This window comes from Eupeodes corollae, chromosome 1 (genome assembly GCF_945859685.1).
Source record: "Eupeodes corollae chromosome 1, idEupCoro1.1, whole genome shotgun sequence".
NCBI classification, from domain to species: Eukaryota; Metazoa; Arthropoda; class Insecta; order Diptera; family Syrphidae; genus Eupeodes; species Eupeodes corollae.
This window is the reverse complement of record NC_079147.1, coordinates 280,057,243-280,181,738: the sequence shown is the minus strand read 5'-3', so window position 1 is coordinate 280,181,738 and position 124,496 is coordinate 280,057,243. Positions and strand designations below refer to the sequence as shown.

At 32.6% G+C, this 124,496-nt stretch overlaps 3 protein-coding genes across 9 annotated transcripts in view; all 3 read left to right on the top strand.

Annotated features, from left to right (window-relative positions):
- The window catches only part of LOC129941644 (proton-coupled zinc antiporter SLC30A9, mitochondrial), a 14,178-nt gene extending 4,722 nt beyond the window's left edge, over positions 1 to 9,456 (top strand). For both annotated transcript variants that reach the window (XM_056050333.1, XM_056050334.1), the window contains exons 5-13: positions 7,402 to 7,669; positions 7,740 to 7,866; positions 7,917 to 8,055; positions 8,126 to 8,393; positions 8,457 to 8,667; positions 8,751 to 8,868; positions 8,979 to 9,053; positions 9,127 to 9,240; positions 9,338 to 9,456. In XM_056050333.1, the coding sequence (XP_055906308.1) occupies positions 7,402 to 7,669; positions 7,740 to 7,866; positions 7,917 to 8,055; positions 8,126 to 8,393; positions 8,457 to 8,667; positions 8,751 to 8,868; positions 8,979 to 9,053; positions 9,127 to 9,240; positions 9,338 to 9,382 (1,365 nt within the window). In that variant the 3' untranslated portion in view covers positions 9,383 to 9,456. The remainder of the gene's footprint in view (positions 1 to 7,401; positions 7,670 to 7,739; positions 7,867 to 7,916; positions 8,056 to 8,125; positions 8,394 to 8,456; positions 8,668 to 8,750; positions 8,869 to 8,978; positions 9,054 to 9,126; positions 9,241 to 9,337) is intronic.
- Positions 9,457 to 28,888: 19,432 nt separating this feature from the next.
- Positions 28,889 to 114,570, top strand: LOC129953843 (putative polypeptide N-acetylgalactosaminyltransferase 9). Of its 6 annotated transcripts, none has more exons than XM_056067339.1 (13): positions 28,889 to 28,985; positions 30,447 to 30,778; positions 83,812 to 84,972; positions 100,314 to 100,509; positions 100,711 to 100,880; positions 101,087 to 101,251; positions 102,161 to 102,354; positions 102,421 to 102,639; positions 102,944 to 103,086; positions 103,712 to 103,802; positions 103,913 to 104,023; positions 110,690 to 110,797; positions 113,726 to 114,065. In XM_056067339.1, the coding sequence occupies exons 3-13, from the start codon at positions 84,465 to 84,467 to the stop codon at positions 113,885 to 113,887; spliced, it is 2,067 nt and encodes a 688-aa protein (XP_055923314.1). In that variant the 5' UTR covers positions 28,889 to 28,985; positions 30,447 to 30,778; positions 83,812 to 84,464; the 3' UTR covers positions 113,888 to 114,065. The 6 variants fall into 6 exon arrangements, with proteins under 6 accessions (XP_055923314.1, XP_055923316.1, XP_055923311.1 ...); XM_056067341.1 differs by lacking the exon at positions 103,913 to 104,023 and adding an exon at positions 104,223 to 104,327 and having other exon boundaries at positions 28,915 to 29,085; positions 113,726 to 114,570; XM_056067336.1 differs by having other exon boundaries at positions 28,919 to 29,085.
- Positions 114,571 to 115,189: 619 nt separating this feature from the next.
- LOC129950819 (putative nuclease HARBI1) lies at positions 115,190 to 116,583 on the top strand. Its single transcript, XM_056062740.1, has 3 exons — positions 115,190 to 115,237; positions 115,989 to 116,348; positions 116,404 to 116,583. Exons 1-3 carry the CDS (start codon positions 115,190 to 115,192, stop codon positions 116,581 to 116,583), a joined length of 588 nt encoding a protein of 195 aa, XP_055918715.1.
- The last annotated feature ends 7,913 nt before the right edge of the window (positions 116,584 to 124,496 follow it).

The following is a 124,496-nucleotide window of genomic DNA, read 5'->3' as shown; positions in this document are numbered from 1 at the left end:
TACCTAATTTTGTCGCCTTTGCCTTTTAACAACTATCAGCTTTACCCCTTCTGAATCCAAAGTTAATTAGGATCACATTTATCTTTTGATTCCAATATCTCGCTGATTGTTTGAGACCATAAAAGTTTTATAGCCATATCTTTTACGAGGTACGCTCTTGTTGATTTTCTAATATTATCTTCAGAATCAATGCCATCTTCTTCAGAATAGTAAGTATGTACTTCCATCTTCTCATAACTGTTCTTCAAAATCCACATTGTTTTCATCTTCAACAATTTCTTGATTTTTAATTGTATTTGTTAAGTTAGCATTTTCTTGGTTCTTGCTGGTAACAAAATTAATTTCAAAAGTAGAATCATCTTCATATTTTGTGACATCAGGTTCAGGACCGGCGTTCGTTTCTTCATTACACTTGACATCTCTGGATTTGATTATCTTGGCTGTTTCTGTATCCAACAGTCTGTACGCCTTTCATCTTCCAACTTATGTCGAAGTTTCTTAATGACATAATGATATTCCACGCATCCAAATGCGTCATAACTGGCTGTCTTTGAAAATACATTTCATAAGGAGTTTTCAGAGTAGCTTTCGATGGTTATCTATTTTGTAAATAATTAGCAGTATTTAAAGCTTCTGCCCAAAATTTTCTGTTCAGTCTAGATTGTATGAGCATGCACCGTGTCATTTCCATTAGACTCCGGTTCTTTTGCTGTTAACTGCTGCTTAATACCTTTACTTTTAAGATAATCTTTCAACTTTTTGCTAGTGAATTCTCCACCTCTCAGTTTTTAGTATTTGTATTGGTTTTTCAAAATAGTTTTCCGTTTGTTGTATAAACTCTACTATTTTCTCAACAGCTTGACTCTTTTCTTTCAAAAAATATACAGTACAGTACCTACTGTAGTCGTCAATCAATGTTAGAAAATATTTTTTCCAACTGGGTGTTATTTCTCTCGTAGGTCCACATAGATCTGCGTGAACAAGATCCAAGACCTTATCAGATCTGTTTGTGGCTTAGGTTAGGTTAGGTTATAGTGGCTAACCAAGATGGAAACGGACACACTTAGGCCAGTTTAATGGCCCATTGTGATATCACATGAATTTGGAGGCTTCCTCCTAAGCTCAATGGAACCAGTTTGAGTCCCTTGCGAAACGTGAGAGGCTGAGTATACTGATATGATTTAGATCGTTTAGATCGTTAAAGAAGAATTCTCCTAAGTAATTCTTGCGTTTTCGAATTAGAGCAGGGTATGTACAAAGAATGAAGAGATGAAGAACCGTTTCTTTCTCGTCCATACAGCTTCTGCAAAAGTCATTTGAGAATACGCCTCGTCTCGGGCGTGCTTTCCTATTAGATAGTGTTCGGTTATGACACCTATTTCGAGCTTATATGCGATCTGCATCTGAGAGCAAGCACCTTGAACGTATTAAATCCAGTGTTGGTCAGATGTTTTTTGTGACTTGACATGTGGTGATGTTGTTCCACCTGGTGCCTGCCCTCCTGACAGCGTCTTGCATAAGCAGCAGTTTACAAGTAGCGATTGGTATGCCAGTACTTGCCAAACGTGGTAGGATGGACTGTACTGTACCGTTCCTGGCGAGTTCATCTGCCTTACATTTACCTGGAATGTCTCTATGGCCCTGCACCCTGCAAAGGTGAATATTAAATTGTTGTGCCATCTCCATTAGAGATGATCGACGGTTATGGACTGTTATAGAGTTTGTAGAGACAGACTCAAGAGATTTTATAGCGGCCTGACTATCTGAGAAAATACGGATATCAGATATTGTTATAACGTTTTCTTTAAGCCAGGACAAGACTTCCTTTATCGCCATAAGTTCCGCCTGGAACACGCTTCAACGATTGGGAAGGCGGAATGAGAGACTTAATTTCAGTCGTTCAGATTACACACCTCCACCAACCCCTTCTTTTGTTTTTGACCCATCTGTGTAAAAATGGATTGACTCATCCTCCAAGAATGTCCTATGCTCCCAAAAAGATCTGGGAGGTATAGAAATCTGGAAGTTTCTGTTGAATTGCAGTTGAGCGATGGTGCTTTGGAATTGATTCTAAATACCTTGTTGTTAGTCCACTGCGACGGTGCTTTGAGGCGAATAGCAGAGCTTGCAGCTATTTGTTTGCTAAATATGTCAAGAGGTGTAAGGTAGAGCAAGGTGTCCATTGCCGCAGACAGGGTCGTGCGAAGCGATCCACTTATACATAGGCAAGGTAAACGTTGGACTTTATTTAGCTTATCCCTGTTTATACCTTTCTCTAAAGCACTCCACCATGCTGCCACACCCTACGTTAAAATCGGTCTGATTACCGATGTGTATAGCAAATGCGTGATTCTGGGTTGTAAACCCATTTTCTTCCAATAGCTTTTTTGCAAGAAAAGAGGGCTACAGTAGCTTTTTTGACTTTTTCCAATTAGTTTTTTGTCTAGGACAAGACCCAGGTATTTAGCCTCGTCTGAGAATTTTAATTGGATTCTTTTAATATAGGGAGGGTTGACAAATGGAATTTTGTTTCTCCTCGAAAATAAGACCAGATCGGTTTTTTGTGGGTTAACACCCAGACGACACCGATCAGCCCAAAGTATTAGTATGTCCAAGGCATTTTGTAAGAGTTCTTTTAGCATTTTAAGATGCTTTCCTGAAACTGCTATAGCAACGTCGTCCGCATATGCTATCACTGTGAAACCCTCTGCATCCAGACCAGTTAGGATTTCATTCACCACAAGCTTCCAGAGGAGAGGGAATTGAACACCACCTTGCGGGTCCCTCTACTAACGAATCGTCTACTAGAAGAGTTGCCCAGTTTTGAGTTAATTATTCTGCTACTAAACATTAAATTAATTAACTCCCGATGCTACCTCTCTACATTTAAAGATGTTAGTGCAGATGTGTCCACGTTGTTAAAGGCACCTTCGATGTCAAGGAAAGCAACCATAGTGAACTCTTTATGATGGAGGGAATATTCAACGGTGCGTACTTAAGTGTGTAACGCTGTTTCCACCGATTTACCTTTACAGTAGGCATGTTGAGACGAAGACTTGCCCTTAAATAGATATCAATCAATCTTTCCAAGGTCTTTAGAAGGAATGATGATAGACTTATAGGTCGTAGATCTTTAGGATTGACTTTTGAGCATTTACCTGCTTTAGGTATAAAAACAACTTTAACTTCTCTCCATGCCGAGGCAACATGGACCAGGTAAAGACAGCTGTTTGTGGCTTGCTTAGGAAACTCTGGTCTTACCATTTTACCTCTAAAACAAGAATCACAATGATCAATACAAGAACATTTAATGAGTTCAACTCCAGTAATGAAATCATTTTGTATCGCATCTTTTATCGACCTTAAATCTCGATGACCAAATCGGCGATGAAAAGTATGAACACATTCCTTTTCAATGTGTGTTAAACTCTTTGCATACAAATCTTCATAAAGGTTTTTATATAAACTAGCCGTTGCATATATTTTACCATGATGTGATAGTTCACATCTTTAAATAGAACTTCCCAACCACTTTCGACAAGTTTTCTAACTGAAAGCAAATTTCCATCTAGCTCAGGAACATAGAGAACATTCTTGACAGGAATTGCCTTGTTCTGACAAAGCAATATACCACTGCCAGAACCATCTGCTTCTATTTTGTTCCCATTTGCTAAATAAATATAATTGCCAGTCTTTCTATTTAAATTTCTAAAAAATTTGTCATCATTGCACATATGACATGTAGCGGCTGAATCAATATACTCGTACCATGCAGAATCAATTTTATTTGTACCAGAACTAAAGCACAAATCAAAAACTCTTTGTTTTCACTCACCTATACCAGACATCGAAGTTTCAACGGTTTTCTTGGCTTTAAAATTGGGGTTTTTCGTTCTTGCATCTTATTTGGGCAGTTCGTTTTTAAATGCCCGGTTCTTCCACAAGAATAGCATTTAAACTTTCAAGTTTTGAGTCTTCAATGCACCATCTTCTAATTGTCCTTTCGATGGTTTGTCACTTTGTTCTTAAATTCTTGAATCAGCTTTTCTTTAACTTATTAGAGTGTTAACTCTTCGTCTGTTCTGACTTCAAGGGCAGTCACCAAAGAATATAGTCGTCTGGCAAACTTCCTAGGAGAAATGCAACCACAAGATGATCTGCTAATTGCTCGCCTAAGCCAGTTAGACGATCCACAATGTCCAGCATATCACAAATGTGATCTTCCATTGTTTGTCCGTTCTGAAGCTGCATACGACACAATTTCTTTGATAGCTTTATCTTATTCGAGAGTGTTGACTTCTCGTGTGCTCCCTTCAGAGCATTCTGTAGCAGTTTTCAATTTCGGAATATGCATCAGTTGAGAATCTTCCACTGCGAGGCCGATTGTTGCACGAGCTTTCCCATCTTTCAAGGTCCAACTAGCAAGAACAGGATTAGGTGCTGCATCAGCAATAACTTCCCAAAGATCTTCTTTGATTAATAATAGCTCCATCCTGTATTTCCATGTTTGATAGTTGTTGTTGTTCAATTTCTTGAAAATCGATTTCCTTCTTCTATCTTGAATTTTTTTTTATCTATTATAATTTCCTGAATTAATTTCTTAAATTATAATTGTTGGGGTTCTGGGCCCATGCCCTATTAGAACGGCCACGAAGTCCAATTTATACATAAGAAGTAATTTAATTCAACATAAAAAAAACAAGATATTTATTGTTCAAGAAAATAAAATAACACTGAAAAATATCGAACTTCAATATTGTACTGCGAATTATATAGTTGCTGCAAGTCTTCAAAGAAAATAAATTGTAGCTATTTTTATTGCCTTGCTATGGGACTTTTGAAGAAGAAATATTTGACTGTTAACAGTCGAATTATTTTTTCCTGAACACCGTTTATTTTAATAAATATGATTTAAAATAACGAAAATAAACCAGCATAAAAGCCCCAATACATCGGGGCGAAACGCATATATGAACACTTTTATGCTGGTTTATATTTATTTTCGAGATTTTAAATCATATTTATTAAAATAAATTCTGTCCAAGAGAATCAAGATATGTGAATTTTACTCGAGTTTTGGACGAATATAGGCTGTTGTAGCCAATTCAGAAGGTTAAAAAAACTTCTTGCATCGTCGGAGAAAACCTAAACACTTAGCAGCAGTTTTGTCGATGTCGGTTATGTGATTCCTACACAACAAGTAGTTTGTGATACACATACCTAGAACTGGAAGCTGTTCAGTCCTCTTAATTCAAGTACCACTCATGGAAAGTGGCATTGGGTGAAGGTTACACTTTTGGAAAGTAGACAGCATTGAGTTTCTGAAGCCTTAAATTCTACACGGTTTTTGATTGCCCATGCTGGCAAGATCAAAATTTAATGAGCTTATCTTACGCTGCCGTTAGTAGTCCACATCTGAAGAACAAGGATTAGAATTTAAAAACGAATATAAGAAGCTGGGGGTACTGTCATCAGCAAAACAATTAAGTGGGTTAGAATTTTCAGATAAAAGATCGTTTATACAAATAAGGAAGAGTGTCGAAGACAAAAGAGAGCCCTAGGGAACACCAGAATTTATCCAATACTTTTTGAATTAAGGAGTTCGAAAGGTAATTTCTAACCCAATAAAGAATAGATTCGTTATTACCAAATGCCCGTATTTTCGATAAGAGAGCTTAATAACAAACTCTATCAAAACTTGAAAAATTAAGTACCATAAACATTCTTCAAAACAATTTAAAGATTTGTGTCACTGTACCGTGAGATAAACCATAAGATCACCAGTGGACCTTGATACGCCAGTTTTGTTTCCAATCACTTGTTTTATAGATTGCATTTTGTAATGTGTGTGTAGGCCTCGCAATGGGTCTTCCTGCTCCAATATTGCAGTATCTTCAGCAAAAGTGGGCATGACCAGTGGGTCCAATAATTACTTTTGGTCGTACCGTATTCTACAGAGTCGGTTCCTAACATTATGATTTCAGACATTGAAGAACATCTAAGAATATATCGGAGCATACATGGTTTTCTTCGAGTGTCGCCTTAACCAAATCCATAATTCAATGTTCTTGGTCTTTTGTGGAATGTTTATGAATCCAAACTGATATTTCGGAATTAGTCTTTTGTCTTCTATTATTTGGCTGAGCCCTTTCAGGACCAGTTATTCGAAAACCTTTGCCATGATAGGTATAAACGATATTGGTCTGTAGGATTAGATTTGTTTTGGTAGCTTAGCTTTTGTGTCTGTTTTCTTTTGAGACGTTTTGCTGATTTCCAAAAAATTGTTTGGTAGAAGCATCCGTGATCAGGTTTTTGAGAAGTCTACAAAGTGAATTATTTTTTAACTCACTGATTTTTTATTTAAGTCCATTGTTAAGACGGTTTAGAACTGTCTAGTCATCTTTAAGTATCGTAGCTTGTCATTTTCTTGGAACTTTTCTTTTTTTCAAACATTACTAACAAGTCACAAAAATTCCATTATGTGTTTTTGTAGTTCAATCTGACATTTTTCCTTGTTAAACTTTTTACATGTATTCACTGAAGGTTCACCTTAAATGGAATCGAATTAGAGAGAGTTTCAAGCAAAACGGAATTTATGGAAAACGAAAAATTGCTTACTTTACTTTAGTTGGCGCTACAGCGCGCAGCGCACTATGCGCCTCGGCCTCAAGTAATAACTTTCGCCAGCTTACTCGATCTCTAGCTTGTTGCCTCCAGTTTCGAATACCAAGTTGACGTGCGTTGCCTCTTCTTCTTGTCCCCTCAGGCTTGGCGTTGAATACCTTACGGGCTGATGGAGCTTCGATGTTCATTCGCTCAACATGCCCTAGCCTTCTTAAGCATAGAACACGCATTTTTTTTACCATTGACAAGCGCATCACCTTGTCGAAGTCCTCTGGTGGTTTCGGTTGACTCTCTTCCAAGCAACGGGCATTTTCTCGCCTTATCTTTGCAGGCTCCAGGCGGCTAGTGAATCCCGTTGTTTTCCTTTTTAATCTTCTATGAAAGCTCCGCACCTGTTTCCTATTAAAACATCCCTGGATCTTCTCGACTTCACTCTGCTAATGGGCTTCTTTCTTTCTTCTTAATAGATGTGAACAAATTTTAGACTCTCGGGCTTCCATGGGGTTTCAATATAAAATTAGCAGTTGTATTTGCAGCCTTCAGGGTGAAGCCTCGTTTAGATTCCCATTGGGTGTTTTAAAAGTTCCGCCCTAAGACGCAGAACTCCTTATTCAATTAGAGAGCGCATCGGAGGGCAGTATATAGCCCTGCTGTAAAGTAGCTTTGGTTGTCACTATGTTGGCATCGTTTCTCATTGTTATTAACATAGCTTCCCCTTTGCAAGAATATAAACAATAAACATCCTTCGATTCCTTTTGTTCTTTTCATTCTCTTTAGAAACGAACAAAGTTCGACAGCAATCGTTCTTCGATGGAAAGAAACTTCATAACACCTGCACGAGCTATGACGGATTTTCTTCTAAAACCTAGTGACCTAGAAGCTTTGCCAAAAATCAAACGTCGTTCTCCATATGAACAAGAACCACCTATTACAGTATATTGGCGTAAAGATGTCGAAGCAAAAGCAATTGAAGTTTGGGGTTCAAAAGAGAATTTGCTGCGAGAAATTTTGAAGCGGGAAATCGAAAGAAAGCGATATCAACAAAGTATGACCTTATTTATTGAATTTTACTCTGTAAACACATCAATAATATGTACATTTGATTTCTCTTTAAGATATTTTTACTGTAAAGAGACGTTTAAGAGACTACCGAAGAGAAATTGGCAGTCGAACAATGGTAATGGAAGATGAACCAGGATTAAGAGGCAAATCTGGACGGGTTGTTCTTATTGCAATTGGAATGTAAGTGAAATGGTTTTCGTGTTTCTTCTCTGACCAAGATTTTCTTCTAGAAATACCACAAATTTTATAGTAAAAACGTTTGCGTGGCTTTCATCGGGATCACATAGTATGTTTGCTGAAGCCGTTCACTCCTTGGCCGATACAATTAATCAGTTGATTCTTGCCTATGGCATTCATAAGTCTACCCAGGTACATAGATTTAAAGAGTCCCTACTAAAATCGTGGTTTGAACATAATATACATACTTTTCTGTTTGTAGATGGCTGATCCCGACCATCCATATGGCTACACTAACATGAAGTATGTGTCTTCACTTATTTCTGGAGTAGGAATATTTTGCGTGGGAACTGGTATTTCCATTTACCATGGTATAACAGGTCTCATCCATCCTGAACCTGTTCAGGATTATTTCTGGGCTTTTTGTACACTTGGTGGATCGATGTTATCCGAAGGTGCCACACTAATGGTTGCTATGAATGAAGTTCGTCGGTCTGCAGCAAATACTGGAATGAGTTTTAAAGATTATGGTAAATAGAGACCAATATTTTTAAGCTTTAACTTGTTTTTATTCATTGTTGTTGAAATTTCAGTATTACGGGGGAAAGATCCATGTGTTAATGTTGTCCTGACAGAGGATACAGCTGCAGTAAGTAGTGTTGCTGTTGCTGCAACATGTATGGCATTATCTTCAATGTCTGGATCTCATGTCCCAGATGCTGTAGGTTCATTGTTAATTGGTGGTATTTTAGGAGCAGTGGCATCGTTTATAATTTATACAAATGTTGCAGCACTGGTGGGCAGGTAAGTTTTTTTTTTTTAAACAAACAAACAACAAAAATCCAAACATTTCAGCAATTCTAATGGTATTTTATTTTTTCTTTTAGATCCATTTCACAGGAGCATCTCAATAAAATAAACTGCGAACTCGAAAATGATGTTATGATCAGGGCAATACACGATGTAAAGGGAATCGATATGGGAAACTCTCTTGTTAGATATAAGGTATGAGAGAGAAAAATTGCTATCCAAATAGTGAGAAAAATTCAAAATGAAAGCTCCTATTGGAAAACTCTATAGGTAGTTAAAGTTTTTGTTTTTTTCATTTTTTCTAGGCCGAGATTGATTTTGACGGGCGTGAACTGACAAAATCTTACTTAGATAAGCAGGAGCTCAATGAGCTATTAAAGGTAAAATATAGAAACAAACTTTTATTTGCTATGAAGTCCTTAAAACATAACAATTTTTATATTTATTTGTTAGGCTGTGAAATCATTCCAAACGGTTGAAGAACTAGAACTATTTCTTTTAACGCATGGTGAAAACATAGTTGACCTAATGGGAGGAGAAATCGACAGAATAGAAATGAGACTAAGGGTAAGACTTCACTTAAAGACAAATTTTTGTATTAAATTATTGAATGGTTGTAAAAACAAACATTTTCTTTTTCTTTTATTTCTTTTTTTCGATACAGAAAAAGTTCCCCGAACTGCGACATTGTGATTTAGAAATACTTTAAAGTTTCTAGGTTTTCGTTTGTAAATTAATAACGTAAAATTATATAAATTATTGCTCTCAATAATGTTGATATTATACTTGTGTATATCTATTTAACAGCAGCGTTTTAAATAAAGTTTTAAAAAAAATTGTTTAAAACAAAATACAAGAAAAAACAGAAACAGAAGCGATAAAATCAAATACATTTAAATAACTTATTTATTTTCTATAATATTATTTTGGTGGAAATAAACAAAAAATATGTATTTTATTGCGGTTTCCTGCAAAAAAAAACAACTTTTATTTAATTTCTAACATAATTATTTTGGAAATTTCTTTTAGAGCTGATCTGGTAAGGAGCATGCATCAACGCATAATCAAAATCTGGTCGGAAGAAAGCACGCCCTACGAGTGGAATTTAAGCACTATCTAGCAACATTCGTGGTTTAAGATAGTACTGCCATGCCACATATGTATGTTCACACTGTATCAAACAGGCCAGCACTTCTGGCATTGAGTAAAACTCAAATAGGTGAAGATTCCGATCATTTGGAATTCAATCTAAATGGGTAGTGCCATTAGTTTTTCCTCATCATGGATTAGAAGTGTATATAAGAAATGATGTTGCATACAAACTTCCCCCAACAATATGGTTTGTGCTCTAACACATGTGGTTAAAATTTTCGGTATATAATAAGCACATCATCCACGCATGTTTTTTAAATCGAAGTCCAAATCTGGACAGAATTTCAGCTTTTAACGAAATTGATGCTCTTTCTGACTCCATTCGAAGAATTGTTGAACTGAAGTCGTCATTGCGGGCGATTTCAATGTACACCATTCTTCTTGGCTTCGTTATTCTGGTCAGTCAACACCGGAAGGAAGGTATGTTGAGATCTTTGCTGAGTTAAATTAATTAACTAAGCTTGTCGATGCTCCAACTCGAATCCCTGACGTTGAAGGTCAATCCGCAAACACCCTAGACTTGTTTTGTACCTCTGACCGTAATAAATACAAAATCAGTGTATTACCCCCACTAGGCACATCAGACCACTGTATCGTATCTGCAAAATTCCCATGTCTAAAAAACCCAGTTAAAGAAAAAAACTCCTATGAGAAAGCCAACTAAGACGGTCTCAATGAATTCTTCAGGAACTTTTACTGGTCACTTTGATTCCTCGATAGTGACGTGGATTCCAGCGCAGATATGCTTACAAATTTAATTCGTTCTAATTTAATCTAGAATATTAAATCTATCAAACCCAAAGAGAACTCATGGTTTGATTCGAGCTGTTTTTTTTTTTAAATTCATTTTTATTTATTCAATCTTAAACCTATCTTAAAGCTACGGAAACTCTAAGTTAAACTATATAACACTAACTACTAATGCCTTTCGGCCCTAAGATCTATTTTAACTTCAATTCAATTCAATTTTACTCATTGTTGTATTCATTAGAAAATTGAAAAAACTAATGTCAATATCCTTATTATTTGTACTTAAAATTATGTCCTTAAATAAAACTTAAAGCTAACTTAAACTACATATTCTACCTATAAACTACTTAAAACTAGAACAACCACAGCAGCAAATCTAACTATCTAATTTTTTTTTTCTTTTTGTGCCACAATGCCTATTCTACTTAAAACTAAACCCTTAAACTATAAAACAAGTATGTAAGCCGGTCACCCTATCAGTTCGGTCCCGTTCGGACACAGCCCTACTGAACCGAAGGAGCTCTGCTCCGCCTTGTGCCATGACGTCCCGATTGTACGGGAATCGCCTATCTACTGTTCTTCGTCTGACGTGGTAGATTTGCGGAACTGCCAATCTATCCTGTATCAGACCGCATCTGTCTAAAAAGAGGAATGAAGCCGCTCAAGCGTGCACTTTCAAAATACTCATCGTTCGGATAGAACGCCTCGAAAATGAAACTGTTGGTCGATGAAATAGCTCTTGCAATGTGACCTCGAACGAGTTTTATCACGAAATTGTCAATTCTGTTGATTCGAACTCCGTTGTATAGGACATCGTTGGAATAATAATGCACATAAGAAGATTCGGCTGTTCGATATAAGCCGGTACAGCGTCGTAAACACTGCCGCTCGAACACCCGAAACTTCTCCATCTGGGAAGGGGCAACGTTGAACCACACAGAACAACCATAAACAATCATTGGCCGTATGAGGGCCATGTAGCAAATTACCTTCACTCTGGGGTCAAGCCGACGCTAAAAAACAGCTGTTTCGTCAGAGCGAAGGCTCCTCTGGCTCTGGTCAGAGCAGCATTTATATGTCTGTCGAAATATAAATACTGATCTTACCAGATACCGGAGTACTTCACTACACTTTTGCTCGCTAATGGCTGCCCGTGAAGATCAACGATGACCATCTTGCGCCAATTCTTACACGTATCCCTCGTGGCCCCAGCCAACGGAGTCCGGAACAGAATTTTCTCTGACTTCTGGGCATTTACTTTCTCTGAAGAGAATCGGCGAATTCACCGCTCCCTGTTGAAGACCATTTTTAATTTAGAATGTTGTGGTAGAAGTTACATTGCCACTTTTGACAACAACCTTTATACCGTTAAGCATATCATAAAGTATATACAGCAATGGCTTGCTTATGCCAAGCCTGCTCAGTTTTAGGTAAAGACCCTCTAACCATACGGTGTCAAAGGCCTTTTCCAAATCAACCAGAACAGCACCTGTGCATTGTTGTTTTGATTTATTCCATTGGATATCAGAAACGAGTTTAGACGCAGCATGAATTGTGTCATGACCCGCCTTGAACCCGAACTGTTTATCAGAAATTATTTTGTTGTCCGCAGCCCACTTAGTAAGAGCCTATTAATGATTTTTTCGAAAACTTTGCTGATGCTCGGAAGAAGACTTATCGACCGAATATTTGAAGGGTTGGAGTTGTCCTTTCCTTTTTTCGGGAGAGGATGAACCACAGCGGTCTTCCAATGCACTGTATTCAGTGCATTGTTGAAGAGTGCGGTGTAAATGTCGATTGCCTCCATCGGTAAATGTCTTAGTACAATGATGGATATACCATCGACACCTTCTGACTTTTTGTTTTTTATTGAGTTGAAACTCAACCTTCGTCACTAACAAGGGACTTGGTCCGGTTTGCTCGGCGATTATGGCATTTGCCAAGGAATCGTCATTGAACCGCATGAAAATGCGGTTCTATGCGCCAATGTGTGATATCATTATGGATTCGAGCTGTAAAGAGGTTTTTAGGTTCAGAGATGTAAGTTTCCAAGGAAAACCAAAATAAGTTCAATTATTAATCAATCTCTTCTTCGTTGGATTAGAAATTGTCTTTCTAACCGTTCAATAGAAGTCTGTAATTCTTAAAATAAATGCTGGTGTCCCCCAGAGCTCCGTTTTGTCTCCTACTCTCTTCATTATATTCATAAATGTACTTATGTCTGCCGATATGTTTCTCAATTCGGGCGTACTGTTAAGTATAGAGATTCTTTCTTAAATTGCACATCGAGAATGTGGAATGTTTTGGCCAACTCTGTTTTTCCCTCCCATTTTGATGTTCAGGACTTTAAGACCAATGTGCACCGGTATTGGTTAGTGAGTAGGACTGTTGTGCCAGAGGTCTTGGGTTCGATCCATGCCTGTGCCACCTAAAGTTTTTTCACAGGTACTGCCTCTTGCGAGGAATTGACGAATTCTCCAATAATAGAACTATTAACTGTAGGTCCCTCCATCCCTGCAATTACTCCCAGGAATTGTTGAGAGTTATAAGTCACTGGGCCTTGGTTCTCTACGGACTTTTGCGCCATTTATTAAAATAATAAAAATGCATCATCTTTTCATTGATTTTAAGGCAGCCTATGACAGGAACGAACTATACTGTGCCCATGTCGAGTTTTAGTATCCCTGTCAAACTGATCCGACTTATCAGCCTGACGTTGGAACATTTTTATTGCTGCGTCAAAATTTCTATAGACTTATCCGAAACCTTCAAAACCACCTGAGGACTTCCACAAGGCGATGCGCTGTCATGTATCTGCTTCAATATTGTTTTTGAGAGAGTAGTGCGAAACAACAACGTCAACACCAATGGCACCATTTTTAAAAATCCATACAATATCTTGGATATGCAGATGACTTGGAACTTATGTGAAAAACCAAACGAGGAGTTACGGGTGCCTTTTCCGGTATTGAGCCTGAAGCGAACAAAATGGTTCTTGTGATTAACGAAATATTTACGAAAACAAAACGAAATATTTACTGTTATCGAATAGAGTCGTTTTCCATCGTAGACTCGGTCGGAACGTTACCATTGATAGGTAAATAAATGTATCTATTTAGTTACTACTGTTAAATCGGAAAATGAAATCAGCGCGTAGAATTAAGTTAATCGCAATTTCTTTGGCCAAAGTAAGCAAGAATAAGGCGCTATCACAGGCAGTGAAGTTTTGTGCATTCCAGTCTTAGTGTATGGTGCGGAAGCATAGATTATTTCCCAGGTGGATAAGGGATCCCTTGATATCTTCGAGAGGAAGGTTCTACGTACGATATACGGACCTGTTTGTGTCGACAGGAAAAAAATATCTGGCTGGATCTATTACTTGAGGCCGAGGTGCACGATGAGCTGTAGCGCCAACTACAGCTCACTTGTACACCCAGGCGTATATGCACTTTTCTTTTTTGTTGAATTTTGTTAATCTAAAAAAAATAGCGTGAAAGAGATCAATGTAATTTTAATTTATTACAGTTAAAAAAGTTAATTGATACTCAAAGCATTCGCGCTTATGCGATGAAGCTTCCATCAAGCTTGAGAATCAAGCCAAAGATTGCAATAATTATAATTGTGGGTTACTCTTTATATTCAGCAATGATAACACAATATTAAATGGAAATTCATTTTTCTGTTTTAAAAGTAAAATTACAAAGTTTGAAATTTGCTTTTAAGTGTGAAAACAATATCATTTTAATGGCCGTCTTGGGAAGATTGGAAGCTTGCGATTCTTTTGCTGTAACTTTGAATCGGAATTACCAATTTATGGGAACGCTTGACCCATAATTACGCGTGAAAAGTAGCTACGTTTGAGACACAATGTTAGATTTCTAAGCGATCCATTATCGTAAATGGAAAACAAGACTAAGACCATATCCAAATATTTTGTGTTTACACCATTTTTGAAATGTTCTTACTATTCCGCGTTTCAAACATGAAGAACTTCTGTACGGTTCATACTCTTACAGTCGCTTGTTGTCTAGTTTCTATTTTCAGATTTTTTCAGCGATTTATTACACTAATCAATTATAGCCTTTTTTGAGCGAATATCGTGGGTTCCAGAGTGTTATTGTAATATTTTATTAATGTTTAAGGCAGCCCGAATCCCCTGTTATGTTAAGTGACGAACTTGCATTTCCAGGTGATCTTACACAGCATCTTGTGTCTTTGACAAAAGAACTGATATTGACCGTCCTACAAGAACTCTTTTGCTGAATAACGTCAAGGAGAAATTTCTTCATTCTAAAATTTAGCAATTGTCAAATTGGAATTGAAGCTGCTCAATTTATTCAATGCCTCGATAATAAACAAAACTCGTAAAAAACCACCCCACATTTTAACTTATTATCAAGGACGGCCAATCACGACGCAAAATAACTGCGCAAATTGATATTTTACGCAGGTCAGTCATAGCCAAAACACGATACAGGTTTCAGTTTTAAAAAAAAGATTTGTTTCAAAGAACAAAAAGGTATAAATTTGGTAAAAAACAATTGTTAAGAGAATTAGAAACAACTTTTGAAAAAGATTTAAGAAGTTATGTACGCATGAAGAAGCGTGATTTTGAACAAGTTCTGTCTAAAGTGACACCATTGATTGAAAAAAAATGTACTTTAGGGCATGTCGCATGCAAAAAAATTGATTGGTGCTTTGCGCTTAGCTTTGTAGCGTTCACATTTTTTTAAATATTTAAACGAAATAAACGGGTTTTGATTGAAAACATATTGGGCTAAATATGTATAAAGGAATAAAAAATTTAAAAAAATTGTTTGTTCCTTAACTGCACTAGAATCACTAAAAAATCATTAAATTCAGGTAGTTACTTGCGAAAATCAATGGGGCAGTGTGTAAAATATAATTTTTTATTTTTTTTATATTTTTTTCCAAAAAACAATAAATTTTTATAAATAGTATCGATTTTCTTTTTTTTTTAATTTATTTATTTATTCCAAGAAAAATTGTAGAAAACTATGAAAAATAGGGCAAATTTGCATTGTGGCATAGGTGCAATATTTGATAAAACTTCCAAAGTATAACATCTAGCTAAGTCAATTTAACTTTTTTTCAAATTCTAAATATATGTTCAGATATTTGCTTTTAAATTTTTTTTTTTTTAAATAGTTATAGTAACTTTTTTAGACAAAAAATCCAAAATGCATTCTTTTTTTTCCAATATTTTTTGCGAATTCATGGGGCGAGCTGATTTTTATTTTTTTAGTTTTAATTTTTTTTTTAAAAAAAAGGACCATATATATTACTCTTACTATCGATTTTGAAAAAAAAAAATATTTGTCGCAACATAATTAAAAATGCATTTCAATATAACAACATTTGTGGTGCAATTGTGAGGGATTGGGAGCTTATATAATTGCAAAATATTTTTTTTATTTTTTTTTGGCATTTTGTTTATTCTATTTAAAAAAGTAAAAAGTTCTTGCGTCTACTGTTTATTTAATTTAATTTTTATAAAAGAGGTCTATTTTGCATTTTTTAACAACAAATTTCTTTGTCAACGCACACAATGAAGTTTCGAGTTCCGAAGAATGCCGCTGCATCTCAGCGCTCAAGAAGAGAATTCTTTGCAAAAGAATTTCGCCCGCCCATCCTCTCTCAGATTTTTTTTTGTTGTTGGTCTCATGGCTCATTTAGTTTTTGTATTCTTTGTTTTGCTTGCGGTATACAATAACAGAAAATACAACAAAAAAAAAGACTTTTCTTAGAAATATTTTTTTGTTTCTAGTATGTGGTATGATGTAAGGTCATGGACTCGTGATTTGGGTGTTACGTAGTCAATCGTATACGCAGAATTTGATTTTTGGTTCAACTTTCGGCAAGTTTTGTGGTTGCACATTGTAGTGTAGGTATAAAAAAGGGTAAAGAGGTATTGTAGGTATCGTGAATTCGCTGTCATATATTTTGTTTTCATGATTTTTTTTGCGTACTATCACTCCCGGGTATTGCATTTTTTTAACTTACCATAGGAAGTTATTATAATGGGTCCGATTTGTCAAATTGAAAATTTTGACATTTCTCGAGGTTTCAAGGTCCCTAGAGTCAAAATAAAAGGTTTTTAGAAACATGTCTGTGCGTGCGTGTGTACGTACGTTCGTACGTCCGTACATTCGCGACGTTTTTTTCGTCGTCCATAGCTCAAGAACCAGAAGAGATATCGACTTGAAATAAATTTTGTTATACAGATAATAAGGCAGAAACCTGCAGAAAGGGCTCTCAAGAAAATTGCGTAGGTGTTTTTTTACCATAGCAGTTTAAAAAAAAGGTGAAAATTTTGGATAACCCTAAATATCTTACGAACCAAAAACGCTAGAGACTTGAATTAAATTTTATATAATATATTGTAACGTGATATCAACCAAGTATATTTTTTGAAAAAAATCCATTTAACGGTTTTTTTATAAATCAAAAAACTGAAAAAAAAAAATGTGTCTCCTACCAAATTTTACGACTAAAATATGATTTCATCTCCAAAACAATTTTGTGCAACGAAAAATAATGTTTTTCAAATCTGATAAAATTTTGAGAAAAATCGAATTGACAGTTTGCTTACAAAAAATTAAAAACCGAAAAAAATTAACAAAAATTGGTAAAAATTGAATATCGATTCAAATATCTTTTCAAAAAGTTGAAATTTAGGCATCAAACTTTTTTTATCTTATAAGAAATATTGTTATCAACAATGTTGAGAAAATTGAATTGACAGTTTTTTTTATACAAAATAAAAATCTAAAAAAACTTTACTCAAAGTTGGTAAAAATTGAATATCGATTCAAATATCTTTTCAAAAAGTTGAAATTTAGGCTTCAAACTAATTTTATCTTATAAGAAATATTATGTTGAACATTCAGTCAAATTTTGAACAAAATCAAATTGACAGTTTTTGTACAAAAAATTAAAAACCTAAAAAAAATTTAACAAAAGTTGGTAAAAATTGTTTTCACCTCAAATATCTTTTCAAAAATTTGAAATATTGGCTTCAAACTAATTTTATCTTATATGAAATATTGTTTTCAACATTTGATAGAAATTTGAAGAAAATCTCATTGACAGTTTTTTTACAAAAAATAAAACTCTAAAAAAAAAAACAATACTAAAACTTGGTAAACATTTACTTTCGACTCAAATAGCTTTTCAAAAATTAAAAATATTGGCTTCAAACCCTTTTTTTATTTCACAGAAAATATTGTTTTCGATATTTAGTGATTTTTATATAAAAATCCAACAGTCCGTTTTTTCATAAAAATAAAATCTACAAAAAATAAAACGCAAATTTGCTAAAAATTGATAGACAAACTTTTAAGCAAGACAAATCGACAGACGTGATGGGAAGTTATCAGTGTGCACAATCCTGTCAAACTATTTCAAAAAAGAGGCTGGGATGTGACCCATACTTATAACTTCCCATCCCGTCTGTCAATTTGTCTTGCTTAAAAGTTTGTCTATCAATTTTTAGCAAATTTGCGTTTTATTTTTTGTAGATTTTATTTTTATGAAAAAACGGACTGTTGGATTTTTATATAAAAATGAAATGAAAAGAGTTTTGAATCGATATTCAATTTTTACCAACTTTGAGTAAAGTTTTTTAGATTTTTATTTTGTATAAAAAAACTGTCAATTCAATTTTCTCAACATTGTTGATAACAATATTTCTTATAAGATAAAAAAAGTTTGATGCCTAAATTTCAACTTTTTGAAAAGATATTTGAATCGATATTCAATTTTTACCAATTTTTGTTAATTTTTTTCGGTTTTTAATTTTTTGTAAGCAAACTGTCAATTCGATTTTTCTCAAAATTTTATCAGATTTGAAAAACATTATTTTTCGTTGCACAAAATTGTTTTGGAGATGAAATCATATTTTAGTCGTAAAATTTGGTAGGAGACACATTTTTTTTCAGTTTTTTGATTTATAAAAAAACCGTTAAATGGATTTTTTTTCAAAAAATATACTTGGTTGATATCACGTTACAATATATTATATAAAATTTAATTCAAGTCTCTAGCGTTTTTGGTTCGTAAGATATTTAGGGTTATCCAAAATTTTCACCTTTTTTTTAAACTGCTATGGTAAAAAAACACCTACGCAATTTTCTTGAGAGCCCTTTCTGCAGGTTTCTGCCTTATTATCTGTATAACAAAATTTATTTCAAGTCGATATCTCTTCTGGTTCTTGAGCTATGGACGACGAAAAAAACGTCGCGAATGTACGGACGTACGAACGTACGTACACACGCACGCACAGACATGTTTCTAAAAACCTTTTATTTTGACTCTAGGGACCTTGAAACCTCGAGAAATGTCAAAATTTTCAATTTGACAAATCGGACCCATTACAATAATTTCCAATGGGAAGTAAAAAAATATTAAAATAAAATAGGTATTTTCAATAATTAGAAAATGTCGACCAAAAAAAGAAATTCAAGAAAAAAACATCTCCTTCGATAGCAAAATACCCACTTGCTTTATAAAATTCGAACCATATGAAAAAGACAACAACAAATCTACCTAACTAGACATACCAAAAAAACCGGTTTATCATGCAACGTTGTTCTATTTCTTATTTCTTTGATTGGCTGCTTGTGCGGAAATATATCCCTCGCTCTGAGAGACAAAAAAGATCAAGAGGCAAATATAGAGTAATTGGAAATTCAAATTTTGAATTTGATAATGAAGAGAGTAACGATCTTTCACTAATACATTCAAATTCATTTACATGAGTTCTGAGTTCGCTTCTGCGGGAGACATACCCTTAATGAGAAATTCAATATCATCGCTTATCGTTAATATTGAGGTTTTTGGCCAGCGGAAACAGTTACGAAGATTTTAAATTCTTGACAGCGATTTCTCCGCAAAGAATTGGACAAATAGTCGACGGTTCATAAATATCATCCGCTCCATCAACTTGCGCTAGCTTACAAGCTGAGTTAAACAAACATTTGATTAGGTAACCTATCCTATGTTAAAAAGAGCTATAAATACTCTTTCATTTGACACCAACATCGACTTTATAACACGTATTGGTATCCATTTTCTGTACTTATCACTTCAATTGCAGGCTACTCTGGGTTATACCAATTTATCTTTAGGCAACCCTTTGCTATCAGACAGATATTTAAACGCTCTTTCATTTTAAACAAAAACCGGCTCAATAACATGTGGTATCTATTTTCTATACTTAGCAGTATACCAATGACTAGGAAAAACAGAGTGTGGTAAGGCATTCCACATTCGCGTAGTAGGGCTAAATAAAGAATCTCTGTATTTGACAGTACGGCCGAAGTTGGGCTCGAGGGTATACTGATGAGTATTCCTAGAACCGTAATACTCGCGCTTCTAGGAATGTTCATCAGTATACCCGCGAGCCCAACTTCAGTTATACTGTCAGATACAGAGATTCGTTCTTTAGACGTACTACGCGAATGTGGAATGCCTTACCACACTCTGTTTTTCCTAGTCATTGCAATATTCAGGAATTCAAAACCAATGTGCACAGACTTCTACTTTCGACTTTTAAACGACAGACCGACTAATAACACATGGGACACATTTTCTACATTTACCAAATACTTAACCTTTCTTATGCTTTCAACCCTCGGTTATGGCAGGTTTTGGGTAGGCAACCCTGTATTCTTCGAACGAGAGTTGCATTACCTTTAATTTGACACAAAAATCAAACAAATAACAGATGAAGGTATGTTTACTCTGCAGGCCCATCTGTTTAAGCCAGGCAACCTTTCAATAGGGACAGGATAAAAGTAGGCAACCTTAGTTTTTTCTTTTGTTTTTGGATCATGGATTTTTATCACAATTTTTTTAAATAAAAGGTGAGGGTAATAGAATTTAATAGCGCACTTTTATTTTGCAATATTAAGCGCCCTAGGGCCTGGTTATAGCTGGGAAACCCAGCGCGAATTGTTATTTCAATTGATATCTTTAATAATATATTGGTCATTTTCATTTCCCTTAATATGGTCTATAACGGGGTTTCCCAAACCGGAAGCCAGAGCGAAAAAAAATGTTGCATTGCTAACACGTTCTAACCGGTTTAGCCTCAATCTTTCGCAGTTAATGTGGCGCGACGGTTTTGAAATATATACGGGTACATGGTTTTTTTTACTTTGGTTGTAATTTGTTGGTAAGTTTTCTTATGTGTTTTAACATTAAATTTTGAGTTAAATTGGTAATTTCTTTTTTAAATCAAATTGCGTGCACCGTGCACCGTGCAATGTGCACCGACTTCTCCTTTCAAACCCTCTCTCCTATTCCTAGTGCTCACAGTGTGTCTGCATAATTTTATAACTTTGCATTCAAACGACAGACCGACTAATAACATATGGGACACATTTTCTACATTTACCAAATACTTAACCTTTCTTATGCTTTCAACCCTCGGTTATGGCAGGTTTTGGGTAGGCAACCCTGTATTCTTCGAACGAGAGTTGCATTACCTTTAATTTGACACAAAAATCAAACAAATAACAGATGAAGGTATGTTTACTCTGCAGGCCCATCTGTTTAAGCCAGGCAACCTTTCAATAGGGACAGGATAAAAGTAGGCAACCTTAGTTTTTTCTTTTGTTTTTGGATCATGGATTTTTATCACAATTTTTTTAAATAAAAGGTGAGGGTAATAGAATTTAATAGCGCACTTTTATTTTGCAATATTAAACGCCCTAGGGCCTGGTTATAGCTAGGAAACCCAGCGCGAATTGTTATTTCAATTGATATCTTTAATAATATATTGGTCATTTTTATTTCCCTTAATATGGCCTATAACGGGGTTTCCCAAACCGGAAGCCAGAGCGAAAAAAAATGTTGCATTGCTAACACGTTCTAACCGGTTTAGCCTCAGTCTTTCGTGGTTAATGTGGAGCGACGGCTTTGAAATATATACGGGGTACATCGTTTTTTTTTTACTTTGGTTGTAATTTTTTGGTAAGTTTTCTTGAGTGTTTTAACATTAAATTTTGAGTTAAATTGGTAAATTCTTTTTTAAATCAAATTGCGTTTAATATTTTCTTAACATGTGTGATATCATGCTTTAAAATGGGTTCTTTGAAAGCGTCCAAAACTTATAATGTTCCGAGAACCACACTGAGGCGATTGGCGGAAGAAGTATTATCAGAAGAAGTGGTAAGTGCACAACTTGGAAGAAAGCCTGAGTTGGGGTGAGTTGGATGCAAGGATTGGCTTCGTTTGTTCCTTCGACACCATCCAACATTGTCGTTCCGTCAGCCGACTGGAACACCCTAAGCAAGGGCTTCCGGATTTGTTAAGGAAAGCATGACAATTTTTTTCGACAACCTGGAATTGCTTATGAACAAGTACCATTTCGCTCCAAATAATATATATATAAAAACAATAAATTTCAGCTGAAAGAGGTTCTTAAATAATTTCAATATTGTGCATCAGTGCAGGAGGTTCATTTGTTCCTCCTATGTTTATCTTTCCGAGGAAAAGAGATAACCCCCAGTTAATAAAAGGTGCGCCACCAGGCTCCATATATGCAAATCATCCATCCGGATGGTAGCAAACTAGCTTTTTTACTAAACACTTTTTGGAATCGGTCAAACCACCCTCATCATCTATCGATTCCTCCGCATTCAAGCCATAAAATACAGCCGCTTTACAAGACGTTTATGGGACCCTTAAAAAAGTCCTTGATTGAGGAAATTCAAAGATGGATTTTCAATAACACAAAAGCCTTAACACGCTTTGACATAATTGAACTATTCGGTCGAGCCTTTCTTAACACTCAAACTGGAGAGATTGCAGTTAAAGGTTTTTCGTCGACAGGAATATGCCCATTTAATAGAAATGTCTTTCAAGACCAAGACTTTTTGGCATCAGAAAAAAATTAATATAACAGAAACTCAACCTAATGTGAACAATCTTGCGCCTAACAAACCATGTCATATTAAGGTTTAGATTCAGATGGAGCCATCAACTTCAGTTGGAATAAGATCTATCTCGGAAATAATGAAATCCAGATCAAATCCTACCGATGAACCGGAATCGCAAGCCTCAGGAAATATTTTTTCAAAACCATCCTTATTAAAAAAAACTTCGAATCGTGGACGAAAACGAGAAAAATTGGAGATAATTACTTGGTCTCATTGCAAATTGTCTTTGGAAGAATCAATTCAGTTAAAGGATGAAAAGGAAAAGAAACTAATGATCTTAATGTTATAATATTAATGTATCTTGAACTTTAATTTCAGAAGGTTCTTAAGAATATAAGTTTATGAAACGAAGAAATCATACAGATCAAAACGAAACGAGGTAGAAAAAAGTCTTATTAATCAGAAAGCAACGAATGTAATTTTATTCCGTATCGAATAAAAAGTGGCAATGCCAAAAAAACAGCACCAATGCATTTTTGAACTTTTTTTTTAAATTATCTACCAAAGCTAACAATATGTATACCTACTCAAAAGATCTTGAAGACAAACAAAAGCTACTATAATTCTGTTGAAAGAAACCTTTGGTGATTAAAACAACAAATTAAACGTTAACAATATGCAGTAAAATCTTTCAGAATTCAACGAAGAATATCTGTGTCCTTAATTTTTCAAATTCTTTAGACTTTTCTAACTTGATGTTCATCATATTCAATTAAGTTTCTCGTCCATGTAGAGAAAGTTGAACAAAAAATTCTTCAAGATTCATTATAGCAAATTTGTTGCTAAACAACTACACATCATAGCAACATTGTTGTTTACTCTTTATACACAACAAAAACATTTTCTATAGGCTCTTCGATTTTTATCTCTTCAGGTTATAAACCTAGCTTTTATATTCATGAATGAAGCACCTGCTGTAGTCGCTGTTCCAAACCGCATAAGAGCTCTAAATGCGGTTTGCAAGAATAAATAAAGAAATTACTCTGTAATGTTCTTTCAAGTAGAAAAAATCTTATAACCATGTTTTTAATTATAATTTATAGTCAAGGCGGAAGTTGTTTTTCGTATTTTCTTGACAAACTAGGTTTGTGTCCATTTAAAACAACCACAACTTCTAAGTCAAGATTTCTTAATTCAGCCAGCACCTAACATTATAAAATGTTAGGAGTCGCTAAAGCCGGTATTTCTACTAAAAACAAAAAAGTCACCATGTCATGATCTTCTTCTCTGGTTTTCGTGTTATCTATGCTTCAGCTACAACATTATGCTATGCTTCAATGTAAACCATATGCTTCCATCTTATGGCATATTGCATACAACATACCTTCATTCTCGAATCTGTGATGAAGATGTTCGCTTTTATAATGATTTTGTTGTTGTTGTTTTTTTTTTTAATTTGTTGAACTTTTCTGACCAGATGGGTAATGTAAATACACCTTCACTTCAGAGTTGCCACAGATAATTTTCTGCAGTTTAAGTTTCTTTCTTTCTTGCTCAAGATACCAGTGTTTTTGTTGGTTTTAAAGTTTAAATGTTAAGAAAGATTTTAAATTTCCATTTCTATACTAGGTTTAAAAATATTTACAAGAAATACGTATTTTTTTTGTAAATGTTAAAATATGCACAGAATTATATGTGCATAAAAATAAGAAACAAGGATTAGATGTTAGCTTTATGCAATTTTGCCACTTCGAAAACCATTTTATTTATTTGTTCATGACAAATAAGCGTTTACACAGAAATCAATCCCGTACTGATTAGTTACTAGTAACCAGCGATATTCAACTTGGGAAGAGCCCAAGGTTGAGGATGTAAAGCATTTTTGAAAGCAATCATAATATCAAATAAAAAAGTGATTTTGTTCCTGGCAATCAACTTGCATTTTTTTAATGGGTTTGATGACGTTAATTCTAATCCTATTCCAAAATTATTCTTCCACATCAGGTTTTTGAGATATACGTTTTTAACATTCGAAAAAACACATCAAGTTTTCTCATGAATTAATTCGTGAAGACTTTACAAAGCTACAATCCTTTTTCATCGATATTTAGTTGAAATATTCGAAGTGTTCGAAAGTCGTTAGATTTAAGAAACGCTCTACCATTTATGCTAAAACGGTTCTCAACAGAAAAACACTTTGAACTTAATAATTCTTCTTGTAACGAATCCTTTCTATAAAATATAATATATTAAATAAATAAAAATAATGTTTAAAACTAATATTCTTAAAACTTGAGCAGATAGTTAAAGTTCGAAATCGAAATCAGCACTAAAAATTAAATCAAACACATTTTTTTTCAAAGCTATATGATAGTATTAAATTCAAGGTCTTATTAAAACTTCAAGTAGAGTCAAAGAAAGACTCATAAGTCATAACTAATGAAAATTTCCAGAAACTTAGTGAGATATATATGTAGAGGGCAAAGATTTGTGCTTTGCAAATTCATCATACTCATTGCATATTATCCCTTTTATGTTGAGTTTTGACTTGGGCTTAATAACACTATCTTTAGTTGTTGTTTGCATTAATTTATTTTAAGAAACTGATAGGATAAAGTAATTTAAAAGGTGGAATTCGTATTCGTAACCATCTAAAAAAGAATTGTTTTGTTTGGGAACTAAAAAGAAACATTTTTAAACGTTGGTTCTCTTAAATCAGAAAATACATTTCTGGCAGTTTCCTTATCCGTTTTTATTTTTTTTGAAATAATCTACAAGCTTTTGAGCTCGCAAACACCCTACAAAATCTCTCTTTTTTGATATCTTACTACTAAATAATCCACTTTTTGAAGAAAAAAAAAAAACAAATATAAACAAAATTCGAGCAAATTTTTTAAAAACTTTAATTTTAAAATCTACTAAATAAATTAAATTAAAACTTAAAATATTCATAATTGCTTTAGAAATAATTTTAGGGTTCAAATCACTAACAAGCTAAAATAGCGCCGATCGTTTACACTAAAATCAAAACCGTTCCTTTTATTCCACTTAAATATGGAATAAGAATAGAAGGTTAGGGTAGATGTGTATGTTTTGAGATTGATCACATATTTTTGAAAAACGTATAAACAAAGTTAGAAAAACCATAATACAGCAGTGTTTTAAAGAATCGCTGTCAAAATGTTCAATAGCAATTAACATGTGAGAATAGAGAAAGGATTGTGTATTTCAGACTTCTGGACTCTCTCATTTTGAAGCATGCGCAGAATGAATATTCACAAATCCTAATATAGACTTCCTTTCAGTGTTGTTTTGTTTACAACTGTAAATCGATGTAATGTCTAAATGAGAGTTACTGTAAATAACGGTTTTTTTGCTTCAAAAAAGTACCTTCTAATACGGTATTAGAAGGATTTGTAATTTTTTTTAAAATATATTATTATTATTTTCATCAACAATGAAATCGGCGGAAAAAGTTCCATAGCAAACATTTTACTAATATTTTGACACTTCCAATGACAGCTGAGCAAGAGCGGTCGGAATGACTTTTAATCCAGGGGTCATAAACTTAACATAAAAATGAGTTTTTGAGAACAGCTTAAAAAATGGTCTTTAATGTCCTCTAAACTAGGCTGACAAAATTAAAATAACATAATGTGTATCTTTACCTTACATTTAAATATTTCAAGGGTTAAAGTGACAATTTTAGTTATCAGATTATTTTAAAACACTGTTGTCCAGCGAGATATGGTCCAACTATTTAAATTTGGCGATTCCCTACATATGAAAGTATTTCAGCGGAATTGTTAGAAATTTTGTTGAAACGCAGCATTTCCAAAAATAGTATATTCTGTTCTTGTTGGCACTTCTTTAGATCCGAAGAACTCTACAAAAAAATGGATGCAAGAACCCAGAAAATGAGAAAGTTTGCCAGAAAAATGTGACCTTTTATCGTAGGGAAATAAAACAGAATCTGATATGAAGACAAATTCTTAAAAATTACTTTTTCGTAAGAACCTTTTAAAAAGATTTTGAGTCAACAAGCATAAAGATCTTAGGGAAAAAAATGTTTGGTTCTTGATTTTAAGGAAATAGGTCCATTTGAGTACATTATTCTTCTAAAAAAATTCAAAAATTACACGTTGCACAATGTTTTCTCACTTCAGTTCTCGGAAGATTCAAATGCTTTATATTAAACTAATAGAAATGATCCGTTCATTGTGTTTTTCAACAAGTCATTAGTCTAAAGAAAGTGTCACTAAATTTTGTAAAAGTAAAGATTTTTTTTGGATCGTGTATTGGTTAAAAGTTGATGAATTTGTGCTCCGCGATTGGAAAAGGGCTGTATTACCGATTCATATTATGTTCTTGGTCCAGTCCTTAGTTAAAAGTAGTAGTTTTACCAGAAAGGTTTAAAGCAGTAAATTACAAATTGTATGTTCATATATATATAAATAAATAATTAAAAAAAAGGCACACTGATAACTTCCCATCACGTCCATCCGTTTGTCTTACTTAAAGGAATAGTAAGTTTTCGTGTTTTGTTAAGAAAGTTGTCAATTGAATTATTCTTAAAAATTCAAAAATTACCAACAATATTTTGATTTGATAAAATAGTTTGATTTCAAAATATATTTTTGTAAACGAGATTTTTAGTCGAAAAATAATTTTTAACAATTTTATATTATTATTATTATTTTAAAATCTTCTATTTTTCACGAGATATCGAGAACCGAATAATAATTTTTAATAATTTTGAGTACTCTTTTTTTTCGTAGATTTAATTTTTTTTTCGAAATAACGGACTATTGGATTTCTATAAAAATGTATTGTATGTCGAAAACAATATTAACTTTGAGGTAAAATTAGTTTAAAACCAATATTTTTAAGTTTTGAAAAGATATTTGAGTCGAAAGTAAATTTTTACTAGGTTTTAGTATTGTGTTTTTTTAGGTTTTTATTTTTTGTAAGAAAATTGTCAATTTGATTTTTCTCAAATTTTTACTGAATGCCGAAAACAATTTTTTTTATAAGGTAAAGTTGGTTTAAATACATAATCTCAAATTTTCGAAAAGATATTTGATAAAAAAAAACTGTTAATTCGATTCCTCTGAAATATTTCTTATACAAAAATGAATTTCAAAATTATGAAAAGATATTGGAGTCGAAATTCAATTCTTTCCAACTTTTAGTAATGTTTTTTTTTTTTTGGTTTTAATTTTTTATAAGAAAACTCTCAATTCAATTTTTCTCAAAATTTTACCTGATATCAAAAACGTTGTTTTTCGTTGCGCAAAATGGTTTTGGAGATAAAACCATTTTTTATTCGTAAAATTTTCGAAGTGACAAATATTTTTTTTCAGTTTTTTTTGATTTATAAAAAAAAACATTTGGATTTTTTCCAAAAATATATTTGTTTAGTATCACGTCAAAATATATAATATCAAATTAAATTCAAGTCTCTTGCGTTTTTAATTCGTGAGATATTTAGGGTCAACCAAACGAAGAGGTCTTGGGTTTGATCCCTGCCAGTGCCACCTAAAGTTTTATTCACGGTTACTGTCTCTTGTAAGGAATTGACAAATTCTCCAAGAGAAATTCTTGTCATGAAAAAGTGCTTTATAAAATTAGCAAATTGAGAGTTGTAAGTCACTAGGTCCTGGTTCTCAACGGATTGTTGAGCCACCTAATTAATTATTATTATTTTGAGACATGGACGACAAAAAAACATCGCGAAAATACGGACGTACAGACGTTGGACGTACGAACGTTCATACACACGCACGCACCAACATCTTTCAAAAAATCTTTTATTTCGATTCTAAGAACCTTGAAACCTCGATAAAATTTTCAATTCGACAAATCGGACCCATTACAATAACTTCCTACGGGAAGTTAAAAATATAAGGTAGGTCACATCCATTTACGTAATACGATAAGTTTTGAATTCAATGAAATTCATACGTAAACTTAGAAAAACAATCTCCCAGTGGGGTTGACCCATACGACCTCCCCCTTAGATTCCAGCTGAGTTTGACAGGTGTCAAATGTCAATGCTCCAACCTCGTATTACAAATGTTGCCTTTTAATTTTATTTCTTTCTGAAAGATTTTACTCAAAAAACGGAACAAAGTTATTAATTTTTTCTTTTAATTTTCGAAAAAACAAACGTTTTTTGAATGAAATAAAAAAGGTAAAAAAGATGACATTGTAACGCGCACAATGGCAACCTAGCTTCAAATCATCTCCGTGTCCGTCGCCGCCGTCATCGTCTCTTGCTCTGCATCCACCATCAACGTCAACTCTCAATTCAACCAAACCTAACCTAACCAAACCAAACCAACCCAACACTGAGACGGAACACTCCAATCTCCAACTAAACTACTGCCGCTGCCACTAGAGTACCAGCGCCAGGCCAGCGCGAACAACCAGCAAGAGCAACACTTTTCCATCACATCAGTACATCAGCTTAGTTCAGTCTGCGTGTCAACCTTTACAGTGCTGGTTGGTTTATTTGGTTCTGGTTGTCTTTTGCGGAGTGAATTCTAGCTCTCGGTGGAGTAGACCGTTGAACCGAAAAACGGGATTTGTCTTTTGCATTAACGTTGTGTATTCTTCTTTTTATTATTATTATTTTTTGATGATGTTTTTATATCTACCTATAGTATGGTTTTATAAAAGATAAACATCTGTCAAAATCTCTTAAATGCCAAATAGCTAACGAGTGAATGATCAAATTACTTTCATATTGCTTTAAAAGAATTTTCATACCGACTAAAACGACGACGAAGACATCCGATGAATGGATTTAAAGTGTAGTTAAAGAAACGTCAAGGATTAGGTGCCATAATATGACAATAAGGATGTTTTGTGTTTTCCTTTTGAAATATTAAAAGCAAAAAAGGATACGCATGTTTCTATTTCCAGTGTTATTCGCTCTGGGTTACCAAAGACACCGTTCCTCGTCGTATATTGTATCGGGGTTGTGCTTGAGCTAGTTGACATTTGGCCATCGTTTGAAGATTTTTATTTTTAGTACATCGTATATTGCTGGGTTTTGTTGCTAAACCCATTTTTGTGATAAAAATCAATAACGAAAAATAAAGGTACTGAGGAGGAGGACGAGGACAAGGAGTACTAGCAGAGCAGTAGCGGCAGTAGTCGCAGCAACGATTCTCTGTTTCTCATATCGGAATCGGAAAACGAAGCGTTCTGTGTTGTGTGTCTTCTGCTTAGAGTCCGTGTCCATCAAGAATAGCGCTTGGATAAACCCAAAACGCCATTCTAAGCAGGCCATAGTCAAGTGTGTTTGGATTTGGATTTCATAGATATGCTGACTGGATTCATATCTAATAGAAGTGAAGTAGGAAAGAAATCGGAGACGCAGAGCACGGGAAAGTGAATGAGACATAGTAAGATAGAATACTTACCTACAAGTGCAGTTTTCGAAATCGATCTCTTCTGCTGCTACTGCATATCCATACCTATTCGGTCTCGGTCTCGACTCTCGACTCGACTCGACTTCGGAGCCGGAGTGTAGTGCGGTGAAAGTGTGGTGCGTCCAAGTGTCCCTTTACCAAGGAATTCCTTATCACTAGAGCAGTTTGTGTTCCATATCAAGTGTCATATCCGGGATTATTTATCTTAATTTGTTTTTATGTGCTGTTTCGTTTTATTATATTCGTATATAATTTTTACTTTACTCAAATATAAATATTGTAGGTATCTCAGAAGATACATCAACCGATATACAAATATATAATATAACCAAACCACATTGTTTGCACATACATACAGACAGATATACGTACTATATATTTATTTTATTACATATTTCTCTCTCTTGAGTATTACTACGAGTTTTTGTTTATCTTGCATTTATCGCATTTTAAATTCCTCTTGCCGGTGCGGTGGTTATATTATAGTTTTGTTTAATTTTTATTTCTCTGCTCATATCACTTTCAGATTCCAGAGTTGAATTGAAATTGTTTCCTTTGCCATTTTATGTTGCCTATGGTTTTTAACAAAACAAAAATAATATAAATTCACATAAATTAAACGTGATAGTATAGTATAGTATTTAAAAACAAAAAAACGAAAAAAATATTCAGATACCCGATATAATATTATCCTATAAATGTGACATGAATAATTAATTTCTACCTATCTATATAAAAACAAAATGAATAAATAAAATAACTATACCTACCTGCATGTGAGATCGGAGATTAATGCAACGAAACCGAAAGAGTGAAGAGAGTCAGTGGATTTAATGCGCTTTTATCACAGAATGACAGGTGAGTAGATTACTAATTTATTATAAAGGTCCATCCATACGGTATAAATATGAAATTGATTAAGTTAGAATATTTGTGTTTTTATTTAATTTTTAAAATTAGTGTAAATTTTTTTAAAAGTTTTTGATTGATTTCAAAAGTTTAAGTTTTCAAGAAATGTGTGTTGTTTTACTTAAAATTAGTAATAACTAAAACAAAATGTGTACTAGGTAAAAATTCGACAAAAATTGAATGACTTAGGTATCAAGTTGAATGAAATTTATATTAATATAAATTTCTTTTGGTGTTCAGTACAATGTTTGATTTATTTAGTTTTTGACTTTCAATTGGAAGTAAATGCAATCGTTCCAATTTCTCAAATTGAAAGTTTTTACATTTCTCGACGTTTCAAGGTCTCTAGAATGTAAATCTAAGAATTTTAGACAGAATATGTCTGTAAGTGCGTGTGTACGTCAATACTTTTAGTATTATAGTTTTTAGTTGGCCCAACCTCAAGAACGTCCGATTAATCGACTTAAAATAAATTTACAGATAATAAAATGAAAAGATGCAGAAAGAACTTAAAAAAAAAATTAAGTCGGGTATTGTTTCTTACTCCTTTAGCAATTTTAAAAAAAGTTTCGATTTCATTCTTTACAAAACATTGTTATTTTTAATAAGAAAGATCAAAGTGGTATTTTTTAAGGAATTAAAAACTTTCAAGAAATTTTACTAATACATAAAAGAAATTAAAATTATGTTATCATATATACATTTTTTTTTAAAGAAAAATCCACTTGTTTTTTTTTACAATAAAAGTGAAAACCTACAAAAACAACAAAAAACTGATAAAAGAATAGTTTTCGGCTTAATTATCTTGAGTAAAATTAAATATATTTATTTCAAAATTTATTTGTGTTCACACATAAACATACAGAGTTTTTGAGCACCGCTCAAAAGGAGGCTGACAAAATTACAATAACATAATGTGAATGCATTTTAAAATAACGAATTTTCTTCTGACGCAATTCCCGAGAGTCTATTATTACTATCATTTTCTGTCTGCTTACTGCTTGATTAGAGCTGATGCTAAAAGAGAAATTTAAAACAATAGTGTTTTGAGTCAACAAAACTTACAAATTAGAGAGAGAAAAATGCTTGGTTCTTGAAATAAAGGAAATGGGAAATTTAATAAAATAAAAATTAACAACAAATTGAAGGAAACAAATAAGTTGAGAATGAACTATAGCGTGGAACTCACAAATTATACGTTACACAATCTCTTCCCACTTCAATTCTCGAAAGATTCATTGGTTTTATATTAAATTAATAGTTTAACGAAAGTGTAATTTTTGCTGCTTTTCTGACATTCTTGATATTCATGTTCAAATCTCAATTCTAGAACATCCATACCAAATCTACCCCAAAAAGTAGATTTCTTGGATTTACTAAAATCTTAAAATTGTTTGCTTGTAATTGTAGACGAGCTTCAGGAATTAAAAAGGTAACTTAATATCTTTTATTCAAGGTTTTTTCTTAAAAATCTATTTGCTCTTTGTATCAGAAAAGATTTTATGAAAAAATTCAAAGCTTCACTAAAATTTTTTTTCAAATTGTTCGTGGTCCAGCCCTCAGTAAAAAGTAGTATTTTCATCAACAAAGTCAAGTTATCAGTGTGAAAATTAAAAAGGGGCTGGGATGCGACCCACACTGATAACTTCCCTTCCCGTGTGTCTATTTGTCTTGCTTAAAAGTTTGTTGGTTTTCGTGTTGGGTTACAGAAGTTGTCAGTTAAATTATTTAAAAAAAATTAAAATGACCAAAAATATTTTTCATATAAAGAAATAGTTTAGTTTGAAAATCTAGTTTTGTTAAATAGAATTTTAGTCGAAATCAAATGTTTACCAATTTTAGTAGCATTTCTTAAATTTTCACAAGTTGGATGAATGAAATTAATTTGAGAGATATCAAGAACTGAACATCAGATTTTACCAACTTTGCGTAATATTTTTTGATTTGATTTTTTTTATGAAAAAACGGACTTTTGGATTTTTATAAAAAAAACTACTAAATGTCGAAAACAATATTTTCTGTTCAATAAAAAAAGACAATATTTTCAATTTTTAAAAAGCTATTTGAGTCGAAAGTAAATTTTTAATAAGTTTTAGTTTTGTTTTTTATTTTAGGTTTTTATTTTTTGTGAACAAATTGTCAATAAGTTTTTCTCAACATTTTCCTGAATGTTGACAACAATATTTTTTAAAAGCACTTATTTTAAAGTTTTGAAAAGATATTTGAGTTGAAAATCAATGTTTACCACCTTTTATAAACTTTTTTTGTAAAAAACTTTCAATTAGATTTTCAATAAAATTTTATCAGATTTCAAAAACATTATTCTTCGTTGCACAAAATTGAGACAAATTTTTTTTCATTTTTTTTGATTTATAAAAAAAACTTATTATCTGTATAACAAAATTTATTTGAAATCTATATCTCTTCTGGTTCTTGAGCTATGGAGGACGAAAAAAACGTCGCGAACGTACGGACGTACGAACGCACGCACAGACATCTTTCTAAAAATCTTTTATTTCGACTCTAGGAACCTTGAGACGTCGAGAAATGTCAAAATTTTCAATTTGACAAAACGGACCCATTACAATAACTTCCTATGGGAAGTTAATAAATTAAAACAAAAATAAGCAAAGAAGACAACATTTTTGGTACCCATTTTAACCCAAAGACACAGTGCGACCATTAAAAAATAAAGAGAAGTTTTCCTATAGTCATATGTTCTAAAAATTGTGGTCTAGCGCATTGACGACAAATGCATGAATGCAACAAAATTGAATAACATTAAACTGAAGGAAAACTGACATTAGCATAGTAATTGCCTTAATACGAAAACTTTAAATGACCCTTTTGACTGTAGAATCCTTAACAATTAAATGTGAATATAGTCCAGTCATTTAAACTTAAATTAGGTAAGAATCTCATTAACAATTCTGCAAACACTTGAGCAGGTAAGTGTTGTTAAATAAAAATAAGTGGATAAAAATTGACAAATATTTATAATCATTGATTTGTCGATAGTTCATCAACTTTATGGCGCGTTTATGACCGGAAGCCTCGGTTTACCTAAAGTGATGCTGTGACCGTACGCTCTCCGCCCTTATCTTGAAAATGGTTCACAGTATTTTGTATTCTACAATATTGATAATGAATACAGCAAACAACAGGAAAAAAACCATAGGAAATGAGATATTTTCAAAAAAAAAACGCAAACAAAAGATTTTTGTGACCTTTGACCTTGAAATTTAATAATTGCTTACACCCTACCATATTTAGATTTTGAGACAACTTTTAGGGTGTCAACATACAAGAATTTACAGACTTACAGCTGGGTTTCTCCAATTCGGAGGTGAACTTACTATGACTAACAGGTCTTACCGATTCTGAACCTTGTGTATTCCAGTGTTCATATTGAACGTCTTTGAAGGGACTCTTTCTTGCGTTTCAAAATTGTATATTGCATACTTGTTGCACTTACGTATGTATTTCAATATTGTAAGTTATAAAAACAATTAATTGTGGTAATGATGACATTTAAAATGAGCCGCATCAAAAGAGTAGTCCAATTAAAACACTGCCATTCTGTGGGATTCAACATTTAAGTTCATTACAAAAGCATAAACGTTAAAGTCAAATTCCTCTACAGGAGAATTGACAGAGGTTGAATATTTTTGATGTTTTGAAAACCGTCAAGTGAATGTAATCAAATTGTCTTAATTTTTTGAGGCAGATTTTGTCATTGTGTCAAATATACGTTGACGTTCTCAAAAACGGGCTTAAGCTTATTAAATTATTGTCAGAACAGTAAATAAAAAAAGGGTTCCTATGGCTGCCAATCGTGCCAGTTTACAATTTTTTGCCAAATTCTCTTTGGCAACGATTGTAAAACGAAATTTGATGCCCAATGTTAAAAGTTTTCAGGGAACTAACTCCTTTTTTGTTCTATTATGATGCACAAGAATATTATTTCTTCGTTGCCATATCTTCTGCCGGGACACAAAATTCAATCAGCTAACTATGTGATAGTTGAATTGTAAAACTTTTAAGAATCTGCTAACAGCGTGAAGAAAGAATTTTTCATTGAAGCTTGTTTAGATGTTGTCAGCACGTCCAAAGTTCTCCTTGCACACATTTGACGTTGATTTCACGTTTCTTGTAAAAACTTACTTTACAATAATGGCAATATATCATGAAATATCACTGTATACCATTGTTAGATGACACCTGGTAACATATTTGACACTTGCTGTCAATTTCTCAATTGTTATATGCGTAGTGTCAGAGTACTTACTGATCTTACAATATGCAGGTTCAGAAGACATAAAAGACTTAAAAGTAAGGCAAGTTTGCCTTCCAATTAAGGAGACTAGAAAGTTAGCCAAGAAAAATATCCTTACTATCAAGTCAATGGGCAGGTTCAGCCAACATAAGGGACTTCATTTGCAGTCAACTTCATTCTTTGCACGTAAATTTTGACCAAGGCAACTAGTTACTGTATCAATCGTCTTGAATTTTAAATTCAAAACTTTACTTCAAAAATCTCTACTTTAAGTTCATAGTACAGACACAGAGTAGAGTGTTTTCGAAACACTCCTCAGGCAAGCTTCAAGTTTACCATGATTTGTATTTTGTATTTTAAAGAAGTATTTGTTATTTCTTTTCCAAATTGACAAGGAACCCTTTTACAGAAAGTATTAAAAAAAAATGTTGTGCGTAAATTAAATAAATCATAGAGTAATAAAGTTCAGCTTTCAGTTGAATGAAACAATATGATCAACTGTCATTTTGATAGAAGTAGACTTGACTTGATACTACGGGAGATTTTTCTTTACTAACTTTCAAGTCAACTTTCCATTAAAGTTGCCTTAATTGGAAAGTAATTTTCTGGCAGCTGGCCAATCAGATACTAGAAACTTGCCTAAATTTCAAGTTCCTTGTGTCGTCTGAACCTTCCCGATTCCACTTATGTCAAAATGACGGCTAAAAAATCCAAAATCCAAGTCGAGATGTACTTGAAACTTGCCTGATAAGTTATTTTGTAGACATTTAGTAGTTTTTGTACGATGAACTAAAAGTAGAAGTTGATAAAGTAAAGTTCCCTATTCGAAGTTTATGACACTTTACCAATTATCTAGCTGCCTTGGTCAAAATTTACTTTCATTAGAAATATATTATTTAAAAAATACTATGAAAAACCATCCGTGTAAAGTATTTTGTATGTGAAGTAATGCACCACGTGAAATGATATTTCTTTTTGACACCTTAAAATTCATTTTTCTTACTTAACGTCTTAATTATATATTTTCCGTTAATCGACCTGCTTACTAAAAAAAAAAACGTTGCCACCATTCGTTTTATCAAAATTACTAGAGCATCTAATTTTATTGTTGGGTGCTAATCACCTAATTAGCACCTAATGGTGCCATCACAAAAAATACTTAGTTGTTTTTAACTTTACCTTATACCTATACTTGATTAAGACATAATAATTTATTATGATGCATTGCATTTAAGTTATAAAATATAATAATTTAAAATAAAAATCTTTGGCTAACACTCCTTATTTGAACAGATGCTCATATAAGTTAATTTAACAATGCATAAATTATACTCTGCACAAATAGCTACTTTTATTAACGGGCGATAAAGCTTTAAAACAATTAATTTTATTTAAAAAGTTGAAAAATGTATTTGCCAGCTTTGCAAATATGTACGAAGATGTTTCATGAAGCTGACTTTTGTCTTTAATTGTATTAACTTTTTGTTTTACATATGAAACACATGTTTTCTTTTTTCCATGTCTCGAGACTAAAAAAAAGTTGTTGTCCCATAAGTCAGCAGAACAAAGTCAGCTGAATAAAAGATTGATGATGCCATAATTCTTTTACAAACTCTTTTCAAATGTTTTCTTTTTTTTTAAGAAACATCTTTCTTTTCTTTTCGTCGTATCTAAGAGAAGAAATGAATATAATATATATTTATTTAAATATGCTTAAATGTTGAAAATGTAAGCTACTTGCACTTTGATACAAAAACGCTCGAATAAATATCATTAATACGAATTTTAAACGTTACAAAAACTCCACTCATTCCTCCAGGTTGTACATTTCTTATACCCTTTAAGATTATGAATTTTACTTGCAAGATTTTCGATGTAAGAAGTTGTGAGAGAGAAAATTGTTACTTTGTTACTTCATTACAAATTCCTTTCATCGCAACCCCATAATACATAAGTAAGAAAAAATAAAATGAAATGTTCATTTCGCCGAAAGGCAATAGGATTATAATTATTCCTTTTAATTTTGTAAAATATTTCCTTTTTTGTTTTTGGTGACCTTTTTTCGTGCCTTACCTACAATATAGAACATTTTAAGTTCCTTTAACCTGTAGCTCAGCAAAACTTCAAAGTTATTTAAAGTTTAGTTTGAAAACAATCGCCTAAGGGGCTCTGGGAAGTTTTAAGTATAAGTAAAGTAGACTAGTGTTCTTTCCTTCTTCGCTGTGGAATATTTTAGTCGCGAAAATTCGTGATGCCAGTAGTGACATAATACTGGCAAAGAGGTCTTCTTTACTTTTTGTAAGGTTTTACTGCTGCTGTAAGGAGATTTTTGCAAGTTTGGAAAAAGTTGAAAGTTGCAGACAAATGGTAGAAGAAAATTGGTCTTGTACTTACCTAAGTGTTTTTTTTTTGGTTTTAAAGAAATTGGCAGCGATGACAGTTTGAGTTTTCTTTTAAGAAAAAGAAAAATTAAATAAAATAAAAATTGAAGATATGAAAAATGTCTACAAAAGAATGTATACATTTTAATCAAGACACAAATATTAAAATTTAAAGAATGATTTTTATATGGAAAATTAAGGGGACTTCAAAAATATTGGGAACTAAATTAAAGCAAGAAAAGAAAATTTTGGTTCAAGAAATTAGACACATATGGAGTCGGCCATAACAGTAACTATAGTACTACATTGGTGTTTTTTACAAGTGTAGTTTTCAACAAGAAATAAGGCAAGTTGCTGCAGCGAATGGCTCTACAAAATTCCAGAAGAAGTCAAAGTTTAGACCACTCTTTGCAGCATTATGTCAACAATAACGCGCCGAACATTCTCTTCAAAGGTTTCAATCGATTCGGCCTTATCTGTGTAACATAGTTAACATAGTTCACCAGTGTTAAATCGCACAATCTTTGATACCTTGACACAAGCCCACAGCAAGAGATAATTTTCTCTCAAAAAAATGTCTTCAATAAATTGTTTGATAGCTGCGTCACGCGAATAGAACGCATATTTTGTAGTAAATTTGCACGATTTGCAAACGTTGTTTAAGAGCTAGTTTATTCATTATGAAATGGAAACCCCAACTTAGCAAAAATTAAGTGACAGCTGTCAAAAAACTGAGAAAAGTATTGTCAGGATAAATACTTTATGTTAAAAAAACCATGAATGCTTTCAATATCAGACAGATAGGTTATCCGGATACTTTATTTTGTGTTTAACTTCTAAAGGAACAGCTGATCCAAAACAGCGCGTATGTCAAAAAAGAAATCCAACAGGTATCCAAGAATTTCTGGTGTATGTTGATATTTGACAGAACAGCTGATTCAACCTTTAATTGAGTTTGAAGGAATCAGAATAGTGTTGGTTTTTTGATAAAAATCCGTTGAACTTTTAAACAGCTAAAAGTTGTTTGTATTTCTTGCAAGCTGTCTCAACCTAGCTATCCAACTCGTTCAATTGCATAGGTATCTAAAATTCCTCATATCCAAGATATTCAACCCAAATTGAGATTGAACCCAGACAATCTTTGGAACTAATTTGTTTTATTTAAAATTATAGTACAAATGTGAAACAAAACACTTCTTAAAAAGTTAAATTAAATATTCAATCTGATCTCTCATTTCAAGTGTAAAAAAAATGTTGCAAATATGGTGTTTTCTACATCCAACGAATTAAATAACGCTGACTAAAAAAAGTACAGAGAATTTAAAGTAAGTAGAAGTACATAAACTAAACATGCAAAATTAAAATCTAAATAAAAGTTATTCCAAACTATTTGATAAGGTCAAAAAATGTTTTTTAAGAAAATTTAACTCTTCAAAAATATTTCCTTTTAATTTATACATTTTTTAAACTACACATTTAAGGTTTTTGTAATCGGTACAATTTTGTCAATTAGAAAATTGACAGATTTCTCTAATCCATCTCTAGATTCTAAATCCATTGTTTTTAAAGAGACATATGTTTGAGGGATATACCCTTTTTTATCCTCCATAGCTAAAGAACCACCAGAGATTTCAACTTCAAATAAACTTTGGTGACTTTCAAAAACATTATTTTGAGTTTTTTTTTATAACATCGCACGACTTCATCTGAGGCACCCTATTTTACGTAACACCTCTTGATATACTTAGCAAACAAATAGCTGCAAGCTCTGCTATTCGCCTTAATGGTTCATCGCAGTGGATTATCAACAACATTGGCCACTCTGTAAGTCTTAAGAATTGGCAATCTTCAATTCGACAGAAACTTCCAAATTTATATACCTTCCAGATATATCTAGAAAAATAGATCATTTCAAGAAGCCGAGTCAGTCGACTTTTACACAGATGCATACAAAAATTTAGATGTTGGTGGAGGAGTGTACTCTGAACGACTGAATTTAAGTTTCTTATTCCGACTTCGCAACACTAGTTAGGCCTTTAACAGATTTGTTGAAAAAGAGTAGGAAATTCGTTTGGTCACAGGAATGTGAAGATAGTTTTTGAAAAGCAAAGGAATGCTTGATCACGGCTCCAATGTTGACATGTCCAGATTTCAAGCTTCCATTTGTCGTTCAGACAGATGCATCCGACTACGGCATCGGGCCGTACTCACCCAAACGTTTGAAGAGTTGGAAAAAGTAATTTGTTACTTAAGTAGGTCACTTAATAGAATCATTCCACGAAAAGGAATTTTTAGCAGTTTTATGGGCGGTCGAGAAGTTACGGCCTTATATTGAAGGAGTTCGATTTACGTTCGTAACGGATCACTATTCTTTAATTTGGTTGAGCAATCTCAAAGATCCACAAGGTAGACTTGCGCTTTGGGCAGTTCAGCTCCAACAGTTTGATTTTGAAATCATTCACAGGAAAGAGAAAGAACATGTAGTACCAGACATGTTAACTTCGGGAGTTCCAGAATTGGCTGGGATTTCAGATGAGGATAATGACCCTTGGGTGGCTAAGATGGTTTCTTCAGTTGAGTCTAATCCGTTAGCTTTTCCGAATTGGAAAGTAGACAATGGCAGGTTATACAAATTTGTAAAGTCAAATCATGCGATCGTGCACGACAATAACGAAAAGTCGAAGTTAGTAGTCCGAAAGAAAGATAGCATAGAAATTCTGAAAGAGTGTCAGGATAGTCCACCAGCGGGGCACATGGGGGTTAGGAAAACGTTTGCTAGAGTAGAAGCTATATATTATTGGCCTAAAATGAGAAAAGACGTCACTAAATACATATGTAAGAAAATGTGGTATATGCCAACAAGTGAAACCGGTCAATGATAAGCCAGCCTGTCATACGACTGAGAGTGTAGGAGCATCATCTCCTTGGGAGATGATTAGTGCAGATTTAGTAGGACCCATACCTAAATCCAACAGAGGATTTATGTATATTCTTACAGTAGTAGATTATCTTACCACCGCAAAGGCGGTATGTAAAGAATTAGAAGATAACGTTTTTCTGTTACTTGGAGTTCCCAAAATTGTCATTTGTGACAATGGTCCACAGTTTAAGAGTACGGATAGCGAGTTAAGGACACTTTGTGAAGGTTATTCTTCCAAAATTTGGTTTACTCCGCATTACCACTCACCGGCTAATCCTGCCGAAAGGATTAGTCAAATCATTAAAACAGCTGAGTGCTGGGTCGGCTCAATTTCATGGAATTGCAAGGCGCACAAAATCCCCTGAAATAGTACAGTAACACCCATTCTTCCACGTTTGTCATATGCATACCAATCGCAACATGTAAACTATTGTTAATATACCACACGCTTTAAAAAAGGCAAAAATTAGGCGGAATAAAATCACCAGATCGCATATAACCTCGATAATTGGTGTCATAACCGGGCACAGAGCATATTCTCAGATGACTTGGATGAGGATGAAACACTTTTTTACATCTTCTGTACATGCCCTGCTCTCGCTCAAAAATGCCAGACTTACCTTGGAGAATTCTTCTATGATCTAAACGATTTCAATCATTTTAACATAATCAGTCTCTCAGGATTCGTTATGAACTCAAACTGGTTTCATTGAGCTTAGAAGAAAGCCTCAAGATTCATGTGATATCAAAATGGGCCATTAAACTGGCCTAAGTGTTTCACACTCCATCAGGCAAGGCCACTTTAACTTAAACATGATTTTCAACAAAGATCTAGTGAGAATAAAGCAACATTTTGGCTTGTTTACATTTTATAAAAATTTAAGATAAATCAAATTGTCATATTTGTTTTACTAAATTAAAATACAAATTTTTTATAGTACATGAATTTCCATTAGTCACATTTACGTAAATTGCCTCAAACCTATTATTTTAAATATTTATTTATGTATGTATTTAATAACATTTTGATTTGTACATAATCAGTCCTAAGGTTTAATTTTCGATCTCATACCGTTAATTTTGTTCTTAGTTCATAGAACCCACATTTTTGAACCAGTTTGTATGGGTCACTGATGTGGTGTCCAAATATAGGATTTCAAAATAGTAATAAATTTAATTTATTCAAATACATATTCTTGATATCGTTGAATACTTTTTTAGAAATAAGGAATGTTAAACTTTTAAAGTTTTCTTAGGTTGAATATTTATTTATTTACAACTCGTGTAAAATTTAAATTTATTTAACCATTATTGAATGCATTATAAATTTCATCTAGAACAAAATTTAAACTTGTTTGTTATAAAAACAGGTCTGTTTTCAATGATTCAATGATTCAATTTTCAATGGCTTATTTGATTAGTCACACCATATATCTTAGTGGGTTTATATTGAAACTATCTATATTTGGTTTTAAAAAATAGCACAACAAAAAATTATTTAAATGATAACATTTAAACATTTTACTTTTGCGTCTTCTACTTAAGCCATCAACGCAATCGTGTAACTTTCAAGCTCACCTTAAAAATAAATTCAGTACAATTTTACAAAAATTTCCATGAGACTGAGGCACAACCAGCGCAAAAACTTTGCTAATTATTGCGAATTTCAACATTTCATTTTCATTCACATGAATAGGCGAGCATTTTAAATTGTTATAAAACATTTAAGTAAACATTTAAATGTTAAGATAAAATGTTTAAAGAGTTCTATAATTACGAATGGATTGCGAATTTACATTATTTGACAATTCCCAGAAGATAAGACCAGTCGTCGGTCGGGTGGTGCCGGCCGGGCGGCGGCGGCGTCTTGAGGGTTGTCGCACAGAAAATATTTGAATGCATAATTTTGTAATTTAAACTAATTTCACGCAATGATTTCAGCATTTTTGTTTTCTTTTAAAATTACTTTATAAAGATGGGAAAATTATTTCACTTCATTGAAGATTTTCTTAACGGAAAAAAGTTTTGTATATTATTTGCTTTTATAGACATTGTCTTATATAAAAAGATAGCAAATATTTGGTGCTTGCAAATCATGTGAAAAGTTTTTCTCAGCTACAGAATGAAACATTAAAATATGGAATTAAATGTTCACTTTATACAACGTGAACGGTGAAGAGTCAGGTGAATATGAGGTAAAAAGTATTTAAACATTGCCTAAAAGAATCACCATCCCTATAATCAACATTATACATTATAGAAAATTGGGCAACTATTCAAATTTTGTTTATAAAGTCTAAATTTTAGTTTTGTTAAAATAGATAATGTGTTTTGATTAGAGAATCTTCCGAAACCAAACCACACGTTTTTGGTTAATTTATTTATGTACTCAGATGGCGGTGAACTCTAATGCAAATATATGTAGATTAGTAGATTGTTTTTTCTTTTGTGTTGATAATTTGAAAACCATAGGTAAATATTTACAAATCTATATAGATTCATCACATGAGTTTAATATTTACATTTTGTTTAAAAATACGTTTGAACGAATTTGGTCAATAAATTGTTAGTGGTGTTGTTATAAATATTTATACACACATTTTTCTAATTTAAACAATTTCTATGGATTTTTTGTTTGGTTAACCGGCTTTTCTACCGTTATGTTATTTTTATATTTTTTGGGTGGAGTTCCCATTCGAAATGAACAATTGATGAAGCGTAGGAATTATATGATAAATTTAGGGTTCGTTGGAGTTCAATTTGTTACATAAATATTCAGTTTTTAATTCAGGTATTTAACACGATTCAAGTGCGTATAGAAAATGCATGCTGATTTTTAATTTTTCAAAATGTTTCATAATGTTTCATACAAGATTTTTAGGAACATTTATTGCTGTTCCATTAGAAATTATTCCTATAGTTAATTTTTAGAAATTCGGTTATTGGTGGTTTGTGACTTTACCTTATAATTGATTTAATATGTTGTCATATCAGTGGACCTAGAAACAGAATAATAATAGTAATTTATAAGAAAATAAATTTAACCCATCACTTCATTTTCGACGCGCACTGATTACATCCCATCCATGCCCGTCTGTCAATTTTCAAATGTTATTTCAATATCCTGTTCTTATTCCCGAGGTAAATAAATAAATTAGGTGGCGCAATATTCCGTTGAGGCCAAGTGATTTAAAACTCTCAACGATTCCTGTGTGCAATTACTGCTGTCAGGGAACGACTAATTTGAGAAAGCACTTTTCATGACAAGACTTACTTTTGGAGAATTTATCAATGCCTCACAAGAGGCAGTACCAGTGTAAAAAACTTTAGATGGCATAGGCAGGGTTCGAACCCAAGATCTCTGGCATGATAGTCTAACGCACTTTTTTTTTAAATTTATTTGTATTTCTTTAATCTTAAACCTATCTCAAAGCTAGACAAAAATTCATAAAACTAGGCTCATTAACCATAATTTACAACAAACTTACTGGTCCCATATGGACACTCTAAGTTAAACTATAACACTTAATACTAATGCCTTTCGGCCCTAAGATCTGTTTGATTTTATTTATTTTTGTATTAATTAGAAAATTTAAAAAACTAATATCAATATCCTTTTTATTTTTACTTAAAAACTACTTAAAATAAGGTCCCTAATATAAAACTAACTTAAACTACCTATTCTACCTATAAACAACAACAGCAGCAACAAATCTAACATTTTGTTTTCTTTTTGTGCAATCATGCCTATTCTACTTGAAACTAAACTATAAAACAAGGCTTGAAACCCCATCTCGGCTACCCACTACCAAAACTGGTTCTCCTGTTTGCCCTATTAGTTCGGTCCCGTTCGGACACAGCCCTATTAGACAGAAGAAGTTCTGCTCCGCCTATCCACGGTCGTCGTCTGACGTGATAGATTAACGGAACTGCCAATGTATCCTTCTAGGAATGGGCAACGTTGAACCACACAGGACAACCATAAACGATCATCGGCCGTATGAGGGCCATGTAGCAAATTACCTTCACTCTGGGGTTAAGCCGACTGCTGTAAAACAGCCGTTTCCTCAGATCCAAGGCCCCTCTGACCCTGGTCAAACCAGCATTTATATGTATGTCGTATCTCTCGTGGCCCCAGCCAACGTAGTCCGGAACAGAATTGTCTCCGACTTCTGGACATTTATTTTCAGTTTCCAGTCGTCGCAATATCGCTGAATCTTGTCGAAATCACGCTGCAAGAGAATTATAATAACCTCAATTGCCAATTGCCTTTGTAAGACTACCTATCAGATCGCTGGTGTAAATGCTGAAGAGAATCGGCGAATTCACCGCTCCCTGTTAAAGACCATTATTAATTGAGAATGTTGTGGTAGAAGTTACATTGCCACTTTTGACAACAAACTTTCTGCCGTTAAGCATATCATAACATATATACATAAAGTATTATGCCAAGCCTGCTCAGTTTAAGGTAAAGACCCTCTAACCATACGGTGTCAAAGGCCTTTTCCAAACCAACCAGAACAACACCTGTGCATTGTTGTTTTGATTTATTCCATTTGATATCAGAAACGAGTTTAGACGCAGCATGAATTGTGTCATGACCCGCCTTGAACCCGAACTGTTTATCCGGAATTATTTTGTTGTCCGCAGCCCACTTAGTCAGAGCCCTGTTAATGATCTTTTCGAAAACTTTGCTGATGCTCGGAAGAATACTTATCGACCGAAGATTTGACGGGTTGGAGTTGTCCTTTCCCTTTTTCGGGAGAGGATGAACCACAGCGGTCTTCCAATGCACTGGATAATATGCATTATTCAGTGCATTATTGAAGAGTGTGGTGTAAATGTCAATTGCCTCCATCGGTAAATATCTTAGTACAACGTTGGATATACCATCGACACCTGCTGACTTTTTGTTTTTTAACTGAAGATGAGCTGAAGCTCAACCTTCGTCACTACCAAGGGACTTGGCCCCGTTTGCTCGGCGATTATGGCATTTGCCAATTAATTGTCATCGAACCACATGAAACCGCGGTTCTCAGATCGTTATTATGTCATATTACTTCGAAGGTAAAAGTTATTAAGTAGGGCTCTGTTTTCCACGTAGATTCACCTTGTGCACTTACTAGAAAGCAGCTACCACCGCCTCCACTTTTTCCTTCGGATCTTCAATTATGTAAAAGTCATTGTCAAAGATGGCTTCTTCTGGATCTATTTGCGATGTCCTGAGTACGTCTCTGTTCTCTTTAGCTCTTTGGAGTTTCAGACACGCAGGGTCATTGTCGTTCTTTTTCCTGAATATCTTGTTGATTTTAGGGAACATACTATGGTCACTGGAATTAACTCACCGGATCTTGCGGTCCCAGTACTTGTTAATTGATAACCTGTAGTTCTCTTTAATCAACAGATTGGCATTTTTTATTTACGACTTAAGTGTCCTAACCTTTAAGTCGTCTGTACAAGTTTTAAAGTTTGTCAGTAATCCACTTTTGTTCCTACGTAGTGCGTCAATAGTCGCGTTCCCTTAAGCGTCCATTTGGTTCAGTTCTTTGTACTTTGGTATTGTCCGTTAAATCGCTCGTTTTACTGTTTCGCTCATCTGTTGTAAATGTTGGCCAATTGCTGTATTTGTCAGGTTTCTGTTGTTTTGTGGGACTATGTCACTCGAACGAAGTTCTCTCGCTAAGGAGTTGGTGAAACGAGGCCAGCGCATCTTACTGTAATTGTAACAGTGCCAGTCCAACGCACTTACCATCATGCCACGGGTCCTACTTTCCCGAGATATTTTATCAAAAACCAATTGTGAACAATTTTAGTAGCATTTTTTGAAAATTTGTATTTCTTATGAATAAAAATGCCGATTGTATCTAACAATAAAATTTTGAATAGAATAAAATAATTTAAGGCCAATACCTTGATTTATTCTCGAAATATTCGAATCGAACCTCCAACTTTAAATCATTTTTTAAATTTTATGATAATCGCTCTTGAAAGTCTCAGTGAAGCTGCCTTTTCCCTACCGAAAGTCGTGGATTTGCACATAAACTCTCTTCAACCACTTCAATGTTGTCAGGAGTCCTTGAACATTGACTGGGCCCTGGCAGTAGAGTGTTCATAGCTGAAGCAATTGGGCGAAAACTCTGCATATAGGGACCTTGAAGCTTCGAGAAATATGTCAACATTTTTAATTAGATAAATCGGACGATTTACAATAACTTAAAAAATATGTTTTTGAGTATTACATGAGATTTTGAAGTTTTACAAATGTTTTAAATTACCATATTAATTCTTGATTATTAATTTAAATTATGTTTCAAAAAAAACGATGACATTTTTTAACTTGAGAATTTATAATTGAAGGTCATTGAAAAGTATACAAGAAATAATGGAGTACGAGTTTCTGTACTTTATCGTGCGAAAAAATGGAATATTTACTTAGAAAGCCGAATTGCTTCGTAGGTTTCTCATGTCCGAAAACGGGCTTTCCAAGTAACTAGCTCTCTTAAAAAAATATTCCTAGAATTTAGAATAATATAAATGACGTAAAAAGATGGAACTTGCAAATATCGAAACAATTCCATTAAGTGCGCTAAGCAATGAGTTTTCTTTCTAATGAAAGATTTTTGAGTAAGGTGAGTTGTTGAAAATGGTTGACATATGCACCACTTCAGCAGCATATACCAAATTGTAATTTGGAATGGAAAATGTCGTAATATACTATCTTTAACAAGTTAAAAGAACAGAGCTTTCTTAAGTGATCAGCGAGTGAAAAACAAACAAAGTGTTATTTGTTTATTTAAATATAAATGTTCTTCGATATTTAAAGTCTTTTACGCTTTCAATTATAAAGCAATTACTGTTGCAATCGACCTCTTTGAGTACTACATATGCCGTTAAATAAGTTTTGTTTAGCACAATTGTGTGAATAAAAGCTATGGGAATGTCTGGCGATACTTTGCGGGTAATATTAAAAACCTAAGCTTTGTTTTATTAGTAAAGATAAGCTCATGTTTTGCATACTAACATCTAAGTAAGTGCATATCAGGATTTATATCACACATTTGATTTAAGGGACTGAAAAAACAATAAGCTTTACAAAGATCATCACCCAAAGCTCTACTTTTACTTATGAACCGAATTTAAATAAGAGAATTAATTTAAATAAGAAATACAATTGGACCAAGTACGGTATCCTGTGGAAGTTCTAGGTGGCTATTCTTTGAGCACCTAATACTGCTCTGAATGTTCACACACTGTGCTCTATTTTTAAAATGAGACTCGAAACATTTGAAGCGAATTCACGAAAGCCAGCTTTATAAAGTTTATCTATAGTAAAAGTCCAGCCTAATAGTTTTTGCGATCTAAATCATTATTCAGAATACAACAAAAGTGCAAAAGAGCATCTTCAGTTAAAAGCTCAGTCCTTAAACCAAATTGCATTGGATTTTATCAAGATAAGTCTTCATTCTTGTTGTTACAAGATTCTCAAATATTTTTGGAATTGAAGGTAGTAACGAAATTTGTCTATAATTAGATTTATCTCCCCTACTACTTTTCTTAAAGTAAAGAATAACTATGCCACCCTTCAGTTTATCGGGAAATTTCCCAGAGGCAATACTCAAATTGAAAAGATGAGATAATATATCAACTAGTTTAGGGCCAACGTATTTTAAAAGTATATTTGAAATCTCGTCCTTACCATAGGTTATTGAATTAGTTATGGAGTTGATAGTTTTCATCACATCAATCTCAGCAAGATCACTTCAAAAGTTATTTATGGAAGCAGTTAGCTCTGGCAAACCTAGTGATAAGAAACGAGAAAAACTGTCACTAGAAAAACAATCAATGTTATATTAAAAATATTTAACGTCAAATTCACAAAATTAGGTGATATTCAGTTTTTCGCAAACAAATTTTTTAAAATTCTTCGTTGGTGTTCTTAGTAAATTGGGTGTTAAGAGCTAGCGCACTTTTAAATATTTGATAGTCTTAAGTCTCTCAACTTTAGTTCCAATTTTTTTTCTTCTACAAGTGACTTTTATCATATATTTTGTGTTACGAGCTTCTTTACCTTCCTTCAAGCGAAAAATACTCTTCTGAGAAATCTAAAACGGAATTGTTGCTCCAAACTTGCACCAAACTGACCTACACCCATATTTTGCTGATTAATAAATAACAACCATCATACCATACCCATTTTTCTTCTACTTTCCAAATGAAATCCTCTCCTTTAAAATAACATTAAAAATAAAATATTGTGTGCCCATTTTATAAATCAAGTCAAGATGAACAAACAATTACACTTCACTGAGCATTATCACTAAGAAGAAGAAGTCCATTCCATTTCTCTATTTTGACTTGACTTCGATCCTATAACAAACTAAATTCATGCTACTTTGGACTTGATTATAATTTGATCGCATTTATTAAAAAAAAACCTGCTTTAAAAACCCGTATAAGCTGTATGAAGAAGCATGATAGGCATGGAGTATATATGGATAAAGAAGCAATGATAATCTTGGGACGGACGGACGGATCGATGAGATTACAGATCAGATCCATAGTTGATTATGTACAGGCTCGGAGCTTGAATTTCATTTAGAGGAAAAAAGGGGCGTTTACTGTTATCATTGCAAACCTGACATGAAGTGGATAAAACTAGAAAACTAGTATTGAAAAAGAAGCATTTAAGTTGTTTTTATCTTCGTTTTCTCCCGTTGATACAATTTCACTGGAAATTCGTGGGAAACTTGTTCTTCGCATCACCGTTAAAATTTGAAAAACCGATAAATTTCCATTGTTGTTAATTCTTAGTTTGTCTATCAAAACTAAGCAACTATAAACTTAATTCTGTAATTATTCACGCTTCCATTTTTTTACCAAATGTCGTTATACTAAATTGAAAAGTGATTTTAGAAGAAGGAAGGCAAAGAAGGTTGAAAATTGTCTGAGTTATAAGTCCGGCCAGCTAAAAACCAAGTATTGGGATAAACGCGTTTGAAGTTTTGAGAAGTAGGAAATCAGGACAAACTTAGCAATACCTTAAATACTTGAATTAGAACTCAGTAATTGAAGGTTTTTCCCCGCCGTAATATTTTGGGACAGCATTTTTGAGGTCCTACGAGAACATTCTGCTTTGGAAAATTCTGGGCTCTCACAAGAACAACAAATGAAATTATTAATATCTAGTAGTTTTATACAAGTTTTGGGGAAGTAATTACCCCCATGTCACCCCTTTTCTGTAGCCGTACGTGTAAGAAAACCATAAACAGCTAGAATTTAACTCAACAACTCTTCTTCTTAATTGACCAGTTTGCTAATGATATAATAATGACATACATACTTTGAGCGACACACTTATTTCTCTATCTTCTCTATGAACGAGACTACTACGACCGGCCGACCAGCGATGGACGACATGAAATGAGATCGTTCAAGATTACCTGTTCCGATTCAAGTCACCACCAAGATGAATTCCAAAGATTCGTAAGACGCACCTGTCTTGCCTACATCTTCTACCTTATAAAATGTATATCTCCCAAGCCGATACCAACTATGTACGTTGTCTTATAATACAGGTTGATTGTTTTCCTAGCTTATTGAATTGTTGTTGCCCTAACTATGGCTATGGCTTCGACTCTGAATCTGAATCTGACTCTGATGTTGGTGATGTAGATACGATGTATTTACTTTTTTTTTGGCTCACTGATTTAAACTTCTTCAGCAATCAATTGACATTGACAATGGCATTCTGGGATCTGACGGTGGCATGCGGCGCATGCATAGCATATTTACCAGCCTCTTTACGCTTCGTGTATACTTATTCGTCCATCGTGCGTCGTTGGTCGGTCGTTCGCCAAGATCTTATATTGGACATGGACAGTGAAAATGTCAATTGCTGGTGCTCCATGCTCCGAACTCTGCCACCAACCGCAGAAAATCACTATGGACAAAAAGTTCCTATCCCGTCGCTTCGCGGCGCTGAGCTGCTGTGGAGTCGCGATGTTTTCGCGGATGAATTCATATTTAAAATGCGTGTGGTTTCTACTCTTTGACTTTTGTATATAAGTGGCAATGTGGTATAAATATTTATCTTTTTTTGTATTTTTGTTGTCTTTTAACATTGTCGTTAGTCTTTTGATAGATAAAGGTACAACAAAAAAAAAAAAAAAAACAAATTTATATTTTAGGTCAATGATGTTGAAGTTCGTTCATGTGTGGCCGATAGAGGGTTACATTCAGAATATCAGGGTTTTACGATACTTATACTTGTATTCAAATAATAATATAATGACAAATTAAGTGGTATAGTGATATATTAAAGGCCAACAAAAATGAACAAAACAACGAAATTATGATACATGATATATGACCGCATATAATTAATCATTGTTCACTTGATAGTTTCTTGTATCGATATTAATAATGTATGCAGCATTATAGTAAAACTTATTTACTTACGTCATGTGGTAATAGTTGTCTTAAAACATATGTTTTTTCTTGTAAAAGTTACATTTGGGCACCAGAGCTGACAACTAAGTGGTTTAACGCATTTCTGGGAGTTTTAATTTTAGGATATCGGTGTTTATAACCTAGAATTATAGCCAGCTGTATTCTCTCCCTCAAACAAGTCTGCCGAATATAACTTGAACTTCTAGGAATGCCCAACAGTTTGCCATTGAGTTCAATTTAGGGTCTATATAAAGTAATTACATGTATTAGGAGTATGTTACAATTTGAGTACAATTTCTTGTAGTTTTTGAATTCCTTAGGAATTCATTTGTATGTGGATAATTTATTTTTGGTTTTCAAACTAAAAATTGATAATTTCTGATCATCAGAAACCCTTGAACGTGCAGCGGGAATATGTTTGACTGAGCGTGAAATACAACGATGCACAGGGCTTACTTAATGCTCTTTGAATATTTTCACAATTTTAACAATTTCGAAAAGTGAATAGTACGTTTGAATCATCACTTTTGGTTACGCACTGTTCAATTGTTAAGCGACTCACTATCGTAAATGGCAAACATTTGCCTGATATTATAGCTTTTAAAATATGTAAAAAGTGAATTTGACAGGTGTAAAATACCAGCGCCACCAAGCTACACAAATAATGACCTCGAAATCTCAAAAATTACAAGTGCTCGTACTTAAACGTGTATTGGTGCCTTTCAATTTCTTGTTAAGTCTTTTTGTACTTCAATTTCTTTTAACTCCTTGTGTTCTTAAATTCTTGTCTATTGTTTTGTATTTTCAAGCACAAAAGAAATTAAAACGGAATTTATAGGCACAATTAGTACCTTATCCCAATTCTCAATTAAGAAAGAATTATGTATTTATAATAACTGAACTTACTTACATACTTCTAGTGGCGCTACAGTCCTTTGTGAACTGGGGCCTTACCCAACAATCTTCTCCAGCTAGCTCGGTCCCTAGATAGATGTCTCCAGTTGCGCAATACAAGTTCCAAGTGCCACCTCATTCGCGGTCTTCCTCTACTGCGCTGTTTTGTGGGTGTGGATTCGAAGACTTTCATGCCGGGGCATTGGTTTCCATCAGCACTAGGTGACTCAGCCATATCAGTCATTGAACTTTTATCCTTCTGGCTAAGTCAACGTCGTCGCTGCACAGCCCGTAGAGCTCGTCGTTCTATCTTCTTTTCCACTTACCTTCTAAGATTATGTGAAGAACGTTACTTTCAAAATGACCAAAGGTCTTTCATCCACTTTTGCCATAGTCCATGCTTTCGCACCGTATATCAGGGTACAGGGATGATAGGGGTCTTATATAGCGACACTTTGGTTGCTAAAGAGAGAGTATTACTACTCAATTGATTTATTAGCCCAAAGAAACAGCGGTTAGCTAGACTAATTCTTCGTTTGATCTTAGCGCTGGTTTTGTTTTCTGTGATCAAAACAAAGCCTAGGTAGCCAAGTTCTTAACTACCGCAAAGCTACGTCTGTCGATGGTGACAATTAGATCAAGACGTCATCGGTCGTCGGCCAAGAGTTCTTTTAGCCACTTTCGTCATTGCAGTCTTCGGTTCGAGGTTTATAAAACTTTAAAAATTCCTTTCTGCTTTTGAACCTCTCAACATCTTCGACCGCACGCTTGCGATTGTCTGGAAACCGGAAGTGCTGCCTTGGCTACAACGAGTTAGTGTTCCGAGTCGATGTTTGATCCTCGTAAAATTCGGACATCCAAAACGCTGAAAGCTTGTCAAGTGTCGATCGCAATATTGTCAATCTGGTTAGCGGTGCACTGATCTGAAGAACTCCCAATTCCTTTGTGGGTGCTGAGGTGTGGAAAACGCGTACTGGCTATCATGACGTTTCGCTTGCATCAAAATCGATGATCCTGAAGTAACTGAATTTAAATATTACAATTATGCACACAGGTGTGCTCTGTTTTTGCCTCCCATTTTGATTTTCAAAATTTCAAGACCAATGTACATCGGTGTCTTATCTTCAATCTTATTTTATAAAAGTTCGCACTTTGTTTAACACCTTAAAAGTGGTAAAAACGTCTTGAGCGTGCATAAATTATATAACAACATTGTGAAGTGGTCAAAATTGTGGATTATTGTATTTCTTTATACTAAGAACTTACTGAGAGATTGCTATTAAAATCTTTTTCAAATATTCGGGTTAACACATTTAAAATAACTCTATTATTTAAGGAATTTTCTTAAGTTTTCTGACAAAAGCCCAGAATCAGAAAATAAGTCGATGTCGATTAGTAATATACTAATTTTGATTGGAAAAGGCACATTTGTTTTGACATAACTTCAAGATTGTTTATTAAAAATATTATATTATTATCTTGACCAAATTGATGAGTTAACTATAGCTGAATAAAAAATTAATTACTCTAACCCTGGCGTATCTCGTACTGAAAATATGTGCCCAAGTACAAATTAACTATAAAATAATGTAAAAATATGACTAAAAAAATTATTTTCCCAAGAAGATTTATTTTTTGTTTCAGCTATGACATAAAAATTGCTCATTTAATATTTGCAATGTAAAATGTTAGCAAACACAAGTCGATCAATAGAAACAAAAATTAGATATTCATTAGAAATAAATGGAAATATGTCCCACAATGATAATAATGTCCTGTCTGGAAATATTTAAAATAGTTTAATGTCATTTTAATGTGGGCATAGTTAACGATTTAGCAGGTAAAACAAAAATACCAGTTTCACTACTAAAGACTCTGTCTGGCTATTTATTGCAGAGAAATTTTTTAATAGAAGCCTGAATGTCATAAATATTAATCTCTTAAGTTTGAGTTACATGCTCGTACATACATAGATACAATTTTAAACTAGTTTATCTATAAAAGTAGGTGATACAAGTTGCAATTACAATTAACTCAAAGTGTAATTTATTAAACAAAAAAAGTTGTTTTTGTGAGAAAACCAATAATTAAGTGGCAGACAAGTATTAAAGGTTAAAATGACAATCTTGTTCAGTTGATTAAAAAAAAAAACACCTAATATTTATAATATGCATAAAGTTTTTTGATTTGTTTGTTTATGATTTCTATTTGAACAACGATAAACAAATTAAAACAACAAAAAACCTTCCTTGATCGTATTGGAAATTATAAGGAAATTACATTTAGACAACATTTACAAAACATAGTGTTCACCACAAAAAAGTAAGGTGGGTTCTCACGTGAAACTTTCTCTTTGTTTTTTTTTTTTAACTATTTTAATATTTTACAAATTTCAAAACAAAGTTTTATTTATGTACACAAATACATTCAAAATAGTTAAGTTATAATTATTGCTTGAAGGCTTACACATTTTTATTTAGTTTTGAGGTATGGTTTTTCAATGCGGAATCCCATGTAAGAAGTTTTGTATAATGTTTATTTAAGAATTTGTGTATAATCAGGTAAGATGACTTTATCTTGTGTAATGTGATATTTACAATTAATAACTGATAAGCTGTTACACTAAAAATTTGATAATCAGAAAAGAGTTCTCTACACAACGTGAGTTTTGAGCGTTTAAAATTATTTTGAAACACAACGAAACACTAAATTTCTTAAGGTGGCGCTACAGTCCGCGACGGATCTTGGCATCAAATAACTGTATCCCGTTTCGCACGCTAAGTTGGCTGAGGTCCTCTCCCACCAGCGTACGCCAACTGAGTCTAGGTCTTCCTCTATTGCGCCACCCCTCGGGATTGAATTCGAAGATTTTTATAGCTGGAGCGTTGATATCCATTCGCTCTACATCAGCCAGCCAATCACCTGAAGAATTTTACTCTCGAAACATCGCAAGACGCTCTCATCTTTTTTTGACAGGGTCCAGGGCTCAGCGCCATAAATGAGATCGGGGATCATGAGCGTCTATAGATGATGCTTTAGATGCTCAGGAGAGGACTTTACTACTCGATTGCCTTCTCATAGCTCGCATCCACCTAATCTGTCATAAGCCGAATTTCGCTCGGGCGTTGTCGGCCGAACTCGGCCGATCTAACCAAACATATGATAAGGAAAGAGAGCGCGTACACCAATGAAAGCAGCATCGTCTTATGACGCTTAATAATAACCGATCAACCAACATAGTCAAAACATGTTTGGATTTTTCGTCAGCTGTCAATTTTACTATAAAGTTCACAAACAAAAAAAAAAGAAAAATAGATAACGAAAAATGAAATAATTGTATTTACAGCAGGCCAAATAAAATAGGGAGTCCCAGTCAAGAAGATGATACGGAAACGCAACTGGATTTAGGTATTTTAGAACCTTAGCCAGATATGTCACAGCCTGCTTCCCTCCGTTATCACAGCCGGGAACCTCAACAGAATACCGACTTGAGATACCCAAGTCGCAACAACATATTTCTCAAAGAATTCTAAGGTTTATAAGAGAAATAATTGTAACGTCGATCAAGAATATTTTTATTTTTTTTATTTATTTCAAATCTTTAATTGTTTTCTTTGCATAGATATTTCGTAAACCCATACACAGCTACGACGCACGTCTTGAATTTCGAAAATATACATTTCTTTGAAATCGTCCATTTAAACAAATTATTATTTTTAGGCCCAAGCTTCATAAATTCAGGCTCCAAACCGATATCGTCCGCGGTCGGAAGCAGTGTAGGCAGTCGAACGTCTGAGACGGTCGTCCAAATTGTTCCAACCCGATATCGGCCGATAAATCGTTTTTAGTGTACATGAGCCGTAAGACAAAAGAAGCAGCGATTTGCGATTTGAGTTATTCTTCGTTTGATTTCTTATTGTCTGAATATTTGGTCAAAGGTGGACATTCCTATTCGGAGTGAGATTCCACACATCGGGCATGCTTTCTTCCGACCATATAAATAAAAAAAAAGGCTGGGATGCGACCCACGCTGAACACTTCCCATTTCGTCTGTCGATTTGTCTTGCTTAAAAGTTTGTCTATATGTACTCGTATCAATTTTTACCAAATTTGCGTACTTTTTTTTGTAGATTTTATTTTTTATGAAAAAACGGACTGTTGGATTTTTATATACAAATTACTGAATATTGAAAACAATATTTTCTGTGAAATAAAATAAGTTTGAGGCCAATATTTTTAATTTTTGAAAAGCTATTTGAGTCGAAAATCAATTTTTACCAACTTTTGTTAATTTTTTTTAGGTTTTTATTTTTTGTAAAAAAAACTGTCAATTCGATTTTTCTCAACATTTTGCAGAATGTTGAAAACAATATTTCTTATAAGATAAAATAAGTTTAAAGCCTAAATTTTAAGTTTTTGAAAAGATATTTGAATCGATATTCAATTTTTACCAACTTTGAGTAATGTTTTTTTTAGTTTTATTTTTTATAAAAAAATTGTCAATACGATTTTTCTCAAAATTTTACCAGATGTCAAAAACATTATTCTTCGTTGCACAAAATTGTTTTGGAGATGAAATCGTATTGTGTTCGTAAAATTTTGGAGGTGACAAATTTTTTTTTTCAGTTTTTTTGATCTATAAAAAAAACCGTTAGATGGATTTTTTTCAAAAAAATTACTTCTTTGAAATCACGTTACAATTTATTATATAAAATTTAATTCAAGTCTCTAGCGTTTTTGGTTCGTAAGATATTTAGGGTTAACCAAAATTATCACCTTTTTTCAAATTGCTATGGTAAAAAACCACCCAGGCAATTTTCTTGAGAGCCATTTCTGCATTTTGCTGCCTTATTATCTGTATAACAAAATTTATTTGAAATCGATATCTCTTCTGGTTCTTGAGCTATGGACGACTAAAAAAAAACGTCGCGAACGTACGGACGTTCGCGACGCACGCACGCATAGACATCTTTCTAAAAATCTTTTATTTCTACTCTAGGGACCTTGAAACGCCGAGAAATGTCAAAATTTTCAATTTGACAAATCGGACCCATTACAATAACTTCCTATGGGAAGTTAAAAAATTGATACCCTTATCGTCCTTACGTCCTTAGCCTTTTTACCATTTGTAAAAAGTTTTTTTTTTCACAGGTACTGCCTCTTGAGAGAAATTGTAATTTTTGTCATGAAAAGGGCTTTCCCAAATAAACTGTTTGAAATCGGCTTAAAACAGTAGGTCCCCTCCATCCCTGACAAAAAGTTCTCTCACACAGGAATGGTTGAGAGTTGTTAGTTACTAGGCCCTATTTTAAAATGGTACTGTTGCGCCACCTAATTTATTTATTTTTAAGGCTTAAGAAGATGCTTATGTTTAGCATTGAACTTTCATTCGATACTAGAAACCAGAAATGGGGATATGAGTGTGATCGCTGGATGGACTCTTAGACCATTATTTCTGAGTACTGGCAAATGTATTCCTTGCTTATTAAACACAACATTGATTCCGCTCTAATAAAACTTCTGATCGGGTTTTTTTTTTGTTGACTAAGTATTTTTTTGATTTTCAGGTTTTGTCGGAACGGTCGAGATCAGAACCCATTGCTAATGACTTGGATTTAAAATAACCACAATTGCTGTCTGGTCATGTATTTCTGCACGTTGAATTTGTATGTTATCCAATCAGTACTCATTCAGATCGTCAACACCTTTAATTATTTTTAAGCATCATTAGAATAAAAAATATACATATACATATTTGAAAACTTTTTCAAAGCTTTGCTTTTCTTTCATTCTTATAAAACTGAAATAATAAAATCAAATTATTAAAAACTAACTATCTTTTTTAACGAACATGAAGTAGGGTAAACAAAAATTGAGATTCAAGATTTTTTTAACCATTGAGTTGAACTGTGATTTTTTCTATCTTTTTAACAATTAAAGAAGATTAATCTTTGAAATGTTTTCAAATTTATATCAACATGACCTGTTTCCATAAAGACATAGCTTTTAGCAAAACAACTGATTTAATATTTGTACCCCTAATTTATTCACTATTTTAAATTCCCTAAAAATAGAATTTAATTAATCGTCTACACATTCATTTCTTCAAGTTGCATAGTATCTTAAGAAAGGGTAACAAATTTAGCGACAAGTGAAACTTTTGCACAACCTTGTATCTACCTACTATACAATTAATATTTACGATTTTTATACTGAATAATTATAAGACATTGCTAATTAAACGCTATTCAACGATTTTATGTTAATTAAAAACGTGATACTAGAAATTTTAGCAAAATTAAAAATTTCGCGATCGTAAGTCAAATGTTTTGCAGCATTTTCTAACTAGCTACGGTTAGAAAAATCCAATATCTGACCACTGGCCTAAAACCATGAATAATATTTTAGTATCATGTCATCAACTGAATTATATCCAAATCACTTCATATTCCCTCACTCAACTATAAATTGCCCATAAAACTGTTTTAATCGTTTGCTTTTAAAGTTTTAACCTAGGTCTATAATTATATTTGCTTTTAGGCAAAACAAACCGTGCAAGGCATAATAAATCAAAAATTGCATCCGCCTCAAGGTTTCTGCTCACAGCACATACTTATAAAAGAATTCAACAATAAGATTTAGTTATTTAAAATATTCAAAATGTGAATAAGTTTTGTATTTAGAAACAATTGTGTGCATGTGCACGTTTTAATTATTATATTGTTTAAATAAATTGGAATTTTAATTTCAAACAAAATTTCTAACTGCCAATGTTATGATTTCTGCACTTTGTTTATTTTTTAACAAGACTCTGCTCAGCAGGTATCTGAGACAATAATCTTTGTGATTCATGAATCTTATGGCAATGGGAATTAATATCTTACTGTCATCTAACGTTTTGAGATGCTATTTAAAAAAAAAAAAAATAAGAAGCATAAAGCTAATGATAATAAAAATAGCATCAAGGTTCTTAAACTCATAGAATTTTTACGACTTTGTAGACGTAGACTAACGACGACCCGGCGACGACGGACGAGTTAACAGCTCACGTTTTAAGGTTTATCGATAGGTTGGTTTGGTTTGGTGCTTGAGAATCTTGAGATTCTTAGTTTTGTTTGCAACAACAACAACAACGCTGCAAACACCAAACTATCAACTTTGTTCGATGTTGTTAGGTTAGTTAGTTTAGGTTGGTATCGTTGGCATTCGAAGTCGTACTAAGCGGGCTAGCAACTGATCGTGTGTTGCATTTCTCTTTCTCTTTGAAACTAACCGGTAAAGCAGGTTATATATTCGAACGAACTCGGAGTTACTTGGCTTTGGCTTAAACTCAAGTGGCTGGTCATTGGTTAGCCTTAGCAGCAGCAGTGTACTATATGTACAATGTTATTATGGGCTTTCCACAGGGCAATAGAAATAAATTTCGATTTGTTAACAGTGGCGTAGGATTTTGGAATTCACTCTTTCATTCATGAAATTTTTATAAGTGGCATTTTGGGGTCAGCCAACCCTGAAGGCCGAAAAATAGGATCTTTAGTGATTTTATGTTCACAAATACTATAAACTAGAAACGGAACGATTTGCAGAAGTTTTTCAGGAGTAAGTGTATTCATTGCAAAATGACAAACCAAGCTGAGCATAAATGAAGTGACAGCTGTCAAAAAGATCAAATATTTCCAGATTGATAACCATACGTCGTCTCAGAAAACACCCGTTATAAGTTATAAGCGTTTTTGCGATGTTCAAAACATTTGCAACTGTCACCGCTATCAAAAAAAGAAACGTTGTTCCAATGAAAATTTCAGCTGTTCAAAATATTTGGAACTAGTTCCCATTTCTCTTTTCGTCTCATTTTAATAACGCTTTATTTGATTTATTTTGAGACGGGTGAATTTATACGTGTAGCTTGATTTGTTGAGTTAGTTTTTGCCGGGACTTTAATCGATAAAAGGGATTTCGTTTTGAAAATGGCGGAAAATAAATATTCATCGGATGTAAAATCCAGAATTTGGAGTGATTTCAAAAAAGTAGCATCACAAAAAGAAATTTGAAAAAAATATTTCATTCAAAAATGAACTATTTGTAGAGGAGGAAGGCTTCGAAGAACCACTGTAAAAGATGATTAAAAAATATCAAATTTCTTCCGAAGAAAACCCACTGAATCATCTAGGGAAGCGAAAATTGAACTTAGTTAACCCATTGACTCATCAACTGTTAGACGTCGCGCACTGCAGGCCGGATTGTGTTGTTTTCAAATAGCAAAAGAACCATTTATTTTAAAAAAAATGTGAAATTTCGTTTGGCTTTTCTAAAAACTCATCTCAATTTGAGTCCCCAAAAATGGGAAACGGTCTTATTTTCTGACGTATCAAAGTTCAATATGCTTGGATTGGGTGGAAAACATGTCAGAAGACCAAGAGCTGAGAGGCTTAATCGAAAATACGTGGTTCAATTCAATTTTGGTCTTGGATAAAGTCTGAGAACTATGTAGACATGGAAAAAAGATTGAGGTTTTACCATGGCCATCCCAATCTCCGGACATAAGCCCAATAGAGAACCTGTGGATAATTTTGAAGAAAAGAATTTGGATAAATATTTCTAAGTATAAAAGTGACCTTTTCGCTGGAATTCAGAGGCATTGGAATGACATTCCAAAAACGGTTTTTAATAATTTTTTAGCTTCGATGCCAGAAATTAAATTAAATATTAACATTTCGTTGTCTTGAAGTAAGAAAATAGTTTTAAATTTTGATGTAAGGTCTAAGATGCAAATATTTTGCACAGCAATTTTACCAACTGTTAAAGTATTTAGTGATTTATTTTTTGTTTAAATAAAGAGTATTCTTTTTTTTCCCAACAATTATAAAGTAATATCAAAAAAGTTTGAAAAACTAAAGAAAGAACATGCCTGTTTGATTTTCTAAACAATTTTTTTAATAAAAAATGTTGGAGGTTCTAGTTGCAAATTTTTTGCACAGTACTGTATTTATACATGCATATGTATTTAGCCTGTAGGACTATCACCGAAAGATTACGGTGCAGCATCAAGTGGCTACGGGTACATTATCTCGTGAAAAATATACGTCTTACCAAATAAAGAGTAGATACCAGAAATTTGTTTTTTAAAATAAGAAGGTACTTAAGCGCAAAGCACTTATCCGGGTTTTGCTGTATAATTATTTTTGGCCAAATGATGCACTTCTCAAGTGAAACAATTCTTACAAAATTCTCAGGTAATAGTTTATACCTTACTTCAAAAGAAAATGTATTTTAAAGACATATGCATTCAAAATGTGAAGTTACTCGATGAAGAATTATCTAAGGTAAGCAGTGTTGAAATAAATGCGTTAAAAGTTTTGAGTAGTAGCAAACGATAATTAATTTTTAAATACTTTTAATGTTAAATTCTAAAAGCGAGTACTTAAAGGTTTTTCTTGGCACTGATATTTTTAATCGAACCGTTAAAAAATTAATAAAATGGCCTAATCCCTTTCCAATATTGAACAAAGTGTCAAGAAGCATTGCATATGACAAAAGCAGATGAAAGCACCTTGGGTCGTTTTTAGAGATACGTGATCTATAGTCACGAATGCATAGACAACGAGCGAAAATGAAGATGGAACGACGAGCTAGCTAGAGACCGAGCTAGATGGTGAAGAATGGCCCCAATTCACACAGGACTATAGGCTTATCTTCGTTTTTGTACAGTCTACAATCACTCGTGATGGGAAGCATAGAAGTTCTGCCTTGTCGCTGTTGACCTTCAGTCCTCAGTTTTATATATGTATGCTCCTCTTAACAGCGATTTCGGGTAAAGAAGATACGTTGGTTAGATGGTTGACCAGCGGTATAAATGTTCACTGCCAGAGGTCCAAGTTCAGATTCTTGTGGCATTCCATCGCAGATTATTTTGGTTGATGATTTTTGTTAAGCTTCCTGTACAATACAATTTTGATTAGCCTTCAAAGGGTTCAAAAAAAGGTTTTTTTTTTAATAAATTATATAAATTTACGGATCATAAAATCAAGATTTTTAGAAAACAAATTAAACTTGAGAAATAGACTGCAAACTTTTTAGAAGCTATTGAAAAAACAATATGGCCAGTTGAAAGTTATAATCGTCTTGTTTTAACAAATATTTGACGATGTTTTATGAGTGGTTACACCCTTCTCCAGGTACAGGTCTTATCTTTAAGACTTCAACATATTTTTAAAATACTAAAATATAAAAAATATTTTTCTTTTTATTTAAATAATTTATTTCAAATATTAGAAGCAAGTAACCACTCTTAAAAGGTCATCGTAGCTTAATTTTGAAATAAAATAAAAAAGCTAAAGCCCACATAGGATTAAATTTATTCTTACGAAAGGTCACGAAACAGGAATAATTTTTATTTATTTAGTTAATTTGTCATCGTTTTTCCCTTTTTACATATAGACAATTTTCAATTTTTCTGCTGTCCTTTTAAATTTCTCTCTCGAAATAACCTTCGAAATATATTTTTTGTTCGTACAAAGGTTCAATGTAATTATAACCAACATCCCAAAGAAATTGAATGTAGGTAAAAATACTTTCCAAGAAAAATGTTTGAGCTTTTTGAGAAAATGTACTTGTTGAAATATTTTTGTATTACAAGATCTCCCAACCAAAGGTGGTATAAACAATAAATTATTCAACTTCATTAAATAGACATTTCTTACTAAATCATCTTAAATGTTTCATTATACTCGTAGCTTTTGGGTAAAGCATAATTTTTAACTCACTTCTTACATCAGACTTATCAAATTCTTACATCAGACTTATCAAATTCATAACACAAACTTAAAAGTTTAAATGATTTCTAAGATGGTTTAGAACATGCACTTCAAAAATTTGTTTTTGCGGGGAGTGTTTTGCAGATTAATAAGTTTTAAGTGATCTTCAGAAGGCGGTAGGACCACATTATCACACCAAGTAAGCATTTGAACTACAAACCGAAGAAATCTGCATTGTACAAATTCAATTTAAATAGGTGTTCGAAAATTCTATTTGGCCTTGTTAATAATATAATCAAAATGGGCTCGAAATTTTGTCAGTATCACAAATAACTCCCAGGTCGCAAATAGAACAGAAAAAATAAATGATAACATCGTGCTGACTGTAAGTTCGTTATGGAAGAGGTGAACGCTTACGAGTAAATTTTAAAAATTGGCATTTAGCTACGTTGAGTTCCAACAAAATAATTTGTCGTACCAAATCTGAAATGAGTCAAGATCAATATGGATTAAGCCAGAATCAGATGGAATAGAAATAAACTCTGTTAATTTCATGTCCTCAGCGTAAATAGAGACAGTTGTTAAGACAAATAATAAAGGGCCAATGTGGCTCCCTTTTGAGTTTGAGAACCTTAAAACAACACTTTATCGGCGGCCGGCGGTTATTAAGGCACGATCTGAGCCATGAAATGAAAAGGGCTTTTAGTTTAAGATAAATCATTTGGTGACTGATTTTATCAAAGGCTTTACTAAAGTCTGTATTGATAATGTTCCATTCACTTTCTCTAATTCGTTTAGAGTTTTGGACAAAAATTTAGTAAGATTGGTTATAGTGGATCTGCTTTTTAAGAAGGCATGTTGTTGGGAAGAAAAAAGAGGTCTACAATGAAAATAGAGAGAGTCGTAGATAATGGTTTCGAAGAGCTTGCAAATTGAAAACAGCTTGGCTATGGGCCTGTAGTTCATAACATAATTTGTTGGTCCTTTTTTATGAACAGAAAAAATAAAAGAATATTTCCAAAGCTTTACGCAGATAGCTTGATAAATGGAAAGACCAAACAGTACTGGGAGAGGTTTACGAAAGGAGGTGGCATACTTCTTTAAGAAATGTTTTATCAAAATATACAAATTTTCGATACACGCAAATAAAAACTTTCTAAACTGCTGTATCGGGTTGTCTTATAGGCTAAGAGGAACTTGACAACTTTAAATTTAACTTGTGAAAACCTTTCACTTATCATCGAACGGTCATTATCAATTTATTCAGTAAACTCTACCTTTTCTTCATGGTAAATTATAGGAACGCGCAACGACTTCAAATTATACAAAATTTCCTTTGTGACGTTGCCGTGCCAGTGAAAAACTGGTCTGTCGAAGACATCACAGCCACAAAGTTCTCAAAATTGTATTGGTCAGGATAAGTTATGACGTAGTTTGCATAACGATCTTTGTTTACACCCATACAAGATTAATCCGACTCAAGATGGACTACTTAAAGCGATGTGACTTAAGTTCTACAATTGGGTCAGTTATAAAGTTCTTATTGGAAAACTCATTTGATGACGCCAAGCTGACAGGTTCAATATTTCAATTTTTTTCAAGAAATAATTTGAAGAAAACTTAAATCTAATTCGAAGTAAAAACAAAAGAAATGTTTGAATTTCACATTGACTTGAATCAAAATGTTAAATTTCCGACCCTTTAATTTCTTAGTTCAATGATTTTTACGAAAACTAAAGATATTTAATTTCACATCAAAATGAAACATCCGTTTTCTTATAAAAACACATCGTTCAAAACAATCCATGAAATTCCCTATATATTAAAATTCTTTTTGGATCAGTTCGTAATAAATTGAAAGCAATAATTAAAAATATTAAAGAATCCACATATTTTCTTTTTTTTTATTTTATTTTCCAAAAATTCTTTAAAAAAATGTTTGGAATCTATTTTATCTCTTTTTTCATACTTAATGTCTACGTTAAGAATATAAATAAGATAATCTTAAATTAAAAACCATAATACTCAAACTCTTAGACCACCTCGTAGTCTCAATCCAAAAGAAAAAAAATAAAGTATTTTCAACCCCGCCAGAATTTGTTTTCGTCTGTTATCCATTCAAGCAGTTCTATGAAAACAAATTGATTGTGAAACATTTATTTATTTACCATAAACTACCTAAAAAATAAGAAAATCTATTTTTACGAGACGAAAATGCTCTCACGCCTACAACTTTTATCGGTACTTACAAAATAAACAGAGATCAATTATTCCGTTGAAAAATGCATTTTAATACTTTATACCAATAATTAACTCAGATTAAACTTTGGAAACTCGTACTAAGTACATAAATGAATAATTAATTTTAATTCAAGGAATTGTTTTTAGTGTTCGTTGTTGATCGAAAATAAAAATATTGCGACGTTAAGATATTTTAATTTTTTTTAAGACCGTTGGATAACAGTTTCCAAATTACTTCGAAATTCTTAGAACTCTTAGATATTTATGAGTATGCTTAAGAACAACTTTACAATCTGTTAAATAATCGAACCTTGTCAATAATTGTCGAAAAAGTAAGAATTTTGTATCGACAAATTAATTTTTGACAAGCACCCTATTCGAACTCGTATTTTGTAGACTAAAATTAGATCGAATTCAGATGGGATTATTTATTCATCCGTTATAAGTTTTTGCTTAGAGCTTATGGATCAGTCTTTTAGTCCAGTTTAATAATTATACCTGGATTGAAATCTCAATTTAAATCTTCAAATTCACTCAAGTAAAAGAGGATATTAATTTTATCAAAAAATTCTTTCATAACTTTATGGGAACTTTATACCCCAACGAGTTCTTTGCAACGTTCGTCAATGATTGGGGCCGTTGCTATATTATATCCAGTGATTGTTGATTTTGAATTCAAACTGCTATATAGGTTTGTATCTGTCGTCGTCATCGTCTTCTTGGTCGAGGTGCATGGTGCAAGTCTATAATCTCACCGGTCGGTCGTCGTTCACTGCACGAATATCATGGACATTGGACATAGAATCATTTAGTATTCAAGTAAACGGTCAATGGCATGCCCTCGTTGCATATGTTGTTCCCACATCCACATCGACATCCCCATCCACATCCAGGTCCACTGTGGTGCACAAAAATGCCTCTGGCCTCTACTCTGGAGCGGCGGCCAGCGCGCGGTGTGGCGGGACGTGGCGGCTGATGCGTGCATTTCTTCTGCACTTCTGCATTTCTGCACTAATGTGCTGTTCTTCAGTGCACGGTACCTGTACAATACACCGCGAATCTACTTCATTTTTATGTCATCCCGCAATAAATTTTTGATTGCCTGTCCTGTCAGAACGAACGAATGTCGAATATATGTATATTTTATGTGGATGGCCTGAAAAAAGCCTCCAGAATCCGATGTGTTATAGTTTTTACATATTCTGTTTATATGCCAACAAAAACAGGAGTCGTAATCGTAGTCGTAGCCGTGTATCTGCACCGAGCGACCGACGGACCGTGGAAAAAGAAACCTGAACTGAACTACCATCTAGTGGTAGTAGGTTGGGTTGAGACAGAGGTACCATAGAGTAGATAAAGTTGCAGGGTCCAGTCAACAAAGTGCCAGTGATTGACCCAGCCAGCGCGCAGCGCAGCGAACCTGTTTGCGTTTAAAATTGTTTTACTAAAAACATTGACGGCTGCTGGAGCTGGTCGGCAGCTTCAACTGCAGCTTCAGCTTCAACAGCAGCAGCAGCAGCAGCTGAGGAAATGGTACCTGTCCGGCTAAAGTGTTGTGTTTAAGTTTAATCCCAGCATAAGTTGGCATCCATTTGGGATACAATTTAAATTCCTCGTGAATTATTCATTACAGATGTTCATCGTCATCGTCTTCTCGTCTTCGTGGTCATTGTACGTCGTCGGTCGGTCGTCGCTCGTCTTCATCGTCATCCTCATTGGAATCGGTAGTTTGTTTCGCTGCGGTTTGCCGACAACGTGTCGTCCGTTGTCCAGTGTCCATCGTCGTCGTCATAGTCCTAGTTATAGTCGAAGTTGTAATCACTGTTCTGTGGAGCGGTTGAGCGGTTAAGCGTAGTGTGTAGAGGGTCCTTCTTCTTCGCGAGCGCATAAGAATTAGGAATGCATTGTGTTGTCAGGTTGACATTCATCACCAACGCCATTTACGATTACTTATAAACAAAAAAACAAAACAAGACACAAAGATACAATCTTAACAATAATTGATGCCGCATCCAGGTTGAACGTTGGACGCTGAACGAAGAGCCAAGAGTAAACTCTACTGGATTGGACACTTACTCATTACTGAAGGTGACATTTTGCTATTTGTGGAACTTCAATTATTCATTGAAATGCCGAAAACGTATGCTTTTCCTGTTTCTGCTTCTGCTTCTGACACTGGCATGGCATCCATCAGGGATAGGTAATGATTATGGGTGGTCGACGGTGGTCAACCAGTCAAGTCAGCTATAGAGACAGGACAGACATTACCTACATTTTTTGTTGTCGTTGTTGAGTTTTTCTAATTTGTTGTTCTTGTGTTTTAATTCGACACAATCTAGTATTTCAATCTTTATGCATGTACAAAATAAAAACAGAGACATTTTATTGGAATGGAAACAATTGTAAATATAGGTAACGACGACACTTTGTTTCCGTTAACAAAATAGAGTGATTAAAAGTAGTAATTTCCCATCATCATCCTCATCATGACATCTACATCACTTTCTGTCCAGAATGTCCACCACAACAATATACTATAGGAACTTGCAAGGAAATGAAAATGAAACTTTTGCAGAGAAAATAATTAAATTAATATAAATGTTTGTAGATATGTTTGGAGTTTGTGTAACTTGACGACCTTGGTTATAATACTTGTATTCATGTACGTTAGGGTGTCTCACATATGTATGGAGAAAGGTTTAAATTTTAGTAAGAACATAGTGATGAAATGGTTCTGAACTAAGAGTGAAACACTCAAATAAAGTTTGGAAGTGATAAGACTTTATGATCTGCTTCTGGTTGTAGATTGAAATTGACCATAACCGTGTAGAAAAGTTCTTAAAAACAAGGCATACCAGCCGACAGTACTTAAGTGCATTTAACAAAACAGCCTTATTTTAAAAATGCAACCACAATCCGTAGGAAAAGAAGCTTTTAATAATGTAAAGAAACTTGACGCATAATTTAACACCTTTTTAACGCAGATAGTTTTTTTTTTTTTAATTTAAACAAATTGAAATTTGAACCACTCTAATGTTTATATTATGTATTTTGTATGTTGACTAATTAATCCGGTAATTTATTAAAGACTTATGCATACATACCTTTTATTTGTAGATAATGAAAGTAAAGGTTTCTTTAAGCCAAAGGTTACTTGTGTGTCAGAGATTAAGAAAAACGTATACAAAAAGAATGAAAATATTAATGAATTTATTCAAATGTCAACCTAATGCCAACAGTAGAACCCGGTTAGCTGTGGTTAATCATAAAAAAGACGATTTGTTGTAATAATTGCATTTTCAATATAAACACATTTTTATTTGTAATTTAATAAATTTTCTTTTTAATTCAAGAATTCTATCTTTAAGTTCGTGAATATTTCTCGTAGCCTCAAAAAAAGTTTGGTAATGAAGTCTTTTAGAAATAAGCTGTAACTGCAAAATTGTAACCACTTATGTAGTGAATTTTTATAATTTCAATGCATTGCCGGTTCAGACGACATAAGGGGCTTGATAATAAGGCTAGTATCTGATTGGCTAGTTCAAAAAAAATGTCCTTCCAAATAAACCAAACTTTATCAAAAAGTTGACTTGAAAGTTAGTCAAGAAAAATCTCCCTAACCATCAAGTCAACTCCACTTATGTCAAAATGATAGCTAATCACAATTTGTTATTTAACTGAAAGCTGAATTTAATAACTTTGTGAACTGAATCTGTCCATTTTTAAAGCGTGTATCGTTTCCTTTTTAGTAATGGCGTAAAATGTACCTGTCAAATGTCAAGAGATGAAAGTTTCAAATTGACAGCTTCACGGATAAACCTAATATTGGGAAATATTTTTAAACATTTTTATTAAGAGAAATTAAGAAATAGTAAAGAAATAAAGTTACGACAACATTTGTGATAAAACATACATAAATGTGATTATTATAAGAGATTACTACTTAATTCTAATATATAAAATTCTCCTATCACAGTGTTAGTTGCCATACTCCTCCGAAACGGCTTAACCAATTTCAATGAAATTTGGCATATACATTCGGTAAATCTGACAACGTACACGGTGCAACGATCTTACGATAGTATTCAGTGACTGTTGCTCGCAAAGTCCCACAAATGAATTTTGACCACATTATGTGCGCAGTTTCGGCAGGGAAAGGTGGATTCTTTTTTTTGGGAACACCAGGTGAATTTGCAAAACGTTCCTTATTTCGCTAATTCTTGATAAAATATGATCAAATAATGGTTTCGCATTGACTGTTCCATCTTCTGGCAATGCGGCAACTTTATTGGATTAAGGCAGAACAGCTCATTCAGTATTTAAACTGCCACTAAATATTCAAAATAACCCAGACGCGGTGTGAAATATAAAAAAACAATGTTCCATGGCCACATTGCAGAAACAGTGTAAAATTATCAACTGTAATGAATGCACTATTGCACACAAACATTCGCTTGAGGCGTTGAACAGGACATTGAAAGATATAAAAAACAACGACAGACTATTTGGCGGCACTCTGTTAATACTTGCAGGTGATTTCGGACAAATATTTACTGTTATTCTGCGTTCAATGTACGCTGATGAAATCACTCTGGCGTAATGTTGAAAAGTACAACTAAAAATATGCGTGTTCAGATGATTCCACAGCTGAAACATTCTCAAAACAACTGACAGCTATATAGACGACGAAAAAGTTTCTACCGATGAAACTGGATGCATAAAATTACCGGTCGATTTCGGCACGATTATTGCTTAACCATCAAAAAATGTGGATGCCAAGGAATTAAACCTCAAGATGTAACATTTGTTACAAAGAGACTTGGTGTCATACTAATATATTGATACAATTTGTGATGCTACCAAAGCTGTAAATTGTCTAACTGAGTTTTTGAACTCATTGGATTTACCAGGCATGCCACCGCATAATTTAGAACTGAAGGTTGGATCTCCGGTAATTTTGCTTCGTAATTTGAATCCACTACAATTGTGCAACGGCACGCGATTAGTAATTAAAAATTTAATGAAAAATGCCATCGAAGCCATAATTCTAAATGGCTAATTTCAAGGTGAAAATATATTATTTACACGAATCCCTATTATACCCACGTCTCACGATGTGCCAATTCAATTAAAACGCCTTCAGTTTCCAATTAGATTGTCATTTGCTCTATACCTCTCCCATTTATATACCACATCCTTACACACTTACGATAAGTTATTTATTTCTAGCAAAATATTCTCTAGAAAACAAAACAACGTGTGTTGGGTCAGCTAGTTGACATATAAAAATGAATTATTAATTTTGTTTGTAGAAGTTTACTTACATATTATAAACAAATTAACACAAGAAGTACTTGAGATTTTTATTTCCTCTAATCATTCCTGTCAATTTTCAAGTACCAGTAGAAGTCAACTAAACGGCACCTTACACTTTTATCTAGAAAACTACAAACATTTATTAACAACGTACCGCCACTTGATTTATTTTGTGTAGAATTATGTGAATTCACTTTCTACGAGACTATTAAAGCCTCGGAAAAAATATTATTCGCAGAATATGCGTCATTGCTGACACATGAACGCAAAGCGGCCACACACGGTAAAAAGTGGTAGATAGTTGCACGAAGTCATTTTTAAAACTTAATGGATGGCAAACCCTTATGTTTAAAATAAATGCTATATAAATAAATTATATGTGTATTAAAACACATCCTTTACGAAGTTAATGCACTTAAAAATATGAATAAATGAAACTTTTAAGGGGCCGTTTGATGTCGTTCAGATGTGAGGCTGCCAATGACACATCCAGGTGAGAGGGAGAAGTCGTAAGGGTCTTGATCTTTCCTTTGAGATTATTTTGTTTTAATTTTCGTATTTATTCCGTTGAATTCAAAACTTATCGTCTTGCGTTAATGGATTAGACCCCATATTATATTTGAAATTATTTATTTTTTTATAAATTAAAATATTATTTGCATTTTTCTGCTTGCAACTTTGTTGCTGATGACGATGAGCCATAAAGCTTATGCAGTTTATTTGTTTAAATACAAATTTCATCCAAAGATTTTTAACTAAACGATATTCACCAACAAGCGGTTTGCTGTCAAAAACGACTAAAATCTTTGTTTGCACGCAATTTAAAATTTTTAACAACTTAAGTAATGCTTTAAATCTGAGAGAAAAAGCAAATAAGGTTATTAAGAAGTAACTTGAATGAGTATGATAGCTAATATGATATTAAGTTGCCTTTAAGTACCTAAAACTCGTCTTCAATTCCATCTTATTTTTTGTATTCATATAAACAGTGTAAGGGTTTCTTAAAGTGATTTTTTCTTTCAAAATTTCTATTAAATGCAAAAACTTTTAAGATTTTAAAAAATTAAAAATTATAGTTTTTGAAGTAAATCTGCTTTGAATACTCTAAAACTGAGATTTAAACTGGATTTTCAGGAATATATATATGTATGTCCAAAAAGTACTTCGTTAAACTTATTGCTAATTGAAAAACAATATAAACGTTTTATATCTATTAATTTAATATAAAAGATTTGAATCTCTCAAAAACTGAAGTGAAAATAGATTCTACAAACTTACTTACAACTTACTTGTCTACCTTAATTAGTTTTTATTTAATTTTTAAAACATTTTTGTTGTTGACACTTTTGGGATAAAAAATATTTTTAAAAGGTTCACGCAAAACAGTAATTTTTTAGAACTTTTCTTTTAACATCAGCTCCAATCTACGAGTAAGCAAACTGATAACGATATTTGTAAAAGACTCTCGAAAATTGAGTCCGAAAAAAATACGCCAAAAATTCATACAATTCGTCATATCAGGTTCAACTATAGAAGTACCAACAAGAACAGAATATAGTATTTTTGAAAGTTTCAACACATCTTCTAAAATTGCTTCGTGAAATGCACCAAAAATATTATTAACTGTTGTATTTTAGCTTTTAAATGTGGCAGTTCCAAAAACCCAGGTTTGTCAATTTTTGGATTAAGGCATTCCACAAACGACATAACACTGTATTTGGCGAAGGACTCCGATTTTAAAGCTATATATATTAATCAACGCAAGAACGCAAAAACCGGTCGATCAGCAGAAACATCGTAGCTTTACTGATTATCTCTTTAAAATTCATCAAAATAATCAGGATTTTCCTGACAAAATATCTCCAAATACAGGGCATGATGCCTATTTTGCATTCAGAGGCTACGTTAATGAGCAGACATTTTTTATATGCGCATCGGAAAATCAAACAATGATTGCTGAAAATTCCCTCAATCCTCATCGTGATACCTGTGCTAAGTGTGTGATATATCATCTTCCTTATTGATCAAGGATTCTTTATGTTTAGAGTTAGAAGATTTTGATGTTGACGAAGTTTACAAACCTCTTTTGGAAAAGCTTCTATACTTCTCTAATTAATTTTGCTTTGAGTTGGGGTATATGAAATAAGCTCTAATTTACACTTTAGTTCTTAGCGCCAAAACTTCCTCCCTAGAATGTAAATCAATGCCCTCTTTTAATTGCAGTTCAATTTCAAACAAACATACCATCACTGATTGTAAAATTATCTTCTTTGTACTCACTGGTCAAGAAATTCACGTATTGTTCAAATATTTACATACCTGAAACCTCCAGGTTCATCCTTTTCACTTGAGTTGAGAAACCTTCTTGCCTAAGAATTTAATTTCATCAGAATAGTTTTAGTTAAGATCTTAAACCATCGTGGATTTTTAAACAATCAAATTGGTTCAAACACTTAAACAAAAGAATTTTTAAATCGAGTTTGTTTTTATTTTATCTTCATCTCATATCAAAATCAAAGTTTTCATTGATTGGATTTTGCAGCAAAACCCTGAAATGATTTCAAAAAAGCATCATCTGTTTTTTCTACTAAAATCGAAAAAACAACAAAAACTGGATAACTAGATAGTATTTCTCTACATCCAACATAAAAGATACTAAAAAAAGTACATCAATCCTTCTCCCTGGAATCGTTTTATCTTTGAGAATATATAGATATAGGTTTTTGTCAAGTACTAGTATAATGCCTGTATCCACCTCCAGGTTAAATCGATATCTTTTAGGAAAAGTACTCGGTATCTATGGACTAACGTTCATTCCACACGTACTTGAGAGCGATATGTTCTGTGCAGCATGCGATGTGAGCCGATTAATCAATGTTCTTTTTTTGTTTTTATATTTTTTGAAACAAAGGCCGCTTTCAAACGTTGCCGCTCAAGTTTATTTTATTTTTTTTTTGTATTATTCTTTTTATTTTTTGAACATTTCATTCTTTTGTGGATTTTATTTTGTTTGTTAATTTTGTTTTTGTTTATTGAAGTCTAACCACAAAATTTTGTTTGAATTAGACTTTGTTTTAGTATTTTTATTGTTTTATTATTTGTTTACAAAATATTTTGTTTTTTAGCTTCCGTTGGAGTTATTGTTTTTATAAGACGTTTGATGGTGGGTTATCTTATTTAACATGTTTAATTTTAGGAAGATTGTTGAGTTTGTAGTGGATTGATTTGTTTGTTTATATTATTTGTTTTTAAATCCTAACATCACGTTCTTTTTTTATAACAATAATGATATTTGCCAAAATAAAAGGTTCTTAAGGCTATTATATGTGTACAACCAGGGTGGGCCATCAAGTTGTTTAATTGTATATCATGAGTGAAATCCTGATGGCAGATTTAATAAGTCGTCTAAACGCTTAAACAACATTGGCAAATATGTAAACTTATATATTTAAAAATATAATGTTGTATAACAAAATCATTACATTTTTGAAAAGGGGCTTTGGCCGAAATGAAGAACTAATCTCTGCAACTTTCATGGTTAAGTGTAAGACTCTATACATGAGCGTCCATCTGTCTATCGATATGAGAAACTTAAATTTTTACTAGAATACTGATCAAGGGTTATGTGCTAATAGAATCAGTCACTAATGGCGCATAACCTTAACATCAACTTCGTTTCGCTTTTTGACTCTTGGAGCAGCTTGATTTTATTACAGAACGATTTTGAAAGAACCGCGTTAGATATTTTTGCCGAAAACCATAACACCCAAATTCTGAAAGGTCTTAAGGTCTTTAATTGCTCACAAAGCCCAAAAAGCAAACAAAAATTGGCAAAAAGCGCAAAACGAATGTCGATACGTCTAAATAAACTTTAGATAAAAGAATTTTTAATGTAGAATATGGATTTTATTACATAGGAGTTGGACTTTGGGCTTTGTGACATTTATTTTGGGGACTATTATTTACTCCATAGTTTTTAACGTCTTATCACTCAGCGACATATAACCCAAATAATAAAATGACTTAAAGTCCCGAAGCCCAAAAAGAGAAACGTCATAAAATACTAAAAAAAAACATCACAAAGCCCAAATTAAATGTCATAAAAAGCACATTTTAGAAATGTCATAACGCCCAAAAGTGTGTTTATAGCAAAAATTTTGTGTGGTTGGGCTTGAAAACACGTATAAACAGTGAGGAGCAACCCTACTGCAACCACTACTTGGATTCTCTATAGGATTTGGGAATTTGAAGAAACTTTGCATATACACACAACTTCGCAACTGCCCAAAATGAATAAAATTTGTTTCAAAATGTCCAAATGTTGAAACACATGACATCTTATGGGCAATATTAGTAATTTAGCAATATGAAATCGATTTTGAGCTTTGTTGTATTTTGCTCTGAATAAGTTTTTGGGGGATGAAGTCATTTTTGGGCTATATGACAGTTTTAATATCTTGGCGTTATTTATTTGGCAATAAGACTGGAAACTTCTTTTTATTCAGAATTTCATAAAACGCAAAAAAGGTTTAACGCCCAAGGAATCGGTTATATTTCCCAAATCATAAAGCAACCAAATGTCAATAAAATTGCTTTGGGCGATATGACATTTTCGATAGGGCGAATCATCCTCCCCCTCTAGCTATCGTCCAATAGCACTAACGTCCCTTATTTCCAAAGGAAAAACTGATCAATTATTATCAGCTTAAGAAATATCTTGAAGAAAGGAAGCTTCTTAATGACCAGCAGTATGGCTTTCGTAGCAATAGGTCCACTAGTGATATCATGGTTTATCTCGCTGAACAGTTTAACAAATCTTTACATCTTTTTGGAGAAAGTAAGATTATTGCACTTGATATTTCAAAGGCATTTGATAGAGTTTGGCATCAAGCTCTCTTATCGAAAATGCGTGCATTTGGTATTCATGAATCCCTTCTTCGTTGGGTTAGAAAAAACCTTTCGGACCGTTCAATTCAAGTAGTATTAGACGGGTTCAAATCTGATATTCACAAAATAAACGCTGGTGTGCCCCAGGGCTCCGTTTTGTCTCCGACGCTCTTCCTTATTTTTATAAATGATGTTTTTTCTGAAAATTCTAACCCACTTAATTGTTTCGCGGATGAGAGCACCCTCAGCTTTTAATATTCGTTTTTAGATCCTCATCCTTGTCCTTCGGATGTGGAACTTCAACGGCAGCGTATGATAATCTCATTAAATTCTGATCTCAACAGCATTGTACAATGCTGTCTCCTGTCGTTAAAGCGTAACCCACCCCTGATGCCAATATCCATAAATGGCACTTGCATCTAGGAAACTAATCATTTTTCAATACTCGGTACGTGTATCACAAATCACCTCTTATGGAATGATCACATATTTGATATTGCCAAAAATGCTGTTAGTGCTTAAAATTTCTCCGACGGTGGCAAGAGATGTTTCATTCCTGCTGATCTGGTTGTAATTTACAAAGCCTTCATTGGTCCAAAACTTGAACATAACTCGCATATTTTGGCACGTGCCCCTAAAACAAGTTTAAGTATTTTGGACAGGATCCAAAAAAGAACTTTGAAAATAATAGGAGATAGAACTATAACCGAAACAATTACGCCACTCAAACACCGCCGCAATGTTTCATGCTTTTCGTTGTTCTATCGATGTTTTTATAAACAGTATTCTGTCGAATTAGCGAGTTGCATTTCCCCCCTCATAGAATCCAGCCGTAATACTCGTACTTCTAGAAATGCAGATCAGTTTAACTTTGAGCTCAATTTTCGACGTACTGTCAATTATAGAGATTCTTTTTTTAACCTCACATCGAGAATGTGGAATGCTTTACCCAGCTCTGCTTTTCCCTATCATTTTGATATTTAAAACTGTAAGACCAATGTGTAGTACCCATGGTATGATGGTTAGTGCGTTGGACTGTCATGCCAGAGATCTTGGGTTCTGCCTCTTGCTAGGAATTGACAAATTCTTCAAAAGTAACTCTTGTCATGAAAAAGTGCTTTCTTAAATAAGCCGTTCGGGTTCGGCATATAAACTGTAGGTCCCCTCCATTCCTGACAACATCACTCGCACACAGGAATGGTTCAGAGTTGTAAGTCACTAGGCCCTAGTTCGCAACGGACTGTTGCGCCACCCAATTTATGCATCGGTATCTCCTCTTTAATCCTTCCCTATTTTTCTAAAGCTCGCACTGTGTTAAAACTTTAAACATGTTAAGGGTATTAATAACCCCTTGAATGCCCGTTTTTTATACAAAAAAATGGCAAACCAAACCAAGTGACAGCTGTCAAAAATGCCAACTCCGAAAAAAAAGTATTGCCGAATTGCAAAATGCGCGTTTAAACAAAAAACGGTGAGTTCCTGTTGTTATATTTAAATTTCCGCAATGTTTCGACACTTACCCCAAATCTTATAGCGTGCCCAAGCAAGAGTGTTCCATACCCCGCCGTAAAAAATACATTTGCCTGATTTTTCAAATCAATTTGACCTTGTTTTGCATTGTCAATATGCAATATGGCCAATTGATAAAACTTGGCTTTATTCATTATTATAATTATTTCAAGACACCCTAGTTCCCCGAATTCAATGCTGTTGACGTATAAAGCTAATATAAAATTTGTTTGAATATCTATAATGGTAAAACGTTCTGACGAATATTACACCCTTATAAACCCAGTCAAAAATATGGGTTAGATGTTAAGCTTACTTATTATTTATTAGATGAATTCGCTTATATGTAAATATTAAACATTTCTTAGCCTTGAAACTGTTGATTTTTGTATGTATGTCTAAAACTTCAAATTATTGTTCTCATTACGTCAAAACCTTTAGCTTCATTTAAAGACATCAAAAACTAAATTTATGTTTTTTTACCAGCAAAAAGTTTTATCTCAAGATTCACGATACGTCATCTTGTCATTTTTAAATAGCTCCAAAATTGTACAAATACAAATACAAAAATAGATAGCTTGTCTTAAATTAATTTGTTCTAAGTTTATAACAAGTCAATAACTCTTTCATCCTAAATTAAAAACTTATATGTAGGTTCATAAAAATACACGTTGACAATTTGTGAGTTTTAAATTGAACTGAAAAGCTTTGATTGTTATCTTATATTATCAGCAAAAGCATTTTTGATAAGTTTTGTGCTCTTTTTTCCATAGGGTAGGTTTTGTTTTCTAAATTCATATTTTTAACTTTGATATTAAGACATATGAAACTAAATAACTTACTCTAAAAAATAAATAAAATTGGGTGGCGCAACAGTCCGATGAGAACTAGGGCCTTGTGACTTACAATTTTCAACCATTCCTGTGTGCGAGTAATGTTGTCAGGAATGGAGGAGACCTATTGTTTATTTGCCGAATCCGAACGGCTAATTTGAGAAAGCACTTTTTCATGACAAGAATTACTCTTGGACAATTTGTCAATTCCTAGCAAGAGGCAGTACCCGTGAAAAGACTTTAGATGGCATAGGCAGGGATCGAACCCAAGACCTCTGGCATGACAGTCCAACACACTAACCATCATGCCACGGGTACTACAAATAACTTACACTACATTTACAGAAATTTGAACAAAACTGCCTTAAGTTCAAAAAGTCTGTTTTAAATATTTTAAACTACAAATGTTAAGAACGTTCGGTGTCAAATTTGTGTTAACTTTATTCCTAAAACAAAGTAGGGACCTGTAGTTTTTCTGTATGTTTTTTTCTGTCTTATAATTGTTCTTTAAACCAAACTCTTTGATATTTTATCATATACCCTTATGTTATCGTTGTTTTCATTGTTGTTGCATTAAACTTTGAAGCTATAAAAATTATTTATCTGCATGCAGTCTTTGTTAGAAAAGTCAACAACACTCAATTCATAATTTGATTGCTGTTCGTTCATTGTCACAAAAAGACTTTGATTGAATAAAAGAAAAGTTTCCTGTGCAAAAAAAATTAAAAATAATAAAACAAGATAAAATTAGTTTACATGCGAGTAATGTGAGTAACGAAAGATGAAAGTAAAAGTTTTTAAAAAGTACAAGTTTACAATATGAATGAAAAATTACTTTAAAGTGGTTTCCTTTTTTCATATAAAGTTACACATAAGTACGTTTTAAACTTCATATAAACGTGGCAAATGAAAATAGAAGAAATATCATACCAAAGAAATTCCTGACTATATTGCAAAAGGTAAGAGCAAATTCTGCTGTTCCTATGAAATTTCTTGTTTTAAATTAAATTCTTAGATTGTTAGAAAAGAAATAGTAGAAATTTAAACAACAAAGAGTGAAGTTACACGTTGAGACAATGGTCTCTTGATATGTAATCAAATGTGGCAGGTATAAAAATTGTATCCATTGTTAATTTCAATGAACATTTAAACATATTTATTCTTAAATCAATTCTTGACTTCTTGTTATTTGTTTCATTGTGATCTTTAAGCCGACATGTATAAATATGAAGAGGCGCAGTGCTACGCAGCAATAACCATACTGATAACGAACAGTGCCACGCGTTATTTTGTTTGCATTTACTGCAAATAAAGTTATTTGTTTTAAAATTAGGAGCTAATGCAAACATTGTTCTTTTGTTAAGCTTAAACAGACAATTGGGTTTATTTCTAGACATATTTAACATGAAAATGAAATACAAATCTAGATAGCTCACAGTTTTAAACAATCTTGCCAAACGTTAAAAAAATGTCAAAGCTGCCAAAGGCGAGGACCAAATGAGATAAATTGTCCTTCGCTCAGTATTCAAAGTTATTTATTGTATTTTATTTTTTGAAATAATTTACAAACTTAGTTTCTAAATTATTTTTAGAAAGGCATCAGGGTAGCGGTCTCTTAACTGTACATATTTAATTATCAGATTCTATATTTCAGGTTAGTATAAGTATAACAAAATTGTAAACAAAAAATTTTGCAAAGACAAATTATGTTTAATTGAGAAGTGAAAAAAAGAAAATATATTTCATCAGATTTTTGGTGAGCGCGGATGTGGCATCTTGTATGTACTGAATCGATCGTTCATCTGAAGGATTCAAGATTCCGGCAAGTTTTTCGGTTATGGTGTCGGATGATACTTCAATTTGGAGAAATATAGGACATTCGACAAGGATATGCCAAACAGAGAGTATCGTTTCAAAATTCAAACATTGCTCAGGATCTCCAGCATTATAGTAATGTTGAGTGTTAAAAATAGCTTTTTCAACTCTTATTCGGAAGAGTTTTATGCTATCTTCTCTGTTGAGAGACCGATTGTATGGTATACGTAAGTAGATTGATATTTTTTTTAGAATAAATTCGGAGTTTTGCCAACTTTTGATGAGCTCTTTCTTATGATCCTGAACTAAAGTTCTGCGCAGGAGATTATACAATTTGGGATACTCTACAATGAGTGGATAGTTTGTAGCAGTTCTTGCTGCAAGGTCTGCTGCCTCATTTCATTTGATTCCGGAATGTCCAGGTATCCATGTTAGAACAATTATTTTATTGGCGAATAAACATCTTCTTATAAACTCCAGAGAAGGGCATTTATTTGTCTCATTTTTAAGACCCAAGAGGATACCAAGATTATCGGTTACAACGAGCGATCGGTTAGAGTATTTTTGGGCAACAGATATGCCTTTATAAATTGCCGTCTGTGTAGAAGATTCTATCAGCGTTATAGGCAGAGATCATTTCTTGGTGAAGCATTCTAAATATGTCGTTAGTAGTATTTTCCTTTTTGTACTTAGCAAGATTAGTGTTAATGGGAAGTTTATGTCTTTTCCAAGTACCTCCTTATGTCTGCGTATTATTGAATGAAAAATAGCTAAAATTTGGAACTATAGATGTCATTTTTATAAGGGCAGATTTGGAATATTTCTTGATCAGTTTTGTAGCGTTAATCACATCTTCAGCAGCCTTGAAGAGGGGATGGACTGGATCTGTAAGTGTTTATTTCATTAGGTTAATTGCTCTGTTTTTCAAAGTGTTCAAAAGATTCATAGCCTGCTTGTTATCTTAGGGATTCGATTTTTGTGGCACTAAGAGCTCCTGAGGCTCCAGAGGCTCCAGAGGCTGTATTCAATGCTAATTTCATCTTTATGCAAACAAATCCCAATTCCCGAACTCTGGAGAATGTGTGCTGTGGCTAATGATTAAAACATTAATTATAATATTATAAAGGAGTTCGACTGTGTTTCAAACCGATGATAGAGAACATGAAAAAAGTGGGTCCTCTGATTCCTTCCGTGTGTTTTACTATAGTCGTCGCCGGTTAGAGCCTTAATTATGGGGCGATTGAGTTTATTTTTGAAAGTAAGGGTTTTAAGCAGATTCGCGTTAGACGTTTTTTACGATACAAAATAACAGCATTCCCATACAAATTGTTTGGTTAGAAATTGACAAATTTAAAAACAAACATATATTTTTGTATTCCCGAAATGGGTTTCTCTTATATAACCGATATTAATTTCCCATAGGAAGTTATTGCAATCGGTTCGATTTGTCGAATTCTATATTATGACATTTCTCGACGTTTTACGGTCCCTAGAATCTAAATATAAACATTTTTAGAGAGAGCTTTTTTCGTGGCCCATATCGAATTCAAATACAGTTTTTTATACAGATAATAATGCATACAAATGCCGAAAAGACTCTTAATGAAAATGGTGGTTTACCCAAAATATCTCACGAACCAATAACGCTAGTTACTTTAATTAAATTTGTCCATTTTGTAGTGTTACGTGATACCAAACTCAAAAAAAAAAATTAATTCATTTTTATTAATCAAAAAAACTGAACAAAAATATTCGAATATTTTACAAACAAAAAATTATTTTATCTCCAACATTATTTAATGCAACGAAGAATAGCGTTTTAAATATCTGGTAAAATTTTGAAAAAATCAAACTGACAGTTTTTTTTACAAAAATTAAAAACCTAAAAAAAAACAATACTAAAATTTGGTAAAAATTGATTTTTAAATAAAATGTCTTTTCAGAAAATTAAGATATTGGCCTCAAACTAATTTCGTCTTATAGAAAATATTCAGCATTCAGTGAAATTAAAAAAAAATCCAACAGTCAGTTTTTTCATAAAAATTAAACACTACAAATATAGGACCTAAAATTGTTAAAAATTGATATTCGTTTCTAGATATCACGATTTCAAAATGATTTCAATCTGCGCCTTATTTTCTTAGAAAAACCCATACGTATTTGCAAAAACTTTCAAAATTGGTTATCAAATCCAGATTTTGATATTAAACTATTTCATAATATGCAAAATATTTTTGGTAATTTTTAGTTCATCTTTTAGAAAAATGTAACTGCCAACTTAAAAAAAAACCCGAAAACTTACAAAAACACAAAAAACTGATAAGAAATGGTTTTCGGCTTAAAAAGAACAAATAAAGATACTAACTTAAAATTATTTATGTCACACAAGTTTCAAGCAAGACGGGATGGGAATTTATCAGTGTGTATCAGTCTCTTTTTTGATTTAAAAATTTCCCAAGAACTCATAAACCTATTCCAATAATTTTTAGCTTGCGAAAGTTCTAATATTGTCTTAATAATATTTAATGATCAAAACTGTCAGTTTTTTTGGATAAAAACAAAATAAAATTCTTTTTTTTCAAGATTCGATAACTTGAAAACGTGTCAGCATTTCGTTACGAAAATCAAATCCAAAAAAAACAAAAACACAAATTTAAATTTTTTTAAAACTAACTATTTTCAAACAGCATTATAATTTTGTATGACCAGATGTGGATAGTGAGTGATATTTTACTAGATATTGAATTTTAAACTGACAACACAGGCCTTGATAGCAACTTTAGGTAGTAGTTAGTAAGTCGACAGATAACATAGAGTGTCAATAATACAATTTTCTGAAGTGGACAAATGTTTTGATCAGAATCAAACATATGTAGAAAATCGGTAAACACAATAAAGGAAATAAATCAACTTTAAAACTTCCCGGAAATTAGCTCACCATATAAAAAATATTAATCGTATCATTTTTGAAGTGTTTACTGTAAAGTACTCTTAAGAAGATGCCACCTTAAAATTAAAGTTTAAAGTGGCATCTTTAAGCAACCAAAAGAAGTGTGCCTTAAAAGCTGACACTCACGAAGTTTACTTTCTCAAAAGAAAAATATCTGTAGACGTCTAGAAAATCATGGCTTCTTGACGTGTATTCTTTTTAATGTATTATTTGATTGAAATTTTGTTATTGAGATGAGATGATTGACTTTTATATCTTGAAAGGAATCGTCGTAAGGAAAAATCAACTGATTGATAAAGTGTGTCCATTTTTAAAAAAAGCTCTATATAATGATGTTTCCGCTTCCTCAGTTAATTTATCTTACATTTTATTTTCGATTTTCATCAACAAATCGTCAAATTTCGAAGTAGGCAAAGAAAAGTTATCTTCAATTGATATTGAAAAAGTTGTTGAGTAATCGTTCGCCATTTTATACCACTCACTTACGCATGTTCCTTAACAACCATCCTTGTTTAATTCCCATTGAGGTCTGAAACTCCTCGGTAAGGTGTTTTCCATCCCACACTATTGCCAAGTTTTTGTATACATTGCTCTATTATGTTTGAAGAGATTTTATAATTGAAGCTTGAAGAAGAGAGCATCCTTAGAAATAGAGTCAAATGCTGCCCGAAAGTCGACAAAAAAAGGAAAACAGTTGTTTGCCATTCTTCTTGTAGACTTTGCCTATATTTACTAGAGAAAATATTTGATCAACTGTTGAGTGATTTTTTCGGAACCCTGCTTGAAACTCAATCAAAATTTCCCTGCTTTCAATCCAACTGGATAATCTAGTCTACAATACTGAACTAAAAAGCTTTGTTGCAGTGTTCAAAATTGGGTGCCTCTGTAGTTTGTTGAAACTTCAGAGTTGATTTTTTATGCAAGGGAAAGATGATTTTTGATCGAAATCTTACGAAAAATGTTGATGAGTTCGACATTGAAGAGTTGTAGAAATTTGGGGGTGAGTTGTTTAGAAAATTCAAAAGATATTGTGTCTTCCCCATGGATGGAGCTTTTCCATCTTAAGAGTTTTTTTATAGCTGCTTCAACTTCGGAAAGAGAAAATGGAGCGTCAAGATTTTCATCGGTTGCGTTATGTCACATTGTGCAGAGCTGCAGATATTGAAGTCGTCTTTCCACTCAAAAGCTTCTGCTGCTGCCAAAAACTTTTTGGCAGCAGCAGAAAACCTCTTTTCCTTATTTCAGATGAACTTTCTTTCAAACGTTTTTTGACAAGCTGTGCCCTTCAGATTTGTCTTTTTATGCTGCCCTGAAAAATGTCTCTGCTGTGGCCATTTCAACGAAATTTCGGAGGAAACCGCTGTTCTCGGAAATATAATTTTGATTAAAAAATTAAACAATAGTATTGTTCTAAAAAAGATGATATTTAATATATCCAAAGTCAAAATCTCTGTATCTCAGATGATTATAATGCATAAAAACATCGAACATTTAAGCAGCCATTTAAATTGCAAGATCCCACTTCTGATTTCCTGTAACTTAACTAACATTAAACATACTTTATCATAATTTTTAGTAAAACAAATCTTGCTATTTCGTTTTAAAGCATAATTGTGTTCTTGCAAAATTTAGCAAACGAATCATTTTGAAAAATTTGAGCCAAATATGATACATTCAAGGACCTACATTTTATATATGTAATTATCCTTAAAGTTTTAGAAAAATTTTACTAACTCCATTTTCTTGTATAATTTCAGATACTTCCAATGAAACATCAAACAAATCAATAATAAATTGTTTACAATTTCGCACTCGAAAACTATCGAAATCATCAAAAACAATAAAGGAAAACGAAAAATTTCCTCAACATCATATTTCCAATAAAAGAAGCATCAAAACTTGGTAGCAAACAAAAAACCCTGCTACCAAGGACATATCCACACACATCAAAAACAAAACTATTGAGACTAAATTTTATTTCTAAAAAGACAAAAACCAACATTAGGATACATATCAAATAATCTTTTTACGAGTTTTAAATACAACAAAATTGAAACTAAGACCAAAACCACAAATATTTAAAATACTATCTCTACATTCCTCCATCAAACTGAATTTAACGTAACATCATGATGCTCATGACGATTGTGGGATGTCATCTTATTCGTAAATAAGCCAAATTATGTGAATAAAATACACAAAACCTTAAAAAACACTCGTATATTCTCTTTTTGGCGTTTGTCGAAAAAAGGCTTTAACTTAATTTAAAAATAAAACACAATTTCTGTCTCGCAAAGTACACAAATTGTGAACAGTAGAAAAAAAACGAACGACTCGAACCAGTGACACAAAATTGCTACAACAAGGAGTCTCACTTAACAACTCCAACTGAAACAGGCACCAGCGAAATATGGCATTCATATGGCGTCGTCGTTCAACGTCGATTGTGAAAATTGTCGCAATTCTGACGGTAATTTGGTTTACCATTGCCTTCCTGCTCTACACAGATGACACGAGACGCGCTTCCAAATGGAATGCAATGTCCTTAGGATTGAGGGGTGACAGTGGTGGTGGCGGAGGGGGAGGCGTCGGGGGTGTTCCGGGAGAAGCAGTTGGCGGTCGAGCTGCAGGTGGTGATGAATTTGACTACTTGGCTCGAGGAGGTGGTGGAGGTGCTGCCGCTGACGTTCCAATTGCGGTTAACAGAAATGGTGACAAAGCTCGAATACCTCCCGTTGAGACTGTCATTGACGCCAATAAACGTGATATTAATAATGGAGACGAATCTGTGATCGATAATATGGTAGTGCAGCCGCATGAAAAAGGCTCAATAAAACTGAAAAACCATCAAGCTGGTGCAGCAGCAGCAGCGGCTGCGGCAGCAGATAGTGCGGCAAAGAAGCTTCAAGTTGATGACGGTAAGTTCTGGTTTTTGATTACATTTGTATACTCATGGTTTGGTAAGGCGTTAATAATAACTACATCATGTCATGATATTGTGAATTCTTTGCGCTTTTTTGTTTGTAGGATTGAAAATGGTGTAGTCGGTTTTGATTATCGATTGAAAACTCAAAATACAAGTTTAGCAGTACATACCTACTACCCTGTTGCTTTGTGTTGAAGGGGGTTATTAGTTGAGATTTATTGTACAGGTCCCTGGTTATGGGGACTTTATTTTTTATTAGTTTTATAGAGCGTATACGTATATTTTATACTGAGCTGAATAAAGCTTATAAGCTGATGTAAAGGTTATCTGGAATTTCGATAGTGTTGTTTTGGAAGCTTTAACGAATATTGTTTTTAAGTTCTCAAGAATTAAAGGTTTATCTGCATAAACGAGGTCTTTTGGGTAGCCCCACAAAAAAAGTCCAGAGGTGTCAAATTGCATGATCTTGGTGGACAGTTGATAAGGCTCGAGTTGTGTAAAATGTGGCACTGTATTGTTGAAACCACATATTCTTCAAGTTGTATTCTCCAATAGTAGACTGACTTTTTGTGAATGTAGTGGCCTCTCTTCAATTAATTAAGAATTCTCAGAACTCCAAATACGACAATTTTGATCATTAACATACCCACCGGTAGAGAAATGTGCTTCGTCGTTGAAGAAAATGTTGTTCAAAAAATTACCACCGTTGTTAAAGCATCCATTCGACGTATGTATATACGACGTTGTGAATGGTCAGCTGTCTTCAGTTGTTGTGTGAGCTAGATGTAGATGTAGATCCTAATGCAAAATAAGACAGCCCTAATTCCTGAAAACGACGAGGAATCGACACAATCGGCTGTTCGGCAACATTTTCACTTACAGCAGCGGTATTTTCAATAGTACGAACGAAACGATGATGCACAGGCATTACAGCATCTCTAACAAATTTCATCAGAATTTTTCCAATTTCTTGCTTAGTTCGACGATTATGTAAACCATAATTTTCTGTTAAAGAACGATATGAGACTGTTGCAAAATCCAAAACCGTTTTTGTAGTAGGTTTTAACAATTTGTATGCGTTGTGCGATAGTTAAGAGATCCATTTTCGTAAATATCAGACTTTCAACTAAAAAAAAAAATGGTTTTACAACTAAGTTTGACACATGTGGAATTCCAGACCTTTACTTTTAAAACCTCAAAATGAATAACTCTTTAGTATGGGTTTTCTATAAATCTAAAAATCTTTTATTGTCTCCAGGTGCAATTGGAAGTCTCCAATACGCTTATTCCAACGTTCTTTTCCAAATTTCCGATACTCTGTTGAGGTTCTTTTTTTGGTATGACTATCAATTCCGTCGTCTTTCTGACAGCGAGCGATCTCTTAGCTTTAGCGAAAAGTGCTTAGTCAGGTAAATACGATGGTTGCAAAATAATATTGATCGATTGATCACGAATTTCGATTGCAGACATTGAGCTGGATTTTCCATTTCTTCAAAGGCTCAAAATGGTCACTCATATATTTCTGATGTTGATGGTCATCAAGGTCAATTATTTTTGAAGAATAGGTGGCACCCATAAACTCTTGATTTGATAGAGATGTTCTGCAACATTTTCAATGTTTCTGGAATAGAATTACATCGTTTAGTATTTCAATTTCAAAAATTACAAATACCGAAAAAATCAGGTTTAGCTCCTTACAAAAAGACGCGTAATTCAAGACTTATGTATATTTTCGCGTGTCGTTTGGGATAGATGTAAGTGTCAGTAATAAAAAGCCCAAGACTTTTTCCAATGTTTATCTTCTAACATATCAACTTTAGGAACAAACAAATTGCTACATTTTTTGTGTAGGATTACATAACAAAATTGTCAAACATTTTTCGTGCAACTTGTTAAAACATCATACTTGACCTCATTTCACCCTCTTACAAATATCAAAGGACTTTTTGGGGAGTGTTAAGAACGTATAAATGCAGCTTTCTAACGAAATTCAGCTTTGTCGGAATTTCTTCGAAATGATGCTATTTTGTAACTTATTTTCCTGGACTTATATATTATAACCGCTCGCCGAATTTTCCAGGGCCGCATTTCCTACAGATAAAAAAATCCAAAAGGAAAAACAAAACAAAATATCATCTTTATTAAAAGGGCCAAAAGAAGGCAGTTCTGGGCACATTATGTCACATGCCAAAATAATTCAACCGTTATTGGTTTTTGCAAACACACAAATAATATTAAAATAGCTTATTACCATTCTTTCACGTAAAGGTACACTCTTTTTTTCAATTTTAAAATCTAAACAGAACATTCAATTTGATTTATTATTTCTTGAGGTTCCATATTCTGCCCAGGACGACCCTGTCCCAAAGTCATAAAATAAAATGACTGATAACAACTATAATGATTAAATTATCAACGTTAGAATAATAAACATCTACCATAAGGACCTATATCGTTCGATACATTTTGCAAAGATGTGCTTTTTCGAGCCTAAGGGTTGAACCAACCAAGATAAAACATTTTATTTTCGAAAATACATAAGTTTGTCCCTACAACAACAATATTTAAAAGAAGAGAAAGGTTAGACAAACGAAAGAAAACTCCTATAAATGGTTATTTATCTATATACATAAACGACAACGTGATAAACATAATAAAATAGGCACACCTTTTTTTAAGCATTTAAAAAAGTGTATATATAGTCGTATAACTGTACTGTGTACAGTGTGATAATTTACCAAAACTAGTTGGAAACAAAATGAATAATGAGTAATAATAAATTATGGTTGATATAAAATGCTATAAAAAAATAATTCTCTTTGTGTACATACAACCATACATATGTATATGTTGGAGTAAGTGTTAGAAGTCATTTAGATAGAAAGATATAATGTGGGAGGTAGAGGAATATGTGTTGATAAAACGGGCCTTATTAATTAGATACCTACCCTGAAAATGTCTTCACGAATTAATTATGAGGTGGCGCCTGTTCTATGCTTATGAATAAAAATAAATGGAGAGTTTCTTGTTCTTTTTTAAATATTTGAAGATTTATTGAAGTACATTTTTTTGTACTTGTGAGTTATACTATCTTGAAGAATTAATCAGTGTTAATTAAATGACTTTGGTTGGTTAACAAGTGTTTTACTTTAAGCTCTCAAAATCATCATTTATGTGTAATATGCTCCCGAAACTTCGTACAGTGCTTTCTCTTCTTACGGAAACTTCTCATAATCATAATTATAGTTCTTAAAGCAATTAAGTTCAAAGAACGAGAATAAGTGTTTGCTCCTGTATCCGGACGGCTCTTATACACCATCTGGATCTATTTCTCAGTATTATAAGTATTGGCTTTTAAAGGCAGTTCAATGTATGTTTTAAAAAATCTTCAAATATGTAAGTTTTAAAACTTTAAAATAAGCGTTGGTGTGCCCCAAGGTTGTGTCCTGTCTCCGAAAACTTTTCTCATTCTTATTAATGATCTATTTTTTGAAACCTGCTCGCTGACGACAGTACCCTCAGATGTGTATACTCGGGTCATTTGATAATTGGGTAAATAAAAATCCAGTAGAATTTATTGCGTGAAAAACTCAACGCTACCTTGTGTCTTGAAATCGTATTTTAGCAGCTTTGCACACTATCTATGATTGGCAGTTGCATCAAGGAAAGTGAAATGTTCGTTTACGAGCATGTATTAGCAACAACTTTTTGTAGAATGATAAGATATGCAATTTCGCTCCTGCTCCTGAGAGTTACTTAAGTCTTTTAAATATTACAAAGCAGACAAATTTATAAAGTGGGTGGTGCAACGCCCGTAGAGAACTAGGGCCTAGTGACTTACAACTCTCAACTATTCATATGTGCGTGTAATGTTGTCAAAGATGGAGGAGACCGGCAGTTTTAAGCCTAATTCATGACAAGAATTACTCTTTTTGAATTTGTCCAATTTCTGGCAAAAGGCAGAACATTTGCATGAACATTTCTCACCCTTTTTTACATTTAATTTAACAGATTATGCTCCATAAAATCATTTTATTGCATTGTCCTCATTAAAGAATTCAAATTGTCTCCAGGAATGTTCATCTCATCGGCATACCATTGCTCCCAAGTTGGGCCATACTATCTAGTGCAGATATTGGTTCTTTAGGCGTACTTCGCGAATGTGGTATGCCTTTCCACTCTCTGTCTTTCCTAGTCATTGCAATTTTCAAGAATTAATACCCATATGCACCGACGCGACGCCTCCTTTCAAACACTCTCTTCTTTTTCTAACGCTCGCACTATGTTTTTGACCTTAGAAGACGGCACTAAAAACATACATTTTTTAGCAACAAACGAATGTTTTATTTCCCACAAAGAATTCAAATAACTCCACTGTGTGCTCTAATATCGTTGTTGTCGTTAAATTTACTCTTGATGAATAAAAATTCTTTGACTAACTTGCGTGCTTGCCTTCCATATTCCATTGAAATAAAATATTTATAACACTCCACAGTTTCGATGTGGGAATAATAATAAATTCCAAGAAGTAGAACAAACAAAAACACTGTATCAACCTACTCTACCAAATTTTCACCGAACTGATAAAATTATAAATTTTTTGGTGATTCGGAAGTTTATTTTTGTGGGCTTTTTTTCGGGGAGGAAGGATTAATTTAGCAAGGTGCTTGGTGCTACATTCATTCCTGTTTGTATAGTAGCACCAAATTAATAGACCAAAAGGAAAAGCAATAGATTCTGTGATTGGATTGATTAATCAAAATCAAGAACGAATGGAAACAAGAATATCAGAGTTCTGTTCCTGATATGATTGAGGGATATTAGTATTTTTTTTAGCTTTCGTTCGCTCTTGGAAAGCCAAAATTAGGTCTTTCTTTATTTTGTGTATAGGGTAAATAAATATTGGCATTCACATGGAAATAGTAAAAGTTGATAAATCGGTTAATCAAACTAAGTAAACACATAATTATATTTACAAGAAGTATAACCAAACATATTTAACTCATAAAAAATAATAAACTTATACAGAAAATCGCTAGTATTTCTTCTAGTATGTTACCTATGCATATTTAAGTTGTGATTAAGGAACACTAAAAACAAACTACAACAATTTGTTATTGTTAATTAGGTTGTTAATTATTTGCAACATGAATTCAAATCTAGCATTAATTTAGCACATCTATAAAACAAAAAATGTTCATGTTACAGTCAAAGAAAAATTTGCTTGGAATTTCTTAATATTTGTTTTAAGAAAATATTATATAAAGGGTGATTTTTTTGAGGTTAGGATTTTCATGCATTAGTATTTGACAGATCACGCGGGATTTCAGACATGGTGTCAAAGAGAAAGATGCTCAGTATGCTTTGACATTTCATCATGAATAGACTTACTAACGAGCAACGCTTGCAAATCATTGAATTTTATTACCAAAATCAGTGTTCGGTTCGAAATGTGTTTCGCGCTTTACGTCCGATTTATGGTCTACATAATCGACCAAGTGAGCAAACAATTAATGCGATTGTGACCAAGTTTCGCACTCAGTTTACTTTATTGGACATTAAACCAACCACACGAATGCATACAGTGCGTACAGAAGAGAATATTGCGTCTGTTTCTGAGAGTTTTGCTGAAGACCGTGAAATGTCGATTTGTCGCCGTTCGCAGCAATTGGGTTTGTGTTATTCGACCACATGGAAGATTTTACGCAAAGATCTTGGTGTAAAACCGTATAAAATACAGCTCGTGCAAGAACTGAAGCCGAACGATCTGCCACAACGTCGAATTTTCAGTGAATGGGCCCTAGAAAAGTTGGCAGAAAATCCGCTTTTTTATCGACAAATTTTGTTCAGCGATGAGGCTCATTTCTGGTTGAATGGCTACGTAAATAAGCAAAATTGCCGCATTTGGAGTGAAGAGCAACCAGAAGCCGTTCAAGAACTGCCCATGCATCCCGAAAAATGCACTGATTGGTGTGGTTTGTACGCTGGTGGAATCATTGGACCGTATTTTTTCAAAGATGCTGTTGGACGCAACGTGAATGGCGATCGTTATCGTTCAATTCTAACAAACTTTTTTTTGCCAAAAATGGAAGAACTGAACTTGGTTGACATGTGGTTTCAACAAGATGGCGCTACATGCCACACAGCTCGCGATTCTATGGCCATTTTGAGGGAAAACTTCGGAGAACAATTCATCTCAAGGAATGGACTGGTAAGTTGGCCACCAAGATCATGCGATTTGACGCCTTTAGACTATTTTTTGTGGGGCTACGTCAAGTCTAAAGTCTACACAAATAAGCCAGCAACTATTCCAGCTTTGGAAGACAACATTTCCGAAGAAATTCGGGCTATTCCGGCCGAAATGCTCGAAAAAGTTACCCAAAATTGGACTTTCCGAATGGACCACCTAAGACGCAGCCGCGGTCAACATTTAAATGAAATTATCTTCAAAAAGTAAATGTCATGGACCAATCTAACGTTTCAAATAAAGAATCGATGAGATTTTGCAATTTTTTTTTTAAAAAAGTTCTCAAGCTCTTAAAAAATCACCGTTTACATTTATAAGAAAATTTAATATTCCTAAGAGCAATGTTATTATTATGAGTACCAGAAGTTATTTAATCCGAAAAAGGTATAATGTAATTTTTGTTTCCTTCTTAAGTTTTTATTTAGGTTTTTATGATTCTTGCTATCATTTCTAGAATTGGCTCCAACTATCTAAAATTTAAACCTAATTTTTGATATTGTTGCCTTATTAAAAAAGTATTGTTCTTAAATTTCTAAATCTAAATAAAATAAAAACTCTACTCATTCTCGGTGTATTTATTTAACCTCGTTTTAAAAAATATTAAGAATTCGGGCATTTCTTCACATCTAATTATATCTATAGAATTCGGATCAAAATTATTTTTGAGCTCGAGGAACTAAATTGAAGCGTGTTTGTTATTTTTGTAGAAAGTTCTGACTGAAAAATCGTACATTTTACGAATTTTAAAAAAATCTGTCTTTTTGGAGTGGACATTTATTTTAAAATTTGGTTTTGATATTCTTATTCTCGAATTGATTTAAATGATAGAAACTATTGAAAATAATCAAGAGATCTTGTGTTTAGCAGATTTAACCAAAAGATTATTGTCAAGATGAGTTTATTAGTTTTACAAAATTCTTAAGATGCACATAATGTCAAAACGTGGGTCTTGTATTCTATAAACTGATTTATCTACACTTATTTCTGTTCATGTTGTCCATGGGAATTGGATTTTATTTCTCAAAATTATTTTTAATCTTCTTAGTTTTTGTAATGACCACCACTATTAACTCTGCACAAATAGACGTGGTCATTAAAAAAGCTGATATGTATACTTTATTGAAAAAAAAGTACATACCTAAGCCTAAAACCTGGATATAAAAGCTTATTGTAATTTAACATTTTATGAAACTGTCGGCATCCAAAATATTTTACATAAGCTCCTAATTATGACTTTTTGGCAAACCTTCCATGTTTTCTGTATTTTATAATTGCAATGAAAATCCTTGTGGTCTGTAATTTTATACAAAACCAAAATCTGAAAATTTAAAGTTGTAAAATTTGGCAACTTGATGTAGAAATGAGTTAGAACTCAATCGAGTTCTAATTTATCAATAAACAAAGTTTTTAATACTAGAAAGTTTTCAAGAAATTGGACGTTTGTTTTTGTTTTATTTCTATATTTTATAAAAATTCGTTATAAAGTATTATTTTTAATTTTTAAAAGTGAAAAGACCCACGTTTTTGCTTAAAAAAGTTATTATTTCTTAAAAAATAAGTACATTTTATAATTTTACCAAAATAAAAAGAAGTTTGATTAAAATAAATCAATTTATTTGCCTTAAGATTTTTTAACAGTTTTATCAATTATTTATCTTCCTTTTTTTTTAAATCGTATAACAACTGCGTCTCAAGATGCACACTGGTGTATAATTTCTTGAATTTTGGTGTAAAATTATGAAAGCTGAAGATTACTTAAGGTTTTGCCGAAAAACATTAATTTTAATTTAATAAAACAATACGATCAATATTTTTATTTGTAGGAAAACCGCTAATTCGTTAATCGCATAGTAAAAACATGTGATAGAAAAAAATTCTTGTTTAAATAAGAAAGAAAAAAACAAGAACAATCGGCCTTAGATTAGAAAAGTTATAAGGACAATTAAATATTGGTCTCTATCATGGACGATATTTATAAATACAGCATTAACCTTTACTAACTTTACGTTTGAGCATTTTTGAGTGAATTAATTTGTTGTATCATTTACCATCTTCAGTTTGTATAGGAACTTAACGTACGTCGTTGACTTTTAAATGTTTATATTTCTGTACGATTAATGATCTTGCTACAATTTACTATCACAACTATTATATTTTCCTTACCTTAAATAAACTTCTTATTTGGCGCTAGATAAACTACAACCTTGAAAAAGCAACAAATTTGAGTAAGAGAAAATACTCAAAAAACTATACAGATTATTTAATTTATTTACTTCATAAGTTTTTTCAAATTGAAATACCTAGGAACCTATAGATGCGTCGGTTACTTTGAGACATCTTTTATTTATGTCGATGGCTATGCTCCATTTTTCAAAAATATTAAAAAAATATAAATATTTAATGAAAGCAATAGTTAGTTCTTACAATATTAAAGCGACTTAATTATGTACCGCATATGATATTTTCTAAAACCCTAAAAACAACCAAAACATTTAAGATTTCGAATAATTGATTTGTAAGAATCATCTTATAAGTTTTGAATTAATTGATATTATCAAAGCCATCAATTCTTAGATGAGTTAGGGCCAACAATCATTCGGCGGATTATGCTAATTCATGATTATTCACATTTTCAAACAGAACAAAAAAATCGGTGTAAATTTTATTTCAAAATAAATTCTATGTTTCAATAAATAATAAATGTATCCCAAATAGTGTTGTAAATTGGTTACAATCGAGGTGTATGATTTAAACTTATTATTAGTGTATTATTTACATTAATGCTTACATCTGTTAATTTGTAAACAAAATCTCAAGGATATAACGTGGTACACTTAGGCGCATACGTACATTTTTATATTGTATAGCATTTTTCAACGGATTTCATCCATGCTTGATTTTTCTTTTTCATTGATTTATATATGTATAGATATGCACACATTCCAGGTTAACTACGAGTACATACGTCATAGTTAGCAAAAATCAATCAATAAATTACAACCCCTTAATTATCCTCATCCTTATTTTTGAGCAAATATTTTTCTACTATGAAGTCACGTTAAGTGGTCAAGTTTCCCTATTTTCCTAAAGTAATAGTTCACTAGATTATTTGTTTCAAGTAACTAATTAGTAATCAACTAACTTTGTGTTCTTTTATAAGAATTTTATTGAGAAAAAGTTATTGCTCCCTCTAAACACAAGTTATACATAGTTTCCTATAGTCTACGAGTTCCTATAGTCTATCTATTTAGAGCAGGCAACGTTATATCTGTATGATATAACATATAACGACCAATAATTCAAAGATATTTCGAGGTACATAAATATTAAGTTTGAGTTCTTTAAGTATCGACTTTGATTGTAATCGTTTTTGATGAGTTATATTTTTCCTATAAAAATTGATGCTCTTTCATTTTAAAAAGTGTATAAATGCCTAAATCAAATGAAGATGCTCTGAATTTTAATTCAGTGCTATAAAATATGCCTGATAAACAAGATTATATACTACTTTTATTTGCATTTTCAAATACTTAGAATATTCTTTTTGGTGCTAAAATAATTGTTAACAGATCATTAACCTCATCAAAGATGTTTTTGGTTACTTTTTTATACATTCAAAAAAGCTTTTGGGTACATCGCATGAACAAATGTACATTAATCATGTTTTAAAAAGGCAACAATTTGCTCAAATTCATTTTAAATCGATGAAAAATGAATCCAAAATTGGCCTATTTAAAAACCCCAAGCAACAAGGACAAGAAACTACAATTATATCTATCTAAATGTTTAATCTCTCATATGATTTAAGATTCTAAAAATAACTTATCTGTATTCATTTGACATTATTTTGTAAGTTGTTTTCATTAAAAACAAAAATAAATCCTTGTAAAAAACTTATTTAAGTACACATCATAAGTCATAGATCAAAAGTTCATGTTGCGCAATAAAATAAAAAATTAAAATTAGCAAAATACAAACGAAATAAAAAAAACATCAACAAACAAAGACGTTCATAAAAATAAGTTGGAGGATTTCGAAACAAATGTCACTTAAGCACTTGAGTAAGTTTCGTTTGCATGATGTACAAATAAAGATATGTATATTTAAAAAAAAAAGTCTTAAATCAATGATGATTAGATACGATGACTCTGAGTGACATGGCTGCTGCTAAATTCCAAAGAAAAGAAAAAATTACAAATGAGCAAAAATGGAAAGATTTACTGTGTTGTGCAATTGCTAAGAGATTATTATGCTATCGTGATATTTACTTAGGTACGGTTACATTTAAAAAAAAATGAATTTGCAATCCATCGCAGAAGACACACGAACGCCCTCTATGCTTCATCACCATCATCATCATCGCGTTGTCACCGCCTTGACTAACTTACTCATTCGTCGCGTCGTAATCGCAGCCAGCCAGCGTAGCAGTGCGATGGCTATGATGCAAATTCTTCTCTTCAAACAACTGTTTAAATGATCACACCTTTGCGCGAGTTCCTGAGGCTTTCAGCCAGCGATAATATACTTGTTTTAATTTCTCACACTTTTATTGTGCACATCATCACGAACAATTGATACAATAATTGATGTTTATTCAAAGATTCATTGTGCGATTGTAGTTATATCATTTATTTGTTTTAATTAAAATTTAATTACTTACTTACACTCTCACTTAAGAGTATGTACATACCTGGTTATCCTTTCAATGGATTGTTGATTTTCAATACAAAAAAAAGTTAACTCGTAATGATGAGGGATACACACTAGACTAGAGGACCTTTGCAACGTTGCTCCACTTTTATTTCATTTTGATTACATGCAACTATGGTGTTTAAATGCTTAAAGCAATTTAAATTTTAACAATGACATCAAAAGACCTTTTTTGCTACCGTGCTTCTTGTCAATGAAATTAACCTTTATTTAATTCCATCATCATAAATTCAAAGTTCATCTAGAAAATGTTTTATAAAACAATTTGATTGTGGGTTTATTTTGCAAGATATTAAATCAAATAATTTTATAAATTTTAAAAGTTTTTAAATCTTGTAGGCCTAGAAAATTATATATTCACTTCGAAAAAAAATCAACATAGTTCCTTAAAAGTCCCTAAAACTCCTTCTTATTTTGGTACGAAGCAACAAAAATTGGGTGGGGGAGTGAAAATGAATCAAGTATAGTTTTTTGCAAATTGAAAATTATATGTAAGTTTTTTGAAAAAAAAAAACTTCTGAATACATATTTTAGCATGTATAGTGACTATCGTGAGTATAGTTCTTAAACATTACAGAACTGTAAAAGATCTGGGATGTGTACGGTGGGCGATAGTTTTTTCAATATTGGTAATACAGGGCTTATTTTAAAAGTCGTTAAAAGCACTATAAAAAAGGTTATAAGCATTATCAAAACAAAGGTATGCGAGATACAAAAGCCAAATTCAAGGTCTCTCGAATCGAGATTTTACAACAAAAAATAATTAAATTCGAAAGCCATTACCCCGCAAAACTCCGTTACGAAATGACAGAGTCATTGATAGAAAGTACGAATGTGACCCTTTTAAGTCATCTCGAGACATACAAATAAAAACGTACAGTTTTGAAAGAGAGTGATGAAACCAAAATTAATCGAATTGGACCAGATTGAAAAAAAATGTCTTAATCGCCCAAAGTGCTAAGCATACAATCATAGGTACACTTTTAAGAATGTAAAACACGGAAGGACAATTTGATAGTCTGGGGATCATTTTCATGGCATGGAGTGGATCCACTGGTGAGGATTGATGGCAGAATGGATAAATTCTCGTATCTTGATATTCTTAAGTATACCTTGGAACGATTTTCCTTTGAGTCTATTTAAGTAAATAGGATATTAATGCATGAGAATGTTCCCAAACATGCATCAAACATGGTCAAAGATTGGCTATTGGATGAACAAATTGATGTACCGACATGTTCAACTCAGAATCCCAATCTTAACCCTATAGAATATCTAAGGTTAAAATTGGGCAAAAAAATTCAAAAATTTAAACTATCTTTGGACCGGTATGAAAGAAACGTGGTATTTTATCCCACAGAGTAGATGCCAAAATAAAGTTGAATATTAGATGAAGCGTAAGAGGTCCTGAAATAAAAATTATAATGTTTGAGTTCATAATTATAAAATAAAACTAATATTGATAAAAAAACATCCAAAGTGTGACATTTCGTTGCAAATAGCTGTATAGGAACAATTTTAATTTGGACAGTTGCAACTTAAGTACTAATTGACGTACATTTGTAAACTTCTGAGAGTTATCAAATATTACCTAATGGCATACACTTGGTATACTACACCCCCAATTTTCGACCGGGTGTCTCCACACCTTACAACTATGTACAAAATATTAGAATCTTAATTTAATATATATCCTTAAACTCTTATAAAAGAAATTTATAGTTTTTGAGAAATTTTCAAAAAAAATCCTCTTAAAACTTGCCTTAAAAATGTTGACCAGTTCCAAAATAAGATAACTTTTTATGGAAGCTCTATACCAAAATTTTGCATTTTTGGATTTTTTTCGATGCAAAGCCATTTTTGTAGCTAATCTTCCTGAGCTGTTACTAAGAACTCATTTTTAAGTATGTTAATTGTTAGTATCTAAATATTTGTTTTCTATCCGTGGTGTGAGAGTTAGTGACGTGCCAGAGGTCTTAATCTCACAATACTTACCTGTGCAACCTTAAGTTCTTATCAAGAGTAATTCTTTTCATAATAAGTGTTTTCTCAACTAAGCTTTTCGGAAGTACCTAAGAACCTGTGACAGACAATACTCAAACATATAAACATTTGAGAGTTGTAAGTCACTAGATTTTCGGAGCATGTACAAACTTTAGTAAATTTTTGCAAATGTGGGTTTTTGCTTCCAAGTTGATAATTATATTTCAACAACTTTTATTTGAAATAATATCAAACGTTTCTTCGATTAATCCAATTTTCCGATCTGTGCTTCCGTAATTTTTTTAATTTATTGAACCATACAGTTTATATACATTTGGCTTACTTCTAACATAAATAATTATTAACAATAACTTAAATTAAAATATTTGTTGGCACAAAAGGGGCATTAATTTAAACATTGGCAAATTAAAAAAATTAACACGTGTTTAACATGAAATCGATGGCTAAAAAAGGGTGTCGTTGGTGAGGTTCATCTCGGGTTGTTCAGTCTCGGTTGTCCTGATGGAGGTTGGTTGGGTGTGGCGCCGCGCGTTGAGCTACGGTAGAATGCTGACTCCATGCCAGCATAGAAGGAGACGTTAGTCGTCAGTGGGGAGTTTGTCCAAGATATCCATACCACATACGTATCTAGGGTCCGGGTGTCATTCCTGATTTTTAATTGGTTAGGGTGGCTGGCGATTATGGTGATTATCTTCCTTGCTGTCTGTGCTTGATTTCAACTTCTTCGTATACTCTACGATTGATATAGTGCTTCTTTCGTTGACGGTCGAATTGTAGATCAGTGCATATCCTTAGTATTTTCCTCTCGAAGATTTTTTCCATTGCAGTTTCTGATATGGTGGACCATATCGGAAAAATGTAGGTGATAACCGGTCGCAGCAGTTGTTTGTATATCAATAGTTTCGATGGTTTACTCAATCCTGTTTTGTTCTTCAGGAGAGGATGAACTCGATGGAGTGCAATGTTGGCTTTCGTTATCACAGCCTCGTCGTTTCCAGTGTACCGTCTGGCTAATCACTAAAGTCTTTGAGTAGACCACGGTAATGTTGCAGTCCTTACTCAGCTCAACTACAAAGTTATTGTAGATTTTACCCTGCAGTTTCCTTGATATGCATTGAGTAACTTTGATAACCGGGAGACCTTCGATCCTCATTTCGTCCTCAACTTCGGTGTCTTCGAAGGAGCTGTGAATGCCCTTGATCAACAGCAGGTTCCTCCTTTCATCACGGGGTGTAAATGAGTTAAACTCAATTTTCCGGTCAAGAAGGAAGTCCTTGATGTCGTCAAAGGCTGCTTTGGTCCCGGCGCTTATGAAGGTGGTCCTGTTCTTGTTCTTGAACGTTACCACCAAGTGTTTGCTTTTGCAAAATCTGCTGATTTCAGCTATATTTGCAGAATAGCAAAAAATTGGGGGTAACTTGGCATTTTCGATCGCTGGTGCTGGATGCGGTTGTTGTTTGGTGGTTGTTGGTGCTGGAGCTGTTTGCCCCGTTGTCAATGTTTTAGTTGGTGGTAGAGGTAGGATTGGTGTTGATTTAGGGCTTAGTGCTTGGTTGGCTTTCGGTTGGACATCCTCAGTGGGTTCCGCGACTTTTTTTTGCTCCTCTTGTCTTCTTTTTAAGCCGCTTTTGTCCAGGCTTAGGTGATTCCGTTTCATCTGAGCTGGATGGAATTTTGTTGGATATGCTTTTTTCTCTTATGCTTCCTTGTTGATAGCTTCATCGTCAGTTGGGATGCTTACATCATTATCTAGAGTTGGTGCGGTGGCATTGTTTTCCTTCAATACTTTTGCAAAAGTATCGCATATATACGATCCAAATTGTAGTCCTGGTGTGTAATGATATTTTTGAGTAAATTTTCTAAAGCAGAAAATGCTACCTCAGGTTTAAGTTTGTCGGTAGGTATATCCTGGGATGGTGCGACGGGACTGTGCCTCAGTATACTCGAGGAGGTCCTTATATGGTTTATTTTAATATGCACTAGATGTGAACTATATGGTTGCAAATTAAAATAAATTGTGAAATACCATTATTTGCCCTGGTAACGGTGGTGACGGACAATGTGAATGAAGAATGGGATGCTCTTTAACATCTTAAATGATATAATTCCCATATACTCTAAATCTTAAATAAAAGCCACAATTTATTTATTATTTAATTTAAAAATTTGTTCAATGGTATCTCAGATGTGATAACCTTAAATTAATGACCACCCACAGACCCCAAATCAATTCTTAATCGTGTCTTTGAAACTACGGTTAAAGGCAGTTTATCTTTATTATTACTGACAAAAACTTATTAAGAATACATTTAAAGATATTCTTTTTGAAATCTAAAGTTAAATTAAAATTCTGTATTTTATTTTCATAATAGGAAAAGGAGTTCTAAGTGCCCCTGGTGTAGTAGAAGATGCTCCAGGTGAAATGGGCAAGCCAGTTGTGCTGCCAACTAACTTAACTGATGAAATGAAGAAGACTGTCGACGAAGGCTGGACGAATAATGCTTTCAATCAGTACGCGTCTGACCTCATCTCGGTGCATCGTAGCCTCCCTGACCCCAGAGATGCATGGTAAGTACACATCTCCTTACCACATTATCTTTGTTTTAACAATCGTATAAATATCTGATATCTGAGTAAATCCGATAATTGCCTTGGTTTCGTGCCATGTCTAGTGTAGCTTACCTAGCTAGCTTGATTTCTCTGATGTTTGTTTGTTACTACTATTTATATCACTCTTGTGTCTTATTATTATTTAAAAAAAAAATAAAGGTGTAAAGAGCCCGGTCGCTATCTGAAGAATCTACCTGCCACAGATGTGATTATTTGTTTCCACAATGAAGCGTGGTCGGTTCTGCTGCGTACAGTGCATTCGGTATTGGATCGTTCGCCGGAACATCTCATTGGAAATATAATACTTGTAGATGACTTCTCTGATATGCGTAAGTTAATGTTAAAATGAAATAAGACAAGACATCAGGTAGATTGATTGAAAGATTGATTACATGTAGTTAAGTCTTTCTTCCCTTCGTATATATTAACATATATAAGGAGAGACCAATTACTTGACTTGAGAGTTGAATTTGTTTCTTTTTTTTCTGAAACTCGTACTTTGCTTAACTTTTTGTTATTTATTTTAATCATAAAGCACACACAAAGACGCAGTTGGAAGATTATATCAAGGCATATCCTAAAGTGAAGATCATTCGGGCGCCAAAGAGAGAAGGTTTGATTCGTGCGAGACTACTTGGGGCAAGGTATGCGGAGTCACCGGTGTTAACATACTTGGATTCACATTGTGAATGTGCCGAAGGTAAGCTTAAGAAAAATGTATAGGTTTTTATAGTATGTATATACTATGTAGGTATAAAGGTATTAAGAACTTGTTAAGCTATTAAGAACCTTTGTTTTATTATTTTTTTTGTTTATGGTCTGATTAATGTTACATATAGACAAACTTCCTATGTACCAGGTTTGTGAATGCTTCGCTAATAAATGCTAAAATAAAAGTACTGTTTCTTCCGGGTAGCATGTAATTGAACCTTCTTGGTTAATTAAAACTAACCATTTATCAACTGAATTAATCTTTTTCTTTTCTTCTCAAAAGTCTATTCCTCTTTTGAGAAATTTTGTTAAATGGAAAAAATAACTACAACATCTCGCGAAATTTTAATATCTTTATTTCTCACCAAATTCAATATTATTTTTGCGGGAACTTATATCTGCACATATACCACATTGTACTGTAAAAGATATTTTTTTATTGGGTTTGTTTTCTTTCTTTAAATTTAAAGAAGAATCAAACTGCAATTCCACTAATCAACATAGAAAAAGGCGCATAGTTTGCGTGATGTCAAATTTAAATTTTAAAGTCTACGCAGTATTTAATCATTTGAGCAGACATTTTTAATTTATGACATTTTCAATATACTAACAACCAAAAAGACTTGTTCTGATAGAGCCTCATTAATTGAACTTCGTGAATAAGAGGATTCAAAATTTGACAGACAAAAATTGTGCTGTTCTTGAATCTGAGATCCCGCAATTTTCATAAAATAATAATATTACAGTTTAAAGTTATTTCCTATTTCTTGTAGAAGAAGTTTTTGTAATCTTGTGTAAAACGAACAATTTCAAAAGCATTTTGAATGGACACGGAAATGCTTAACAAATCCCTATAAATAAAAACTGTAATTAAATTTTATTTTCTTTTTTTTCTAAGGATGGTTGGAACCTCTGCTCGATCGTATTGCTAGAAATTCAACAACTGTGGTCTGTCCGGTAATCGATGTAATTGACGACACAACAATGGAATATCATTATCATGATTCAGGAGGAGTTAATGTTGGTGGTTTTGATTGGAATTTACAATTTAATTGGCATGCTGTGCCTGAGAAAGAACGAAAACGTCATAATGTAAGTTTACAAAATAAACTAAATTGAAATTCTGTTTGTATTTCCATGTATGTTTTGGTTTTCTAGAACTCTGCTGAACCAGTTTATTCACCAACAATGGCAGGTGGTCTTTTTTCAATTGATCGTAAATTCTTCGAACTTCTCGGAACATATGATTCTGGTTTTGATATTTGGGGTGGAGAGAATTTGGAACTATCCTTCAAAACATGGATGTGTGGTGGGACATTGGAGATCATACCATGCTCACATGTTGGACATATATTCCGAAAGAGGTCGCCGTATAAAGTAAGTGTGATATTTCTAAATCACATTTTGGTATTTTTGCAATGCCATGACTCTACTGCATGGAACAAGGTTATAGATATTTTGCCTTTTTTAAAATTTGCAAACACTTCTTTCATAGTTGATGAAATCAGATATATTTTTTTTCTGTACTACAAAACGAATGTTTTCAAATTTTCTTGAGATACATATGTACTTAGATTGTACCTTTACTCAATTCTCACAAGTTTTTCAAAGGCAACATTTCTGTAACTTTAAAGGGTTTTCTGATGAAACAATTATTCTATTATATTTAAAATATTTTTAGTGGCGATCTGGAGTTAATGTTTTGAAGAAAAATTCTGTAAGATTGGCCGAGGTTTGGTTGGACGACTATGCAAAGTATTATTACCAAAGGATTGGTAATGACAAAGGTGACTTTGGAGATGTTTCAGGAAGAAAAGAATTAAGGTATGAAAAAGTTGTTTAAAAAAAAAAAGAGCGTAAGTGTATCTTAGTCCAAAACCTAATAATAAAAATGTACATTGTTCGAATTCTATTAATTTATTTTTCAAAATTCAGTTTTTCCGCAATTTCGTATTTTCTTAAAAGGTCATATGTACTAAGATAGGCTGTATTTGTTCCAACCGCTACCCTTTTTTGAAGTCAAATTATTTTTAAAACAAGTATAGCAGTCTATAGATCATTAAGAGTATAGAACCTCCCTGATTATATTCTTTTATAGCCTCCAAATAAGGAATTTTGGAGAAGTTAACCTTTTATAGCCTCCAAATTAGCAATTTTGGAGAAGTTAACACTCAAATAAGAGTAACATTTAGATTGTCACAATTTTGATCGTGTCTTTTTACAAACAATTCAAATATTTAAAGTTTCGCAGTTATTGAATTAAAATATTTTTGCTTTTATTAGAGAAGATTAAAAATTGACTTAACAAAAACTATATTCTACTGAATTCAACACTAGCACAGAATTTTTAGCTTAAGTCGTCTTCATACATTTTTTCTAAATGCTCTTTTTTTAAAGTGATCTTTTAAACAAGTAATTTAAACAATTTACATTAAAAATATCATTACAGGAAACGTTTAGGTTGCAAAAGTTTTAAATGGTTTTTGGACAATATATATCCTGAACTTTTCATTCCTGGTGAATCGGTAGCATATGGTGAGGTAAGTATTTGCAAATCAGTATTTAATAAATACCGATTAAATTTAATTATATTTACAAAAACTAATTTAACATTTTATGACAAATTTAAACAACAAAAAACAAAATTTAGATGAGAAATTTAGGTTATGGCGGTCGCACTTGTTTGGATTCTCCAGCTAGAAAGAAGGATCTTAAAAAAGCTGTTGGCCTATACCCTTGTCATAATCAAGGTGGCAATCAGGTTTGTCAACGAACTACGTTATTACAACAACAAAATGTGACCGCCACCAGCTCCAAATTTAGAAAAAAAAATATTTCATTTAACATAAATAATAAAAAAAAAAAATAACTATGTGATGGGGATAAAGTTAAAAATACAAAACATATGTAAAACCCAAAAGGACTACGATTGAATTTGACATTCAAAATTAATTTTACAGATACGAAACAATTTCACATCGTTTTGTCTTGATTCACCACCCGATTCTGATGAGACACATCCATCTGTGGGCCTCTGGCAGTGCCATGGGGATGGTGGAAATCAGGTATTTTATATTAGATCTAGTATGAATTTTCTTGTTTTTGTTATCGAACCATCATACCTACCTACCCCAACCATAATTTGTTTGTCATAGAATAATGCTTTTTTTAATTCATAGTAAAATTTAAAATCAATTTCATTAATGCAACATAAGTTGCATATGTCTATTCAGAGTTATATAAAATATCCATTTAAGAAATTCTCTGAATTATACAATCTATTCATTCCACTTATTTGATTTCATATGCATTCAACAACAATTATCAAATTAAATAGAAACAATAATAAAATTCTGCTTTGTGTTTAAATACATTTCAAGTGTATTCAAAAATATTGAGAATCAACAAGAACGAACTTTGTTTTGTTCGGTCTGTTTTACTGACAGTAAAGGCAAATTGATGTACCATGCTCAGTTAAGTGTGAATTCCATGCAATTTTGAGGTTATTACTACACAAAAGCTTAGTAATTTAATGTCAGCCTACATCGGTTTTATATTTGAAAAATAATAATAATTCCTCTATACATTATTTGTCTTCACAATAGCAACGTAATTCGTACCCCGCCATCATACAAAAACTAATGCTGTGATAGATAAAAAGCGAAATTCTATGACAACAATAACATATACATAATATAGGTGAATTATTTTTGCAAGCATTGACCATCATCTTGCATATATACATATATGTTTACATTTTCTATATGATTAAGTGCTTTTTTAGCAAAAACAAGAAGAAAAAAAAACAAACAATAAAATAAATATTTTCTCATTCACATTGACTCAATTGTTCTGTTCTGACCACTTTATTATTTATAATGAATTTGGTTATTTTTGTTGCTCTTATGGCACGGTGCTCACTCATCCACGCGAATAAAAAAGCAATAAAATACCAACTAATTACCTACCAACTTATAATTATTAAATTTACTCAAACAATAATCACACCATTCTCCACCCAGCCTATATTTAATACAAAACAAAAAATACCTACATACAAATTAACTTTAATAATTTAGGGTTATGGATTGATTTTTGTTTGTTCATATATACATACATATAACTTATGCCTATATAATAATACTCGTACATATTTTTATCAAGTAGAGTGTAAAAAAATCAATTTAAATTTTTGGGTAGTAAATTTTGTGGGTATATGTTTATTTTTTGTTATATACAAGTTAAAGCTAAAAATAAACAAAAATATACCATCATTCTAGCAGGAAATACTCGTAAATGATTTAATTTTGGGGTATAAGTTTATTTTTTGTATGTTTTAGCATTTTTTTAAATAAATATTGCCTAAAGTTTTCAAAAAACAAAACAATCCTGAATCTATTTCGATTATAAAAAATCCTTGATGTGAGAGCCAATTAAGTGAATTTGATTTAAAATGTTTGTTTGCTTAAACTATTGAAAACATATTTTTTGGGGGTTGTCAAAAATATAATTTAAAATAATAAATGTTATATTTTCATTGTTTATGTAGCTTATATTGCTTAAGGGTTTCATTTGTGTTTTTGTCCGAAAATATCAATTTTGTTAATTGTGTTGTTGTCCTTTGGTTTTGTTTAAGTATGTTAGATGTAATAAAATATGAATTTAAGTGTTTTGCAATAAAACAAAATAAATGAGAAAATAATCCAAAAATGGAATTTCATTAAGTAGGTAAGTTACTGCAACTACATATATCCTTCATATTAGAAAAAATCAAAATCATAGCAAAAATGATTTCGTCGTGATTTTTGACTTGATTTTCTCAAGGGCAGATATCTAGTTTGTTTTACTGGAAAATGATACAAATTTATTCTGAAACTTCGCATCAATTGTTGTAAAAATTTAAAATTTCCGTGAATATTGTTGACTTACATTAGGCAAGTATCCATCTTTGCGGTTTATGAAGTTTACAAATATACCGCAATATATCGTCAAAGTTATCACCAAGTCACCAAACATTTTAAAACTTTTTTATTATATCAAAAATTTAAATAATTTTTCTTATCCATTCTGAGACAAATGTTTTGTCAAATTTATGCGACAACAGTGGGGATCACAATAGCATTTATTGCTGTTGCCTTTGTATTAACTAAATTTTTAATGACTTACATAAGCTGGTATACGAATTAACGTCTTTAATGAATTGCCAAAGATCGACGAGAAATCGACAAACCATTTTTTTTAAACTATCCGACAGTATATTTTGTTGTTTTTATCCCTAGAGTATACATTTTACTATTAGTTTTACTGTTTCCGGCCGAGAAGTTACTTCAGGATGACCCACAATTGTTTTATTTTTACGAAATGTGACTCAAAAATGTTCACCATTTTTGTAGTGAGATTAAAAAATGTCATTTTGTTCTTGGAAATTGTATTGTTTTTATTTTGTTAAATGTTGCAGGAATACATTTGTGCAGTGCCTTCCATTTCCATTCACGAGATTGAATTCTGTATACGCAGTACGTTGCAAGATCCTCTAGTTTTTTAAACCAAAGAGTTCTTCTTTCAATTTTTTTTTCTAGAAATTATTTTTGGAAGCTTATCAACTGGCATTTCTAGAACTTTCGTTACTTAATAAAAAGTGGTAGTAGTCCTGTTTCTACATTTATCATGTAGTTGGGCCTTGTATTTGGTAGATTGAACCATTTTTTGACGTAGTCCCTTAGCAGTATCTCAACGGTTTCGTACTGATAGTACTCTCAAGATTGTGCTGCATACAACATCACAGACTCAGATATAGCTTGAAATACTTTATATTTTACACTGTGATCAACTTTGTTATTTGAAAAACATCTTTTCTAGGTTGCGGATATCGCACTTTAAGCTTTTACTAACTTTTCTTTCAAGTGAGATTCCATGCTGAGATTGTTAGTAATCGTGACTCCAAGATACCTGTACGCTTTTACAATTTCAATGGGCTGTCCATTAAGATTTTTTTTCTGCAAGCTCTGCCAGATCCCTTTTTATAAATCATTATTTTTGACTTCGTAAGATTCACTGTAAGATTCCATCGTTGGCAGTACGGACCAAGACAGTTGATCATAAGTTGAAGAGAATGTGGTGAGTATGCAAATAAAACTAATTCGTCTGCAAATAAAAGGGCCTTTAAAAGAACTCCATCTATCTCTATGCCACCTGGTAGAACGTTCGGTAAGGTCATCGATTCACATGGCAAAGAGATATGGACCTAGAGTGCAACCTTGCCAAACCCCCATTGTTGTCTCAAACCAGACAGCCGATTGATTATCCTGATAGATGTTCTCGAGAACCCTTCCAAACTTTTTGCTCAATCCAGCATTATTCATTAAAGCTTTTCGATTGATATTGTCGAAGGCTGCCTTGAAATCAACAAAAAAGGCGAATAATTGTTTGTTTTGTTAGACAAATGTACCCGCGATATTTTGCAGTATGAAGATATTACCTACAGTTGCATTACCACTCCGAAATCCGGCTTGATATTCTTTAATCAAATTATGGCTTTCGATCCAATGTGTCATTCGAAGATTTAGAAGTTTAGTGAATAACTTATATCAAGTGTTCAGAAACGATATTCCTCGATAATTAGTCGATCGGCTAAATTACGTTTTTTGTGTATGGCTTTTTTAAACTGTGTTGGTATATTTCCCGTTTTCAACATTTCGTTAAAGGTCTTCGAAATTTTCTTGTTAAAGGTTGATGTCGCATACTTAACGAATTCTTCAGGATCCTGGTGCCTTTCCCTCTTTTAGTTTCCTTAAGGCCTCCTCAACTTCTTACTCTGTATTAGGTTCATCTAAAATTTAATTTGTAATGCAGATTACTGCATATTGGATGTGTGGCATATTAGTTATTGTGTTCAGTAGCCTTTGGAAATGGTCCGTGAGTGTACTTGCATCTAATTGTACGCTAATTTGTGGTTCTTTGCCATTAAATTTATTTATTGCAACCCAAAACTGTTTAGTATCTTTACAGCCTCATTTTCTAAATATGTCTTCTTTTTGCCCTTGCAGATCTTTTTAAACATTTTATTTGTCTGAATATATAATCCTTTAAAATATTGACCCACAAACTTTTGAAGCATCGTGAGCCATCAGAATGATTTTCGCCTCGCCTTTTAACAATCCGTGTCAAACCATTTTTCTTTATACTGGCACTTTTTTGTTTCTCTTTGCCTAACGGTTGGATATGATATATTTACAAGATTTTCGATATCCATTATATTGTATTCTGCATCAGTTTGTAAATTAAGTTCGAAGTTCTTTCCATATATGCATATAAATTAAGGAAGAAACCAATTTACTTACTATCAATCAGACTATAAAGTGATGATGTTCGAAATAAATTAATTTTTTCATTTATTTATTTGTTCGAAATCAAAAGAAGTTTTTTCGTGAAAAGGCACTTTTTTACTTGCGATCTATAGGGTTTACGAAGCAAGTTTTGCATTCGTAAAAACATGACACTACGATGGTAGAAAAGTAGGTTAGGCAAAAATAAAAGCAGTCCTCGTACAAATTTGTTGTTAAAAAATTAAGAACTCAAATTTTCTCAAAAACGAATTGATAGATTTTCATTAAAATATCTCTAAAATCTTTGCTTCAAGAAGACAAAAATATTTTGGTATTGCTCCAGAAGAGTAGAACCGTTTCTTCGGTTTTTTTTTTCTCAAAAACTATACAGGATTTCAATAATTGCATTTTTTCTATTAAATTAATTTAATTTAACAAAAAAACCGCTCTAAATATATTCAAATACAAATTTTGAAAAACTAGGGTTTTTCTGAGAAATGGAATGACGTTGAAATTTTTGAAAACAAACTTTTTTGTGGGAATATTTTATATAAATTTGAAATACAAAAAAAAAAAAAAAGAAAACTATTAATTCTGGACAAAAAGCATTTCCCTTTCAGTTGTTTTCTTTGTTCATAAAAATAAAAATTAATTTAAAAAAAAACACAAAAATACAGACATCGATTAATTTAACGTAGGTTGTATAGCCTTTAATTTCGAACTTTTGTTGTCAAGTTTTAAAATTGATTTTATTCAGCTGAATAGTAGTTTCTTTTTCTTCTGGGCCGACCATGGGCCAATCATTTTATCTAGATAATCTGTGTTAAGGTTCATTAAATCTTCAACATAACTATGAAAATTATCAGCAAATACTCGAACACCCTAACCTTAAATCGGTTTGAGAAGTTGTAAAATCTTGAATCAGTTTCATCAAATAAGTTTTAAATCTTCAAAAACTTGAATAGAGTAAAACAAAAAAGAAACCAAGAAAATGTTTTTAATAAGATATCAAATTTTAACTAATAAATATTTTTTAAGTGATTAATATTATTTATCTCCGATACAATTAAACTACAATTTTGTTAAATAAACAAAAAACAATAACTAAATCAAATTTTTTTGTATATTTTAAAATTTTACATTTTATATTTTTAAAACAGTACAATATGCATGAGTTCAATAATAAATTTATTGGTTTACATGATTCTTTTTTCAGGATGCATATAATAAACAAGCAATATTATAATATTAAACACATTGCTGCAATATGTTTATAAATTTATTAAGAAATGAAAAAAAAAATAAACTAATTTGGAGCTGGTGGCAAAGCTTTTTGTTTTTATTTTGTTTTATTACATAAATTAAATAATAATAATAATTATTATTATTATATCCAACCATTATATTTTTAATTCCATAATTAAACGTTTGTACTAAGGCATTGTAAACTTTTGCTTAAATTGGAAAAGTGCAGATTTTTATTTTGTCACGCCCACATTTGTTTTGTGCAACAATTTAAATTTTTGAATAAAACAAAGTACATTACATCAACATTTAATTCAATTTAATTTAAAATAATTAAAAAGTACTTAAATATATAAGTTTTAAAATAATAGAGCAAAAATAAAATCTGCACTTTTGGTTCCACCATAATTAAATAATCTGCTTTAAAATAGAATACATTGTTGTTTTAACAGTTCAGGCATATTCAATTTTTGAAGAAAACAGACATTAAAATCATACAGAGTGACCGAATTTGTGTGTTGTGAAAATTGTTTGTAAAATGATTAGGCCGCTTTGCTTTTCATGAACTTGAACTATTTCTGAATTAAATAATCGAATTTAAAATTTTATATGGCCTGAACTTTAAAACACTTATTATTATCAAATTAAAATTGTAAATTAAATACCCTTATATGTTATTGGCTTATGAGTTTATGTTTTATTTGAAATTTGCAAAATTTGTTCGAAGGATGTTTACAGAAGATTAAAATGCCGCTTCATACATTTTTGTTGACAAATTAAAATTTAGTTTAATCCATTGTTGTATAAATTGATTTAATTATATGTTTTTGTTTTCCCCATTTTTTACAAAAAATTAGTACTTTATGTTGAGTAAAACTGGTGAAATACGTCGAGACGAAGCATGTCTGGATTATGCTGGAAGTGAAGTGACGCTCTATCCTTGTCACGGATCGAAAGGAAATCAGGTAAGTCGCACTTTTTAATTTATAATCACGATTATATCTTGATTAAGCGAGGGAAGAAAACAAATAGCGCATTGAGTTACAATTAGCTGATCACCGCAAATTGTCACTTTCTGGCATGGATCTTTTAATTCTTTTTGTTGTCAACTTTTATTAACTGACAGATAAGAATTTTATCGGTGTCTTTGAAAGAAAACATGTACATCGCTGAAAAAATTTTCATCCCAAATTAGATTTTAAATAAAACTAAAATCAATTTAATTTCTCCCAAAGAACGCAATTCGTTTTTGACAGTTCCAAAAAATAATATACACTTCGTGTCACATGAATAGGGACATGATTTTTTCCGTTTTTTATTTGACAATGTTTTTTAAACCCTAAGGTTTTATGGGGGTTCAGGTAAATAGTTTTTCTTCGTTTCTGGCTGCTAGTAGCAGTTCTTTCCATCTCTCTCTATTCCTAGCACGATACCTCAGCTGGGACCACGTCTCTAAGTTTTGGGACCGAGCTTCCTTCATGACGGATGATCTCTATGTTTCTCTTGGTCTTTCAGGCCGCCTTCTATCTACAGGATTCCATTGAAAGCACTGCTTTGCTATGTTGTCGTCCAGCTTCCTCGATGGTCAATCCAGCGCCACTTTCTCTGCGCGATGTCAACCTACTTTTGTTTGCCCAGTCCTGAGCCATAGTTCATCATTAGATATGATTTGTGGAAACCGGATGTTCATGTAGTAATTTAGACAGCAGTTGACAAAATTTGCAACCTTCTCGAGATGCCAGCAGAGCACTTCCACGGTTAGCAGGCATATAGCAGCAGAGATTATACGTTGGACTCAAACAACTTTAACTTGGCACGGAGCTCTTCTATACTGCCACTTGTCTGACAATAACCTGTTGTTGTTGGTTTAGGCTATTTTGCATTAACTTAGTCTTAATGGCATTATTCCTTAAGCCAGCCACCTCCCCATTTTGTTGAAGAGAGTGGCACATTTGGCTGAGGTCTCCATTTCTGTTTGCCATTACGCATATGTCGTCAGCATAGTCCAAATGGCTTAATGTTTCCTTCAGGCGCCATTGGATACCCAGTCTTTCGTGTTCACCTACCGTAGTAGTCATAACATCATCAATAGCAAGCAAGAACAAAATCGGTGGCAAAACGTAACTTACTTACTGTCTTACTCCCTGTCGCACTTCAAATGCACCGGAAAGGTGTCCATTGTGCAAAACGAAACACCTTGCGTTGTTGTAAAATTCTTTTACTATAGCAATAATTTTACCAGGAATGACTCTAGCATCAAGCGATCTCCAGATAACATCACGACTAACGCGATCGAATTCCTTTTTAAAATCGACGAACATGAGGTAAAGCGGCGATTGATACTCCGTATAATTGTTCAAGTATAATTGGCAAGGTGTAAATGTGGTCGACACATGATCGACCACTGCGAAATCCCGCTTGATGCCTCTTGAGCGTAGACTCGACCTTAGATTTTATCCTCTCGAGAATGATAGTTGCCATTAGCTTTGGGAATGTGGACAGAATGGTGATTCCACGCCAGTTATTGCAGTTCTTAAGATCACCTTTTTTTTGGGAGCTTGACGATTACCCCGTCCTTCAATTCCCTGGTAAAGGTTTCGTTTTCCCAAACAGGCTTAACAAGTGGCAACAAGGTAAATACTAGTTTTATTGAATGAACTAAAATAATTTTTAGAAATGCTTGCTGCTCCCAGTTTCTGAATCTCTTGAAATAACCTGTGATGTATGGATTCGTAGAGTGCTGTCAGATAATTGAGCGAAATTTAGGCTGAGGATGGTGTTGTGGATTCAATAATCTCTTCAGTTTTTAGTATCGCCATCCTCCTTCGTAATTTTCTTGAACGTTTTCCATGACGTTTAAGTCAAGAGAATATTAGCGCCATGGTAATAGGTCCACATTTTGCCCTCAATCCACGCTTTTAATGTCCGTGCGGTGTGTATTGGTGCATTATCTTGTTGGAAAGCCCATCGTTGTTCACCAAATAATTCAGAAAACTGTGGAAAAGCTCGTTCCAAAATCGATTTGTAAATGATTGCCGTCATCTTAGAGCTTTGAAAATCCAGCTCCACGGTCCCGTAATAGCTCATTGCTCCCATACCATTACACCTCCTCCTTTGTTGTGTCGTTTTTCAAGATAGATTTCTTCTTTGCTTCAATCATGGAAATCCATCAGGTCCGTACAAATAAAGTTTTTTTCATTGGAAAAAATGACGGCTCGATTCCACCTGATGTGATTTTTGCTAAATTTAGGCGTTGAATTTGAAGCAGCTCTCACTATGGCCCACCTTTCCCAAAATGATATGGCTTTCTTGACTCTGAGTTTGTGAATTTTTCATACCTCTCTAAGCCCTTGAGATAGTTCTACACAACATTTTTCTTCTAATTTTGCTGACTATAAGACGGATGAGTTTGCCAAGATTCCGGTAAGTTCGAATTTGGCCTATTTCCTCGTTGGATAGACCCTTACCTCTACCCATACTTCTTTATTGTCCTTATTATACCTTATACCGTCGAATAACAAAGAAAAAGCGTGTCCCTATTTATGTGACACGAAGTGTATTTATGCATGTTACCGTTTGAAAACTCTGAAACTATTTTTTTTTTGACACTACGAAAGAAAAAATAAATGAATTTATTTTGCCAACGAAAACTGTTGAAACAAGGTTTTGAAATCTTTCAAACATTTGATTTTTCCTGGTTGACTTCAAGAAAAAGAAATGAAGTTTATGTACCAAAATATTCATTTCACGAGCTGATTTTTCATTAAAATAATTCTGAAAAACTAAATAAAAACGAATGCCATTATTTTGCACCAATATTGTATTTCAAATATTTAAATAACGATTAATATTTTATAAAATTATTAACATTAAATAATTTAAAATTTTTATAGTTCTGGACTTATAAAGCTGAAACAAGTCAACTGCGTCATGGTTCATCAGATAAATGCTTGGCAATCAATGAAAAGAAAGACAAAGTAATAATGGAAGAATGTGATGAAAATCGAGCATGGCAAAAATGGCATTTGGAAAATTATGATCCATCAAAATTGTGAGGATTTATATATTATGCAAATAGCTCAATAATGATTCCTACGCACAAAATTTAGCCATTTTGTCGCTTAGAGTGTAAAACAATTGTATTTAAAATTAAAATAAGTCAGTAAAATGATTTGTAAATACGCCCCCAAATTTATATATAAGGAAATTTTGCATTTACAAAAAAAAAAAGAATAGAAAAAAAAACAAGTGAAAATAATAACAAGACGAAAAGAAGATAATATTTTTAAGACAGCATAAAATTTAAAAAAAAATATTCTTTAAAGACACGACAAGAGTTCACAAATGTCTAAATAAATCCAGTTGATTGTATCCACATGAATAAATACATATTAACGGTTTTGTGAAGTATATGTACAGTTAATTGTAAAATTTTGTGGAAAGTTATGAAATTTGTTTGTTAAAAAGGAATTTTCAAAATTCAAGCAGTCTTTAAAAACATAAGAATTCAATTCAGAGATAATTCAACAAATTCCAAAACTTTCAGACTAATTTTCTACAATGTATCTCTATTTGACTGGGTTTATAAGTATTTTAGGAGTGTACTTAATTTAAAAATGCAATAATATAATAATTATGTTAAACAAAATATTATATGGTACCTATATTATTATAAAATTTTATTTTAACTATATTTATAAATAAAGTTTTTTCTTGTTTGGTCTGAAGCACTTATTAATGCAATATGTAATTTCTCATATTTAATTATATCACAAAGATATCTTCTATTATAATATTATTATATTTATAAAATAATTTAGTTTCTTATTATTTTTATTATTATTATTATATGACACCTTACCTATCTATATAAATAATTACTTGCCAAGTTTCCTATATAAAAAGTTTCTGTAAATAGTATTAAATCAAGTACGAGTAAAAATGTAGGTAAACCTACAGTATATTTTAATTTAAAATTATTATGTACTTACTTATATTATTATTATTATATACGTACAATATATATGTAATATCATTTTATTATATGATTATTATTATTAAACAATTTATATTTTATTTTTAAAATCTACCTATGTCAGGTATAAAACAAACATATGCCATTACAAATGAAGCACAAAATAATAAACACACACGTTATATTCCAAAAGAATAAACATATCCAATACAAATAAAAAAAAATTAAATATAATACAATTTTAAAACGTTATATTATATTATAATAGTTAAGAGTGAAAGAAATAAAAATAAGCCAACTTTTTACAAAATGTCTTTTATTTTTTTTAAGAAAACGCAAAAAAAGAACTGAGAATTTTAAACCTGAAGATATTAAACATACAATGGAATTAAAATATAATTTAAGCTTCTCAAGCACAGTTAAGGAAGAAGTAGGCAAAAAAATGACTAATTAATATCAAATAAAATAATTTTCATTCGAAAATTTAATAAAATTTGATCCAATTCGTTGAAAAAATATATGCTAAGAATGCCTTGAAGAAAAATTAATGAAATCAATTTTTTGTAAAATTTTATAAGACACCCATTTACAATTATCCGAGCAGTTTTTTCAATGCGAAATTAGTTTGTTGACATTAAATTTATTTGGTCTTAAAACGCAATACATTTGTAAAAGTATTTTTGTTAAATTATAGGGCCTATTATGGATCACAACTCAACTTAGTTGAGTTGTAATCAAGACAACTCAATTTGAAGACGACTGCAAAAAAAAATTGTATTATGGGAGACAACCTTTTTCAGTTGAGTAGACCAAATACGTTGCCTATGTTTATGTGCGTGTTTTGTGTCAAAATCAGCTGTGTAAAGTAAAATACATAGGAATTTCAAAATTTTGAATTCAGTGCAAAATTTTATAAAAAAGACAAAATAATAGGAAATGGAGAGTTCTATTGATTTGTTTCTTGGAAATTCGGAAGAAGAAAATCCCCTGAAAAAATATTCGAGATCACTCCAATCCATTGGAACTTCCAAACAAAAAGTATTATTTATAAACAAGTTCTTTGATGAGTGTTGATTTTAATGTCTTCGTTTTGTTTCAGATTTATAAGTTATTTTAGACTCAACAAAGACGCATTTGTTTATGTGCTAAATGAAATCAAAGACCATTTGAAACAACCACAGCGTTCCTCCGCAATCCCACCAATTCTCAAACTCTGCACTGCCCTACGTTTCTTGGCAGAAGGAAGTTACCAAAAGTGCAGTGGTAATGATTTTAATTTAGGCCTTGCTCAGCCAACAGTTTCGGTAGTGTTAAAAGAAGTGCTAGACGTGGTAGAAGAACGTATCTGTCCACAATGGATTAAGGCTCGTATGACAAATGATGAGATGAATTTATCAAAAATTCATTTTTACCAGAAAACCAGATTTCCTGGAGTAATAGGATGCATCGATGGAACTCATGTTCAAATCATAGCACCAAAAAAGAATCTTCAACATCTCTATTTAAATAGAAAAGGTTACTACAGTCTGAATGTCATGATTGTAAGTGTATATCCCATGTTTAGTATTTTTATAAATTAACATTTATCATCGACAGGTTTGTGACTTCAAAATGAATGTGCGTTTCGTAGATTCCAGATATTCCAGTGCTAATCACGATTCATTCGTTTACAATTTAAGTGAATATAAGGAAATGTTAAATGAATTGGATGAGAACACTTTTATTTTGGGAGATCCTGGATATCCTTTAGAGAAACATCTAATGACTCCATTTTGATTGGCTGAAAGTGGGAGTGCAGAATCACGTTTCAATACCATACACGCACAAACAAGAAACATTATTGAAAGAACGATTGGCGTGATCAAAAGTAAATTCAGGTGCCTTTTATCTGCCCGAGGACTGCATTACAGTCCTGAAAGAGCTGCGAAATTTGTCAATGCAAGTTGTGCCTTACATAACATAAGTCAACATTTTAAAGTAGTATATGTCGTTAGTTAGTTAGTATTTTTAATTTACATAAAAGTTGTGTAAATACAAAAAAGTAAAACTTAAATAAACAAAACTTCTCATAAAACAAAAACAAAAAAATATCCATATAAAATTCACAGAATTTGAAATCATAAAACTAAAACAAAAAAAGAGGTTGGAATGCGACCCACACTGATAACTTCCCATCCCGTCTGTCGATTTGTCTTGCTTAAAAGTTTGTCTATATGTTTTTTTTACCACATTTTTTTATTACTGAATATTGAAAACAATATTTTCTGTGAAATAAAATAAGTTTGAAGCCAATATTTTTAATTTTTGAAAAGTAAATCCGAAAGTAAATTTTTACCAAGTTCTAGTATTGTTTTTTTAGAGTTTTATTTTTTGTAAAAAAAACTGTCAATTCGATTTTTTTTTTAAATTTTACTAAATGTTGAAAACAATATTTCTTATAAGATAAAATTAGTTTAAAGCCAATATTTAAAATTTTTGAAGAGATATTTGAGTTAAAAATCAATTTTTACCAACTTTTATACATTTTTGTTTAGGTTTTTATTTTTTGTAAAAAAACTGTCAATTCGATTTTTCTCAAAATTTGTTAGAACCTATTATCTCAAAGTTTTTAAAATATATTTGAGTCGAAAATCATTTTTTACGAAGTTTTGTTCATTTTTTTTCGGTTTTTAATTTTTTGTACAAAAACTGTCAAATCGATTTTTTTCAAACTTATATTGAATGTTGACAACAAGATTTTTTGAAAGATAAAAGTAAATTAAAGCCAATATCTCAAAGTTTTGAAAAGATATTTGAGTCGAAAATCAATTTTTACCAACTTTTATAATTTTTTTGTTTAGGTTTTTATTTTTTGTAAAAAAATCTGTCAATTCGATTTTTCTCAAAATTTTATCAGATGTCAAAAACATTATTCTTCGTTGCACAAAATTGTTTTAGAGATAAAATAATATTTCAGTCGTAAAATTTTGGAGGTGACAAATTTTTTTTTCAGTTTTATTGATTTATAAAAAAAACCATTATATTGATTTTTTTATAAAAATATACCTGTTTGGTATCACGATACAATATATCATATAAAATTTAATTCAAGTCTCTAGCGTTTTTGGTTCGTAAAATATTTAGGGTTAACCAAAATTTTCACCTTTTTTCAAACTGCTATGGTAAAAAAAAACACCCACGCAATTTTCTCGAGAGCCCTTTCTGCCTTATTATCTGTATAACAACATTTATTTGAAGTCGATATCTCTTCTGGTTCTTGAGCTATGGAGGACGAAAAAACCGTCGCGAACGTACGGACGTACAAACGTACGTACACACGCACGCACAGACATCTTTCTAAAAATCTTTTATTTCGACTCTAGGGACCTTGAAACGTCGAAAAATGTCAAAATTTTCATGACCTATTACAATAACCTCCTGTGGGAAGTTAATAATAAAAAGTGTTAGTTGATGTTTTTAAGTTCATACAAATTCGACTTATGAAGTCACAATGTATAATTAATTATACAATTTATTTTGATTCTAGGAACTTTAAAACCTTGACAAATGTCACATTTTTAATTCGAAAAATTTTAGTTCAATAACTTCATATTAAAATTTAATAAATTTTACATCCTTGTTTTTTGAATCAAATATCTCGAGAACTAACAAACAAATATTTGTCGCATTAAATTATTTAACCCCCAAAATAATTTATCAAAATAATTTTAAAAGTTAGTTTAACTTTGTAGTACCCAGACCATAATGATGCTATCTCTTAAATACATTTACGCCAAAACAATTGTAATGTTTAATTTTATTAAATTAACAGCATGCAAAATTAAAAAAACTTAAAATAATTTCAACGTGCAATTTAAATATTTAAGTAAGCAAAGCAAAAGACATTAAAAAAAACATAACTTCTTCGTTTGACTTATTTATTCAGACTGTACTTAAGATTAAGACATTCATTTCAAAAGAAAGCTTTCTTAATATAAAGAAACAATAGATTTTAAGTTCTGTACATAAAAACAGTTTAAATATCATTCGATCATTGAGTTATAATTTTATACATAAAATAGTTCATGTTTCGAACGAAACATATGTTCAAAGCTTTTCTTTTATAATATTTCTTTAAGCTGAACATAATATCGTAAATCAGCGTTGCCGTGATACATTATTTGTATTATTTAAATAAAGTTTAGTTGTAAGAGATGAAGTCCCTTACAACTCGGTCATCCTGACCTTAAATCGTCCTCGATTTACGACATCGTGTTCTTACACGTATACTGTACTTAATATAATGAATTATACATTTTTTAATATTTTGGAATCTTTGAATACATATTACATGTATGTGCATAATTTGGAAATTACATAGTCAAATCAAATCAAATCAAATGGGGTGGCGCAACAGTCCGTTGTGAACCAGGGCCTAGTGACTTACAACTCTCAACCATTCCTGTGTGCGAGTACTGTTGTCAGGAATGGAAGGGACCTACAATTTAAGGCCGAATCCGAACGGCTAATTTGAGAAAGCACTTTTTCATGACAAGAATTACTCTTGAAGGAATTGTCAATTCCTCGCAAGAGGCAGTACCCGCGAAAATTAATTTTTTTAAATTAAGGTGGCACAGGCAGGGATTGAACCCAAGACCCCTTGCATGACAGTCCAACGCACTAACCATCATGCCACGGGTACTACCTGGAAATTACATAGTAATTGAGTTTAATTTATCATTTACATTTAAAAATACAAACATTTAAATAACATTATTCTTTGAAATGGTTATTTATATAAAAAAAATATCATTCTGTTGAGATTGTAAGCATGTATGTGAGTAAGTATGTATGGATAAAAGTATTTTAAGTTATCATTTTTTTTTAACATTTGAAGTAATGATAAACAAGATATAATAATAACATAAAATAAAGTAGAAAATTATATAATATACATTTTTTTAAACATTGATGTATGTAGTTTTAGGCTTATGTTGAATTATAAGGTTTCATATTTTCTGGAGAACAAACTCCTTTGTACGGTAACCGAGATATTTGTAAATTATTTAAATCCTTTATGATATATCTATCATTCGGTAAAACTTTAACGACTTTAAATGGACCCTTATACTTGGCCAAAAACTTTTTGTTTGTACCGGGAGTGTTTACAGTGTTTTTTATTAAAACAAGATCACCAATTTTATATTGATTAGGATTTTTGTGTCGTTTATCAAAAAGAATTTTATTGTGTTCCTGACTCTTAATAATTTTTTCTTGTGCATGCTTTCTTAGTTCATTTAAGTCTCTAGGTTTTTCTTCAATAATGTTGTCTTCTAAATATTCCTTAACGTTATCTTTGATAACACCTTTTTGGGAAACTCCAAAGAGTAGCATACTAGGGCATACACCTGTACTTTTGTTTTCGGTATTGTTTAAAGCAAATTCAACCTTTTGTAAAAACTTAGCCCAGCAACTTGAATCACTTTCGCACTCTTTTGAAAGCATGGGAGTTAGACACCTGTTAATTCTTTCAACCTGCCCATTTGACTGCGGGGAACTGGTTGCAACTTGTATGTGCTTAATCTCATGTTTTTCACAGAAGGTTAAAAAATCATCGGAGGTGAAACAACTCCCCCTATCCGAAATAATACGCTTTGGTGTGCTATAATACGAAAAATACGATTCCAGACATTGAATAACTTCTTTGGTTGTCGTACTCTTCACTGGATATAATTTTGTAAATTTTGAAAAACCGTCAACAATCACAAAGATGTGTTTCTTATTATTGCTAGCAGAAGCAGGCAAAGGACCATAATGGTCAACGTGGATTGTTTGAAATGGCTTGTCTCCTTTAGGGATATTATGCAACACCCCCTCTTTCTTTCCGCTTAGTGGAGAAAAATGCATACACTTTAAACAACTACCAATAAATTCCTTAATTTTATTTTTCATGCCTGGAAACCAATATGTTTTTTTCAGGAAATTAAAACATTTTTCTACACCTAGATGGCATAGTGCTTCGTGGTGTGTCTGGATGACATTCTTCTCCATCTTCGCCGGAACATAAAAATATAATTGTTTGTTTATCTTTCTATAAACTAATCCATTAATAAGATCGTAAGATGGACTATCCCTCTTTTCTAACATCTCGACTATACGTTTCAAAATTGGATCTTTAGCCTGGGCTGCAGCAAGTGCGTGCTCAAAGGACTCGGTTTCGACAATTAAAATGTTGTGACACCTACTAAGCGCATCAACATGACCCATCCTCTTACCATCTCGATGTTCGATAACGTAGTCAAAATCTGATAGCTCTAAGGCCCATCGAGATATTCTTGGATTCAAAATCTTTTTATTAAGTGTTTGGGTCAGTGATTTGCAGTCAGTGACTATTTTAAATCGAATTCCAGTTAAATAAATGCGAAATCGTCTAAGGGCATAAATAATGGCAAGTGTTTCCAATTCATACGAGTGATATTTGGATTCCTGTGCAGTTGAACGCTTTGAAAAGAAGAAAATCGGATGAAGAAGGTTATCATCTTGACGCTGCAACAATACAGCTCCAAAACCTATACTACTGGCGTCGCAGTGCAGTTCTGTTTCGGCCTTGGGATTGAAAATTCTTAAAAGTGGAGCGTTCAAAAGTTTTTCTTTTAATAAATTAAAAGTCTGCAACTCTTTTTCACCAAATTCAAACTTCGCATCTTTTTTTAAAAGATCATTAAGTGGCTGTGCTATTAAAGAAAAATCTTTAATAAATTTTCTGAAGTATGAACACAAACCTATAAATGAATGCAACTTCTTTTGGTTTATTGGAATCGGAAAATCTGAGACTGCTTTTAAACCGTCACTATTTGCACCTATGCCATTTGCTGAAACTATGTATCCGAGATATTTAATTTTTTCATACATAAAAACACATTTATCAAGACGAAGTTGTAAATTTTTCTCCGAAATGATATCCAAAACTTTTTTTAAAATCTTAAAATGTTCGTCCTTTGTTTCAGAAGCAATTCACAAGTCGTCAACATACACTAGAAGTTGTCCACTACTAATAAGATCCTTAAAAACTTTATTTATAAATCGTTGAAAAACTGAAGGCGCGTTTTTTAGCCCAAAAGGCATTCGAACGTATTCGAATTGACCCAAAGGAGTCACGAATGAGGTAAATTTTATAGAATCCTCGGCCATTTTAACATGGTGGAAACCACTTTTAAGGTCGAGAAGCGAAAAATATTTTTTATTTCTCAATCTATCTAAATGGTCTTCAATAAGCGGTAAAGGAAAGTTATCCTTTACAGTTATTTTATTTAAATTGCGGTAGTCCACACATAATCGCAATTCACCTGTTTTCTTCCGGGTCAAAACGATTGGGGATGCAAAAGGCGAATTACTTTCCCGAATAATATTGTTTTTTAATAAATCGTCTAAAATTTTATCTAATTCAATTTTATGAGAATATGGAAGACGTCGAGGTGCACAACTAAAAAAACTGTTAGGGTTAGAGACAACTATTTGCATTTCAAAATCATCTGAATAATTTGCACTAGTTTTTGAAACACTCTCGAGAACCAAACGTTTTAACTCTACTTTCTCGTCAAAATTTAAAAGTTCGTTAATATTTAATGAAATATTTTCATCACGTAAATCACATACATCAATTTTTAAAATTTCATTTTCAAAATCTAAATCATCAAAATCGTAATCATAATTATTTTTTGAATTATTCGAATCATAATTAGTTTCATAATTATTTTCATTATTATTTTTATGTTCGGCAATTGTTTTGAAATTATTTCCTTTAACTAATTTGATTTTAGATTCATGCAAAAAATCTCGTCCTAAAATAATTGGATCTTTCATAGTTCCATCAGGAACAACATAAAGACATACATTTATAAGTTCACAACTAAACTTTACATAACATGCAAATTTACCTAAAATAATCAGCCTTGAATTATTTATACCATAAAAGTCATTATTTGCTGCTTCCAAAGATGTCATCATAAAAGGTGGCACGTATTGCCGCTGGATAAAGCTAATAGGGCTCCCGGTATCAATCGTAGTCATCACATGCAGTATTACCCGAACACTATCCAAACTCTTAAATTGGAACTCCAAAACGCCATGAAATTCATTCATCAATGTTGAAATATTGGATGTCATTGGTTGGTCATCTTTTTGCACCATAAGCACCGAAGATGATTGCGGACAATCGTTCAAAATATGTCCCATTTTCCCGCAGCGGAAGCATGAACCTTTTGGTCGACGTGGTTTTGGACACTTTGGGGAAATGTGTCCCATTTCATTGCAATTGTAGCACTTTATTTTTGCTTCGACTCGCGGCTTTGATTGCAAGACAGGTTTATTATACGAAGAAGTAGATGGCTGCACTTCGGTTTTCATTTTTTCGTACCTCCGAAGAATAGTCTTCAACTCAGCGATTGTGTTAGCCGTAAGCATAAGCTGTTTATTGAAGACGGAATCTGGAATTCCCTTAATTATGTAAGCAATCACATCTTGCTCGTCGATTTCGGCTGAAGAAGCTATCTCTTGCATGGCCAGAACATATTGCTGAAAACTCTCGCTCTTACATTTCCTTCGCTGTCGCAAAGCATTGTGGACATCGGTTGCAGTTGTATGGTGGTGGAACTCTGTCAAAAGTCCATCCTTAAGCTCAACCCATGACCTGAATGACTTTGATCTTGCGAACAACCTTGCAGTGCCCTTGAGCAGGCGCTTAAAATATATGAATGACTCAGACTCATTTAGATGATAGGTGACAACAGCGTCGTCGACATTCTCAATCCATTTTTTAACTGGATAATCGTCATCACCTGAAAACGTTGGCAACGAGTCTTCAATATCGCGTGATGTACATCCACCTGTTGGACGAATTTCTCTAGCAGGGCTATTAAGTTCAGCTAGCCGTTTTTCTAGCGCTAGAATTTCCTCCTTATTTCGAAGTACCGCACGAAGTCGATCTAAACGTTGTTGCACAAAATTTTCTTCGTCTACCAAATCGTTGTCGGCGACGGCGGCGGCGGCGGCAGCGCCATCGTCATCGTCGTCATCGTCGTTACCTTCGACAATATCGTTTTCTGGATTGACAGGGAAATAACCCTCTATTTCATTGTGCTCCATAGCAGAAATGGCTTCATTTAAGCGAGCTTTAAGAGCAGATTTTAAGCCATTTGTAGCAAAACCCATTTCGTCTAATTTCAATTTAAGATTTGGAACAGTAGAAGTTTCCACAAATCTCAACGCACGTTCTTTAGCATTCATGTTCATGCAAACAATTTTACGTAAAAAAAATATAGCAAATTAATTACTGGGATTTTTATTCCACTTCTGATTTACTGTAATGTTTAATTTTATTAAATTAACAGCATGCAAAATTAAAAAAACTTAAAATAATTTCAACGTGCAATTTAAATATTTAAGTAAGCAAAGCAAAAGACATTAAAAAAAACATAACTTCTTCGTTTGACTTATTTATTCAGACTGTACTTAAGATTAAGACATTCATTTCAAAAGAAAGCTTTCTTAATATAAAGAAACAATAGATTTTAAGTTCTGTACATAAAAACAGTTTAAATATCATTCGATCATTGAGTTATAATTTTATACATAAAATAGTTCATGTTTCGAACGAAACATATGTTCAAAGCTTTTCTTTTATAATATTTCTTTAAGCTGAACATAATATC

What these genes read in the sequence shown, in the direction of transcription:
- LOC129953843 (XM_056067339.1), top strand. Translation starts at nt 84,465, where the DNA reads ATGGCATTCATATGGCGTCGTCGTTCAACGTCGATTGTGAAAATTGTC. An exon ending in GAAGCTTCAAGTTGATGACG is followed by an intron (nt 84,973 to 100,313) that starts GTAAGTTCTGGT and finishes TTTTCATAATAG; the next exon opens with GAAAAGGAGTTCTAAGTGCC. An exon ending in GAAAGAGGTCGCCGTATAAA is followed by an intron (nt 102,640 to 102,943) that starts GTAAGTGTGATA and finishes AAATATTTTTAG; the next exon opens with TGGCGATCTGGAGTTAATGT.
- LOC129950819 (XM_056062740.1), top strand. Translation starts at nt 115,190, where the DNA reads ATGGAATTAAAATATAATTTAAGCTTCTCAAGCACAGTTAAGGAAGAA. An exon ending in CAAGCACAGTTAAGGAAGAA is followed by an intron (nt 115,238 to 115,988) that starts GTAGGCAAAAAA and finishes AAACAACCACAG; the next exon opens with CGTTCCTCCGCAATCCCACC. An exon ending in ACAGTCTGAATGTCATGATT is followed by an intron (nt 116,349 to 116,403) that starts GTAAGTGTATAT and finishes TATCATCGACAG; the next exon opens with GTTTGTGACTTCAAAATGAA.